The 131253-nt window shown below is 53.9% G+C and overlaps 3 protein-coding genes across 4 annotated transcripts in view; 2 read left to right on the plus strand and 1 right to left on the minus strand.

Moving 5' to 3' along the window:
• LOC122369267 (GPI transamidase component PIG-T-like) overlaps positions 1 to 68 on the plus strand; it is a 6336-nt gene extending 6268 nt beyond the window's left edge. The window contains exon 11 of the mRNA XM_043343876.1: positions 1 to 68. This exon is cut by the window's left edge and continues 890 nt beyond it. The gene's annotated coding sequence lies outside the window, so the exon portion shown is untranslated.
• A 48252-nt stretch (positions 69 to 48320) lies between these two features.
• On the plus strand, positions 48321 to 62397 carry LOC122369276 (sterile alpha motif domain-containing protein 11-like). Its single transcript, XM_043343893.1, has 4 exons — positions 48321 to 48538; positions 52303 to 52642; positions 56162 to 56735; positions 61288 to 62397. The coding sequence occupies exons 1-4, from the start codon at positions 48484 to 48486 to the stop codon at positions 61513 to 61515; spliced, it is 1197 nt and encodes a 398-aa protein (XP_043199828.1). The 5' UTR covers positions 48321 to 48483; the 3' UTR covers positions 61516 to 62397.
• A 979-nt stretch (positions 62398 to 63376) lies between these two features.
• On the minus strand, positions 63377 to 121117 carry LOC122369275. Of its 2 annotated transcripts, none has more exons than XM_043343892.1 (4): positions 120821 to 121117; positions 73303 to 73645; positions 67794 to 68367; positions 63377 to 64404 (listed from the first exon to the last, which is right to left on the minus strand). In XM_043343892.1, exons 1-4 carry the CDS (start codon positions 120855 to 120857, stop codon positions 64192 to 64194), a joined length of 1167 nt encoding a protein of 388 aa, XP_043199827.1. In that variant the 5' UTR covers positions 120858 to 121117; the 3' UTR covers positions 63377 to 64191. The 2 variants fall into 2 exon arrangements, with proteins under 2 accessions (XP_043199827.1, XP_043199826.1); XM_043343891.1 differs by lacking the exon at positions 120821 to 121117 and adding an exon at positions 81405 to 81694.
• Positions 121118 to 131253: the final 10136 nt, after the last annotated feature.

Below are 131253 nucleotides of genomic sequence, written 5' to 3' on the forward strand. Positions count from 1 at the left end.
TGCCGATTTGCCGATTGCTTCGTATCGTGGTGTGCTGATTGTGGAGTACAATAAAAAGTGAAATCGAATTAAATCGATCGTGCCATAGACTATGGGGTGTGCGAAACGAGCTCTGCCTAACGCGGGCTCTTACTTTATCCACCTTTCAAACTAATGCACTGCATTCGCTTTCCCCATCGAATGATACGTGATAACAGTATGTAAATTGTAAGCCAATCGTACGTGACCGGTTGACGATTGAAACAGCCGCATAGGTATGGCGTCTCTAATCATCCTGATTTCAAACAAAACAAACCATGACATTGCCTATCACTCGTCGTGTCTTCCTCATGTTCTTCGGGTCGGTTACATGAATGCTGTCGTTTCTGAAATTGCACTCTGCTGTTCACGACTGCGCCTTTCCACCTGCAGCCCAGCCGGGAAGGAAGGCAAAGCCGCTTGTCTCCGTCTGAAAGCTGAAAGGAAAGGTAACCGTCGAAATTGATGGTTGTGTGTTCACTTTTTCCATGAACGTCGTGGCGTCGTGTTCAAGATCGGTTACTAAAGGCGGCCGTGATTGTCCCGTCCCCATGCAGCCGTTGGTCCACCTGTCCAAAGCTTCACTCAGCGATCTTCTTACAGGCTCCTCCCACAGTGTGCCGATTGGTGAAGCGTATCGTCCCCGACCGAACAAACTCACCACATCCTGGCCTCCGTCGGCCGTCGCAGCCTCGCCAGGTCGCGCGGCCGCCGCGCTCACAGCAGGCAGAAGGCCACGCCGCCCACTCGGGTCCCCGTTCCCACGGGCGTTTTTATCCCGTAATTTTACGGAAGGTTGCATTCTGAAATTATCTACCAGCAGCGGGGACCCAGCCTAGTGCGGGAACAGCTGGGTCGCGGCTCTGACATAAGTGCTGCGGGAAGGGCGGTTCGCTGAGATTTGATTTGTCTTAATTAGACTGATAACGGCCGCTCGTGTAGCCTCGGTTCCCTAATCGGCGTGGTGCCAAATTAAGCGTTCCGGTCGCGTCTCCGACCCATGTCAGCGCCAGGCGGTCGCCGTGATCCAAGGTTATCGTTCGGTCTCACGGGATTCGCCGAGGTTATCGAATTCGGCCACATCGGGCCACGGGCCGGGCTCCGGTGACCGCGCGGGACACTGAGCGACCGTCGTGGGCTACCGAGCGGTCATGCCGGTTCGGAGGGCTATGGGAAATGGCACAGGGTCTCACTCGGAGCAGGGGTTTCCCAAACAGAAATTTAGCCATAATGTGGATTGTGGAAGCGATGTTCACCGTCTTTCGACCACTAATAGCACCGTGTATGAAAGAAGTCACATTGGGGGAGGTAGCTGTATCAAATGTCAAAGTCGAGGTGATGGCCTTTCGCATGGATCGATTCCCATGTGAATTGTGATTTAGGCTGGAAACGTGCTTTACATGCGATTTTTTTTTAAAGAAAATCATTGCCATCTTTCGGGACATCAGTCTGACCTCTCGTAGGTTTTCGTCCTTCTTTGGTATCCTGTTGGTATGCAAATATTATTGAATAGCGAGTGGACTCAAGATGTGATATAGGTATGCAAACACATCGTTGAGATTGGTTCTACCAGCTCCACTGTGCCTTGTGGCTATACTTATAACTCATAACCGCGTCGTCAGCGGCACACTACTGTAGCGTGACGCAAGGATGAATGTGAGCCGTATAAGTGTGAGTCAGCTTCAGCGTCGAGCTGTGAACCGGTGACCCAGCGTTGGTCATAGCCGCCGGCATCTGATGCCGGCAGGGCCGAGTTACACCCTGCAAGTAGCTGGGCCGGGCATGACGTATGGGAGCATGATTGGCTGGTTATGATGTGAGATATATGACGTATGACAGCGCGATTGGTTGGTGATGATGTGAGATGTGTGTCTGCGAGCTGTGGATGTGCCAGGAGGGGGATTGTGAGTTAGTTGGCTGGAAGGTGTAGAGGAGAGCAGAATAGATCTCTTCTTGTGCTGGACGGTGACTTTTAAGTCAGTATGACAAGCTATTTCGGCCTTCTCGACTAAGTGTTGTGATTATGTCTGACGTAGAAGAGGGCAGTGGTGCACCGGTAGCTGGTACCAATACCATGGAACCAGAGTTTCCTGCGCCTGCATTCGATCTGCGGGCAATACCGGAGTTCGACGGCAGCGGTGACGTCGTCAGATGGCTGGAGCAGGCGACACAGCTGTGTGCCCTGCGTCGTGTGTCACTGGCCGCTGTCATACCCACACGCCTGAGGGACCAGGCGTACGAGGTGTGGGCCACCCTCTCCTCCACCGAGCAGCGGGATGCTGCAATCGTCCGCCAAAAACTGCATCGTGCATTTGCATTGGGACCCGACGCGGCTATGTATGAGCTGTATCACCGACGTCTACAACCGGGCGAGTCTGTGGATGCCTACCTGGGATCAGTCAAGCGGCTGATATCCCTCATAGGTTCAGTGTCCAACGAAGTGATGACGACGCACTTCCTGCAAGGTCTGCCGCCGGAGGTGCGGCTAACAATACGTAACAGTGCTGGAGATGAAACTCTCTCCTTGGAGCGAGCCGTCGCCGTCGCTAGGTCAACGTTGGCGATGGCGGCCAGGGAGAGAGCGACTGCATCGGTGGCTGTCGTCCAGCCGCCGCCATCATATGTACAGCAGCAGCGGGGAGCCAGAGGGACGGGTCGCCGTCCACCACTGCGGTGTTGGACCTGTAACCAGGTAGGCCACATCGCCCGGCTCTGCCCAAACGGGCACGGCGACGGCGCTACATCAGCGCCACGGGCTCCGCCGTCGCCAGCTGCCGCAGTGACCCAAGAGCCCCCATCATCGACATCAATGTAAATGGGCGCAAGTGCCGAGCACTCGTCGACACAGGGTGCAGCGAGACAGTGGTGTGGAAGGGCATGGTGTCCTGCTGGGAGCGGAGTGACGCCAGCTTGGTCGCTGTCAACGACAGCCCGGTGCTGTGCTGTGGGCGGGCTGTGGTCAGCCTTGGAGTGCGCGGGGCGACAGTGAGTGTGCGGGCGGTCGTCGTACCGGCCCGGTTGCTGGGCGTAGACGTGTTGCTGGGCATGACCGGCATTGACGCCCTGCAGGGCGTGAGTGTAAGTGGAGGATCCGTTCGCTTCGGGAGCGACAACCCAGTTGCGAGCGTCGACACGGCTGCTGTGGTGCAGCGTGAGGCCCCGCCGGAGCGGGAGGTGTGTCGAGCGGTCGACACGGCTGCTGTGGTGCAGCGTGAGGCCCCGCCGGAGCGGGAGGTGTGTCGAGCGGTTGACACGGCTGCTGTGGTGCAGCGTGAGGTCCCGCCGGAGCGGGAGGTGTGTCGAGCGGTCGACACGGCTACTGTGGTGCAGCGTGAGGCCCCGCCGGAGCGGGAGGTGTGTCGTGCGGTCGACACGGCTGCTGTGGTGCAGCGTGAGGTCCCGCCGGAGCGGGAGGTGTGTCGAGCGGTCGACACGGAGCCAGAGCTAAGGATTGACGAGACTGACTTCACGGCTGTGTTCGATGATGTGTGGACAGTCCGTTGGAAATGGGCCGGTGGCGTGGCTCCGCCCCCGCTTGGAAACTCGATAGCTCAGTACGGTGTGCCGAGTTGTGCGCGTGAAAAATTCGATGCAGAGCTGGCGCTGTGGATTAGTGAGGGCTGGCTGCGCGAATACGATGAGACGATGTACGGTCCCGCACAGGGATTGATCCCGTTGATGGTGGTTACTCAGGCAGCGAAGGACAAGGTGCGGCCGGTGTTAGATTATCGGGAACTCAATCAACACCTGACACGTCACACAGCCGACGCTGACGTCTGCGTGGAAGAGCTGCGAAGGTGGCGACGTCACGGACGCCGGGTCGCTGTCCTGGATCTGAAGAAAGCTTTTCTTCAGCTTCGTGTGGACCCGGCCCTGTGGCCGTACCAGACAGTCATCGTGCAAGGGCGGCGGTACTGCCTGACCAGGGTCGGCTTTGGGCTCAGTATCGCGCCTCTGATCATGAAGGCTGTGGTCAGGAAGGTGCTCGCACAGAGCCCCGGGTTGGCAGAGGCAGTGCTGCCTTACGCCGATGATCTGCTGGTCAACGAAGCGGTGGTCTCGGCTGATGAGGTTGCCGAGCACTTCGCTCGATTCGGGCTCACATGCAAGCCGCCGGAGCGGGTCGCGACCGGTGCACGTATGCTGGGCCTTCGTGTCGCCGAGAGCGACGGGCCGGCACTCCAGTGGAGTAGGGACGGGGAGTCACCAACGCAGGCTCCACCCGTGCTAACGCGGCGATCTGTCTTCGCGTGGGCCGGCCAGCTGACATCTCATGTGCCGGTCGCAGGCTGGCTGCGGCCGGCCGCTGCATGGATGAAGCGGACTGCCAACCGCCTCAGCCCGGACTGGGACACTCCGATCGTCAGCGAGGAACTACAACGTGAGGTGGATGAGGTGTCACGGCGGTTTCGAGCATGTGACCCGGCACGCGGCCAGTGGTGTGTGACAGGGACGAGCGTCGTGGTGTGGACCGACGCCAGCTCCATCGCCCGCGGTGTCGTGCTCACTGACCCTGACACGGGCGCCATCATCGAGGACGCGTCCTGGCTGCGTGCCGAATCGGAGAGGGACGTGCACATCAATATCTCAGAACTGGATGCCGCTCTCAACGGTGTCAACCTGGCGGTAGCATGGGGCTTCCGTCGCCTGACGCTCCGGACAGACTCGGTGACGGTGCACCGCTGGCTGAGTGACGCGCTGTCGGGTAAGGCAAGGCTGCGAACCAAGGCGCAGTCCGAAATGCTTATCCGACGGCGCGTGGCTGTTTTCCGTCAGCTCGTCATCGAGTACGAACTGGAGGTCACTATCGAGCTGGTCGCGTCAGCGGTCAACCGTGCTGATGAGGTGACGCGGGTGCCCAACGCCTGGCTGCAGACTGCCGACCAGCCAACCACTGATTCGTCTAAAGCACAACCGGTGGCTGTCGCTGCCATCACAAGTGCCTCAGCGAGTGACATCCGCACCATCCACGAAAACATCGGTCACCAAGGAGTGAGGAGAACGTTGTGGTACGCCCGACGTGAGCTGGGGGTGAGGCGGGTGTCAAAACCAGCTGTGCGAGACGTGGTCAGACGATGCCAGACGTGTGCCTCGATTGACCCGGCGCCGGAGCGCTGGCCCGGTGGGTCACTCGGAACAGAACGCACGTGGGATCGCCTGGCCATGGATGTCACCCACGTGCACGGCCACCCATACCTGACGCTGGTGGACTGCGGGCCGTCGAGGTACGCCATATGGCGACGGCTTCGCCGGGCAGGAGCTCTGGAGATTGTGAGTGAGCTGGAGAACGTGTTTCTAGAGCGTGGAGCCCCGGCGGAAATACTCACGGACAATGCGACAGAGTTCCGTGGCCGGGTCATGTTAGCGTTCGCGGCTCGCTGGGACGTATCCATCCGGTTCCGCGCTGCCTACGAGCCCGGCGGGAACGGCATCGTCGAGCGCCATCATCGTACCATCAAAGTGATGGTGGCCCGGCAGTCCTGCTCCGTTGCTGAAGCAGTCCATCGATACAACGTTACACCGAAGGATGGCAGTGACCCGGCCACAGCTCCAATCAACGGGGTGCTTCGACACCCTGGCCGAGACGTTGACGTGACGCCCCGCAGAACCTCAGACGAGCCTGGTGACGCCCTGCCGCTGAAGAAACCCGGTGTATACCAGGTAGGGGACAAGGTGTGGGTTCGGCGGCGGGGCGACCGATGTTTTGTAAAGTCAGACGAGGGTATTGTGACAGGCGTCGTTTCGGCCCAGACAATCGAAGTCGATAATGTCCCACGACATGTGCGAAACCTCCGACATCGGTTGACCGTCCCTGAATGTCCGAGGCCAGGGGCTCTGCGAGCGCCAACGGTGGAGTGGTCTGATGACAGCGAGTGTGATGGCGTGTGTGTGTCGCCAGCTCCGAGTGATGTGACGGAGTCGGACACGCGGCCGCCCAGCGTCGCTCAGTCCCCGGACCCCGATCCACCGACCGGGTCCGATGTGTCCGCAGACGAGAGTGAAACGTTCGTGCCTGCGACGCTGCGGCGTGGTACGCGTGTTCGAAGAGAGCCGGAAAGATATGGCGATGGTGTGCCAGAGGATGTAGTTGATGCGTTGATTGAATGACATGTAACATGTAGAGTAATGTGGTTCTTCAGAACCAGGGGGTGATGTAGCGTGACGCAAGGATGAATGTGAGCCGTATAAGTGTGAGTCAGCTTCAGCGTCGAGCTGTGAACCGGTGACCCAGCGTTGGTCATAGCCGCCGGCATCTGATGCCGGCAGGGCCGAGTTACACCCTGCAAGTAGCTGGGCCGGGCATGACGTATGGGAGCATGATTGGCTGGTTATGATGTGAGATATATGACGTATGACAGCGCGATTGGTTGGTGATGATGTGAGATGTGTGTCTGCGAGCTGTGGATGTGCCAGGAGGGGATTGTGAGTTAGTTGGCTGGAAGGTGTAGAGGAGAGCAGAATAGATCTTCTTCTTGTGCTGGACGGTGACTTTTAAGTCAGTATGACAACTACTCGGGCCCGCAGCGTCCCCTGTTATGGGCGTGACAACAATGTAGTCCTGTTGTTGATCGGACTCGGGACTTTGGGTGCGTCCACACGGAACCGGGCCGACCTCTGGTGACCTGCACCGCTCCAGTCATCAGCCTATTCACTGACGTTATCAGTACGGGTCAACTAAACACGTGACAGGCCCTAAAGTCACCTTCGATATAGGCGGATGTGCTTGGTGTCACATTGTGTTGCAACGGGGGTTTATGTTTGGTGTTATTCTTCTATCGTGACGTTTCGTCGGCTCGGCAACGTTTGAACTAGTCAATGCACTTAGATGAGCCTAATCTTCCTATTTTGTATTCTGCCAGCGTTTTAGGTCAGTGGATGGCAGGAAGTCGTTTTATATCGCACTGGTCAATTAAATCCGTATGATTGAATCAGTTAATTTGATAGGAGAAGTACCAACTCCGTACCATTGTTCATTATCTAAATCTATCAATTGATTTGATGGCATTGTCGCTCGTTAGGTATCACGTCACTGTCGCTAAAAACAGATACTAAAAGCCGATCTGCCGCTGTCTGGTGGCAATGGCATGACGTCATGTCACTTCTCGACTCCCCGCCTTCCCCCGCCTGGGGCCTTTCTAACTAGCGGTCGCTGTCCACTCTAATCGTCACCCACGCCGAGTATTGCTCCACATTCACCCCCGTGCCGCGCTGCCGCCGTCGCGCCGCACACCCCATATTTCACTGTCGCCAGCGGCGACCAGCTTGCGCCATCATTGTCGCCGCCACGCCGCGTAATGCGCCGTTTCCGCTGTCCACCGCGGTGCCGGTTTAAATACCCCGCTCGGCTGACCGCCGCGCCGCGCTGCCCGGCGGCCGTGGGCCCGCAGACAGCACCGCCGCCGGCGCCGGCCCAGCTGTGGACATTGTGCCGGCGCACTGGACCGCGCCCGAGCCGACGATCGGTGTGCTTCCTGTCCGGTGGCCGGCGGCGCCGCGAGCGGAGACGTCTTCGAGGAGCGGTCGTCGCGCCGCTATTCGGTGACGATAAGAGGCGGAGGCGAGGCGAGGTGTTTCCGGTAGAGCCCGGGCTCCACCGCCGATGGTCAATGGGATCGTGATTTGGCGACAATCGTTTGTCATCGTCGCCGACGGGCGTGGTGATCGGAATTCGGAGCGGGTCCGTGACCGGTCCACGCCGGAGCTGTTACTGGACCCGTTTTGTCACGAATTGGCGAATGATGTTCTCTACCGGATGGAATCGGTTTTAGGTTTATGCTTTGAAGCTTTTTTCCATTGTTTAACATCATGGGAACGTTGTAGGATGTTTCCTTAACGATCTTTTGTCACTCCGTCTTCACAATTCACATGCCTTCAAATTTTACCGGCGGGTACGGCGGTTGAGATCGTTACAACTCAAACTCTCAAACCACTGTTCGCTCTGCGTTCGCTCCCTATATCCGGCCATTCGCCGGCCCCAAATATCCCCACAGTCGCCATCACCGGTGACAGCACGTCCGTCGTATCCCACTCCCACGGCTCCCTGGCCATCCAGTTCCGTGCGGCGGCTCTGTGAGAGGCCAAATCCTCCGCTGCGCCTCCACTGAGCCACCACGTGACTTGTTACCTGCCGTGAGACGGCGTCGGGATGTGTTCACCTGTGCGTTCGAGCGTCACTACCCATGACGTTTTCGCACATTGGCTCTGTAATCGCCGGAAGGTACTCATGGACGCGCCCTGGGTCCTGTCTGCCTCCCGCTTCCTCCGTGGTTCCACCGCCGTGGGTCTAATGGGACGGGTCACAGGAAGTGTGCTGACCTGAGGGCGGTTTGGCACGGTCGGCAGCGGACGGTGTGGAGGGGAGACGGGGGTCTGCGGTGGACGGTACTCACTACTCAGTCGGTGTGCCGGCTCGGAACTAATCGACTTTTCAGCGGACGGTGCTTTAGAACCAGTGAGGGACATGGCGCTGAGGAAAGGAAGATTCTACCCGTTGGATTTGGATATGCCAACTTTTTTTCTTATTGTTAGCAATTTTCGTAAAAAAAAAACTCATGTCTTACGATAATTTGCAACATGCATTGCAACATGCAACATGCATTGAAAGCGACTATTTCAATCTTATCCCGTTTACCAGCGTTGCTGAGTCTGCCCCCCCCCCCCTCCCCCGGTGTCCGATCTTCGCCTCTGGGTGTCCTCCAGGCTGTCCGGTGAGGGTCGAGGACACCCTGCCGGCTCAGCTGTCCGGTGAGGGTCGAGGACACCCTGCCGGCTCACCTGTCCGGTGAGGGTCGAGGACACCCTGCCGGCTCAGCTGTCCGGTGAGGGTCGAGGACATCCTGCCGGCTCAGCTGTCCGGTGAGGGTCGAGGACATCCTGCCGGCTCAGCTGTCCGGCGAGGGTCGAGGACACCCTGCCGGCTCAGCTGTCCGGCGAGGGTCGAGGACACCCTGCCGGCTCAGCTGAAAGTGTTTCTGTGGAGGTCCTGCCGTCCCTGGCTGGGGTCGCCGAAAACAGCTGACTCCACAGCGGGTACATGACGGTGGCTGTTGAGTCGGCGGAGCTCACAGCTGACTCAGGTCACTGGGCCAGCCAGCTATGTCAATATTGAGGTGATGGAGAGGCAACTGCAGGCCGGGCATCAACCTGCAGGGTTCGGTCCCTCCTTCGTCAGGCTTCGAGTACGGGACATACAAACATGAATCTCAGATACAGACGAACACGTCCGTAAAGACTAACGTTATTTTTTAAATATCGTCTCGGTTGATAACCCGATTGGGTGACTGAGGTCAGTACCTGCGCAACAAGCATTATACGATGTGCAGGTAAAATCTGGTGTTATCTTGATACCCTACAAGGCCCAAAAAATCGAGACTGACCATAATTGGTTAGATACAAAAATATAAAACGTTGTCAATCGTCTAGTCTATGTAGTTGTCCCTCTCGTTACTCTCCTCAAGCCACACCTACCCCAGAACGAAGTGCATACATTGCAGACTTGCGGCCAATGACTGACCTAAAGACGTCGATATCACGCCTCTGTCGACACCTAATGACCTCGGCTGACCTCAGCCCACTGATGAAAGCCCGATGCCATGCCGCGACGGCCCCGGGCTGCCTCTATGCCTACTCATCGAGCGAATCAATGTAAATAAGTTGCGCTGTTGAGGCTGCAACACTTATCTTGGCCCGTCGATCAGTGATGACCAGTGCGATAGCGTTGGATCGGTCGTAACATCGCCGCGGTGCAAATTCGCCGGGCCGGCCGGACACTGCGGGGCGGCCGGTGACTCGCTGAGTAATTGGACAGGACACGAAGCATCACGCGCAATGCTGCCTGGCTGGGTGGGAGCGCTGTCTGCCGGGTTCCCATGGTAGCAGGTGCGTGGCGCCCCCCCCCCCCTCTCAGCCGACCGTCCCACGTGAGCAGGTGACCTCGTGTGTTTCCGATCGGGCAGCGTCCGCGGATCATTACTGTCTTCCGGTGAAGGAGGAGGCTGACATCCGCAGACGCTGACCGACGCACCTGCCCGGAACGGGATGTCAGGTCACCGAGGTCACTTGGGGAGGGGCGGTCACCGAGGTCACTTGAGGATGTCACGTCACCGAGGTCACCTGGGCCCCATTTCACCAAGTGCGGTAAACTCAATTTGGAGTTAACTACAAAACTACTCCAATACGTAACTAAAAAAAAACTACCCCAAAATTGAATTTACCGTACTTGGTGAGATTGGGCCCGGGGGGGGGGACGGGAGGTTAGGTCACCGAGTTCACTTGGGGGGGGGGACGGGATGTCAGGTCATCGAGGTCACCTGGGAGGGACGGGAGGGCGGGTCACCGAGGTCACCTGGGAAGGACGGGATGCCAGGTCATCGACGCACCTGGCCGGAACGTTCTGGCATGTCTGGCTTGAACACTTCTGTTGACACAGTGATCAGGGGATTTTCTTGCGCAATGAAATTGAAGGGCTTTCCGGCCCTTCTCGGGGCAACAGCGGTCAGAAAGCCAGTTTGGCAAAGAATAGAAGCTTTGAAGAACTATTTCACTGAGCACCAAAGCAATAAGAATGTATTACCGTCCATCGACATGTATAAGGTGAATTGCTTGAAAGCCCCCTGTGCAAGGATGTGACAAAGTGATGCATGTCATGATAAATGCTCATAATTTTCAGTTATGATCTGTACGAATGGAGCCATGCATTGCTCATTGAACAATCAGTATTCGTTTGATTTCATACGTCCGATTAGACTTCGCCAGGAAAAATATGCCGCACCACTGCATTTATATTCCACCGGGTCACCGTTCCACCTGTATTTATGAATATCGAAGACCCGTGCAAGATGCAGCTTACCATAACCACAGTCAGGTCCACATTGCGGAGGATCTATCGCCTGCATTGCTGGGCCATCATCATGTATATCGTCTATGTATTCGCAGCATCACTGATGCCGAACCTGAAATATGGCATGTCATCTAAATCGCCAATCGACTACCAAAGCGTTATAGACGACTACTGAGTGCATGCCGGGCTATTATATACAACACCCATGTGTCATATTCAATGATGCCCATCATAAACGAGCATTAAACACACTGCTCCGCGCATACTGTAACGCAGATGCGCTACATTTTTTCATCTTTCATGCGGAATTGCAAGCTGTGTCACAAGCTGAAACATAGCCATCTGCAAGCGCCGCACAGACACGGTCAGCTGGCTAAATCGGCTGTGATACCCTATCTCCGTCCCAGCCGGCGTCCACACAGACGGCGCAGTCGGCTCTGACAAACAAGGGTCCCCTATAGATGACCACCCCACTTCATGAGAACCCGGATCTGAAGTCAACAAATAGCATACCGGAACGCACCATCCTGCCGGTGTCGAGCCATTAATCAGTAGCCTTTGGAAAACAAGACTCTGTCCCACGCTCGGCACCCCGCCAGAGAACAAGGAGAGGGGAGCGCAGACCGGCCCTGATTTGAGCCAAAACAAGAAAGGGGAGCGGGGACCGACCCGGTTTGAACGAAAACAGGATGGAATGGAACTCGGTCGCCAACGACAAAATATAGGACATCTGGCCGGAGCTGACTTCAAAATAAGGGGAGCGGAGGGCCAGCCCCGCCACCTGGCGCCCCAGACGCCGTGATCGCCGGCGGCGAATTCCACCCGACCGCTGCGTGAAAGGGTGTGACTGCCATGGCCGGGGGTACCGAACTTCAGCAAATTACGAACGTTTGAAGGCGGAGCCAAACGCACTTTCTGAGAGTGGAGGACGAAGATTGGACACGGAGATGCTGCCCGGCCCTCTGAAGTATGACGTCATCAAAAGTATAAGTTGATGAAACGGAACTGGAACGCTCTCTCTGGCACTCCCTCGGACGACGCATTCGACGCCGCTCTTCGCTCTCGGCTCACAGCTGACATCGTGGACAGCCCACAAGACACCAGCGGCTGGCATCACGGCGCCGGCGGCGGCTCCGGCCGCCTGGCCGGGCGCTGGACGGACACGGCCATCATGTCAGCGACTCCATCTCAAGTAAGGTCACGGTGATCACGGGCACGCACCTAGTCCCTAAATCCTTCAAATAATCACCCCCCCCCCCCCCTTCGTTACTGCTATGTGAGCCACATTATGTCCCTTTTTTTTTTGGTGTCATTGCGCAATAAATTAGGCCATTCAGTTAAGGTAGTTTAATTTATTTTGAGAACCTTCAGTCTAGGTAGCTTAATTTAACAATTCGATTCGGTCAATTATGTAACTGTGCGCGTGGTGCGAGACGCGTGCCGACGTGGACCCTCGTCCGGCGCCCCGTGGTGATTAAGGCGGACGGAGGGGATTATGCTCCGTGGGGAGTCGGGAAAGGGACGGGCGACTGTGCACCGCACCGTGCGGCGGGTGAAACTCAGTTGATGGGCGGCCTGGGCCCAGAACGTTTCTTTTAAATTTGACGTGTAAGGGAATTTAAGGTGTTGCGTCGGAGTATGTAAATAAATGGGACTTGTAAATATTGAAATACGAGTGTGAGTATAGTGCTGAAGGGCAGGGATCGGAGGATGGAGCATAAAAGGCCATATGCCAACCCACAGTCGGGAAAGAGGTCATTTCCAAGGTGTCTGGCCAGAGCAATTTACAACGATCAGTTTTCTTTATCTGTTTGATTTTACACAGTGCACACAGGGATTATACGGGGAGCACAGAACACACACAGGACCTCCCTAGCCTAGCCGATACTGGAGCTTCTCCGGTTGACTCCTAAGTGCCCTTGCCAGTGGATTTCCTGGCACTCCATCCTCCCCAAATTATCCCACGGTCCAAACAATAGCGATTACACACAACATACACAGGACCTCCCTAGCCTAACCGATACTGGAGCTTCTCCGGTTGACTCCTAAGTGCCCTTGCCAGTGGATTTCCTGGCACTCCATCCTCCCCAAATTATCCCACAGTCCAAACAATAGCGATTACACACAATACACACAGGACCTCCCTGACCTAACCGATACTGGAGCTTCTCCGGTTGACTCCTAAGTGCCCTTGCCAGTGGATTTCCTGGCACTCCATCCTCCCCAAATTATCCCACGGTCCAAACAATAGCGATTACACACAACACACACACGACCTCCCTAGCCTAACCGATACTGGAGCTTCTCCGGTTGACTCCTAAGTGCCCTTGCCAGTGGATTTCCTGGCACTCCATCCTCCCCAAATTATCCCACGGTCCAAACAATAGCGATTACACACAACATACACAGGACCTCCCTAGCCTAACCGATACTGGAGCTTCTCCGGTTGACTCCTAAGTGCCCTTGCCAGTGGATTTCCTGGCACTCCATCCTCCCCAAATTATCCCACGGTCCAACAATAGCGATTACACACAACACACACCGGACCTCCCTAGCCTAGCCGATACTGGAGCTTCTCCGGTTGACTCCTAAGTGCCCTTGCCAGTGGATTTCCTGGCACTCCATCCTCCCCAAATTATCCCACGGTCCAAATAATAGCGATTACACACAATACACACAGGACCTCCCTGACCTAACCGATACTGGAGCTTCTCCGGTTGACTCCTAAGTGCCCTTGCCAGTGGATTTCCTGGCACTCCATCCTCCCCGAATTATCCCACGGTCCAAACGATAGCGATTATACACAACACATACAGGACCTCCCTAGCCCAACCGATACTGGAGCTCCTCCGGTTGACTCCCAAATGCCCTCGCCAGCGGATTTCCTGGCACTCCACTAATCAATTTACCAACGGTCCGCACACAAGCAACACACTAGACCTTGTTGCACACGAAATATATGTAATTTTATTCTACATGGACACTGCAAGGGATGGAACCGGGGAGATAGATGATGCACGTCACGCCCCTGTGCGTGGAGAATCCATGGACGCGGCCATGGGTTAGGAGGGAGATGAGACGCGAGTAGAGACGCGGACTGTACAAATAGAAAAATCGGGTTTCCCGAATGGCGCTAAACTCGGACAGACCCCACTAGATATAAGGCCTCGATTGAGTAAGCCCTGGATGCGTGCAATAAGTCGCGAAATTAAACGTGAGGATGAAGGCGAGTCGGGCACAGACCGCCGAGGAGGGTTTCAAGAAATGTTACCCGGTCAGCCTCGTGTCCTGGCTCGGAGGGGACGACGGGCTGTAGTCTGTCTAACCTCTGGCTAGCGGGACACGGGACCAGTGGCCCGATTGTTCCGGCCCAGGGTAGGCCTGGGTGATAATTAAGGTCACGTGGGCCGTCGCCTGGGATGTGTATCGGCGGGTGGGCCGCCGCGAGATGACGGTGTTCCGTCTCGGATTAACAGCTTCGGAGGCTGGGCAGATTTTAGGCTGCCGGGCTGGCCCGGAAGCCCTGAACTATGACTGGAGCGAGATGCGGTCATCAGTATCACGGATGGACCTTAGTTACCCAGCCCGGTTTCAAAAAGATAGGTAGGCCCGCTATCGGTCCCTCAAGTGGTCGGCGCGGGACGTCATTTGAAGAGCGACATAGATAGTTTCGGAGGTGGTTAGGACCCCGGGCGTCTTAGCGAGGGAATCGTATGCCGCCGGAAGAGTAATGCCCCGCGAAGGAACGTATAATGCCGCAAGACGGGGGTGAACATTAGATACCGAGCATTCGAGTCGGGTGATCGCAGTCAGACGGTGCTGGCCACCCGCAGTCAGTCGAGTAGCTCCGGCCATGCTCTGGTCCTTTCGAATAGGTCTGTGACGACAGCTTAACTACCAGCCACGGATAGATAGGGCTTTGGACGCCTATGTGCTGGTAGTCGACGATGTGTGTTGAGTGCAGGATATCCCCGAGTGGACCTGCGTGCGTGGAAGACGCGTGTCGTCTTTGTAGTTAGCCGACGAGAGCTAACCTTTTTTTAGGTCGCCGGGTTGGCCCGGAAACCCTGAACTATGGCTGGTGCGAGATGCGGTCATTAGTATCACGGACGGACTTTAGTTACCCAACCCGGCTTTCAAATTTTAGATACGTCCGCCGCGGAAAGCCCGGGCTACTGAGTGCCCTGCGAGCTCTAGCTCCGGAACCGTGGGCTGGAGTGTGTTAGAGATGCTGACTGACCACTGGCAGCAGAAGGTAGGTCCACGCGTGAGTGGCAGTAAGACAAGGGCTGCGTACGTTGTTGCAAAGGTTTACCGGCCCATGCTGTAAGTCCATTGTTCGCTCAACAACCTGCGTGCGTGTGTGTTTATTATTTGTGTGTAGGTAGTTCGGCATGGTCTTGGACCCGCTATAAGTCGCGTAATTCAAGGGCGGAGTGCCGAAATCTGTGGTGGTTCGTATATTCTATTCGTGTAGCGTGAGCATTATGAAGCGTTTGTCTGATGTACGGAGCATTGTGGTTATGAAGGGATAACGGTTAATGAAATTTAAGGCCAATGACTCAATAATGACTTGCGCACGCCTTAGCACCACCGGGGGAAGTTAGGCAAAGAGGGAGGGATCGGAGACGGCTAACTCTGATAATTATGAGGTATAACTGGACGTATGACAGAAGTGAGAAGGGATGCACGAGTGGAAGTATGATTGTTGTGTATATCCGGTGGGAGATAGCCCTCAGCTAGGAAAGGCCCTGTTGTTTGAGAGTGGGACTTTTTGTTAAATAGAGTTGATTTTCTATACCAATATGATCGAGGGTAATTGATTATCATTTATCATTATCTCCCATTCCCTAACCCTGGCCTATGTGTTTCCGATGATTGATCGCCCCGGAAAGATAGAGTTAGAGTCGGAACGGGTTCGCGAGGGGCTGTACAGTGAAGGGCTTCTATGAGCACACCGACGGAGCTCTCTTGCTCTCTTCTCTCTATCTATAAAGACTGCCCGGTAAGCCCCGCAACGACGCGAAACCCCGCTACAGATTTGGCGCACCCAACGTGGGGCAGGATCAATCAAAGGAAACATGAAGTCGGTGGACGGACGTGCATTGCCGAACCCCATGCTAAAATTTCAGAGGAAATGCGAGCGTGAGTGAGAAAACTTATTATGTCTGAGATAGCTGCAGTGGGAGCTGGTCACTCAGTACAGCGTTGCTCGGGTTGAAATCGATTTTGACTGAAATCAGAAAGCGTTGATTGCTGAAGGCCAAGGGTGTATATAGCTGAATGAAATGTGTAACAAAAGGGTTACTTGATATCAAATAAAATGGTCATGATAAGGGTAACTTGAGAATAAATTTTCAGTGACGGGCGAGCGTATTTAGTATTTCTTTTAGCTACAGGTATCGCTAACTAAATTTATGTGGCTCACATCAGCGAACCCTAACCTTGAGTAAAATCCCGTGATCCAAAGTTAGAGTAATCACACCGACGATGCCATTGTAACCCAATTTTAACCCTCGCATGTGTGCGGCGTTTTCCAGCTTCTAATGTGTAGGGGGGGGGTCGGTTGGACCCCCCCCCCTTGCCGTTTGGCCCCTGATCGAGCTAGAGCTTCGCGGAAAAAACGAGCGTGTTGCCCGTGACAAGAGGAAGCCGATGATACCCAATTTTAAGGTCCTAGGTCATTGGTTGACCTTCCAGGTCAGGTCAATGACCCAAGGTCGGGAAAATCGGGACCTGTTAGAAAGTCGTAAAGTGTGGCTGCTAAGGGGTTTTTCGGGGTGCTGATCACGAATATCGTGTTAGTTTTGATCACAGATGATGTCTTTAAGCATTTAGACCAGGTCAGGTCAGGTCAGGTCAGGTCAACCAGTAGGCGTCGTGACGGGTATTAGTATTACGTGTCAACCGCCTCTGACAGCTTCGTAACATGTTACGAAGTCACCAAAACTACTTCGTAAATGTTCAAATGGTTGCTAAATTCGAATTCAGCTCCAAAAACTAGCCTAGAAACATGTAAAACTCGAAAAAGTGAACCGAGGTCACCAAAGGTCAATGACCTGACCTGACCTTCAGGTGACCTTGACACCCACCCTAATGCATGGGAGCAACATCAAATCACATGTTTGAACGTTTGAAACCACGAAAAGCTTGCAAACGCGCGGCTAATGCGAGCCGACATACGCGGAATCGCGATTCCGGCCAAACATGGTCTCGGAAAAGAGGTCACAGGTCAAAGGTCATTGGGGTCAGGGTCATGAAATTTTCAGGGTAGGTGTAAAATTGATCAATGCGAGGGTACTGAAAGTTTCGTCGCGATCGGCCGCTTTTTACGCGAGTTATTCGCGAAAAACCATGGGGGGGGGTCCATCCGACCCCCCCCCCTACACATGCGAGGGTTAAGAGATTGTACCCATCCTATACCAAAAAGGTGCAGTGACCTATGTGTGACCCATGGACTGACCCACCTCAGGAGAGAACTGACAGGAGACCGGCAACCGTCCACGAGCCGTTTTCCGCGACGGAAAACCCGTTACAGAACAGGCAGTCATGTGTTGCCGAATCCGATGTATATAATGAAGATACGACTGAGCGCGACGCTATGAAGGTATCGAATGTTGTCGAATGAAATCAGGGCTGAAGAAGGCAAGAATGATAAATAAGACGCGTCATATTGAAAAAAAAAGGTGACGGCAGAGATTGAAGATGATCGAGGTTGTTATTGAAGTAATATGAAGAACCGTAAAGTGAAAAGAAGGAAGGCACACAGCGGAGATTGACGGCGGAAGAAAACAAAATGAAGGAGACCGATGAACACGATGCCACTAATACTGAATTACAATGCAGACCTGAAGCCACAGAAGGGAAACAACAACTGAGAAGAAAAAGATGAAATGCTTTGAAAATAATGACATCTCGCGCATTCTCTCCTCAAAATGCGAAAGTGGGGAGAGCAAGCGCGCAACAAGGAGTGACGAGAGACGCCGGCACAAAATGCTAGTCATCAACAGCAGACTGGCTGATGCTGACAACCAGTACCAAAGGAGACTCAAAATGAAGACAACGCCTGAAATAAATAACAACAGAAGACCGGAAGAAGGAGAAGGAGACACGAATAGGACCAAAACTACAATGTTGTTAGCAGCTACCATCGCACGTCTATGACGACAAAATCAGACGGCAACCGGAGTAATGGTGACGACAACTACAACCATGGAACATCATTGGCACAACCGTTCGGACAGATCTGAATGTCGCCAGATTCGACCACGGACCACAATGAACAGCCGTAATGGACCGGACCAGCCTGAGAGCCGATTTCTGGCCGCCCGCTGCACTGGAAGGTGGTAATCTGCCCTTCCATCAAATGCAGGCAGCTCCCACTTCCCAGGCTTGGAGACCGACTCATGAGATGTGCTGCAAGTCAGAACGAAGGGCTCATCATCACAGCCAAATAACCGTAGAGCAGACAGCAAGGACAACAGGCCTGGACAACAACACCGACTACATCCGTTCCAGCATCGGCAGTCAAGGTGGGCTACCTCTCCCGTGACTACCAGACCAACTGGGAGGCCGGCGAAGGCCAGAGCTGTGGCCCATCTACAACAACAGCCGCAAATCATCGGAAAGGCTGCAGTGTAGCCAGTAGCCGCGTCTGCCGCTGGATGTGACAGCCAAACCATCATCGGCAGTCTACACCAGAGCGCAGCCTCTGCGTCCACCAGACCAACAGAAACAGCTCGGAGGTGCGCTAGAGCCACGTTCAACCCAGGCTCAGCCACAGACGACGAGTTCTGGGCCGATCATAGCCAGCCCTGACAGCTCACCAGGGCAGCTGCGTTCGACATCGATGGTCGGCGAGGACTACGACTACAACTACGAGACTGGATAAATCCGGAACTGGGATACGACTACAGCAGCAGCCGGCCGGTTCGAGACCGAATCGCGGACGACCGCCAGTCCGTCATCGCAGCTATCCCCGATCGGAGCTGTCGTGGCTCATGGAGCCACCATCAGGTGCCGGGCTCACTTCTTTGGCATACCACAATACGCACCGGTATGTTGTCGCTAATTTGATCTGGATTATAGTAACCAAATGTACCAATGCTATTTTTGTATTGTCATGTGTTAATTATTTCAATGGTTTCATTCAATTTCCATTGTTTTGCGCGCAAATTATTTGATGTGTAGTTGGTGGTGTTTTACGGGATAGTACGTGAATGTTTTTAATTCTGAAAATGTAAGGATGGCCTGAAATACTGTGCAATGACACAAAAACCCGCACTCCTTATGTCCCAATCATCCAAGCTCGTATTATACCATCCTCCCCAACCGAACACTCCTGTTGAAATAGCTACCAATCCTTTAGAAGACGGCCACCTGCTCTGAAGTCACCAAGAAACACGAGGAAACGGCGCCAAATTCACGGCAGAAGCGAGCTCTCAAACGTTTAGTCGCGGGGCGCGACTATAAAAAGAGGTCTGAAAATGTAACGCAGATGCGCTACATTTTTTCATCTTTCATGCGGAATTGCAAGCTGTGTCACAAGCTGAAACATAGCCATCTGCAAGCGCCGCACAGACACGGTCAGCCGGCTAAATCGGCTGTGATACCCTATCTCCGTCCCAGCCGGCGTCCACACAGACGGCGCAGTCGGCTCTGACAAACAAGGGTCCCCTATAGATGACCACCCCACTTCATGAGAACCCGGATCTGAAGTCAACAAATAGCATACCGGAACGCACCATCCTGCCGGTGTCGAGCCATTAATCAGTAGCCTTTGGAAAACAAGACTCTGTCCCACGCTCGGCACCCCGCCAGAGAACAAGGAGAGGGGAGCGCAGACCGGCCCTGATTTGAGCCAAAACAAGAAAGGGGAGCGGGGACCGACCCGGTTTGAACGAAAACAGGATGGAATGGAACTCGGTCGCCAACGACAAAATATAGGACATCTGGCCGGAGCTGACTTCAAAATAAGGGGAGCGGAGGGCCAGCCCCGCCACCTGGCGCCCCAGACGCCGTGATCGCCGGCGGCGAATTCCACCCGACCGCTGCGTGAAAGGGTGTGACTGCCATGGCCGGGGGTACCGAACTTCAGCAAATTACGAACGTTTGAAGGCGGAGCCAAACGCACTTTCTGAGAGTGGAGGACGAAGATTGGACACGGAGATGCTGCCCGGCCCTCTGAAGTATGACGTCATCAAAAGTATAAGTTGATGAAACGGAACTGGAACGCTCTCTCTGGCACTCCCTCGGACGACGCATTCGACGCCGCTCTTCGCTCTCGGCTCACAGCTGACATCGTGGACAGCCCACAAGACACCAGCGGCTGGCATCACGGCGCCGGCGGCGGCTCCGGCCGCCTGGCCGGGCGCTGGACGGACACGGCCATCATGTCAGCGACTCCATCTCAAGTAAGGTCACGGTGATCACGGGCACGCACCTAGTCCCTAAATCCTTCAAATAATCACCCCCCCCCCCTTCGTTACTGCTATGTGAGCCACATTATGTCCCTTTTTTTTTGGTGTCATTGCGCAATAAATTAGGCCATTCAGTTAAGGTAGTTTAATTTATTTTGAGAACCTTCAGTCTAGGTAGCTTAATTTAACAATTCGATTCGGTCAATTATGTAACTGTGCGCGTGGTGCGAGACGCGTGCCGACGTGGACCCTCGTCCGGCGCCCCGTGGTGATTAAGGCGGACGGAGGGGATTATGCTCCGTGGGGAGTCGGGAAAGGGACGGGCGACTGTGCACCGCACCGTGCGGCGGGTGAAACTCAGTTGATGGGCGGCCTGGGCCCAGAACGTTTCTTTTAAATTTGACGTGTAAGGGAATTTAAGGTGTTGCGTCGGAGTATGTAAATAAATGGGACTTGTAAATATTGAAATACGAGTGTGAGTATAGTGCTGAAGGGCAGGGATCGGAGGATGGAGCATAAAAGGCCATATGCCAACCCACAGTCGGGAAAGAGGTCATTTCCAAGGTGTCTGGCCAGAGCAATTTACAACGATCAGTTTTCTTTATCTGTTTGATTTTACACAGTGCACACAGGGATTATACGGGGAGCACAGAACACACACAGGACCTCCCTAGCCTAGCCGATACTGGAGCTTCTCCGGTTGACTCCTAAGTGCCCTTGCCAGTGGATTTCCTGGCACTCCATCCTCCCCAAATTATCCCACGGTCCAAACAATAGCGATTACACACAACATACACAGGACCTCCCTAGCCTAACCGATACTGGAGCTTCTCCGGTTGACTCCTAAGTGCCCTTGCCAGTGGATTTCCTGGCACTCCATCCTCCCCAAATTATCCCACAGTCCAAACAATAGCGATTACACACAATACACACAGGACCTCCCTGACCTAACCGATACTGGAGCTTCTCCGGTTGACTCCTAAGTGCCCTTGCCAGTGGATTTCCTGGCACTCCATCCTCCCCAAATTATCCCACGGTCCAAACAATAGCGATTACACACAACACACACACGACCTCCCTAGCCTAACCGATACTGGAGCTTCTCCGGTTGACTCCTAAGTGCCCTTGCCAGTGGATTTCCTGGCACTCCATCCTCCCCAAATTATCCCACGGTCCAAACAATAGCGATTACACACAACATACACAGGACCTCCCTAGCCTAACCGATACTGGAGCTTCTCCGGTTGACTCCTAAGTGCCCTTGCCAGTGGATTTCCTGGCACTCCATCCTCCCCAAATTATCCCACGGTCCAACAATAGCGATTACACACAACACACACCGGACCTCCCTAGCCTAGCCGATACTGGAGCTTCTCCGGTTGACTCCTAAGTGCCCTTGCCAGTGGATTTCCTGGCACTCCATCCTCCCCAAATTATCCCACGGTCCAAATAATAGCGATTACACACAATACACACAGGACCTCCCTGACCTAACCGATACTGGAGCTTCTCCGGTTGACTCCTAAGTGCCCTTGCCAGTGGATTTCCTGGCACTCCATCCTCCCCGAATTATCCCACGGTCCAAACGATAGCGATTATACACAACACATACAGGACCTCCCTAGCCCAACCGATACTGGAGCTCCTCCGGTTGACTCCCAAATGCCCTCGCCAGCGGATTTCCTGGCACTCCACTAATCAATTTACCAACGGTCCGCACACAAGCAACACACTAGACCTTGTTGCACACGAAATATATGTAATTTTATTCTACATGGACACTGCAAGGGATGGAACCGGGGAGATAGATGATGCACGTCACGCCCCTGTGCGTGGAGAATCCACCGACGCGGCCATGGGTTAGGAGGGAGATGAGACGCGAGTAGAGACGCGGACTGTACAAATAGAAAAATCGGGTTTCCCGAATGGCGCTAAACTCGGACAGACCCCACTAGATATAAGGCCTCGATTGAGTAAGCCCTGGATGCGTGCAATAAGTCGCGAAATTAAACGTGAGGATGAAGGCGAGTCGGGCACAGACCGCCGAGGAGGGTTTCAAGAAATGTTACCCGGTCAGCCTCGTGTCCTGGCTCGGAGGGGACGACGGGCTGTAGTCTGTCTAACCTCTGGCTAGCGGGACACGGGACCAGTGGCCCGATTGTTCCGGCCCAGGGTAGGCCTGGGTGATAATTAAGGTCACGTGGGCCGTCGCCTGGGATGTGTATCGGCGGGTGGGCCGCCGCGAGATGACGGTGTTCCGTCTCGGATTAACAGCTTCGGAGGCTGGGCAGATTTTAGGCTGCCGGGCTGGCCCGGAAGCCCTGAACTATGACTGGAGCGAGATGCGGTCATCAGTATCACGGATGGACCTTAGTTACCCAGCCCGGTTTCAAAAAGATAGGTAGGCCCGCTATCGGTCCCTCAAGTGGTCGGCGCGGGACGTCATTTGAAGAGCGACATAGATAGTTTCGGAGGTGGTTAGGACCCCGGGCGTCTTAGCGAGGGAATCGTATGCCGCCGGAAGAGTAATGCCCCGCGAAGGAACGTATAATGCCGCAAGACGGGGGTGAACATTAGATACCGAGCATTCGAGTCGGGTGATCGCAGTCAGACGGTGCTGGCCACCCGCAGTCAGTCGAGTAGCTCCGGCCATGCTCTGGTCCTTTCGAATAGGTCTGTGACGACAGCTTAACTACCAGCCACGGATAGATAGGGCTTTGGACGCCTATGTGCTGGTAGTCGACGATGTGTGTTGAGTGCAGGATATCCCCGAGTGGACCTGCGTGCGTGGAAGACGCGTGTCGTCTTTGTAGTTAGCCGACGAGAGCTAACCTTTTTTTAGGTCGCCGGGTTGGCCCGGAAACCCTGAACTATGGCTGGTGCGAGATGCGGTCATTAGTATCACGGACGGACTTTAGTTACCCAACCCGGCTTTCAAATTTTAGATACGTCCGCCGCGGAAAGCCCGGGCTACTGAGTGCCCTGCGAGCTCTAGCTCCGGAACCGTGGGCTGGAGTGTGTTAGAGATGCTGACTGACCACTGGCAGCAGAAGGTAGGTCCACGCGTGAGTGGCAGTAAGACAAGGGCTGCGTACGTTGTTGCAAAGGTTTACCGGCCCATGCTGTAAGTCCATTGTTCGCTCAACAACCTGCGTGCGTGTGTGTTTATTATTTGTGTGTAGGTAGTTCGGCATGGTCTTGGACCCGCTATAAGTCGCGTAATTCAAGGGCGGAGTGCCGAAATCTGTGGTGGTTCGTATATTCTATTCGTGTAGCGTGAGCATTATGAAGCGTTTGTCTGATGTACGGAGCATTGTGGTTATGAAGGGATAACGGTTAATGAAATTTAAGGCCAATGACTCAATAATGACTTGCGCACGCCTTAGCACCACCGGGGGAAGTTAGGCAAAGAGGGAGGGATCGGAGACGGCTAACTCTGATAATTATGAGGTATAACTGGACGTATGACAGAAGTGAGAAGGGATGCACGAGTGGAAGTATGATTGTTGTGTATATCCGGTGGGAGATAGCCCTCAGCTAGGAAAGGCGCTGTTGTTTGAGAGTGGGACTTTTTGTTAAATAGAGTTGATTTTCTATACCAATATGATCGAGGGTAATTGATTATCATTTATCATTATCTCCCATTCCCTAACCCTGGCCTATGTGTTTCCGATGATTGATCGCCCCGGAAAGATAGAGTTAGAGTCGGAACGGGTTCGCGAGGGGCTGTACAGTGAAGGGCTTCTATGAGCACACCGACGGAGCTCTCTTGCTCTCTTCTCTCTATCTATAAAGACTGCCCGGTAAGCCCCGCAACGACGCGAAACCCCGCTACAATACGTTGATCACACATTGATTGTATCACTTGCAAATGGGCGCAACAGCGGTTTCGTGGCCTCGGACATGTGTCTAGCCCATAAAATCAGCTCATTATGGGAGATTCACGTGCCTCCGACGCCGCGGGGACCTGCCCCGCTCCCCGCCAGCCGGGGCCGAGTGCAGTGCACAGACAAGATGGCCGTCTGTTACTGCACGACCTCCCAACCAGGCCATTATTCTAATTCAATGCAAAACATGTTCATTACGGCACGCCGAATTGATCTCTATGCAATTCATGTGTCCGCTGGGGGCGCCAGCGGCGGGTCTGCGGTTGCGTGGCACGAGATAGCTCGCAGCCGCTTCTGGTCTGTCCGCGGAGCGATTTGCAGATCTATAGTGGCGGCGCTGACCGCTCGCGCTGGCACGCCGCGAGGAGCGCCTCTGCCACGAGCACCACGGCGTTCAACACGCCACGCCGCTGCCGCCGGGACCTGATTTAATTACAGGCATCGGCGCGGCCGACATGCAGCTCTGCCGCCTTCGATGAAAAACACACAAAAAGTGCGCCGATCGTAATCGAAGTGCGCTGCGCTCCGCGGCGGGCGCGCGCTTGACCCGTGTTGACCGCCGACGCATGCGCGATCGACCGTTTTTGCCGGCTGATGGCTAAATGCCGCCGGTCGGGGCGCCGCGGCAAAACCGGCGCGACTTCTTGCCACTGATGTGGTGAGAGAAAGCTGCTGCGTGGGTGCCCGCGCATAAGACGCGAACGAGCTGAGGATATGAGACTGATCAACCGAGAACACAGCTTGGAATAAGACGCCGTTATCATGGTGTTTGCTGGCCATTGGTCAATATCCGGCCGACCTGGAGGTACCGGACCACGAAACGCTGGTCTGAATCATTTCAATATACAAGTAAGCTTTACACTATAAGAGCGATGCAATAGGTGATTTTCAAGTATGTCTTTGAGGACCTTCAAATATATATTTGATTGGAGTTAATATGGATTTTCTTTTGAGAAGGTAACGTATAGCAAAACTCCAACGATGCCCTCGTTAGTCGTTACTTTTAGATGTACTAAATTATCATTGGAAATTTGCGCGGAATGGATTTCCTGTTGTCGTGGTCAAAAAGGAACAGTCCAGGTTTTTTTGGTAAGATATTTATTTATTCATCAATTCTTACCTACAGCAAGGATACCTAAAATGCTAACCAAATCCACAGACGTCTCTAAGTCTACTCTGCTAGTGGTATGTGACAAAAGTAGCACATGAATTGTCAATAATTTAATTAAATTGCTTACCTAAATTATTGCCTGTAATAACGCTTCGAACCCATATTATCCATTCACTCTCGCAGCGTGTTTTTGCCACTCCGACACTCCATCCACATGACCCCTGCCACCCTGGCCGTCTCTGCCGACTGCCGAGGTCATGACCCGACCCGCAGAGGGCAGAGTTCACCTCTGTGACGCCTCCGCGTGGCATTCGGTCACCATGACAAGCAAATCAGCAATCGGCTGCGCCACACTCCGCCCAGTATTGGCCGAAATGGAAAGCCCGGCCTCTGTTGGGGACTTTGAGTACGAAGCGCTCACTCTGTACCGTGCTCTTTGATCATGACAATATGAGATGCCTGCATGGCTGGCCGATCCGTTATGCATTCCGTATCCAGGTCTTGTCAGTCGGTATAATGTAAAGGCATCTGAGAGTGGGCGGATATAAACTATCAAGTATATGATTCATAGGCAGTGCAGACCGTGATTGATGAAATCCATGAAGGGTATCATGATTAACCTGTGGTTTTTTATCGGGCTTCGGGTACACTCTAGTGACCCTGTCATGACCCAGCAAGATGGCAGAATACTAACGTTTGAGCCAGATGCTTTCTAAATCAATGAGGCTGCTCCATTCTCTCCGACGAGATCTTGTCTTATCGTCATCGGTTGTACGCGCGCAGGCTCATGCATACGCTGCACATTTAGATTTATGTGTCTTGCGGGTCAACATAACTTCAGGCGCCTACTCCTGGTGCCATCTGGTGGCTAGGAAACTAAACTCTAAGCACTAAGCGTAAGCTCCGCTTCCGTCTCCGTCTTCTTTGTTCTGTTTTCTTGGAGATGCGATGCGCTCAGTGGCTTTAGTTGTCTAACCCCGTGACCTGTGATCCTCGTTATGGTTCAACTTCTGGCAATCCATATCTCCTCTCATGTCACGACTCTCTTTGTCAGTGCAGTAGAAACAGGAAACGGGCCTGATCGCCCATCGGCGTCGGGTGCGGTGGCGTCGGCGGCGCCGGGTCGCTCGTTAGGCTTCATTTGGCCGGCGGGCTGACCTCAGCCGGCTCGGGTCAGCCCGGCGGCGTCTCAACAACTGATCAAACACGGGCCGGCGCGGCGCCCAGTCACCGGCGGGTCAGTGGGGTCACCGTCGTGACGCGCCGCCGCCCGCCGCCGCCGCTAACCATTCTCCTCCGCGGAGGCAGAGGTCGACGGTCGCCATGACAACGGGCAGCCCTCGGGGACGCGGCGTCCCGGCGTCCAGCGCCGGTATCCCCTCGGGTTGGCCCTAAACAGCGGCTCTTATACGGCGCGCTGACCGGCGGCGGCGCGGAGATTACACGGACCGGCCCGGTGACCTCCGTGACCCTGACATCGGCGCCGCGCCGGCAGCGAGCGTGCGCCGGCTTCCACCGGGAGGATTACCAGAATCAACGGTCCTGCCGCGAGAGAAATCGATGTGCTGTATGGGGCCCACCGGGACAGACAGCTTCAAATGGACTTCATTCAGTTCCCGGGGAGTGAGCCAGGGGCCTTCACAGGCCATGTGTCTGAATACTTATTGATTATTTGTAGCCACTCTGGTATAGCCGATTGGTCAGCTCAGTCAACGCTGTCCCAAAGAGCCTCACAGATTGCAGCAGAGCTTATGATTGTTTTGAAAGGCTCCTGAAAGTTGATCTCTCTGGAAATAATGTTACGTTTCAGCGATCTGTATATGGCATAACCTTGTGTGATGCCTACGTTTTATAAATGGGCCGTTTATTTATCCCCAACATATCAGTGTTAGCTTTTATGGTTACCTGATACAAACCTGACAACGAATAGCAATGCAATAGCGAAACCTGCTCATAGGTTCGCTTTTATTGAGTCAGCGGTTCCGAAGATTCCCCACTTGTGTCCAGGTAGGTATTTCGCTCTTCCTAGTAGAAATATCCTAAAGCAAAACGTTTTTTGTTTGCATGAGGACGGAACATCAAAACCATGTAAAGATGAAGACAAATGTCTCCATTTAGTGGCCCTTTGTACAACAAGTAACCTCTCCCTAGGCAAAAACTCCCACGACAGAGTAACGAATCAGTTTTAGACCAATAAACTGCACAGTTACGACCAAAAGAGGGCAGACTAGCCTGGTTTTACCGCTCACGAGAATCAGTTTTCGGATGATGTTTCCATCGTCAACGGTCTGTTTCTGAATGAAGGCGCCGACTTTACGAACCAAGAAGTGGCGTCGTAATCCACGCCTATCAAGTGCCAATGGCGCCGGACGGAACGGGCTAATCTTCTGATCATAAACGTGTCACCAAGGCCCTGCGCCTCCCGGGCCCGTCCCCGTGTGGGACCCGCAAGCAATCGCCTCACGGACAGCCGTCCAATTAAGCGCAACGGACCGATAAAATCACTGCACCGGACAGCTGACTTCAGCGCGGACCGTTTCACGTGAGAGACGATCACCTTGGCACACCCGATGTGCCGTTTTTCGGTCAGGCAAGCGGGCCACGCCCGGCGCCGGCGCCCCGCCCTGGCGCTCGGCGAGGCTGGTGTCCGCGCGCTCTGACCTCCCCAGTCTGCAGAGAGCAGACACGACCGTCAGCTGGATGGGAGGGGCGCCAACCCGCCCTTGTTTCATCAGGTCGTCGGGAGGAAAACAATCGATAATCCGCTCCGGGCGACATCAAACAGCCCGCGCTGTTCGGGAGCCGTCCGCCGCTTTTGTAGGCGCCGCTTTCCCATCTATCTCACACATCCACGTCATCCCACTGGAAAGGCGGCGCTCTCAATGCAAGAAAAATATACCAGTCGACCTATGACCCCGTTTTTATGCCCGCAAGATTTGCCGTGTCATTTTACAAGCACAGCGGCTGTTATTACAGAGTTTCGGCTCTGGACGCCGCTGAAAAGGCGATTTAGTTCAGTGGACTTCCAATGGGGCCAATCATTGCGCTGGCCCAACACAGCTTGCACTTGTAGCCATGTTGCATGATATCAGCCTGCAAAATGATGACGCGTCAAACGTGCGCGTGCAAGTACGTTGCTGCGGCGATAAAATCTTTGCTCTTCTGTCGGGAGATGTCGACGCAAGACGACAGGCCGGCGAGCTATCTCTCTGATCTACATCGCCGTCGAGTGGTGGACGCTGAAAGGAGTCCTAATTCCCCTCCTGTGCCGGCTGATTGAGCTGTTCGTTTGTATGCGACCGGCCGGGCGGGCGCCTTTTCAGCTGTCTCCTAAATAGCTGTTGCCCGGTGCTGGAGTGAGGCTCGTTACCATAAGGCGAGCTACGGGGCGCGAGCCATCCGCTCCCCACTGACTTCTCTCGATGACGCGTGAGCCGCCTGAGTTAGGTGAGCCGCCTGAGTTGTGTGAGTCGGCTGAGATATTTGAACAGGCTGAATTATTTGAGCCGCGCGACCCCCTAGGGTGTGGGGCTGCGCTCGATGACATCATGGTACTCACCAGTTCACCAAGCTTTCAGTGCCCGTGATTTGAAACTGCGTTGCTCAGGTGACTTTTAACCCTCGCCGGCCGACGGGGGGGGGGGCGGGTGCCGCCCCCCCCATAGGTTTTTTTCGCGATAGCTCCGAACACGCTGGCGATAGAGAGCTGAAACTTGGCATACCTGACCTTTGATTCAAGCCAGATCTTTTGACACCAACCGCATTTTTGGGTCAGGTCAGGTCACTGACCTATGACGTCATACGTGAACCTCTGCACGATCTTCAGATGTCGCAACTTCGCAGCGCCCTCACTGCCAGAGGAGATGTCACAGGGAAATGAAACTTGCAGGATCTAGTATCCATTATGAGTCTCAAATTTTGTTTATCTCGGATTTTTCCTAAAGGTCTTTTGAGGTCAGGTCATTTTCGTGACCTCACCACCTATAAGTCAATGGGGAAAAATGAAAACTGCTATTCTGGCGCCGGGAACGATCTCCAACTATCTCAAGCACACAGAATCGTGATTTGATGCACTCCTTGCAAGGTTAGATGTGTCACTTTTGCAATGTTGACCTTGCGTGACGTCCTTTGTGACGTCATCAAGGTCATATTAGTTTTTCGTCAATAACTCTTGATCAAATTGAGCTAGCGAGTCGGGAAAGGCACCAATGGACTCAGGAAGACCTGCTAAATCGAATGATATGCGACATGACCTCTTTAGGCCAACTTCGTGACCTGGGGGTGCTGACCTGACCTTGACCTGAGGTCAACACCCCAAGTTGACCTGACCCGGACAAAAAGTATATCATTCGACGCGCCTGAGCGAGGCAAACACGATGCTGCCAAAATCGTGGCTCTGCGGCCGTTTTTTGCGAAGCTATTCACCAAAAACTGAACCGTACCTTGGGGCACTTGACCTGACCTCAGAGGTCACCGGTTGACCTAGGACCTTAAAATTGGGTACCAATCTCTGCGTCTCGTAACGGCGCACACGCTCGTTTTTTTCCGCGACGCGCTAGCTCCACCAGGGGCGAAACGGCGAGGGGGGTCGTACCCGCCCCCCCCCCCCCCTCCCTCGGCCGGCGCGTATGTAGAAAACCAATAGGTCCGGCGAGGGTTAAACTGTGCCGCAATGCCATCGATCGAAATGTTGAATTACGTGAATGATCGAATAATTATCATGTTAAAAAGTCACACATAGGTGCTAGTTTTCCGATAAAAAATGCCACAACTGATACAGCTAGCCCGTATAAATAAGCGCCTCATAGACTAAATGACTTTCTACTTAGCAAGCAGTGTATTTATTTCACAATGTCGGCGCCTTCAAAGCAGTCACGGGTCAGATCTGACACATCACGGCAGCCACGGGAGCTGTGTCGGCGGCGTGATTCGCCCACGGCGGTAATCCGACCGACTGGGGTGGCAGCCGCGGTGAGAGAATGTTCACTATTCATAACTGACCGGCGCTCGGCCGCCCCACCCCGCCGTCGCCGCCGCCCCGCTGACCGGTCACCGGCCTAACGGCCACTCCAGATCGGCTGCTATACCTCTGGCGGAGGCGGCGGAGGCGGCGCGTGGCGACAAAAAGTGGAGCCGGTGCGTGCCGGCTCGCGGCGCGGTGTCTGCTGCGAGAGGAGCGGCTGCCGGTGGCTCTGCGGCGCACGCGAGCCCACCTTCTGGTGCCTCTCACTGCCGATCCATCGCTGGGAGGTCTCCAGAGGTCACGTCTCTCCGCGAAGACGTGTTTGATTGTAGTATGTTTTGTTTCGGACAGCACCATCGGGACTCTTGACTGGCAGAATGATTCTCAGTCGAGTGGAATCGCTCAGCCCATATGCAAGTCACGACGCCAGGCGAGAAATCTTGCAGGACGGTCGGGCTCATGTCAGTGACCGTTGCTGGGAATGCGGCGGCGTGTGCCGGTGGCGGTGGCAGGCGTCACCACGAGCGCCATTCGTCACCCTCAGCACGGGGACAGTGACGATTAGTTACCCCGTCGAATCACGTTCCATTCAGCAACCCTGTACCCCCGGCACGAAGCCGGTCGATGATAAAGCACCAGAACAAAAACGCATACGAGCGACGAGTTTTAATGCGGTGCTGTTTTTTCTTTTCATTGCAAAGCGTGAGCTGGATAGAACCTTGATGCGCTCGGTTATCGTTAGTCGTTGTTTCGTTATCATGTGAACCAGACTTAATGCAAGTTCTATATCCCGTGCAAACATCTGGACCAGTTTTTGCTGAATTTCCAATGCGCTTCTTAGTTCTTTCTATCACTGTTTGCTTTCCTTTGTTCGGATTGGTTTCCGATGTTTGTTTAACGTTTTCCAAAGGAGTGACCTTCGCAGGTTTGTTATCGTTTCCTTACAGCTTTCACAGAGCGTTAACGTAAAGCTGTCTTTGCCTTGCTGAATAGCATTGAACTTCGAGCACGTGCCCTATTTTCGGGGACCGTAACCGCTCACAATCTACCACAACCCAAGACCTAGTCCCGCTTGCTGGCAGTGTTTATCTGACTACTTGAGCGCGACTTCACCGTCCATTTCGATCGACCCGGAGCGGCGCGCTGGACCGAAATGATCGGGTGCGCTGGGGCCGGAGTTTTTAGCCGCGCGGCCGGGACTCATGTGGGGCCGACATTATCCCGTCGGCTGGCAGCCCGGCCTGGGGGCGCGGCCCGCTTAATTGGCGGTGTGGCCGGGTGCCGCGTGCCGCCGTCATTTGGGGTTAGTGGTGACCCCTGCTGACCCGGCACCGTGTCCGACAAGGGCTTCTGGGCCGCCGGCGACCGCGCCGCCCGGCTCGACCTCTAATAGGTGCAGGCTATTTCACTCAAAACTTTTAGCAGCAAAATCCGAAATGTGTGAAGGCGTTTTGTTAAAGGAAGGGTGCCACCTTTTGGACACAACGCAGTTTTTACAAGATTAGCCTCACATGAACCTAAAAACCGGCTTCACTTACCTATGCTCGAGACGGTCAGCATTGAATCCGCACGTGAAGTTATCATTCGCGAGTTTTGCTGCCAGCATTCGGGCAGGCAAAAATCTTCAGCACTATTTCCTCGTCGTGTTAAGGGTATTTTATAAAACATGAAATCAGCAAAGGTATGTATAAAAGTTATACTTTTGAAGCATGTTTTATCATTTTGAAAGGGTATATTTTTTATTTATGGTATACACTTAAGTTTTAAAATTTTAATTGGGAAGTTTTTCTAGTAAGTTGCATGAAGGGTGAAGGGTTCCATAGATCTCTTAAGCATTGTAAAGGAAAAACCTTTACTCGACTTATCGTCATTACCAATTAGGTGGCAAATATGGCCAACAGTTACCTACTTGGTTACCTACAACTTAGTTCAAATCATGTTATCTTCTTCCTTTTTATTTGTTCATCTTTTTGTCTCAGTCGCGCCATCAATGCAAATGGCAGAATGATATGTTGCCATGACAACATGATATGCCAGCCGTCCTAGCTGCCACATCAAACGACCTTGAGTTGTAGTGGTGATATAAACAACGATCTTTTTTTTTTGGCCAATGTATTAAATGCAATGTTTCGGTTTTTTGTATATTGTGGACGCGCTAACCACGTCTAAAAATTCAAATAAGTAAAATAGATTCATAGAACAAAAATTTCGGAAGGTGGCACCCTTCCTTTAATGCCTACATGCCATGCGTTCTGTCTAATGTCATAAACTATAATAATTGTGTGATTCCAATCCCCATCGTGTTGTGTAATTTAACCTGCACTGTGCCACTATGTATGAAATGAGACCACAATCACATAAAATAGACAAATGACAAAACTCGACACATCACAAGTTGCGGTTAACATTTCTGTGGCATATTCACCATTCCTGCGATGCTCGACTTCTCGACTGTCCCCAGTTCGTTATCCAGCCACTGGTAGCTACTTTCTCCCATCCTTATACGTGCATTAGGCGCTCTGAAACCGAGCTATGACATCGCCTATTACCTCGACTTATGATTGATTCGGGAGCGAGACCGGTAGTCGCCGCTCGCGGCCTTCCCAGCCCTGCTCTATCAGCCGCCGGAGACGACATGCCTAATTAATATGTGTCAAAGTCGTGACAACGAGCGATGCGTCTGACTTTCGCCGGACCTGGGGCGATTCGGTGGCAGGCGTCATGAAGCTCCCTGAGATTTATCAGCCAAATCAACTTATTTACAAGCGATTCTCATGCTAGTGAGATGGTAAAAAGGAGTACCTAGTGCTCGTACACAGATTCAAGTAAGTAAAGCTTACTTGGTCATCACTAAAAAATTGGTTCAGTTTGTGGAAGACTAGCCACTAAACATGGTTTTGCTTTCTGAAACAGCTTACATTTCTACTATACAACTCGTTCTGAGCTCTGTTCGCATCCCAAACCCCAAACACACAGCTCTGCTCTCTGGAGCAGCCCATGTCCTCTCCACCTCAAGTCCCCTCCCTCCGCTGCCGGCCTCGCCATACCACGCCGTGCCATGTGATTCCTGAGCCGGCCGGTCGGCATTCTCCATTAGCTTTGGGTGCGGCGGGCCGGGCCGGCACCTCCTATCGCCGGGTGAATCGAGCTAGTTAACTCCGGCATCGGCGCGCCGCCCGGCCGGCCATTCGGCCAACAGCCCACCATAAAGAGACCGTATCGCCTAATTGAAACGGGCCCAACAAACGATGTTTCGCAGTGTGACACCGGGCGCCCGTGTGACCCGTGACGGGACGGAGCGGCCCAGTGGGGAGGAGAGGTGTAACGAATCGAGCGAGCGAGAGCTAAGGACGGAGCGAGCGAGAGTCAGGACTGAGCGACCGAACATCGAAAATTTAAGATCAAACAAGATTCGAGGTCCGAGGAGGACTAAGGGTTGAGTGAGAGCAAGTCCAGGTGGCTCTAAACCAAAAATTAAAAGCTGAGGAGAGACGTCGGAGCGGGTATAGGTCGATCATTTTAACAAACTTCAGAAACGAGCCGGCGATGTTCAAGTAATTGGTGATAGTCCGTGCTCGGCATTATTTTCGGGGAGAGACAGGCGACATGGACGGATTTCCAAACAGTCGCCGGGGAAGGTGCTGGGAAGCCGTGTTCTGTATGAAACCGTATGGTTTGATATCCTGGTCGCGAGCGTGGGAAGGTCTCTCGAGTTAGCTATGCATCGATGAACGCCCTGTAGTTCCAACGAAGCGATTTCTGTGGGAACCTAAATCGGCCTCGTGAATTGCAACACCAGCGGCAAAAAAGATCGTCCGATACCATCGAAATATCTGTAAGCGGTTCTAACGGATATGCCAGGCAATTACCAGAACCCAAAAAGTCTTGACATTTCAGGTTCCCTTTTCGCTCCCATCTTACCTTCCGTGTGTGCACCTGCTGTATCGTTCTGTCATGAGCTTTTTACTGTAGAAAATTCCGGACGGTGCGGTGCTCCACTTCCTCGGCTTTTCAACAGCCCGCGTGCCAACGCCTCCAGTTGAGCCGTTAAGGAAAGATGGGTTCGGCGCTACCTAATGATATCAATTTGTATCCGGGCCGCCAGGCTCGACCTGGTCCATTACGCGGAGGAGCTAGATCCATTTAGATTGCGGTGCGGTCTATTGTGATGCCGGGGCGGGAGGTGCGAGCCGGCGGGATGGCGGACATAGCTGGGGTTTCTCAGAGTCGCGGGAGACGAACAGGTGTCGTATGGGGGCAGGTGACGGAAAGATGTGGGTAAAATTTGACAGGTACCGTGCATTCCGATACGACAGAGTTTTTTTTTTTACAAATGTAGGTTAAAGTCTACCAGTTTTTTTTTTGTCCTGACGATGATTATAGTTCCATTGGTCGTGGCTTAGTAGTCCACACCAAGTATATGTCTATACCTACGATATCGAGCCCGCTGTGTATCTAGTTGCATCAACGCCATGTAAGGAAGCTGACAATTCCTACAGGTCTATCGCTGTAGCGTTTTTACCATCCCCCAATCAGCATCACATCAACGGTGCGAGCTTACCCGTCAACAGAAAAACATTCTACCTGATAATCAATATCTTAGATAACACACAAATCCACTTACCTATTCCATTTGCATCTCATGGATCAGTAATCACAATCCGTCATATCTCTTCATAATCTCCATTGTAGTGCAACGGATTCGTTCGTGCAATCTCACGGCGCCGGAATTTGCATGCCCTCTGTCTCTGTCGATAGCATGCTGTGTGGTTTAGGGCCACATTGACATCACAAGCCGTTTTGTCTCACCGCTCCGTGAAATATCGTATGAGAAAACGAACTCAGAAGCTGCGGCGGCTCGGGGCGGGAGGAAAGGCCCATCGAATCGCGCACCTCCAGCGGTGATTTACGGCCCGCGATATGGCCCAGACACAGGAGGGCTTCTTTTTAACGGCTCTTGCTTGTTAGGGCGCCCTCCGAGCGAAATAATCTCACTATTTATGCTTGCTTTCGAACAGTGTCAATGACACATGCACCGTTGCAAAGTCCATAAATATAGCTGCTAATTGAGTGTCGAATTTTCGTCGGCTCTTTGTATCAGCCATTGGTAAGACATGCGCTATCTTGTGATCTCTGACCTGACGCTGACCCGCCGAGGGCCGGCACTTTGGCATAGCTGCGCCGTCGGCCGCCGCGGCCGCTCCTGTGAGCGGGGTCTGTTCCCACCGAGAGGACGGGTTAGCTCACCTCCACCGCGGCTCTTTCCACCTGCAGTTTGGAGCCACGTGGCCGCGGCCTCCCGCCGCACTAAGCGCCGGCAGGGGTTAACAGGGTCAGCCCCGACCGCGGCGAGGCTACCGCCGCACGGGGCGGGGCCGGAGCCGGAGACCACACCCTCTCCGGAGCGGGCGGGGCCGGGGAGAGGCTACATCCTCCCTCTGTCGCAGGCCCTGTCGTCGGCCTGAAATATGGGGGCGATATGCTCGCCAGACGGCAGCGGCGGCATGTTCCGGCCGGACCGAATGTCAGCCCGTGATGAATGGGCTAGTAGCGGAGACACTAAACTCGGCACCAGTCTCATGAAGCAGGCTTAACAAATGGAAGGTCGTTTAAGCGAAGCTTACACTATGCCATAGACTCAACGTACCGCAAAAGTGAATCAGCGTAATCACCTACGTATTTCTACGGACCAGCTCCTGGATTTTATTTCAAACGCCCTGCGCCTGATCCGTAGGTCCGTCTGTCGATATTTATGAGACAGACCTCTCAGCCCGGATGCTGTGAGCTCGTCGGGCGTGGCCGCGGCTCACCCCAGGTGCGACAGTCGCCCCGCATTCACTGCGTGTCACCACTGATGAATACTATCTCTGGATCGCTGCACTATTTGTTAACAGATTGCCCCCTACCTCCCGCTGCCCTCACTTACAGCAGGCCCATAAAGTCGGCCGGTCGCCCGGTCGGCCGGTCTCGGCGCGGTGCGTCACCGTCTCACGGAGTCCCGGCGGTATATCACGAGCCGCGGGGACGGCGGTATCACGCCGGTCGGCCGGTTACAGCTCAGTAATGGCACTGCAGGATGACACTGGCGGGGGCGGTGCGGCTGGACGCGACTCCCGGTCCCTACACAGGCCATGAGTTGTGGGGCCGCTGCATGTCGCGCAGACGGGTCACGCCCCTCTCCCATCAACCAGTACAGCGGTGAGGCGGTTGTGAATCGGATGCCACCGGTCGGGGGACGTTGTTGCAGCGTCCCACGGGGCTTAGAGTGGCAAATGGGCGGGCTCTATTGAATGACATTGATGCGGATGCTTTTAGGTGGAGTGAGGTCACAAGGTCTGACTCTTGAGACCACAGTCATTGGAGCCTGGCATAGAAAGGCCTGGTGTGCCTGAAGCTGATCATGGCTACAATCCTAATAAATAATATAATGTGAGATTCTACCTGCATCTGTACGCAGTGGCAGGTTTTTTATTATCAATCATTTGGACGCTTTTAAATTTAACCAGCTGCCATTTAATGTCGTCACGTTGATGGGAGATAAATATCAGCTATCAATATAGCTTATAGGTATTTCTTCCCTCAAACGTTATCGGTTGTTCGTCTGCTGATACCATCTTTCGTCGCTCCTGCCGCCATCTGTCGTCATTCGGCCGGTCATTTCTCAGTTCCCATCGGCGGCCATCTGACCGCCAACCAGCCCGCAGCGGTGACCCGTTCCCAGCGCTTTCTCCGTCTCCGCTGGGTGCCGTGGATGACGGTACCGACGGTCAGCTGCGTGTGCTGAGCTGGGGGGGGGGGAAGGAGGGGGAGGGGGAGGGCTGCGGCGCAGTGGACAGCTGCCGAGGTGACGGGGCTGGTCATACCTCCGGGCAGTTACAGAACTCCCACGGGAGCTGGCCGGCCCCGCTCTGGCCTTCAACTGAGCTCTGTGTGTGACCCTGTGCAGCGCCTCGGGCGCCCCCCGCGGCGCCCCCACTGAGCGCCCCCCGGCCCTGACCCGTGACTGCGCCCAGGGCGTGGCCGCGCTGAGGTGTGGTGGCCACGAGCCAGACGTAATTAGAGCTGTAATTAGGGCGCCGTGGTGTCATCACGGACCCGCTTATTAGCACATCGCGCGCTGATGACCAGATGCTGAAAGCATCACGATGTGGGAAGACCTATTGCGGTTCTCCGGAGGGCGCCTTCTGATTTTAAATGAGGTGACAGGCTGTGCAGCAATGCAGTGGCACCAATAACATTTTCTTTGTGCTTGAAACTTAGGAACCATAGCTTTACTATGTTTGCGATTTGCAATAAACTTACTTATAGAGCATACCTATACCTACATATACCTATAGGTAGCTATACATACTTCTGAGAAATAAGGCAAAACACTCGCCTACAATCTATACACTTTTAAAAGTTTCATCTTCGGTCATTGTACAAGCACCTACCTACTTAATTGAACGGCCACCGTTAGGAAGATACAGCGAAAACTAATACTTATCTCAAGGCTTTATCATGGATCATTAATTAATGCTTCCATGTTCGATCAGTCACCCAACAATGCTGCTCTCATTATGCAAACGATACATAATAATTACAGTCATTTATGTCAAAAGTTTATAATAGCCACCACAAAGACGCCTGCAGTCCACCTGTGCCGGCATACCTCAGAGAAGCGTTCTTTTATAAGCAGCGCGCGCTAATTAAGAGTAATCACCCCTTTCCCGAGTCGGCGGTCGGAATGAAGGTGCCCGCGGCGGCACGTGGGTTACTGTCGACGGGCCTTACCGAGCCGCCCGCAGCTTCTGGAGAAGGGTGCGGCACCGGCCGGGGATGTGGAGCGGAACGGACTGCAGCGAGGCGGGTCCTGCGGCACAGCGGTGCAGGAGCTGGTAATGAGGGCTGAGCTTGGCAATGAAGGAAGGCTTGTGAGATGAGGCATCGTGTTTTTGGTGAGGGACGCGAGTCCCATAATGCATAAGTGATAGGTTTTGACATCTTTAGGCGAATGTGAAGCATACCTGTTTATGATTGACTCTAATGAATGTTTATGTTCAATGAGCGTTACTTTTATATGCTAACAAACAAAGGTATTTTATTTTATGAAGTTTCATGGGCAAAACAATCACCCATAAAATTGCTGCCACACATGCAGCGTTCCCCTAAATCTTCAAATCACTCCAGTTTCTGTAGTGATTGCCGATCACCCTGGCAGGTATTGCTCGAGCTGAGAGCGGAGGGAGGCGGTCGGTCGGACGGCGGCGGCCGACCGCCGCGCCGGGGCGCCCGTACCCCACTATTATCCGTGCGCGCCCTGTCGATAAATCCTGTATAAAGCTCGCCGGTGGCGGCCAGTCGGCGATTATGCAAATTGTCGGTTGTAGGGGCACGCGGCGGCGACAGGTGCCCGGCCTGCCGCCGAGCGAGCACCTCCCCGAGGGTGCCGCTCTGCAGAGGGGCGCTGCTGCCGAGAGAGCACCTCCCCGAGGGTGCCGCTCTGCAGAGGGGCGCTGCTGCTGGGCCGTCCCGCGCCGGTGGAACTGAAGGGGCGGCGACGGCCCGCGGCGCCGCCAGCCGAGAGGCGGGGCCAGCCCAAATGGGTGTGGCTGTGCTCCCAGCGGCCTGCAGAGTGCAGAGGCAATTTCACGGAGAAGAGAACGAGAGCATTTAGAGGAGATTTTATTCATGAGATTTTGATACATGTGGCCTGTCTTATGTTGACCTTCAGAATGTATCGCATACACCATGCAATGCATCCTCTTAAAAGATCGTGAACGTCTGGTGTGATGCATGGTATGAAAATTCAAATAGGACCTAATTCTGGTCACTGCAATCTTCCCTATTTCCTGTCAAAAGTAAGGTATTCGTCATCAGAGTTCAGCCTCATGACTTATTGATAAACCATATACCGGCGTAGCTGCTCATGTAACTCAATCCACTAATAATCGTCAGCGAGACACCTACAGGGTCCCAACCTAGCTCCACTTCAGTCTATAATCGATCTGCGGACCCGTTCGACGGACGTGCCCGGGCCACCGGCTGCCGCTGCAGGGGCGGAGTCTGTTTACATGTCGTCCTTGGCTGCTCGGCGATGCTCCGCTGCACGTCGGCCTTCGTGTCGCCCCGCTTCTGGACTGGCTGGCCCGGGGTCTGCCCCGGGGCTGACAGGGCCGAGCACACCCTGCACGAGACGTGGACGGAGCAATGGCTGACGGCGGCCAGCACGCGTCAGCCGCCGGCGATGGGGCGGAGGCTGCAGCCGCTGCTGCTGCTGCTGCTGCTGCTGCTGCTGCTGCTGCTGCAGATGACGGTGATGCTGCGGCTAATAATTAAAACTGAAGGAAGATTGAAGGAGATTAAACCAAATAAGTGGATGACTGAGCCAACCAAGTCGAATGCATTGAGAGATGACAAAAAAACGCCACATTTTAAGCCTCTTTGGTCAATATATTTTCAGTTGCCGTCCAGTTCAGGCGTAAAAGGTGAACTGTAGTGTTGTATCTCGCTATCCCAACAGCGCAGCACATCAATCCAATTAAGTTGTTACTTGAATCACCTTGCCGGTTATGTGTACTGACCAGATATCGTCAGCAATATCTATTCTCCAGCCTTGGCCCTTCACTGTCGGCCAGGTCAGTGGTCTGCGCCCGCGCGGGGACAAATTGTCCCTTCTGATTACGTCAGTGTCTGCTCTAATTGTCGTCCGAACGTCTCGTCCGGCTGACGGTGTTCTCACGCGCTGTGACAGATTGTGCCGGTCGGCGGCCTTATTTTGGCACCGTGTTCCCAGCGGAAGCTGGCTCTGTTTGTCATGATGTGTGCGAAATCCACAGCCATTAAATCAGGGAGGATGGACTGGACACGTGAAATTGACTGGGTTTCGCCGTCATGTCAAAACGTTATTAGAAAGCTCATCTCACGGACAACTGGAGGAGAATTGTGGTATAAGCTTCAATAGTTATTTACACGTCACTGAAAGCAATCAAGAAAGCTATTATAGGCTTAACCAAATGCTGTCGCTGGCAGATGCGTTACCCTGCCCGCATCAAGTCTCTACTCCACCATATTCATGCATACTCTTTACACCACCTCCGAGCGCTGAATACCTACCCATAAAATCACATCGCCGGTCTCCGCGGACCGCGGCCAACGTCCGGTCAGCCCGTAACAAAGCCGACACCTGACTCGGACCGTGGCCACATCCTTCCTTCCCCTCCCCGGCGTCGGACGCGCCGGCAGCGTCGCCGTTCACACGGGAGCGCTGCTGCAACCGCGGCGCACGCGGCCGCCTCGCTCCCATGGTTAGCGCGGGTGTGACCGTCGGCCGCGGCTCTCTCCGAGCCAAGACTCCCACCCGGTCGGAAGTCCTCGCTCCCGCCAGGTCACTCGTTCCTCCGCGTCCTGCGTCCTCCGCGACGCGACGCGAAAGGACTCGACACAATGCGACGTCCTGCCGTCAATTAGGGCGCTCGGTCACGATGATGTGTGACCGAGGAGGGCGAATCGGCCAGGTGCCGTGCGGGGGAGGCGGGGGCGGCGGACCGGGGTCGGAAGACGCTCCGTGAAGGCGCACAAATGGGCGGAAGTGGTGCGTCGCACGGATGTCGCCGTGGTCGCGTCTGGCGGCGGTCAGTGCCGACGTGGCGACGTGCTGTGTGCTGCCGGAACGCATCGGAGCGAGACGGCGGGAAGTCAGGTGGCCGGGCAGGTCCTCGCCGGAACGGTGGCGATTGTCGGCTCCTGTCTCATGGCGTCGTTAAGAAGGCGTGAAGGATGATCGATCGTTAAATCCAGTGCGGTAAAATTTGCAGCTGCACAAATGCTTAAATATTTTAGATAAACTACATACCTATTTCTCGATAGGAGCTTCTATGAAGATTACGCCATGACGTAACAATAAACTATGCCTGTTAAATACGCATGAGATTTTGCCAGCGCTGGCCACCGAAACATGTGCTCGCTAACCGCAGTGCCGTTTTGGTGTGTCTCATTTCACGCTATCTCTTGGATGGCATCTTCCCAGGCTAGTACAGCCACCTGGCGCTCTGTGTTACTCGACACCATTTCTATCGAAAATCCAATTACAAATTCCGGCCATTAAGAGGGCAGCTCTCCTCTGTGCGAGCGGGTCATTTATTTTGTTGTTAAATGGCCGTCAAAGGCGGCGGCTCCTGCGGAGGCGAGGTCGAGAAGACGAGACCGCCGCGGCCGGAGGTCCATTCCGAGGACAACATCGCCATTGGCGGGGCTAGGATCGACTGAAAATGGGGAGATCATCGAGCAGAGTTGGGATAGTTGCTTAACTTTAGGGGATGTGGTGTGCAGTTGCACTGTGCATCTTTTTGTGCTGTTCTCATCACCACTACTTAATTTCAGGAATCCCAAAATTTACCACATCATATATCCCTATATCGTCTCCTCACTTTGATTCCGTCTTCCCACTCCTCGCGTCTCTCCGTGTGCGTCGTCCATCGATCCCATGCGACATTCACGGCGCCGAACTCACCTGGCGGCGGTGCGTCGGACATTTGTCACGGACGCGCCGCCACTGGCACGTGACAACACCGGACAACGAGTCCCCAAATGAAAATTAATGGCTGTCTCGTTGCTGCTCTTGAGAAAATGTCACCCGACGTGACCTCTCCGTGTCGTCCTTTCACCACTGTAAAAAAAGTTTAGCACCATAGAGGTACTTTTCAATTGACTAATTTTCAGTACCCTAGCGGTGCTAAGCTAAGCATTTTATTCGTACTTAACTGAGATCTAGTTTAGTATCAAGGTGCTAATATAAGTACCCATATTTGTTTAGCACCCGTGTACTAAATGTAGTACCCTACACCTGCTAGACCAATTTTCAGTACCCTAGCGGTGCTAAACTTTAAAAGGTGCTAAGAATAGCATGCAGTTAGTACCTTCCGTACTCACACATGAACCGTTTTAGCGCTATTGTTACCCCACGACAAGTAGAATAATGCTAATGAAAGCATTGGGGCTGAAAGTAGAATATCTATACTAGTTAAAGCTGCTGCATGAAAAGTTCGCAAAAACTGCTTTCTTTAGCAGCACATACATACTTTCACTAGTTACTGCAAAAAGGACTAATTAATTACCAAAAAGGAAATTGTGTAAGGCCGAAAAGACGTGCAAAAAAGGTTATATCCTAGATAAGTGATACCTACAAGTCTCAATGATTGTGTTTTGCATTCTGCAATATTCCCGTGTAAGTGCATCTTTCAAGCATCCAACACATTATAAAAAAAAAATAATGGAACATTTATTAACACTTCATATCATCTGCATGAAAAACAAATGCAAATATATACACAAACAAACGCACAGGAAATAACGAAAGGTGGCTCATATACCTGCACACTCGCAGTGACCGACGATTAACGCGAGATCGACTGGGGGAGGCGGGGGGGGGGGGGGTCGTTGAACCGACGTTCCGTTCATGGCCATAAGTTCGACCTCATCCACGACCAGACGGCGTTTAGTGATAGACGGAACCGGAGACCGCGTGTTGTTGTCGTAGTTGTCCTCCATTGTAAGTGGTAGTCGACGGAAGAACTGACCAGGCCCCATGCCTGGAGCAAAAAAACTGGATCAGTTCCAAGTTTTTTTTTCTGTTGGGAGCTATTTTTGCAAACAACACAACTTTCCTTCAGACCAAGAAGCGCGATTTGCCAGAGTCGGAATATGAAGCACTTAAACAATATAAGATAATGTCAAAAGATACAACGTGTCAGACTCACCAAAGTCGATCAACGTCGGTGTCGGTGGCATGTGTCGGTGGCAAATGCTCATGTACCACCCGGCCCCGGAGCACTTCACTTCACTTCACTGCACTGCTGCACTGCACTTCCCTCCACCTCACTGCCTCCCGGAGCAGGGGCACGCACTCCCATGCCACGCACGACGGATTCCACCGATAATAGCTGATTTAAGCTATCATTCCAGAGCTATCACTCGGTGGCATGTGCCCAGAGCACTTCACTTCACTTCATTTCACTTCATATACCGGAGCACGTGCACACACTCCCACCACGACCAACGGACTCCACTAAAATGGCGCAACACGTGGCCGGAAACAGCTGGCACGCGCATGCGCATATCGCTCTGCGCCGTCAAAACGTGCTAAAGGGCTGGTGATAAGACTCCCAGAGATTTGTAAAGCAGGGCTTAGCTACTTTCTTTGGCGCCAATTTCAAATTTGTTTCCTCTGTAAGCATGTCCGGTTCTATTGTGATACTAACGTAAGCACCATATTCAGCATTACCAACTTCTAAAACACTTAAAATGGTTCTAATTAGAAATCCAGCTTGAAAGAGCACTCACTGATGGACTGGGTACTAGCAGAAGTAGACGTTAAGCTCAGTAGAAGAATAGGTGATCTAAACTTATAATATTTGATGGGAATGTTAGCTATCATTAGCACAGTATTAGCACCATGCTTCTTTGTAAATACGTCGTAGGGTTCTTTTGACGCTAAAAGGTGATACGAATAGCAGCCGTTAGTACCCCAAATGCTAAACTTTTTTTACAGTGAGGTCTCGGCCCGCCGGGGCAGGGGCGACACTGAAAAATCGACTCTGCGCTCCGCCGACCGATACTGTAAAAGCTTTTCGTAGGAGATGGAATCTCGATGGTCGTTTCACAAGAGGGACGGAATTTGAGTTTAGCAGCTTTGAGCGTGTTTCCTCAGGAGGAAGTTTCCGATGGTGTCACTTTAGAGCGAGTTAGAAATATTTCAAGGTGTTGCGACGGATTTAGATGGATGGATTTGTACCTACATAGGAAGATGTAGAGACAGAAAGATAGGATGATAAAATCTAGCAAAATCTGAAATCTAACTTGCTTACTGACGTCATCGGAGCCTTTCGCGCCAGGACTGTGTTAATCCAAAGCTGATCTTAGGAACGTCGATAAGAAGTCACAAGAAATGACGAAATAAATACCGGTATGCTGGTATTTCAGCGTAACCGCTAATAACAATGATGACGTTTTCCTAGCGTAAGTTTCCATATGCTGTGCAAAGGAAGATTCGTAGGTAGATAGAATAGTTTGATTAAAACGTTTGTTTCACGCTGTCTACATATTGGTTTAGGTCACAGTCAAGCCAGACAAGAGGCACCCACTGTACCTATGTATTTGTGGACAATGTTTGAAGCACCTAAGGCCTTTGCGCAACATAAGTAGATACATATATGCTACCGAAACGGTCACTGATGGGAAAGGTATAACAGATCATGCAATATTTGAATAAAAAATAGACTAGGTATTTCTTTTATCGATTGCCTAGTAATTTTCAATTGCCATGAATTAATTACAAACACTTCTTTACATAGTATTCCGTGTTCTATCTGAAACTATATTTTGCGACCTCTCTTCCCGACCTATCTCATATTTTCTTCTGAACGTCGGCCGCTTACTTCCGCTCAATTGCACGTATGACAAATGTCTCCATCCCCGCCCCCGGTGCCGGGTCTGATATACGGGTGCTGGGCACGGCGCAGCAGCAGCGGCTCGTACAGAACAGACCACACAGGTGCCTCCTCTCCGGCCGCGCGCCGGCAGGAGGCCGCCCGTTAATATCCCCGCCACAGTGGCGCTCTGGCCGACCTGCATACGTATGTGGCGCACCGGCGGCATACGCGGCGTGCAGTGACCAGCGCGGCGCAGGTGTGCCGCTCTGACAGCGTGCAGTGATTCATGGCGGCCGCAGATTTGGTGCAGTCGCAGGTGCGTTGGTGTCTACAGAGCTCGGTTTGTGCACCTGCATCGTGCCTCGGTCGGCTGCCGCTGAAAATCGGCCAGCGGTGCATTGTTTATAGGTGGTGACCGAATAATCAAAGAGGATAGTTGGTCCAGCTGCTGCTCTTTAGGGCCATACATTTATAGGGTGAGGATTACGAATGGAATGCAGTGTATGCGATGGGAGGAAAAAAACGTTCAATTGACGTTACATACACATTTTGTATAAGGTAGTTTGTTTTGCATTATTTTGACTGATCTTTCACCACATTCCCTTCCGATGGCGATCCATCAGATGAAATCCACACACGCGAACACGCCCTCTGGTTACCGGCCGGTCGCCGGTGCCATCAGCCGGACTGGCCGCTGTCATTACAGCCTGGCTGTACCGTGAGACGGGCGGCGTTCACAGGAAATCGGTCGGCCGCTCCGCCGCAGCACTGTTGATCAATGGTGCACGCCGGACACGGACCGCATCCGGAGCGCCACGCGACGCGGTGACCCGCCGCCGCCGCTGCTGCCGACGCGGCCGGACGTCCCGGCGCGTGCGAACCGGCCGCCGATTTCGCGAGGAAGTGCGCCATTTGCCACGCCGGCGTCTGGGCCGGCTTTAAAGGGCGCCGTGGGAGCGGCCGCGCGCGGTGAGAAAGTTACACGGAATGAATGAAATTTTCGGAAATGTCCTTTTTGCTCGGCGTGTGGCTAGCGGAACTGGGGTTACGGCGTGCTCGTTCCCGGCGCAGTTTGGTGGCATTAGTCCATTTGCTGGCCTCGTGCCGCTCATGGGAACTCTCCACTTCGGGTGTTTGACCGGAAACGATCGGCAAAAAGCTCCAGTTGACCACACTCTGTGGCGGTTCACATGGCCGGCGCGCTCACACGGAATGACAAACTGCTTCACTAGGGTGTGACTGCAAGTGAGAGATCTCTAACTGCGAACGTCTGCATGCACCGCCGACATAAGACAATGCCGTGGCACATAAAGAAGTCGGGTGTATTGGTGGAGCGTGCACCAGCGGTGGAGATTGGCGGCCGGCCTGGCCCGCTCGTGCCACGCCTACGGCAGTGGACCGGAGTAACTGCCGCGTCCGACATACCGCCCGGCAGATCCCGGCTGATAGCTGCCCGTCCATCCCCGGACGGCTGACCGGAGGGCGCGGGCTGGACACGCGAGCTCACCTCACCACTCTCACCACACCATGAGCACTGAGCAGTGTGGTGTAGTAGACTGTAGACCTTGGCGACTAACGAACACTAAACCCTTGTGTGCAATGAAACACCTTGTTTTTCAATATATTCACCATGAGTCTACCCAACCTCACCCATCGTGTTGCGGTCTCAGCACGTTGCACGGCGCCGGCTCACATCGTGACCCGGTGGTGCTGCCGGCCGCGCGCCGGCTGACCCCTCCGACCCTGCTAACCCCAGGCACGTGTCAGCTGACCCGCGGTGCGGCTCAGGTGTGCACCGCCTGAACCCGGCGGGTCGACACGGACCGCCATTGTCAGGTACCGGGGTCGAGTCGGCCCAGAGCCGGTGCCGGTCGATTCAGGCACCTCAGTAGGTGATTCATTCGGGGCAGAGGGTATGAAGACAGCTCAGGTAGCGCGATTGAAGACGTCAGAAGGCTGCAGTTGCAGCATCATTGGGCGAGCCTTTCCGGAAAATCGGAGTTGACAGCTATGAGTGGTGTTGTCGTGAAGTGATCTGTGTGTGAATGGATGCGTTTGTGAGCATAGTGGACTGAAGAGTGGATGTTATGAATCTGATCTTAGATTTCAAATAAAATAAATGGTAATTCCCGATATATCGAAATTGCCAGAAGGTCTAGAAGCATTCTAGAATAAAATACAAGGAAAAATACAACTGGAATCGTTGATCTCTAATTGTTTACTGACGATTTGTTCGTATATTCAACGATTAATGCCAAAGACACAAAAAAATCAATGCAAGCTGGGCTACAAAGACTATGATTATGGGCTACACTATGATTAACTATACCTACCTTTATCGCAACTTGCGTCACATATCAATTGAAATACGACATCACATTTAGAATGTAGGAATGGCGCTAACTGGTGCCAGACTGCGTGTTACCACTCCGGTGAAAGGTAGTCCCAGTGTCGTTAGTTCAGCCTCGCACCCGTGGGAGGGAGGGCAGCGGAGACGTTTGCGGTAAACACACAAAGAGCGCAGTTTCTCCTTGGGTTCCCACGCGCCTGCCACAGGGCGCCATTACATTCGGCCCCGCGCGCAGCCATGTCGCGCCTCAGCGGGCGCAATGTCGTCTTTGTGCGGTGGGGTGCTTTAAATCCATTACCGGAACATAGGTCAAGGGACACGAGTCCGGTAAGGTCACTGAAAAAAATGGAAGGCATGTTCTTTGTATGGATCGGCATGAGTAAGGGTATTGCTTAATGCTCCACTGCAGTACCTAACCAGTGCCAAAAACGGTTTCTACTCCCATCCTTTTTATGATTATTTTAATGTCAGCTCTTGTCCATAAGGCTGCAAATATAAAACAAGTGAGTCATTTGACAACACGTGGCTGTGACGTAGAAGCTCGTTAGACAAAGGAGTAAGAAAGATTGATTAACTTTTCGATTATATAAAACGAGGCGCCGAAAATGAAATCAACGAATCGTGAGATTATTGATGAAAACATAGTCTCAGAACGTGGACATTTCAGAGAGGAACGAGACAGATACATTTTGAAGTAACTTATGAGTATCTGCACCATTTCCTTTACCTGAGTAGTAATATCGTCATCAGCATTGCAAAAAAGAAGATATATTTCAACAAGCTGCACTTCATTTTAGCGCAAGGAGCTTCGATTATTCATTGCTGCGTTTGCCTATCGCCAATGTAAGACGATTTGCTATTTATTCAAATATCTCGTTCAAAATGCATGCCATACCTACAAGCGAAAAAAAAAAACACTTAGCATGCACACTATATGTTCGTGTGAATTATAGATTACCTTATGCTATGCGCATTTGCGTGAAAGAGCGGATCATAAACGAATAAAGCTCACCTACATATATGTATCACGTCCTCTGAAAATACGGGACTTCATTCCGTTTTCTCTACAAATATTTCTGTCAAATGGCTTTCGCCCTACTACACCCTCTACTAAATCCGGCCGGCACGCCCGTCGCCCCGGAATCGGACACCGTCGTTAGCACCTGGCCGTGCCCCGGAAGTGTGAGAGCCCGGTGGTTACCACAGGGCAGCTCTCAGGGGGCGAGCGTCTTCCTGCGGCCGGCCGGCGCCGCCGCTGATTGGTCGAGCCGGCTGACCTCCGGTAGCGCGTGCGCGCTGTGATTGGAGCGCGCCGCCGAGCGCCGGGCAGTCAGCCGCCGCCGCTCGGGGTAGACAGACGTGCGCTCGGCCGCTCCCGTTCCGCGCAGTTTGTCCTCCGTCTGCTCCGCGCCGGAATATCGGACTGTAGAAGTGTGTGACTGCTGATCTGAAGTATCTCTTCACCCGTCACCGTGGCGATCCATAACATGACCGACCTGGAATCCTCGGGACCGGTCGTCTGGCCAAAGTGGTGCTACTCAAGTAAGTGGTCGTCGGGGGACTTGGGTGCGACATTGCTTTGTCTGTCAGCATGTCAGTTGTCAACGTATCGTACATGGTTTGGATCTTCTTATCGCTACTCTTCTTATCGCTAAACTTTTTTTGAATATCTGCTATTGCTTGAGATGTCTTGTTGCTCTATCAAATGCCATCCGAGCTAGTCGGAGAGAAAACACTCCCTTTTCATTGATCAGTGTCTCAAACTAAATACGGCATACGCAAACGGCTCTGTCCCACAGTCAACGCTATTTTGGTGTTACTGCTATAGCCAGCAATGCAGTCGCCTGCGTCTTGCGTGCGTTTGGTGCTAGTGTGCTGGTCAGCGCCGCTGTCTCCGTTACGCTGCTGTGCGTATTTGCAGTCTCTAATGGTTTTTGACCAGTGAGAAGCGGTCGACTTTACAATTTCGATTTCTTGTCAAACTGATAACTAGAAATTGCTAATGCTGCATACACATTTTCTAGTTATAGCTGCGCTGTGAAATGTGACCGTGGACCGTGGTATCTCATCAAATCAAATTGAAAACCAGGCTAAAGGTATTGCATAAGCTGCCAAATGCGTCATTGAATGGGTTCATACCTGGGCGTTATTTGACGATAACTATGATCTGATTTTTTTTACTAATGCCGGATGTTCGATTGCACATCGGTAACCACTTGACTGGAATTGCAATATTTTATAGTACGTTAACCCTCGCATGTGTGCGGCGTTTGCCAGCTTCTAATGTGTAGGGGGGGGGGGGGTCGGTTGGACCCCCCCTTGCCGTTTGGCCCCTGATCGAGCTAGAGCTTCGCGGAAAAAACGAGCGTGTTGCCCGTGACGAGAGGAAGCCGATGATACCAAATTTTAAGGTCCTAGGTCATTGGTTGACCTTCCAGGTCAGGTCAATGACCCAAAGTCGGGAAAATCGGGACCTGTTAGAAAGTCGTAAAGTGTGGCTGCTAAGGGGTTTTTCGGGGTGCTGATCACGAATATCGTGTTAGTTTTGATCACATATGATGTCTTGAAGCATTTAGACCAGGTCGGGTCAGGTCAGGTCAGGTCAACCAGTAGGCGTCGTGACGGGTATTCGTAGTACGTGTCAACCGCCTCTGACAGCTTCGTAACATGTTACGAAGTCACCAAAACTACTTCGTAAATGTTCAAATGGTTGCTAAATTCGAATTCAGCTCCAAAAACTAGCCTAGAAACATGTAAAACTCGAAAAAGTGACCCGAGGTCACCCGAGGTCACCAAAGGTCAATGACCTGATCTGACCTTCAGGTGACCTTGACACACACGGGAGTAACAACAAATCACATGTTTGAACGTTTGAAACCACGAAAAGCTTGCAAACACGCGGCTAGTGCGAGCCGACATACGCGAAATCGCGATTCCGGCCAAACATGGTCTCGGAAAAGAGGTCACAGGTCAAAGGTCATTTGGGTCAGGGTCATGAAATTTTCAGGGTAGGTGTAAAATTGATCAATGCGAGGGTACTGAAAGTTTCGTCGCGATCGGCTGCTTTTTACGCGAGTTATTCGCGAAAAACCATGGGGGGGGGTCCATCCGACCCCCCCTACACATGCGAGGGTTAACACTAAAGGATCACCGCTGCATACAATCACATAAACATTATCGATGACTTTGCACACGGCATTCAGACTGAGTATGTCAGGTTCGCTGCTTCAACAATCTAACCATTCCTCTGTTTGGAAACAATGGAAACAATGGCAGAATGTTGAGCCGTGTTTTCCATCGGTGACTGATTTCCATCCAATGAATAAATGGCTGGTGAACCTGACACCGCATACTCATTACTCAATGGGCATTCTGCAGTGATACTTGGCTGCAAACTAACGTTCACTACGGGGCCATTGTCTTATCTGAGCAATGCTTGTAGTCGCTTGAAGTGTGCCGCCTGACCCCAACCACATCCGTCAAACCCGTCACGTTGGTTGGCTCGGCCGCATCCGTCATTGTACATTGTCCACTTTGAAAGCAATATTCAGTCGGCAGAGAAAGCTTTGAGGCTGGACTTGTTGCATAAAAGGACATCATTCACAGTAATGCAATCCTCTTTTATTTTGCAGTCGACATGGAATCGTTGAAGATGTCACTCCATCATCAGTTTTGGATTTCCATCGAGGTTACTTTATCTCTCTGGTGGGCGATCCTAGTGTAGGCACAGTGGTAGGCGGCTGCTCTCTCACTATCCTTGTACGGCCGTTCAGAGCTCTAAAACCACCTCCTTGCGGCACCACTGCAAACAGAACCCAATGGAGACGGCTGTTTGTACAGCTGCAGAGTTCGGCCAGTGAATGTCGTCCCGGGATCACACAACAGACGGCAAAGAATGGGGTATGTCCTGGACCGAGGCTGCAGGGATTAGTCCCAGTCGGTCAGAGTCGACCTTAGCGCCTGATAAAGATTGAGAGAGCCGCTTCGCGGAATTGGGACATCGGCCAGTACTTGAAATGTTTTCAACGTGATGTAAGATTCCGCGTCGGTCTCCGTCGGACTTTAGGGGTATTAACCAGCATTATGTCATCTTGACCTTATCTTGAGAATATGCTTGATGCATACTTGGACGTGGGAGCGATTATGAAAGCGGTTTGCGAAATCGTCTGAGCCGCCTGGTCTGGAGGTGAACTAGCTGCACTCAGACTCCATGAATCATCGCGTAACATGGAGCATAACAAACTTTATTTATTACAATGCAGACATCTTAGCGAGTAGATTAGGGTCCAGCTGTAAACTACAGCTCAACCAACTCTGAGAGGGTCGTCGCCCAGGTGAAAGGCTGAGCGCAGAGGTGTGAAAACAACAGCTGCAGTGAGAGGAACAGGGCAGACATCTGATACACGACCAGACAGAGCACGGCTGTCCGTGGTCAGACTCCTATCTCCGCCGTCGGACGAGCTCGGCGAAAACAGGTGTCGGTTACCCTCAGATAAATTGGCGAGATCACCTGGGCGGCGAATGAGGCCGCTGTTATCACTAAGCTATGGGAGGAGTATTCGCCGTAATAACGTCACGCACGCTGAGTGCATCGATCAGACGGCATGACGCTGTCAGCGTAAGTGGTTTAATTGGCGAGTCCCCGCTCTCTTCACGCCTGTGTAGCGGGACGACTAATAGAACCGCAAAAGCCAACACACGGCGCCGCCGGTGTAATTTTCGACAGCCAACGAGATGAACCTATTGTCTACGTGCCAGGGCGGCCGGCCGGGAAGAGGTACAAACTATGCCGACCTCGGCGCCCCGGCTATTGGTCAGGCTATTGTTCCGGGGGTGTAGCCAAAATTAAAGCGAGCCTTTAAAGCTTGTGCTATTGACCTGGTCGCATGGCGTCAGCCAAATCTGGGGAGCTGCGCTGCTGAACAGAATTGAGCGCAGGCGGCAGAAACGGCTGATTTTATCTCTTGAGTGGCTGAAAGCATCCCGTGGCTGATTTTAATCGTGCAGTGGTTATAACAGTTCGCAAGATGTGACCGCAATACCAATGCGTTCGTGAACGCCTTTCGGGCGTCGTAGAGACAGTGCAATCATCGTTAATGACCGACGGAAAATTGGCAGTAGCTATCACCTAAGGTGCAACTAAGCTCATATGCGATGCAATGTTTATTGAAGATGCCTCGAATGGCGTGCAAGTCAACGGTTACATTCTCACTTCATATGCTCATTTGCCAATCTGATTTACTAGCTGCTCATCGCCTGGCCTCCGCAGACTGCTCTCTGACCCGCCCCCTCTCCCCCCCCCTCAGACGGTCTGACCGACTCTGTGGAGCTGCCGTCGGGCCTCAGCCTCACGCCGGCCGTCAAACAGCGCCGCAGGAAGAGGACCCCGGACCGCGCCGGCGAGCTGGTCAAGCGCGAGGCGGCCACGCCCGACCGCAGTCCCAGCGGCTCGCCGCGCTCGCTGGCGTCGCAGCGCTCCTCCTCGGAGCGTCACAGCCCGGCCACGCCGGCGTCGATGGCGTCGGTGGCGGCGACGCCCGTCACCAGCCAGCCGGGCGTCGGTCCGCCGCAGCCGCCCAGAAACTACAGCGACTTCATGCGCAGCCTGGCCGCCAAGTACAACAACAACAACAGCACGCACAGCGAGTGAGTACTCTAACATATATCATATTTAGCTTTCATTACTAGCCTAGCAGCAATCAAGGATGCATTTCATTTTTTCGATAATATTTGTTCTGCGTATTCCGCACATCTAACTGTTCGGTGCCTGAAGACCTGAACGTATGACCAGCTGTGTCTAATTCCGTGCGAATGCCTCCGTGGCGGTGCGTTACATCTGTCCAACCGAACTCCGATCTATCGTCGGTTTCGCCGGATGTCGTCCGCCATCTGGTCAGTGGCCGCGCTGTCTCCGGATGTCGCCATCGCCACGCTCTGATTAATACTGCTACCGGTGTTCCGTTCGCCACACCAGACGATCACCGACGGCCGTCGACGGGCCGACGCTCCCGTGCGACTTCCCACCGCCCGTCACAGAGCAGCTCGGCCAGAACGGCGCTCCCAGCGGCTCTCTCTCTCTCCGGGCGCGGTGTGCGTGGTATCGTGGTACCATGCAGCCGTGAGCACGGTAATGACGGCCAATGGGGAGCCGCACTGCCCACCGGCTGGTCACTCGGGCCCACTTCCTCGCGGTCCGTTTCTCAAAGCCTCTGGCAAAGTCTCGCGCGCTCCCAGCCTGCCACCGCGACCGCCGCCGCCGAGGACGCCAAACCATGTCAGCTATGTAGGCTGTCCATCGTCGGCGAGCACAGGCCGTGATGGCCCGTATTTGTTGAGTTTATGAGCGACCGCTAATGGCCAGGAGCGCGCACTCTCCGCCACGAACGATGGCGTGGGAATGGCCGACTGAAAGCTGCGCTGCTACACCGAGTCAGTCGCAGTCTAACATGTTTGACATGGTTTTAACGCAGTGTTATCTACGTAAATTCGGCTGCCCGCTAAGGGTGAAGAGGCATTACAGCCTCATTTACACCCTTCAAGTCTGACAACATTAGAATGTGATTCGATGTTCAATGCAACTTAGCAGCAAGCATGTAATGCATTGCTTTTCAACTGCAGCAAGCTTGTTAATGAGCGCATAAATGGCCTATTATTTTGTTAATAATTGAATGGGCTAACACAAACTTATTTTGGAACACATCACTGCCTATTATCTAACTTATTGCTGATATAAAAATAGCTCCGCTTTCGTCTTCACGATTTTCACGTCTCTCCTCGCCTTTTATCCTCCCATAAAGTCCCCGTCCGCTCATGATGTCCTTGTCGGCCGAAAAACTCGTAAACTCTGTCCCTGGCGCCGCGTCACGACCGCGTGTTTCATCCGTCTCCCCATTTTACCGTCGCTCGCAGCGCGGCGCTCGGCGGGGTCGTGTTCGGCCGGCGGACCGTGACTTCCCCCGGTCACGACCCGGCGCGACACGGCGCGGACACGGCCGTTTTTCAGCGCCGACCACACACACGCGGCGGGTCAGCCCCGGTACGTGCACGGGGCATTCAACAATTACCGGCGACGAGCGGTTACCAATTACGGCGGCGGGCCGGCGCGCTGCGGCGGTCAGGCCGGGTCAGAGGTCGCGCCAGAGGTCGCGCATTAGCGGCCGACATGGCCCCGGCGTCACCACATGCTGCCAGCCTGGCCTTTGTCTGACCCCGGCTAAGGATCAGCAGCTGCAGGATCGTGCAGCTATGCCGACACGAGCGCCAAGTTGGTTCGAAATTCAGCCGGAAATCACGTATCAGCCCTAGATGAACGTCAGAAAAGTCGGAGCGTGTCCAGAACTACAGATCTGTAGTTCTTTTCCCTGGCGACAAGAGTGACATCAAGACGCCTTCTGAGAATCCTGACGTGGCCTGTTGGGAGACGACGTGGATCCGTGGACCTCCGTGACCCCGAATTCCGGCTGGAGCGGCCGGTGACGTCACGGGCCGGGGGTAGAGGGGCCGGTCAGGTGACTGCGGGTAGTGTACCGGCTCACCTGCCACCGGCGCCCCACAGCTCCCATTGACACTCGATACGACTCGGTCAGAAGGTCCATGTGCCGGGTCAGCACAACGTGAACCGGACGACCCTCCCCCCAACGACCTCATCTAACCCCCTCCTCTACGACCTCATCCGACCCCCACTCCTCCTCTGCGACCTCACTCGAACACCTCTCCCGACCCAGGGGCCGGGGTCGCAGAGGTGACGATGGCGACCCGGCACCAGTCGCCGTGTCGCGCGGCGTCGCCGGCCGGTTTTGCCGACCGGGAGGCGACTCTCGAGGTCAGCCCAAAGGTCATAGGTGAGCGCGGTGGGCCGGTGTGAGCACTGAGCATGGCGACAGTCAAGCCACCTGCTCGGTCAGGCGGAGAGGTCACCAGAGTGGCCGGTGGGGCCGTGACCCGCTCCGCTGCAGAGCCGCGGTGAGGCGAGAGCAGCCGGAGCCGAGAGCACGTTGACGTCCCACTGACAGATGACCAGCTGTCGGAGAATCGACACCCGCCGCGGCCGCCGAGCATATTTCACGGCACGTCGCTCGGTGGAACGTGTGGATGACCGTCCGTCCGACCGGAGCTCCGGTGAAATCAGACGGACAGAGGCGATAAAAACGGAACACGATCGGAGAAAACAGAGCGGCGCAGGGAGAGGAGCCGCCGCCGCCGCCGCCGGGGGCGGGGCACGTGACGACTGACGCGGTCGATAGGCAGCACGCTGCAGCACCGGTCGTCTGCAGAGGCGGCGTGACCGGGAGGCCGACTGGGAAGCCCGGCACGGGAGGAGCGGGGCCGCCCTCTGACCCGCCCGGACCTCATTTGGCTACCTCCGCGCGGCCGGCGCGGCTAACAGCCGCTCCGCTCGGCAGACCGGCGCCGCTCGCGCTGATGAGACAAAAGGTCAGGCCGGGGGCGGGGCCGGCTGAGCGGTGTCAGCCTCCGAGAGGGTCCACACGTGACTCCACAGCTCACCGCCGCCGGCTGGACCGCGACAGGCGACAGCAGCAGGCTGGGGACACGGAGGAACGCGGACGAGACAAGTTTCTCGGCCTGGATTGTGGTCACAGTGGGCGGAATGGGAGTCCAAGTACCGTGTTAGTGGACAGGATCCGTCAGGAGAGGTGGCGGGTGAGGGCGGAGAAACAGAGCATCCCGCGGCGGCGGTCACGACTAGGCCGACTGTAATGAGCTGCCCTCCCGCCTCGCCGGCCGGCCCGTACGGCACGTGCAGTCGTGGCCGCCAATGACCTGATCCGGCATGCGCACCGCTTCATTACCGGCCGCGTATCGACAACGGATGGACGACTTGACGGGCGCCGGCATCCATAAACACAGTGTGCCGCGCGGGCAGAGGTCGGAGGAGGCGGGCAGAGCGGTGGGGTGGCGCTGATTTACGTGCTGGTTGGGAATGAGCCGCTTCTGTTCTCGACTCTGTGTGTGTATATTGGGTTGATCAGCGGAGGGGCCATACATCAGAGGGTGCTCCCGCTGCGAGAGCCGGCCGCCCATCCCGCAGTCGGATCACCGCGTGATGACTGGCCGTATCGGCCGCTCCACATGTGTTTTACTGATCGCAGCCGCCTCCTACGCTCCACAGTGGTGCTGACCGTGTGTGTGTCTGTCTGTCTTCAGGTACTTTTCCGGCCAGCAGAACGGCCTGCTGCGCGGCTTCGACTACAGTCGGTACGGCCTGAAGCCGGGCCACACGCCGCTGCTGCCGGCCGGCTCTCCCAAGGAGGAGAAGAAGGAGGAGCCGGTGACGGCTGCCAGCCCGCTGCTGGCCATGCACCCGCACCTGGCGGCGCTCTCGGGCCTGCCGATGCTGGACATGCTGTCGATGGTGCGGCCCGGCCTGACGCCGTCCGACTACCTGGCCAACTCGCAGGCCGCCGTGGCCGCCGCCGCCGCCGCGCCCACCGCGCCGGCCGGCAAGCGACCGGCCGAGGGCGCGCCGCTCGACCTGTCCAACATGAAGCGACCTCGTCTGGACAAGGCCGGCTTCAAGGAGCTGTTTGGTCTGAAGGAGGAGGAGCCGCGCGCCGGCAGCGCCTCGCCGCGGCCGACCGCCGAACTGGCGGCCGCCCTGCACGGCTCGGCGTGCACTCAGAAGCCGTGCTCGACCGAGGCCGAGGCCGTGGCCGCCTGGGACGTGGAGCAGGTGTGCGCCTTCGTCCGCTCGGTGGACGTCTGCGCCGAGTATGCTGAGGTGAGTTTATTTCCTCTCTGCCTTTTCAAGTTAACCCTAACCCCGGGTCTCTCAGTTGTATGTTTTGCGGCCGTTACATAGACCTCCCGTTTCTGTGCGGTCTCTGCCACTGCTGCGGAGGCGGGCCGACACCAGTAGCCGCCGGGTGTCGTTTCCGTGCTCCAGATGCTCATCACGTGCGGAACACAGACTCGGGGCGGCCAGCGCGCGCTAATCAGCAGTCTCCCGAGCCACTCGGCCGCCCATTTATAACCACCGGGAGCAAGTTTTAGATTGGTTCTCCTCCGCGTCCTAATGATGACTTTTTCCGACGTTTCAACCTGGCCCTGGTGACCTCTGATAATGGAGGAGGGCGGTCTGAGGGCATCATCTGGTTCGCTCTGTCCGCTCCGAGATAGGGGCCGGCACCGCCCACCGCTGCAGCCCGGCCGCCGCCGGTGGGCGCTGCAGAGTGCACCTCCCGGCCCCACGTGCGGCGCTGGGGCCCTCTCTGTGCCTCTGTGGGCTACCCTGGGCCTCCCGTGCTCGGCAGGTCCTCAGTGGGCCCGGCGGGGCGGCGGGGCGGCTGGCGGCCCGGGGTGCTGCCTCCCGGCCGGGTCAAGTCATCAGTCGCCCGGGCGGCAGCTGCTCCCCGCGGCTGACGGCGCTGATGATTGGGAGAAACTGGCCCCACATCGGCCCTAACGACGCCCGACAACAATGATAACCATTACTGGTGACCCGACCCGCGCCGGCGGGTCGCGACCCTCGACCCGACGCCCGATATCCTTTCAAACGGAGCGGCCACCGAGGGTCGGCAGCGGGGAAGAGCGGAGCGCAGAGAGAGAGCGGGAGAGAGGGTGGAGGAGCCGCCGCCGGGTGTTATCTGTACGGGGAGGAGAGTCCGGGCCGGTAGCCAGCGGTCAGACATGCCTGCCGTGTCAGAGGTCAGGTGAGGCGCCCGGCCGGCCCGGCCGCGGGCCGCGGGCCGCCGTCAGGGGTCGTAAATGACCAGTGCTATGGCACCACGAGGGCACGGTCCTTTCAAGCGGACATGCCTGTCGTCCTCTCAGACCCGACTACACTGATCCTCACCGGCCTGTCTGAGCCACGAAATCGCTACCCGCTCTTTAGCCTACGCCATGCGATATTTGGCAGCGTGCGTTTCTAGGCGGCAGCTCCGTGAAACGGAAGCCTCCCAGAAGCCTGAGTTTGACGCTCTCTGACCGGTGATAAAAACTTGGCTTTTCTTGCCGTCGGTGGCTGAGGGATTGCAGCCAGGGAGCTGATGCGCCGGATTCACGCGGTACCCGTCCACCGGCGGCACTATGATTACCGAAAACCCAAACACACTATTACCGGAACCATTACAGGCTGCCTGCCGCGCGCGCGGCCCACTATAAATTCCTGCCTACACAACAGCGTCGACCTCCGCTGACCCCAGAAGCTGCGCGACCCAGCCGCCGCTGAGGAATTCATTAAGATTCTATCTAGCAGGTGGCTGAGCCGACGGGGTCGCGGTGTCGGCGCCCTCAGGTCAGGGGTCGCCAGATGCCGCGGACAACGACGTGCGAAGAGCGGCCGGTCGGCGCGACAGGCTGCGCCGGGCCGCGGGGCGCCGCCGGCAGTGATTTAGGGCTGGTGCTGCGCGGCGGGACCCGCCGGCCGCGGCCAGAGCCGCTATCTGGACGACACAGTCGCGCGGGGCCATAACTCGACTGGCTGTGTCAGTTTTGTCGCCGGCTGACAAGTGGCCGGTGCCGTTACGCGGCAGCTCGCCGCGGGGGCCGCGCTGACCTGCCGAGTCGGGACGGCGCCGCCACACGGTGGCCGAGCTCCAGCGCGGCTCTCACGGGAACCGGGCTGCCGGGCTGCACGCTTGCGCGACGCCCCTCGCCGGATGTGGGACCGGACGGCGAGCTGTGGGTCGCGCTCGTTCACGCATCGATGCCGTCGGTAGCCCGAAGCCGTCCATCGCTACCGTCGCTAGACCGAAACAGTTGTAATGCTCGGCACTGCTGCCGGCGGCGTTGCACCATCCCTTCCGCCGCCATAATTCTCTCCCCTCTGATGTCACTGCTCTGCCGGCTTCCCCTAGAGCTGTGACGCACTAAGGGGCTGTGATCAGGACTCACCCTTCCGCATCTGATGTCGGCAGTGAAGACCCGGCGACCTCGAGTCTGTCAGACGACCTCGGACGGGCGCTCCGGTCAACCTTGTCGGCCACACCCGGGTACCTCCCGGGTCCCGGAGGGGGCGCTCTCCATCCCGGCACCTCCCGCAGAGCCAGACTGGCCGGCTGCCACGCCCTCTAGGTACTCGCCGACACTGAGCTGGGAGTCTCACTACCGTAGGCGGCCTTCCTTGCAGTATCTACGGCTGCCTTCTCCGGCCTGGGAGGCTGCCTCGCTGGCCTGTGAGCTAGCCGGGGGCGCAGCGTCCACGCTGAACCGGCCGCCGAGTTCCCGGTGCCCCGGGCGCTCGTGCCCTCTGTGCAGAGAGGAGCGGAGGTCATGAAGTGGCGGCACCGCGGCCCGGCCCGCCGACACACAGATTATCGAGCAAAAATTTGCATTCAAGAAGGAGTTGGCTGCAGATTATGTAAATGCGGCCGGGGCGGGAGAGGGCTGGAAGCTGCCGCGCTGACCTACGAGAGTGGTTTGATTGCTTTTTGTGACCTTCAGACCCATATTAAGATAGCTCGGCAAAAAGCAGATGGCTTAGGTGCTCCGTCATTGATGACTTTAGGCAACAGCACACCACGCTAGATTTGGCGGTGCTATAAGAACGCTAAGCACGAAGCTTTTCGCACTCAATTGAAAAGTTGGGCACGTGACTAGAATCCACACGCCCACCTCCCCCGCCTCGACCACTCTACGAAACACATATTGACCGGGAATCACCTGCGATAGCCGGGAGTTGCTGCAGACCACCCCTCCCCGGTCGGCGGCCTCCATCCATTCATGCGGCGCACCCACCCCGGTGACCGGTGAGCCTGTTTACCTGAGGCCGGGAGCGGCCGCCGGCGGCGACACGGTTCGTGTCCGACCGCGCCGGCCGCCGGCCCATTAGCCGCGCGTCACCCATACATTACCGCGGCGTGCACGACCGGGCGCCGTCGGCGGCGCCTCCGGTCTGGAGCGTGCATCGTGCACAAATCGTCCGTGCATGCGGCCGGCCGGCGGCGCCGGCGGAGCAGGGCTGCCGTGCGGGGCCGGAGGCGGGCTGGTCTCCACCGCCGCCGCTGCTGCTGATGTCACGGCGGGCGTGGAAAGAGATCGGCTGCTCCGGTGAGGCACGGCGAACGGAGGGAGGAGGGAGAGACGGAGGCGGAGGGCCAGCGGTGGCCACCGGAGAAACTCCCTCCGATATTAATACGGCCGCGGCTAATTTCCTGTCCACTCGGATGGCCAGATAAGACGGGCGCCCTCTCGGCTGGTAAATTACGAGATTGAGTTTCTGGGCGCGCCGTTTACGGCTGGTCGCTGCTTTCTCTCGGCCGGACGCTGGCCGGCGCTGCCGCCTCCTCTTCTGCCGTACGGCGGCCCCGCCCTCTCCGAGCAGTTACAGTCGCTCTAACAGGGCCGGCACTCGTGAACGGCTATCGAGGTGACCATCGCGTCCACCGAGCGGGCCGCCAAGCCGCTTATTAAAAAGTAGAGCCAATAAACTGCGCTGGGAGGTCGTAACTGCCGGGGGACGCGCGCGTGCTGCCGGCCGCCACCGCCACTCCACCGACCGGGCGTCTTACGAGCCGTTTATTCGGGGTCGGCGCCGGCGTGCGAGCTGACCCATTTCGACACCTGTGCCCGGCTTCCGCGAGAAAATCAGACCAGGCGGTGTCCTCTAGTACCGCAGCCTCGACGGCTGGCCCTCAGATCTGTGGTGCGTTTAGATACGAGGTTATGTGACCGGCATGCGGTCGACAATTTCTGCTTCCGAGTGGCAGGAACGTGGAGACATTCCGAAGAGTTATGACTGCGTCAAGTGGAAAGGACACACCCCGTGGCCACCACACTATGGGAAGGGTACAAACAACGCTTTTTGTCCGAATCTCAGTGTTCCCACACTTCTACCGCGGAGGCCATCAGCTGACCGCCAGACTTCCTCCGCTCCGCGCCCCAGCCGTAATTGAATTTGACAATCGGAAATCGAATGGCTTCGAAGGTTAAAGGGCCGTCAGCGAAGCGTGGTGGCGTGTCGCCTCCGGCCATAGCCTGGGGCGATTTGGCGCCCGCAGGAAGCCAGCCTGCCACCGAGCGGAAACTGTCGGTGGCACTCACGTGAAAAAGAAAGTGGCCAGCTTCGGCGGAAAACAGGAAACGTGGCCGAGAGTTCATGGTGTTCTCAGGCGCGCGGTGGGAGCGTGCGCTGTGCAAAAACGGGATCCTCGGTCCGTGTGTGACGGTCGGGTGGTTACCAGTGAGCTTCACTAATGTGAGACGGTGTCACATCTGGCTAGGTGCTAATCTATCCGTCACTGACCGCGCCCCACCGTCCACACCCCGCCCTGTGTTCGCCACTCCCCACCGTTCGCTCTGTACTAACCGTGTCTCCCTTCTGTGTGTTTCAGGCGTTCAAGGAGCACGGCATCGACGGCAGCACGCTGCCGCTGCTGAGCGCCGAGCACCTGACCAACATCCTGAGCATGAAGCTGGGCCCGGCGCTGAAGCTGCGCACGGCGCTGAGCCAGAAGATCGGCCACTGCGCCGTCTGCATGCACTGCTCCCACTGCCACGCCACGCCCAAGACGGTGGCCAAGTCGTTCCTGCCCTTCTCGCCCACCTCCAAAGGTCACTGAACGGCCTACGGACGGACGGGAGGGGTGACAGGAAGGGCGGGAGGGAGGCAGAGAGAGGGAGGGAGGAGGTTGTTTTATGCCCTGTTGTCGTCGGATGCGGTCGGAGACGCTTCATTGGCCGCGCCCGGGGAGAAACTGCCTCGGTCGCGGCGCGTGAGAATCTCCCGCTGTGCCTTCGTCTCCAATGAAGCAATAGCGACGACGATGTTGTTATTTTACGTCACGACTGGCGACAACTGTGCGCACGGTGGTTCAATTAGGTGGGACAGATGTGTAGAAAGTTTGGTGGCTGTTTTTGTTTGTTGTTACGTACAACGTGCTCGCGATTATGAGAAATACGCTGAACGAGAGGCTTAGGAAACATGACAGGCCAGACATGTAATCTCGTGGGGAAAGAGCATTTTGTCTGGATCTGCGAGAGACTGATGCAAACAGCACGATCACAAAGTACTTGTAAGTAATAGATAAGTAGTTAGATGACTGTTAACCCGTCCAGCTCTCATAAGCAGACTATTCGCTCCATGACTTCTTGGATATCTCTCATCTTGGCTAAACTGGTCTTTTGAGCGCCACCTCACCATGCATGTTGTGAACTTTGGGTCTTTGTAAGAACTACAAGTCGTTGACTGTACAATCGCTATGGGATTTGTTCTGGCCGCGCCCTCTTCATAAACCAGTTTTGTCTGTCTCTCGTGGTCTTCCACATTTAGCACATTATTTCTCATCCTGCGCGATGCACAACAGAGTATAAAGTGTTATTCTGATAAGGTGAATGCCGTATATGAATGTTATTTGCTGGGTCATGTTCGCAAACACTGTGACTTTGTCACAGGTGAACATGTATTCATGTCTATCTGTGATACAAATACATATGTTTCTAGACCCAGGTGTTTTATAGAATGCATTTACTGTGGTGTTTGAAAAAAAAAACATGCTTCGGAGATTGGAGAATGAAAAGATAGTCTAGAGGCTATTTAGGTACATCGACATTAAACGAACAGCTTTAGATGCAGTGATTTGCCTTCCAGACTCGATTATCAAAATCGATAACCTACCTATTGCAAAAAAGGATTAAATCTTCACCTTCTCGTCCACACGATATCGCATTATACCAGCCCCCTTCCTAAAAAGTTGTGCCCGTGACGTGCTGCTCTGCATTGCTAAGCTGCGCTGTAGTTAGTAAAAATGATGTCACGAGTTCCTGAAGTTCCTGTGACGTCACGAAAAAGGAAGATAAACCAGGCTTATGTGAAGATAAATATGAGAAATCAGCCGAAAGCCCGCATCTTAGCTCATTCCCAGCACCTAGATCACGTCATCATAAGTGAACCAGTTTGAGCGGCTGCCATGTGCAGGCTGATGCAAGACGTTTAGGTTTGAACAAAATTTTTACCGGCACTTAGCTGAGACGTTGGAAGAAGTTTTCTCTTCGTAAAATCTTAGTTGATTTAGGCATGATTACGAATTGGTATTTTCCTTTTCTTACGTTAACAAGAACCCAAACTATGCATTTAGCCGATTTAACCGGGCGTTTGTTTCGATGAGATAGTCGTTGTTTAATTAGATGTTTAAATCTGAGTGACCAGGAATGGTATGCCAAACAATTATATTGCTTGACGTGCATATGGTTGGATGCATGGTTGCATCGCCTATCGTCTATCGTAATCGTATCACCCATTTTTTTATTTAAATGTGCAGGTAAAATAAATCAAGTTAAAAGCATCGTGAAAATGGGTAGCTCATAAGTAAGGACCCACGTTCTTAAATCTTTTATAAGTTTTATGTATCCATGATTTATGTATCTCCATGATCGATATTCGACATCCAATATTTTAACCGACGACAGTTTTATACAGCAGGCTCATATCACAATAGTGTATTTGGTGCCACCACCATCTCAACATGATGTTCAACATGTGACCATATGTTGCATACATATGCAAAGCAAATAATGCGAAGTAAAACATTTGAACACAAAACTGCTATTGCAGTCATAGCATAAACGGGTTGTACGTTTATTATGCGTTGTCGAATATAATGGTGGTAGGCATTTGGTCGATTGGAGATGTTCAAGTGAATCAACAACTCGTCTTTATTGGAGCAGAAGAGGCGATTTATGTTTTCAGCACTCAACTTTACTCGACTGTAATTCATTTATTACAAATCAACCTTCAAAAGTAAAAACAGATGGTAAACAATAGGAAGGTAGTTCGTATGTTTTATGCCGACCGTGCAATTCAAAACGACATTGAGGGTTTCTGATCCAATGCTAACAGTGCTACACGAATAATTTCACAACATAATTACAACATAGCTCAAGCTACATGACAATCATGCAATGCACCCTATCATGGTCGGTAGGGCAGTCAACAGTTTAACACCATTCTACTTCATTCATTGCGTTACTCAGAGAAAACGCACGCCTGGACGGCATGTGAATCTCACCACCAAACATACGCACACACCAAACACAACTAACTCACATCCAATGCACCGTACACACGCTATGGAGCTGCTATTACGGGCGGATTTCACAATTTTGCACAACCCCAGCCAAAAAATACGAGCTATAAACAAAAAACTGCACTGAAATTGCACGGTTCTACATAAATGCGTCATGTGTGTCATACTTATCGACAAATACCAAGCGACATAACCGTATGGATATCAATTAGTTCACGCAGAGTTCGTCTTTTGCGCGGCGTCTGCGGTCTTGGGCGTGGCGTGGCAGTGGGAGCAGTGCATGCAGACGGCGCAGTGGCCGATCTTCTGGCTCAGCGCCGTGCGCAGCTTCAGCGCCGGGCCCAGCTTCATGCTCAGGATGTTGGTCAGGTGCTCGGCGCTCAGCAGCGGCAGCGTGCTGCCGTCGATGCCGTGCTCCTTGAACGCCTGAAACACACAGGAGAGAGACACGGTTAGTACAGAGCGAACGGTGACGAGTGGCGGACACAGGGCGGGGTGCGGGCACTGGGGCGCGGTCAGTGACGGACAGATTAGCACCCAGTCAGATGTGACACCGTCTCACATTAGTGAAGCTCACTGGTGACCGCCCGACCGTCACACACGGACCGAGGATCCCGTTTTTGCACAGCGCACGCTCCCACCGCGCGCCTGAGAACACCATGAACCCTCGGCCACGTTTCCTGTTTTCCGCCGAAGCTAGCCACTTTCTTTTTCACGTGAGCGCCTCAGACAGTTTCCGTTCGGTGGCAGCCTGGCTTCCTGTCAGCGCAAAATTGTCCCGGCTATGAGGTTCCACATTTCACGCCCCACACGCTCTAATTATGTCACGCAATTAGCTCGCGTCGGGACTCCTCATTACGTTTGTCTATTTGTTGTTAATCCGTCATGGATTTTCCGGTAATGGACCGACCACCAGGTGACGACCAACTTGCAGCAAATAATATTACAGCGATAAGTTATTCAACTATTTGCTGTTTAATAAATGTTTTTAAAGTATGCAGCGCTGAAACTTACATTTGAACATCTCAGCCTAAGTTCTATGTAAACATTTTGTCATTTGGCCCTCACGTTAGCTAACTTTATACAGGAATAGAAAACTTTTTCATCTGCCTAAGACGAAGAGTTTGACGTCTAATAATAGCAACACTGGCAAGCTCAATGCCATTTTAAACCGTGAGCAAGATCACTGTGCACTGTGCAAGCGTACCTAAATCTCCAAAAACTTCGTCTTCAATGGAGTTGCTGGGATCAAACGACGCTGATAAAACTCCTGTTGCTAGCCACCTAACCAGCTGCAGCAGTAACCAGGTTCTGCCGCAGCAGCATTTCCAGAAATAGCCGTACCTACTTTTGAGTATTTTCAGATCCGGGAGATCGAATTACACAAGGGAAGGTTAGCCAGGGCGTGTGCGACATGTGAAAGTCAGATCCTCGTGTAAAAACGACCACCCAACGCACTGGGGCGGTGCTCTGCACGGATTAATGATGTAGACTCTAATTGGAGCCGACAAGTGCAGACAACGCGCAGCGGGAGCGGCTCGGCCCGACCCTGACCTGGTCCCGACTGCATTTGGGACAATATCTGACTGTCCAGCCATGCAGTGGGTAAGTATCTATAACAAGCGCATTACAGTGATTTGATGTAAATATCACTACATTAGTGCCACAAGGTTAGCCCAGGATCGCACGCTGTATTACAATAAACACAGCCATCCGTCTGTATCACCATAACTCTGATACGGTATTACCGAGGCATGACGCGCCTCTCATAGGCTCCGAATTTGATCTGTATTTGATTCCACTTTGTTTCCCCAAGTAGCCAGATGGACTCGGCCTAAACACATGTCGGGGTCACGGCAGCGACCGGCGGCGGCCGATCGGCGCGGGCCGCATGACCGATGTGGCTCCGGCGGCTCCTGGAGGGCGGCTCCAGTGTCTCCCGGTGGGCGGCTCCGGGGCAGCGCGGCGCGGTGGCCAGGGGCGGCGCGGCGCGGTGGCCAGGGGCGGGGCGCCGCTCCTGCCGCCCGGGATGAGGTCACGCGAGGTCGGCGAAAATGAGCGCCATTGTGAGCAGTTGGCCAGTGCTCGGAATGTGCCCGGTTTTAACGACGCCCGCCGCCGGCGAGCGGCTCATCTCGGCCGCCCGCTGGAAGCCAGAGACGTGGCCGGCTACACCCCGGATAGCGCTTCTTTTGACGTCCGTGTCGGCGCCGAGGCAGCCTGTAATTACCAGTGGACAGCCGACGTACGGCGGACGCTATGGACCGCTATAGGACGACTGGCGAGAGACGGGTGACGGACAGCCGACGGCCGGCGGACGGTGGAGGGAGGGAGGGTCCAGAGCGCCGCGGCACACGTCCCGTGTCCAGCCGCGGCGGCCCGGCCGGATGACAGGGCTCCGCTCGGACCGTCCACTGACCATCCATCAGCTAAACAAACACGATCCATCATCACTCGGTCTCTGGTAATTTGTAGCTCTCCTTCCAATTGGTCTGACCTTTTGCCAGCCAATTAATCCCCAGAGCTGCGTAAACAAAGAGGTGCGTCCGTGCACCTCCGGGGGCGGCCGGCCTCTGGGTGCCCGAAGGGCTGGTCCTCATCTCGCGCTGGTCATTTACGACCCTTGACGGCGGCCCGCGGCCCGCGGCCGGGCCGGCCGGGCGCCTCACCTGACCTCTGACACGGCAGGCATGTCTGACCGCTGGCTACCGGCCCGGGCTCGCCTCTCCGTACAGATAACACCCGGCGGCGGCTCCTCCACCCTCTCTCCCCCTCCGCACTCTCTCCGACCGCCGCCCACAGGGCCCCGCTGCCGGGCGCCACTTGAAAGGATACCGGGCCCGCGGAGGGTCGGCGCGGGTCAGCCCCAGAAATATTCCACGGGGTCGGGGGTACTGGTTATCATTGTTGTCGGCCGGTCGTTAGGCCAAATATGACGCCGGCTCAAGGGATAATGGCCGCTGGATCCATGGGGCGACTGATGAAAAATGGCCTTTAATAACTGGATCTCGTGCTGCACGAACCGTGAGGGGCAGCCTCGTGGCCTCCGCGGGAGCTACAGACGCGTGGCACGAGATCTCTGACCGGCACCCCATCCCGCCGCACGGGTTCCTCGTTAGCGGCTTCACTGACCAGTCCGCTCGAGCCGTGGCCGAGTATCAAATACTGGCTGCCAGTCACCTGTCCGTGCCCTGGCAGCGAGGCCCAGTTTTCCTGCCCCTGTCCGAGAGGTCACCGATGGGTGGACGAGCGGAACATGTGGTCGGCGAGCGGAGCAGACCCCGGACGAGTGAAAAACCGGCCCAAATCTGGCCATTTCCACCGTCGGCGATCGCCTTCTGATGACCAGCACGCCCGGCTCCATTATCAGAGGTCAGCGCGGCCAGGTTAAGACGCCAGAAAAACCTCCATTAAATCGAGGAGGAGAACTAATTAAAGAGCCGCTGCCGGGCAGTATAAATTGGGCGCGCTGGCCCGGTGACAAAGGGTCCTGCTCTAGCGCCGTTAGTGGTCATCTCGCGGGCCGAAGACAATGTCGGACCGGTCAGCCCGTGACCATCTCGGCCAAAGACCGTTGTTAACCTCACGTGACGCGGAACAGCCTGTGGTTAGCCCGGCTCGGGACAAAACCTCGACGACAGGCCCGTGTCTCGGCTCTGTCGCCGGCAACATTCCTTCACACACGCGCCGGTCGGCGGGTACGTCGCCGGTACCCTCAGAGAGTGATTGTCGGCTGTTAAGAGGACGGGCTCGTCAATTTGTCTCGGTCAGAATGAGAGAAAAGAAAGAGAGGAGAGGAGAGGAGTCGAACTCACCTCAGCATACTCGGCGCAGACGTCCACCGAGCGGACGAAGGCGCACACCTGGTCCACGTCCCAGGCGGCCACGGCCTCGGCCTCGGTCGAGCACGGCTTCTGAGTGCACGCCGAGCCGTGCAGGGCGGCCGCCAGTTCGGCGGTCGGCCGCGGCGAGGCGCTGCCGGCGCGCGGCTCCTCCTCCTTCAGACCAAATAGCTCCTTGAAGCCGGCCTTGTCCAGACGAGGTCGCTTCATATTGGACAGGTCGAGCGGCGCGCCCTCGGCCGGTCGCTTGCCGGCCGGCGCGGTGGGCGCGGCGGCGGCGGCGGCCACGGCGGCCTGCGAGTTGGCCAGGTAGTCGGCCGGCGTCAGGCCGGGCCGCACCATCGACAGCATGTCCAGCATCGGCAGGCCCGAGAGCGCCGCCAGGTGCGGGTGCATGGCCAGCAGCGGGTTGGCCGCCGTCACCGGCTCCTCCTTCTTTTCCTCCTTGGGAGAGCCGGCCGGCAGCAGCGGCGTGTGGCCCGGCTTCAGGCCGTACCGGCTGTAGTCGAAGCCGCGCAGCAGGCCGTTCTGCTGGCCGGAAAAGTACCTGCAGACAGACAGACAGACACACGGTCAGCACCACTGTAGAGCGTAGGAGGCGCCTGCGATCAGTAAAACACATGTGGAGCGGCCGATACGGCCAGTCATCACGCGGTGATCCGACTGCGGGATGGGCGGCCGGCTCTCGCAGCGGGAGCGCCCTCTGATGTATGGCCCCTCCGCCGATCGACCCAATACACACACACAGAGCCGAGAACAGAAGCGGCTCATTCCCATCCAGCACGTAAATCAGCGCCACCCCACCGCTCTGCCCGCCTCCTCCGACCTCTGCCCACGCGGCACGCTGTGTTTATGGATGCCGGCGCCCGTCAAGTCGTCCATCCGTTGTCGATACGCGGCCGGTAATGAAGCGGTGCGCGTGCCGGGTCAGGTCATTGGCGGCCACGACTGCACGTGCCGTACGGGCCGGCCGGCCAGGCAGGAGGTCAGCTCATTACAGTCAGCCTAGTCGTGACCGCCGCCGCGGGACACCTCTTCTAGACGCATCAGAGCGACCGAAATATACGACCCAACCCAGACCCAGTGAGTCAACAGACCACACTGGGAACGAACCTCCGAAGTCTGTTTCAGTGCCAGTCAATATTTGCCCCGGCGCCTGTCGGCCAGCTAGGCTTTCACACAAAATCAACACGGGTCAGCAGGGCGCCCCAAGAGGCTGCGTTCTCACGCATCTGTTGCCGGAAGAGGCACTCTCCTCTTTTCTCAGCCGGCTGAAACTGATCAGTGATCACCTCATCAGCATCGGCCAGCCCCGACTCCTCCATTTCTTCTCCGCCCGTCTGTAATGAGCCTCCACGGCCCGGCTGGTCGCTCCCGGAAAATCAAGAAGCCGATTGTATGCTAAAAAGGTCGCGGGGTCACGCACTCAGGAGCGCACACCGGCGCCATTTCACGCAGCCTAAACCAGCGGTGGACGCCGCCGGAAAAACTTCATCCATACGAAATGAGGCGGCTGAGCTTGGCGGTGGCACGTCAGCCGCTCCCGGTGTTGGCTGCCGCTCCCATGGAGCTCCCGGGGAGCTGCGGCTCCGTTTGTACAGCGCCGGACTCGGGTCGGACCTCCCGCCAACTCGGCTGGTAAGTACGTGCAGGATAATGAGGATCACGAGTGACCGTGCAGGTCTGCCCAGTGTCATAGATACGCCCATTTACGAAAATAAGTCACTCCGTCTCCGTGATATACGATCACTAAGCAAAACAATATAGCTCCGTAGTGATTTCTCAGTAACATAAATTGTCAACAGTGTGGCTACCTACTATGCTTTTTCACCTGCATCATTGGTCCCATTGACCAAGGCCCAAGCATTTATCTGTTTCTGACTGCTTCTGACTGCCCAAGATCTGCCGAGACTTGCCCAAGATCTGTGCAGTCCACCTCTCACATCTCACAGAATTTCTCCTCACCAGCTTGACCTCACCGTATCCGTGCTTGCCCTTATGACCCCACTATGGCCGCCCACAGCGGCTGACAGACACCCCGCGTGGTCGCACACCGGCGGCGCCTTGTGTGAACAGTCAACAGAGGCTCTCCTACGTCAGCCGTCAGCGCCGGCCCCAAAGTGCCGTCTCACTGTGCGGGCGCAGCCGCGGAGAGGTGACGCATGCGGCGGTAGGCAGCCAATACGTGGGTGGTGCGAGCAAAGCTTGCGTCAGAATTGTAGGACAGAGGTCATCCGCCATTCATATTGACAGGGACGGTAGCGATGGAGTTGAGTAAGTCGTTTTTATTTCAAATGAACGGGTAAGACCTCAATATCAAGCTCCAATCCCTAATGGGGTGTTTCATTGATAGAGGCAGCATGCCCTAGATAGCCACGATGCTTTACCTCGACCATAAGAAGGAGCTAAATGGCGACATTTACCGTGCAGTATTGTCTCGTTCTTCAGTGACATACAGCACTGTCCTGTCCACCTGACAGGGCAGGACCGTTACGTCGCCTCCTAGGACATTCCATGGGCCCATAGTTAGCCGAAATGACCACTGCCCGTAGAACCATTTACGTTCCACGTGGTCGGTCAGAGGCCAGAGCGTGCGCAGTGGGGCGGGTCCGCGTGGTCCTTCTGTCCTCTCACAGTCCTCCGATGGTCCTCATCCGCGGTCCTCCAGCCCTCCCAGCGTCCACCTGTCGGTCCCCGCAGACGTATCACCGCCCGATCGGCCCGAATGAGCGGCTGGCTCGGGCAGCGGACGGCATTTTTCGAATGTCACCCGAGCAAACAGCCCGAGAAAGGCCCGAGGGTCAGCGAAATGGACGCCAAGAGACCGAGGCAGACCGGGCAGGTCGGGACAGAGAGCGGGAAGACAAACGGAGCGCACCGTCAGGAATGGCGGCGCTGACCGCGTGTAGACTGCATGGGAAGAAGGGAAGAGAAGACGCCTGGAGAGCGAGATGACCCGATAGATATGACACGTGGATTTGACTAAACTGTCAATGAAATGACCTGAGATTGAATTGAAAGGCTGGGACAATAAAAGAATGCACATTGCACGCATACGTGAAGCTGACGGACTTACAACTAAGTTTATAAATGAATGGGACAGGAAGTCTATCCTGAACGGATTCAGATGTGACCTCGGCCGGATATTTCTGCACCCATCAAGGCTGGCAGGGGTCACCCAGCACATCCCGGCGTCGCTGAATGGGCTCTGTCAGTTGTCACCTTGACACGAGATTGGCATCAGGCGCTGATCGCACCGACTGACGACATGTATGTCCTTCGCCAAGGGGTGTCTGGAGGCGCCTGCTACAGGTGTCGTCTTACCCACCCACGGTACCGAGGAGCAGCTGGTGGAGTCAGGCGTGCATTATTGAGCCGAATATGTTGTGTCTGATGTGAGGTAGCTGAATTTGTGATGTCCTGTTCTCTAGGCCTATCATAAGGGAAATGTGTTCAATGCTGAGTAGCTGTGTTTCATGACCTGACATAACTAATGGGTGTCGAATTTAGAATCACAATTCGCTTGGCATTTGTTGATCTTGCAACATTTACTTTAACGAATTCAACAACTTTTCCACTAGCAACAAGAATCCCTCATAAGAGCCATCACGTGGCTATAACATCTCACAGGCACCCGGTGGTGGCACCGCCCCTCTCCCTCGGACCCGTCGAGGCCAGCTCAGAGCTGCGCTCAGGTTCGGGAAGTGGCCCCGGTGCTCCGGACGGGTGGTCAGCCACGGTCAGGGTCATCGCCAGCCAAGCAAGTGTAGGTACGGGCTATCGCAGGGGCGCCCGGTGTCCAGTTGGATGCGATAGCGGTGGCCGGGTCGGCCGGGGGCGGCAGCTAACCTTCAACTCGATACGGCTGGCTGAGATCGATGCCGACCGCGCCTGACGAGCGAGCCGCGCCTCAGCGCCGACCGGCGGATCGAGTGCCGCGCTCGGACCGATAAACTCCGATTGAGCATCGATCTCGTCCGCGGCTCATGTGTATGTGTTTGTGACGGCTGTTGTGATCATTCCCGACGTCGATTGAGCGCACGAACTCGAGTATCACGCATTATTCGGTAGCCGCACTTTTGCGCCTCGTTCGCCGCCGCGATCTCATGCACCGCCAAGGTCGTGCGTCACCCGTGAAACGGTTCCACCGAGCGACAAAAAGCGGAGCGTGCCGCTTTTACCCGCAGCCCATTGTCGGCGTGGTGCCGTTTTCAAGAGAACAATTGTACGCACAGTGAGTGTCCATCACGGGACTACCGAATCGTGTCGGTCCGGTCACGTAGCAGTGTCTCGGCCGGGCTGACCTCTGACCTGGCGCAGGCGCCGGCCGGCGGAGGATTTCGCGCCCGTAATTGGTGGCCGGCCGCCGGTGGTAATTGTCGAATGGCCCGTGCACGGCGTCGGTGACCTGGCTGACCTTTGAGCGGCCGCGTGGAGCCAATCAGCCAGAACGGGACCCGCTTGAAGATGTTTATCAGGAGTGTGAAAATAGGGTCATAGGAATCCAAATTAGATGTCACCCGGCGAGCCCGTTGAGTTTTTGTCGGAGACCTATGCGATCGAGGCGGAGTGCTCACGCAATGTTTACAGCCTTAATTTGGAGAGGTGGTGATTTGAATGGGTCGTCCATGCCTGAGCAGGCACGCGTAAGTTGGGACTGTTCCACATGACACGGAATCGGGAACAGACCACATCTGGTGCCGCTCCCCGTCTGATAGATCGCACTTCTAGCCACAAAAACAAGGCGAGGTTTTCCACGCCCGTTACTGAACCGGGTCTTGGACCGTGTGAGCAGATGGCACTGCCACTGATCCGAGTCACAGTTGACACGACCAACATAAATCGGTACACCTACTGACATAGTTCCCGGGAAGCCGCCTCGTTCTGCCGACCCGCGGACACCAGCGCGTCCACCGGCTGTCGGTCTGACGGTGCCGTGGCCCGGTTCAGGGCTATGCGGCTCCCCATTGGCCGTCATTACCGTGCTCACAGCTGCACGGTACCACGATACCACGCACACCCCGCCCGGAGAGAGAGAGAGAGCCGCTGGTAGCGCCGTTCTGGCCGAGCTACTCTGTGACGGGCGGTGGGAAGTCGCACGGGACCGACGGCCCGTCGACGGCCGTCGGTCGTCGTTACGGAGCGGTTACAGCAGCCACAGTCCACGGTAGCCGTCTGTTGTCTGACAGCCGGTTTGGTCATCCCTGACCTGATCCTGGCTCCTGGGGAGACCTGCTACACGGCTCGAATGTTGATGTCCTTGACTGTGGCTTAATCACCGGAGTTGATATCGAAAACGGTGCAGGTGACGCGACCGTCAGAGCAGCATTAGCTGCGACTGGACTAGAAACAACAACGAAAACAGAGCCCACAGAACCAGTTTTGGAAACGTTATCGCACATCCCTGATCTCTAGACACTGAAACTGCACAGGCGGAACAAATTGTTCGCGGGGCCATCAGTTTTGACGGTCGATTACTCACTCATTGTGTGTGCTGCTGTTGTTGTTGTTGTACTTGGCGGCCAGGCTGCGCATGAAGTCGCTGTAGTTTCTGGGCGGCTGCGGCGGACCGACGCCCGGCTGGCTGGTGACGGGGGTCGCCGCCACCGACGCCATCGACGCCGGCGTGGCCGGGCTGTGACGCTCCGAGGAGGAGCGCTGCGACGCCAGCGAGCGCGGAGAGCCGCTGGGACTGCGGTCGGGCGTGGCCGTCTCGCGCTTGACCAGCTCGCCGGCGCGGTCCGGGGTCCTCTTCCTGCGGCGCTGTTTGACGGCCGGCGTGAGACTGAGGCCCGACGGCAGCTCCACAGAGTCGGTCTGCGCATCTGAAATCAGCGACCACAGACCGTGTCATGACCCCGAACGGCGGCCCGTGTCAGCGGCCACCTCCAAATACGGACGGCGTACGCGGCTGGCGGTGCGCCGACCGACCGGCGGCTGATCGAGATCGGGACGCGGCCAGATGTCCTAATATTCTGGCTGGGTCGGTATTCAGGGAGGAGCGCGGGACCAGCGGACGTGACATCCTGTCAGTGGCGGTCCCGGATCGGTCAGAATGGCGACAGCCGCTGTCACCGGGCGGACGAGAGCTCAATCATGGCAGAGGTCAGATCGGGAAAAGGGACCGACCGGGTTCGAAGGAATTCGAGGATCGTGAACAGAGAGGTTATCTTTGAAAAAAAAAATGTCTGGACGATTGACATATGGGGCTATTCTTTGAAGGAAACCGATAATAGAAATGTTACATAGTGATGACCAAACGATAAGTGAAATAAATAATGACCAGAGCAAAAGATAGGACTGATGAAACTCTCAAGCACTTGTAAAAAGTCACGACTGCTAATGCCTCGGGCGAAACGGTTGCAGAAGCGCGGCTCATTAATGGCTCTTTACGAGCGAATGCAAAACAAAGCATTAAGCGATCGGGAAATGACACCCAAGCACCTGGCACTGACTGTAAGAACCTATAAAGCTTTCCGGTGGGCTCGGAGCTCGCGTCTCATGGCCTCTGCAGAAGCCAATCAGCGCGTCTAATTGATTCACCCCGGAGTGTGCTCGAACACGTGTCGACATCAGGTTCAGCCCCGGGCGACCGCTGAGCCGGCTACTCTGCAGAACGGCCCGTTAGCTCCCCGACTGTCCACATGTCCTGTCCACCTCTCCACCTGTCCACGAGATCGGTGATGGTGGATCCGGGCTGTGCAGGTGGTCGGTTTGTCGCAGAGACCGGCAGATGTCACCACACGAGCTCCAGCCAGCCGGCCGAGTGAACCCCGTCATCCCGCTGCGCTTGGAGGTCACCAACAGTCGCTAATCCTGAGCCACATTTGCGCACCTGCCGGATGGTAAGATCCTCCTCCCCCGGCTCCTCCGCCCCAATCTGACCACTCGGAGTGGAGGCGCCCCTCCCCGGCGCCCCTCCCACTCACTCGAGCTGTTATCCGCTCATCTCAAAGCCGTCTGACCCCGTGCCATAACTGCATGCGATGGGAGTGGAGATTCGGCGAACGGCGGAGGCCGCTGCTGCCGCTGCCGCCGCCGCGGATAGATGACCGCCCACTGGCCTGTCAACGGTGAGCCGTCATCACTCAACCGTCATCAGGCGTCATCGGCAGTGAGCTCATCGCGCCTTCATCGCACCCCTCCTGCCCCACCACTCCGTCAGACGAACTCCACATCATGCTGATAACGGCCGTCGTGCCACCACCTGGGGAGAAACGAACAAGACCGCGCCGGACTCGAATCAGACCCGAAAGTCTAGAGAGACTAAAGAGACACTCGGGAACCTCGAGGTGAGCTCTGAGCGATCGGGAGCATTGCAGTGCCTTCAGCAGTGGAGACAGAGAGGTGGGTTGCATAACTGTTTCGCAGCAGTGACTACCAAATCTCCCACTACGTTGTTACTTGTGCGTCGATCTATGAGCATCAAACTGCGCAGTCGAGGTGGGGCGATGGTGAGCTCGCGGTCCTCTGAGACGCAGTGATCTGTCCGTGCGATGGACTACCACCAAGGCCGGTTCGGTGATCGGCAGACGGCCAGTCTGATCCGATCTTATCGAGGAGTACTGAGGGTGACCGGAGCCTCCACGGTTCGGCCTGCAACATTGAAGCTGCGGGACTGCGGGTGAGTCCACCTGGAGCCGCGCGCAGCCACTCAGTCCAGTGTTTGCATTGACCTGACGCTGGTGCTGGCCGTTGAGATGTTGACCGGCCCAGCTCAGCGCAGGTGCAGTGCAGCGGTCAGCCGGCCGCAGAGGCGCCCCCTGGCGGCCGGTCAGAGCAGCAATCGGGGTCAGCCGAGGTCGGTGGGCCGCCGCGCGGACCCTGAGTAACGCCGGCCGAGGTGTGGTCCACATTCGAGATGGGCGGGTCCGGCCAGCCGACCAGCCCGAGCGTAATTACCATGGGCAGTCTGTGCATGACTTAGCATAATGGGTGGGGTGCTTTCTTCACTAATTGGATGACAAGTAAACAGAAGATATGATTTAGCCCGGTGATTAACAAAATGCGCATGCGTAGGTCAGCGGGACGCAGCGGGAGAACGCACTTTCGGGTGGTCTCCCGTCTCGGGTCTCGTTTCTTTGGTTTCTGTCTTCTGAGCTCCACGTTGAGCGTTGCTGGTCTCTGGTGTTGGCATCTGGCACAGGTTCGGGCTCAACTTTGACACTCAGTTTCGAGTCCTTGACATTTGGGTAACCAACTTTTGTCTCTGTTCTCCTATTACTGGTCCGTGGTCTCTCCTCCCGGCCTTCTCCTCCCCTGGCCCCTTTCCTCGGCGGTAGCAGCCGGACGCGCCACCGCGGAACGCAAAACTGATACCCGACCAAACCACAAGAATGCCAGCACCAACAGTCCAGTCTCCTCCTCAGCTCACCACGGCGAACGACGGAGAGGGACAGACGATACCCGCACCTTCCTGTGGTCGCGCCTCGGTGGTGCCCGGTGGTGGTCGGAGGCGGACCCGCTGTCGGCACGGCGACCCGCGCGCCCGGCCGGGGCCGTGCAAGTATGCAGAGGGTCGCGAGGTCACCCGTGACGTCACCTGGCCTGTGTACGGCGCCGCCTGGCTGCACAGCGCGCCTCAGTGCACAGGGGCGGGACGACGCTCGGTGACTCTCGCCGGCGTCGGTCACCGGAGGTCACCGGCGGAAGAACCTCGGCGCGTCTCCGATATGCGTCACTGACCGGGTGCATAATGAAGCGTGTTGGTCAGAGTGACCTCTGTCCGCCACTCCGACCGTCACCTGGGCTGAGCAGAGCAGCATGCAGGTCAGAGCGACGGCCGAGGTGCAGCGTCTCTGGTGACGCAAGCGACACTGCGTGTGACAAGCAGCGGAGCCGAGGTTTGGGACGGACCGCGCACTCAGGCGTTCGCCCGCAGAATTAGCATGTGGTGCCATTTACGGAGATTCCGGGCGGTAGATCGCATCTCGGTCGTTACTCACGCGATACAGAAGTGGCGCATTCGCCGCCAGCGCGCCTGGTCACGCCGCAGCGCGCCACTGTTCGCGGCGGCGTGCCAGGACAGTTGCCGAGTCAGTCGCCGCTCATCGTGACCTGCAGCGCCATCGACCAGGAGCTTTCCCCGATATCGGCTTGCAATCAGCAGCAAAAACGCGCAGCGTTTAGCCTGCTTTGCACGGAGAATGCGGTTGGACGGGGGCAGTCGGCCGACAGGGAGGGGGCGCCCAGGCAGACCGGTTGCAGGAAAGGTTATCTGGGACAGAATCGGCGCCGAGCTGGCCCGTCGCCGGCCGCTCAAGGTGAGGCCGTTGTCGCGCGCGGTGCCGGCTCCCGTGGGCGCCGCCGAGCTGGAAAGTGGTGGTCGTTTGCCGTCGTCAGCGGGTGCAGTCACGACCGGCGGTCATCCAAGGCCGCCCCCGCCCCTCCACCCCCTCCCTCCGGCCGCCCACGATCGCCACAGCAGCCACCGTCAGGATCTTGTCGATTTTTAGACGGCAGAATGCGGGTCTGCAGCGTGCTCCGGGCCGCTGGGGCCGCGCGTCTATCAGATTCATGTCAAGGGGACGTGCAGAGATGCCAGCCACGCGGTCAGTTCTCGGAGCCGGACCACAGACGGCGGAGGACCTGGCGACACTACAGCTGGTGACACCGCAGCTGGTGACACCGCAGCTGGGGACACTGCAGCTGGCGACACTGCAGCTAACGCCAGCTGCTGTCAGCCAGTGACCGGACCAGCTGCCAGTGACCGGAGCAGCAGCAGCTGTCGCTTCATCAGATCTCCACCAGCTGCATTAACGTCGCCCAGAATAGCAACTAGCAGACGAGCTCACGGCTCATTCAAAGTGGTACGTCATTGCGTATTTATCATTTGATAATAGCAGAGTCGCCTTCCCACGTCCTACACATTAGCTCTGCGGTGAGTGCTTCGGCACCGATTTATAGCTTCTGCCACTGTGTAGTTGCCACAGCAGTTCTCTATATCTTGCACCGTTGCCTTCCTGCACTGCTAGCGATGCCTGCCGTTGCCTGCCGGTCGCTCGCCGGTCGGCTGGTCGCTCGGTTGGCGCGTGCTCATCCGTGCAGGTGGACAACAGTGAACGCAAGGTCAACAGGCTGCCGGCATAAAAACGACAGCCACTCGCCGATGGCCATCAGGCTCGGCGTGTTTTCGTGGAGACCCGCCGGCCCCTTCTCCTATCGAGTAGGCAGGTCGCCAACGGATCCTCTTGCCGCTTCTCCACAAGGTCACTTATAACCCAGCCGATTGTGCGGTTGAGAGTTTAAGTCAATAATGGAGAGCGTTTGGCCTATTCTGTGATGGATAACGTTACCATTTGTCAAAATGAGCATTGAATTATCACAGCAGTTGCGAAGACATGATTTGTACTTCTAGCATTATGTTCGCAATGATATGATAATTGTCATGGAATGACTGCAATTTTTATGAAATGATCGAATGCAGTAGCCGCCAGAGATCAATAACATCTGGCGAAGTGTCGGCGCGGCGACCCAATAGTAATTCTATATAGGGGAAGGTGGGGTAAGACGGCCCAGCGGGGCAAGACGGACCACCAGCCCTCCCGGCTGAACCGCTGCTGGTATCTACTGCATTATGCACTCACTGTGTTTGTTTTCCTTCGTAACAATGGCCACCTTGAGCTCATGCTGCTAGGATGCATAGCTTTTGAGTTATTGAGAAAAATGTTGTTTTTCGTCAAACCGATCTAATATAAGAGGTCTACGGGTGATTCAATTACGACGCCTTTCTTGCATGATAAGTTTCTATTTTGCACTTAACTGTGAAGAACAAAGTTATAAACTTAGTTATAGTCACACTTAGGAAAGGCAAGGTTTTGCAATGTTGGGCTATTTGACATATACGTCATGATAATGACAGAATTTAGATTTGGGGCAAGACGGACCACTGTGGTTCATCTTACCCTGTGGTGGTCTATTGTACCCTGCATATGGAAAGTTCTTTTCCAAAACATTGACCCAAGTTTAAGTAAGCTAATTTTTCAGGAAGGAGTCTTTGTTGCATGTGAGCCATGCATGCAAGTGCTAAGCTAGCATGCATTCATGCCAAACGACAATCAACACACATGTTCCCAGCTTTTAACTGCACTTCCATCACACATGAGTAAAGAATAAAGGCTCATTTTGTTATTTTACTATTCTGGTTACTTTTTCTTACAAGAGTACAGAGCAGAAGTGTAACACACATGAACGGATAGCAGGCACTGCTGGGTGGTCCGTCTTACCCCACGTTTTTTCTTGTCTGAGTTTTTGACATGTCCCTCTTTAAGAGCATCCACCACCTAGATGTCTTTAATTTGAAATTTAGTCTTTACACATATCAACAGAGGAAGGATTGAGCATTCCGAAGACTATAAATAATATGAATTACGAGAGCAGTGTAGCAAGATATGCGGCCTCAAACCTTAGCTGGTCCGTCTTACCCCACCTTCCCCTAATATTCAACCAAGCAGCCAGTTGATCAGTTAGGCATTTTGTCGGACTGACAGCATGTCACTCTGACAGTTTGTCGTGCTGACAGCATGTCACTCTGACAGACGACAGCGTGTCGTGCTGACAGTCTGCCAGCTCGACAGGGGCGCTCAAACATGGCGTGACGGCGGTGCTGATCGCCCAGATGTCTATTTCGGCCCAGAATGGCTCGGCGGCGCCCGGTTTTCAGAAGCCGGTGTTCGGCCGTCCCGTTCGCAGCACGAGCGTCCCTGCACGCGGCGCGGGCCGTGTTAGTGCCGGTCTGGGCTCCACTCAGCACTGTCACCATGGAGGACAACAAGGGACGTGAACCAAAAATATTTTTTTTTTTTTAGTGAGAATAGGGATGCACTGACGGCATTGCGTAACTTATTCCAGTGAATCTAAGTGGAGTTTATCTTCCTAGTTGTGAGGTTACCTCTATTGCTTTTGTCCGATTTGAAACGAAATAAAAACGTTATCAACGCTGGAGAAAGAAGCCCCATGACCTCAGAGCCCTGTTTTACATCCACTTGCAGCAACGTTAGCGGCCAGACATCTATTCGTGACCAACTATGACAGTATTGATCTTGACGTGATCTTTGCTGGCGGTCAGTCGCCCGCCGATCACCCCAGTGGCATCTATCGAGCCCTCCAAACAATACAGACGAATTGATTGCGGCTTCCACCGACCTCGTTTGGGGCTTATTGAGCGCGGTGGTCACTGAAATTTGGATGAACCGTGGGGGCTCGACCGGTGCCAGTCAGTAGAGCATCGATCAGCGGTACCTGTTTGATTGTTAGGCGCGTTTGCAGCACTACTATCGATGATCTTTGCTTTAGCTATGGCGTGGCGATAAAGTGAACTCTGTAGCGTTAATTTTAGAATCAACATCTACGTTGGAATGACATTAAGTTGTTTGAATGTGCCGTCCATAGAAAGGGTGAATTCAAGTTGTTCGACCAACGAGGATGGGTCCACCTTCTACTTTGTCCGTATTTTGCAGATCAGATGAAAGTATGTCGGAAAAGTGTATAGTCGCAGCGGCTGACAGTGATCATCATTCAATTGTAAACAATCGTGTGCTGTCGTTTTCCGGCCAGGTTATTGCGGTACTATGACGAAACTAATGGGACAATGGAACATTGCGATATGGAATGCATTATCGGATAGATGTGGCGCGGGGACACCTGCGAAGTGAGGAAAACAAGTTTCGTGACGAGCTTACTGGTATTGGAACGCGTTGTCCTGTGCAACACCAGTCATACAAATGTTGACTTGATTTATAAGTTATTGCGTCAATTGTTGCATTGTATTGACATCTGCATTAGCAATACCCGACAGCGAGCACGTGGATTAAATGAGCGTTCTAGACTATTGCACGATGTTTATATCATTATGAATATAAGGTAAAATATTGCGTCTAATACCTACAGGCATTTGTCAGTGTTAAAGTGAAATGTACTCTGTCATGTAACGATTGATTTCAAACTGGGTTTGGGTGTCTTCCTCCTTCTCTGAGGAAAGCGTATCGGCTACTTAAGAAGTTTTCGGTCCCGACAGTGCTACATTCCTTGAACAGGTAAATCCCAGAGGTAAAGTGAACGACTTAACAGCACCCTATCCTGCGAACCTTCTTTTTATGGGATAACACTGAAGGAATGGAATGCATTATCCTAGATAATGGCTTATGTCGACATACAACACAAAACTTATTATAGTGTCATTAATTAAGTATGCAATCATTTTATGCTACTGTGCTGTAAAAGTAAGGACTATATGCTCACGAAATAAGCGATTACAAATGCCACCAATGTTTTTCAGTTGAGAACAACGTAATCAAAGGGACTCCAATGAAATTGCATTTTTCTTTGGCCATAAGTCACAAGAACGGAATGATTCCTCTAATCCGTCGATGCATAATGAGCCATACTTTGGAAACATAATAGATAGTTCTATGACAGATATAAGAAAAACAGATGCATTTCTCAGCAAACAGTTGCCAAAACATGATAACCCTCCATATCATCCAGCAGCGGCAAGTCACACCGAACATGTTTAATCAGCTCTCATCATGGCCAGGAACCCGAGCCGTTCAAACTCCCGTCCTGAGCAGTGAAATCACAACTTACTTGAGTAGCACCACTTGGGCCAGATGACTGGACCTGAAGAGTCGAGATCGGTCATGATCTCTTCACGGAGCTGAACCGGTCGCGAGTGAGAAAACACGCGATCACAGTCCCCCAGCAACTCAAACAGAATTCGTCTCTCCGCTGGGTTTTCCTTTCGATGCAATGTCAGGCTACTGCTTGACACTACTCAACCACACCGATGCTGTATAAAATCGTCTCGTCGACCCACTATGTCCTCGTCTCTCTCACGCGACACTGTCACAGACCTCCGTCCCCGACCGACGACGAGCAAGTGCGGCCGACCGCCGCCGCCGCCCGTCCAATCAGCAGCTGCACGCGCTACCGGAGGTCAGCCGGCTCCGCCAATCAGCGGCCGGCTCCAGCGCGAGCGGAGGTGCCCCGATCGGAGCGGACACGGTGTGTGCACATCGCCGACAGATTGTTGACTTGTGTCCGGCAGCGGCGCACTGCCCCTGGCACTTCCTGTCCTGCGGGCCGGCCGCTGACTCGGAGATGCTCTACGGTTCTCACAGAGGAGCTAGGCAGTCATGGGAGGCGCAGCCAGCCGGAAAACCAGCAAGGAGGGGACGACGGACGAGGAGCGATAGAGATTGTTGACCCTCAGAATCGGAAGCAGTTTGGCTTTTTAGTCATGGTGTCCATATATCGCGAAGTGACAAGAACATGATTGTGTGCACTTGGCGCACAGAAGGGAGCAGTTTCAATCATGTCTGTCAATAGATGAAGGAAGGAACACCTGAAGGAAGGGTGGCTATTGGCTATTCTATCATTTTGACTCCATAAGCAGCTTCAACCTAACGAATAGGTACAGAATTGTCAGTGACAGTCAGCTGTAGCAATGCAGCTTTGCACACTCGAACACAACTGATTGATAACGCAACACAATCCTCGTTCTTTCCGACCTCGTTGCGAAGCAACAAGTTATGATTGCGTCTGATAACTATTTTGCTACCTACCGCACATTGAAGTCCATAGAGTTGGCCTCAATGGTGTCTTTAAGGTAAAATGACAATCGTGTTTGAAAAAGGAACATTGCTCATTGTTTCAGATCAGGATATCACTTGGCACTTCATAGAGCTTATTTTGATACCAAAGTTTACTGATGATATCCTATAATTTAGCCATACAACTAATCCTAAAATTTGGTGAAGTTCTTGACTCACATGGTGCCATCAAGGAGACATTTTCTTTACACCTTGGCATGTTTCTATCTTATTCTCATCTAGAGTCTTCACCTGAAATAGCATCGTTGTTAACTACAAATGACTTGGCGCACGCTTTGACCACGAGAACAATTTGCATGTCACCAACTTGACAACTACACGATGTAAGATTACAGACTTTAGGTATGTGGCTGTTTCCGAGTTCCATGTAAATGGTGCCGAAACAGTAAGGGTATCGCATGCAACTAATTTTTGGGTAGGTATCATAGTTTTTGGCAGTTTCGGGTGGTAATGCTTATTTACACGGCGTTAATTTATTTATTACAGTGTGTAATTATAGGATGTTTCTTGACATGAACCTAAAAGTAGCGTACAAATCAAACGAATTCTTGACCGCAATAGTTTACTAAATATCTACTCTACAAGACCAGTGGATTGAAATCAGTCTATTTATGGGAACCAGCCTGGCTGATACGCCTCCGTCGTATTCCATGCGTGCATTCCGGATTCTTTCATTGTTGGTAAAGTTTTTGACATGTGTCGGGTGAAGGGCAAAAACAACGGTTTCAGTTGGTTGAAAGTCCTTTCACCAAATCTGACTGCGGCGACTGAAGGGAGCAATCCAAGGGCAGCGGCTAGCGCTCTTCCTCAAATGCTATCCAAAATTGTGTCTGAGCCCGCTAACGGCCGAATTTCATCTTTTAGACGCTACATAACAGCTGCGCATATTGAAAGACACACGTTAGATTATTTTTTACTAGCTTACTAGCTGTTTTACTCCTAGAACAGCGTTGCAATTGCATTTATATTCTAAATTTCGCTCTAGCCCGTGACTTAAACATAGACGTTCAAACTCTATGTAACCCCTCACCCCAGCACCGGTGACCTCACTCCCTGGCACTGTGGCACACCATCACAGCGATTGAGTATTTCCGACAGGCCTTACCACAGCGGCACGCGATGCAATGCTGAACAATTAGCATTCCGCCTCGCCGACACGCCGCGTGTTCCACCAAACGCGGCGATCTGATACGAGGCACAGTGCACGCCGCCGGCGGTGAGTGAGCCTGTTGGTTGTGCACCTGACGTCCTGTCCACGTGCGACGCCCGCTTCTGGTGACCGTACCCACGTCAGGGTGTCACTGAGGTGGTCTGTGACCCCTGTTGTACGGAAATGGTTGGGAGATCGGTCGTCATGGCTCTCTGAGTAACTTGAAAGTAGTGCTTCAATATCATTCTCGTGTCTATGCAGCTGCCACCTGACTGGGCTGGGAGCTCTCTATGTTTTTCATTTGACACCTGTGAGAGTTCAATGCATGGTGTCCCCGCCCGCTACTTCACATCGGTACGTGATCATTGTTACAGAATGCAATGGCGTCTCGTATGAATGTCAACAGCCGGTGCATGTGGTGCAGCGTCACAGCTTGACTCTCAAGCCGTCCACTACTTTGGTCACACATGAATTGTCGCCTTTAGAAGTCAATAGAGGGCTCCGTCCCATGATGAGACCGTTCCTGTGTGTAGCTAGTGCCGCCGCGGCCGTTGCCACCCCGGGTACAGTTAGCTGCGCTGTGCCCCTGGCCACAATGACGCACGCGGTGATGGCCGGACAGTGACTGCCGCCGGCCCTGCAGCGGTGATGGCCATTTCGGCCATATGTCACGCCCGTTCCGGCGCTCCGCCGGATGCGGCCGGACGGGCACCGTTTCCGAAAATTTCATTCATTCCGTGTAACTTTCTCACCGCGCGCGGCCGCTCCCACGGCGCCCTTTAAAGCCGGCCCAGACGCCGGCGCGGCAAATGGCGCACTTCCTCGCGAATTCGGCGGCCGGTTCGCACGCGCCGGGACGTCCGGCCGCGTCGGCAGCAGCGGCGCGGTGGCAGTTCACACAGGGTCGCGTGTCACTCCGGATGCAGCAGCTCCCGGCAGCGTGCACGCGCAGGAGAGCGTCCTTCCGCTCTAGTCACATACCTGTGGTGGGAGTCGTGCGCGGGCAGGGTCCGGCCGGTGAGGGTGCGCCCCTTACAGGGAATTAGGCCGACGCTAATGGCACGCCCGCTCCGCTGTGACCGTGTCGCCAGTATAAATGCTGGATTAGAACCGTTTACGAGGTGGTATTTCTCGCGAGACGCTCGGCCAAGCCGTTGATGAATTTTAATGCGCACTTCGAAACCGATAGTGCGGCGCTAAGCCGGTGTCATTTGGCTACCAGCGAGAGTAAAGGTGGTGTTCTTTTGGCGAAATCGTTTTGCAAGTGACAAAGGTGGGGCTCAGAAAACAAAATATGGCAATAGCAGTCTCATAGGTAATATGACTGTGGCAACGATATCAAGGATTGACAATTATAGTAATGCCATTATATTTTGTCAGGCCATCCGAAAAGGCCAGTATGGTTACTGACAAATTATCAAGACTTTCACGAGCCATTTCGCAGGAATTTCACGCGGTGCATAATAACCCCTTCCTACTACCAACAACTGATTACTCCCTTCCACCATTACAGCCTCCCGGTGGCTATTCATCCCATCAACCTTTCAGCAGCCGGTGATGGCGCTTCTCGACACCCCGCGCCGCCGCTCGCCGTCGTGCGGCGTGGCGCGGCGCACAGCGGCTATCCCGGCGCATTCCTGTCGGCGCCGCGCCGCGCTGCGCCGCGGAGAGACGGTACTGGCGCACGTGAGGCGATAATTGCGCCGACTTACACTCCAATTACGGGTAATCGGGCGGCGACTAAGTGATGGGCCGGCCGGCTCGGGTCATGGTTGGAGTCAGGATGGGTCGATGGTGCTAGGGCGGGGCGGCGACGGTTCAGTGAGATGGCCCGACGGCCGCCGGCGGCGCAGGAACGCGCTCCGATGGGTGGAGACTGCAGTGCAGCCACAGAACAGTATCACCACGGTCAGAGGACGAGCCAGGAGCATACAAGCAGCTGTTGGCTGAACATTGCTCAACTGACAGAGAATATGAGGTGTGAGCTGTATGTATGAAGTGAACACTGCTCAACTGACGAGAGATATAATATGTATGATGGTGTATGCAAGACTTTAGGATATAAAAGTGTGTCAACTTCCACTCTGCAAGCACACTAAGCTTGTCTGTAGAGCAATAAATGATAAGCTCCTTTGCCTCATGCAATTTTAATTACGATAGTTTGAATGGAGAAGTGTATTTGTTGGTAAAAGGTCTTTTATCCACAGCAAGACGATTTAAACACATCACGGATAGACAAAACACTTCTGAGCACCTGTGTGGACTGTGGGTGTGAAAACTCTCGCCTTGAACACAGAGATAAGATGTAAAACCTCTAATGTGCCACATTAAGTTCCTCTTATTCCACCACAACAAGCGCTCTGTTTCCATTCACCATCCCCGAAACAATCCTGATATCCTGTCACGATTGTGTCCGGCATGACGAGACCGCCGTCGTCTAGACAGCACACCTGTCGACACGGACCGGCCCAGTGTATCCCCGCCGGGGCGCGGAAAGTCCGGGGTAGTACCGAGCGGCGAGCGACCGGACAGAACTCCGGGGTGAGACACCGACGGACAGATAATTCAGATCTCACGTGCGACCCGTGACGGTGGCATGAGTCCGTCGGCATGACGTACGTCAGACGAGTGACGTCACGATGCAGTGCTGACATCACATCACTGACATTCCTAAGCAATGGTGGTGTCTGATGCGCATGGGCTCGCATTTTACACGTAGTTACATCCACTAAAACTATATCTGAATACAGATCCGATTTCCTTAAAAAGTCAATTCAACCATTGGAACTGACATCCTGAACGACATTCTTACAACGAAATTGGATCGCTACCGACTGCGTCTGTTGTTGCAAGCATGACGAATAACCACGATTTTTCAGTCTCTCCGAATTGGCATAAAGCCAAGTGGGGTCAAAGAGTAAGGTCAGTGAAGGGTCAGAATTTGTCGTTTCCTCCTCTCGCCACCAGGCGGCAGCAGCGTCCGTCTCGCCGAGCGCGGATATGAAGCGCCGTTTAATTGCATCGATCACTTTGGAATGGTGTCAGATCGACAGATTGACAAGCTACTGACGGAATCTCCCTTTCACGTGCCTCTGTGGGATAAGACCCATTAATCCGCGAAAACTTGGACCTTCCTGAGGATCGAGGTAGCAGCCTTGATCATCGGCACGCGTATGGTAACTCGTAGAGCCACATTGCGACACTTCTGTCAGCGTCTCATCTCAGCGAGTCAAACACTCGGCTAGGCGGCAACTGGGGTCAAATCCCTGGTCAACCGGTCCCTACCGCCCGCTGCGGTGGTATTCCGGCCACATCATCCCCCGATACCAGCGGCCTGGCACCCTCGGTGGCGGGGGTTAATCATCCGTGCCATCAGCCTTTCAGTGGACCGCGGTACGGGGGGTGATCAGAGCTCCAGGTGCCCCGCGCGCCGCCCGCTCCGGCATCAACAGGTCATCAGGAGCGGCGCCGAGAGATGTGATGATGGTGTTCGGATGTGTAGTTTGTGATCACGGTCTGCGGCCCAACCACGATCGCCCATCATTGTGGCCGCGGATTGGCGCTGCAGTGGTGGCGGTTACTTTTAGCGGTGGTTAGGGTCTGTAGAGGTAATGGGCAAAAGGGTCATTTTAAATGAAAGAATAAAATGAAAGGGAGTGTTGTTCTTTCGGTGTTTAGCCGATATATGCAGGATTACATTGCTTATAGACCTATTGGACAACAGGCATCCATATGCATGACAAGTGAATTATTTAATTGCTCTTGTATCGCCTAAATATGCTCCTCAGCCTAAAATTGCAACAAATGGGCCCAAGAAATGTATGTTATACACATGTGCCCACAGCACGAGGTCCCAATTCGGGGCGCAATTTCCCACATCGTCCGTGCTTTCTCCCATGCACTATGCGTCTAATCACCCCCGGCACCTGACGGACCACTGTGGCGGCGCGCTGCCATCGGTGCCGGGACACGCGCCGACAGTAAAAACCCAGCTTCCGCTCCCACGGATCCGCCGGCCGGGCGACCGACCCGGTGTCGTCACTGCACGTTCTCACAGGAACGCTCAGCGAGCCGCCGCTGAAGGTACTGAAGGTTTTCGCTGCCGGCGACCGGCACTGTCACTCGGCTCACACTTGTGGCCACAGAGAGCCTGAGGCGTGAGGCGTAACACGTAAAGGCACGTCAGTACGTCTGCTATAAGGTAATTTATTTGATACGTTTGCGGTGCCTAGTTGTATCGGTGGTATTTGGGGTTTACTGGCAGCACTAGCTGTGCATTGGTGCTGTCAATTGCTTCGATGTAAGACTTGGGGCCACGCTGCTGAAAAGTATGAAAGCCCACATCTATCTCATATAAGCACTCCAATTCTTTGACCGCAATCTCGTTCCCCTGATGCGTGACAATAACCTATCCATAGCGAACAAAGTTCGCCAGCCAGTCCGCCTGCCCGTCCATGCAGACATTCACTCTAGTAAAGCTCCATTACAGAGCTCCGAGTGCGGACTGTGGCCGCGGCGGGCGGAGTCGGCGCGTGCTGTCGGCACGAGCGGCGCCGCTCTCCCCGCCCGCCGGCCGGCCGCCTCAGAGGGCCCCTGGGAGTGGCCCACGACGCCGGCCACCTTTATGGCTATATTACGGCTCGGGTTTCGTTTGCTGATGTCCGTGCGCCGGCCACGCGAAATCCGTCCACATCTGGGCCAATGGTTTTGTTTATGGTCGTCTTTGTCTGCTGCCCGTGCTCGTAAAAACGTGCCGAGTGCACAGAGTCTATCGGCGATAGTGAGCGAACAATAGTAGAGCCGATGCAGGAGGTGTTTAGACTTCGGAGGCCTCAGGAGCCAATACGCCGTCATGAATTGTCTATACGGGTCGGGAAATTGCGCCGGATGTGCCGGAGTCGCGTAAACCATTTTTATTGTGGTGATGAAACTACCGTATGCCAGAGGCGAATCCGTATTTTGGGATAGTTAACTTCAGATTAAGACAGGAAGGCTGTAAATGTGCCGGATGCAGAATTTAAATCGGGATTTTCAAGATAGATTCAAATTGATTGGCTGATTGATGTATTGAATCGAAGATTAAGGAAGATAGAAAAATATAATGCGATCGGTGACTAGGCGATCTCAAACACGCAAAGCAAGATTTTCAAACAGCAATAAAAAAAGCACGCCGGTATTATCGAGTCAATGTCGATTTCATTTATGTTCGTGTAAATTAAGTGGTATTGCTGTTGTTGTTGTTTTTTTTTTTTGCTTTGTTGTAATTATTTATGACCATCGATATGATCCATGTCATAATATTCATAAATTTTAAGCATAAGAAATTAAATGATGTTACAATTACCACCCTCGCTCCCCATCGGGAGACCTCACGCGCATTGCTAAATGACCGCCCATGTCAGGATTTGGACCTCATCGCTAAAATAATCATGCTGGAATGCAATATAAGAGCATTTCAACGGGCTTCGTGCGTGCTATACAATTTGACGCATTTACTGACTGACATTCGACAGCTTGCTGGAGTGGACTTGGGTACCCCGGCCGTCCACGCCTTGGCTTTTATCTGAACAAGCAGGCAGGCCAGTGTGGACTAGACGCCCTCTTTTCTGTCTGTCAGTCTCTTAGGATACCGGTGAACTCAGAGAAGAAAAGGCTCGTCCAAAGTGGACCTATTATCTCCACCTGCCGTGTCGAGGTGTTTCGGACACATTTCAGGTGACTGGTGATCCGGAGCCGGAGCTACAGCCGGAGTCCGGACGGAGGGGGCGGCGCCCCGTCCCGACCTCTCGCACCTGTTGTCCTCTGCGGACAATAGTCCGATAGAGCAATCTAAATGGATCTGGTGTGCGCGGATAATGGGCCTCGGCGGGCGCGCGGCGCCGGATACAAATTGATATCATTAGGAGCGGATGGCGGCGCGGTGCTGTCCCGCCCCAGCCGCCCTGCAGCAGGGGGCGGGTCGGCCGAGGTTCGGTGACAAAAAACCGACCGCTACACTGTCCGACACGGTCAGAGCTGGTTACACATTCCATTTCAAGTGGGGTAGGTGAGGACAAACTCAGATTACCAAGGGGGTAATACCACGGAGGACAGAGACACGTCGGTGACCTCTGAGGGTAATACAGAGAGCAATCATCCCAGGACACAGGAATGGAAACGTTCAGGGGATCATAAATCGACAGAGGAAGGACAGTATTTAGGGCAGCCTAGTAAAGACAAGTTGTTGGGGCGGGTCGCCATAAAATATTAAGTCCAAGTCAGCAATGATTTTTTTTTTTTGGCTAACGCTTTGTAGCACAGCCGATATATGAGGGTAAAAACGGACGTCTTGCCAAAGTGGTGGCCTTTGGGACGGGTGGACTTTACCCTCAGGCCTCAATTGAAATAACTGATAGGTAATAATTTTATTTCGTAATTAATGCAAGTTGTTTTTTAAAACTTCGGTTAGACTAATTTAAAAATAAACTGCAAACAGCAACGCAGATGTGCGTCATGGGATGTCACAATTCGATCGAAATACAGCATCGATAAATCACGGAACGTATGTATAGGTATAAAAAGGTTTAGGATTTTGTTACGTAACAATGGTAGCAGTAAATTCATAGATGGTTTCGGGAAAGTGTATAAAACTCTTTTTAGAGTTTAGAATTGATATCAATCACCGTATTGGAGTCAAAAGTAACGCTGAATTGGGTATATCCCGTATGCGAGGGCCATCCAGGCAGCATTGTTTCTTTATCACAAGGAAATCAGACCATTGCTCGTAACATTTGACAGGTTTTGGTGCAACACCACCGACACAGCAACAATCGATCGCTGGAACATGGCTTCTATATTTAAACCTTAACGGAGACATGTGTACAAATTATGTCGCCTACATACGTTTATTAGGCTCTGACGTACATATATACATTGATATCGGTCCTTTTTTCATAACTTCTTACGTTCAAAGAAGGGTCTCTTTTCCCCAACAAATCAAGCGGTATGTGATCTAGGATCTACTATCAAAAGAACACAATCACAAAATACCCATAATCCACATTGATTTGCTCGAAAATCGGTTTCAAATACCCCTAAACGGCAAACAGCTCACGAAGAGACCAGCCCGTTCGATACCCTGACCCGGTTTAATACCCCGATACGGTTTTCCTCACCATTCCGGCGGAGTGGTCCGGTGACGGCGAGTCTGATTTTACTGCCGACAGATGGGGAGGGATGGCGGGGGTCCGGCCATCACCCGTCACTGCCACCCCGCGCCGGACCATTGTTTACCCCGGCACGCAGCGGGACTGGACAATCAGCCAGACACCAGAGCCGCAGACGGCTTCATTGACTGATAAAAACGTCACCGGGTGATACACTGATCGGCCGGTGCGGAGGAATGCAGTGAAAAGACATCAAACTGCGCTTTATTTCCAAACACAGCAATGGTGACCAATGAAAATGCACGCTTGTTCTTGATTTTCACATATTAGAAGCAGAAAGTTATCAATTTCGTGACTTTTACCCAAATCTGGCATGTCTATATAAGCTGTCGTGGGCATGAACAAAGCTATTATCTTCCATCTTCTAGCAAACATTGTAACTAAACTGGGCATTGTATTCCCTTTCAAATGACGCCTAAGCACTATGGTAAATACTAAAATACTTCATACAGCTGTAGTTGCATTAGGCAGGAGAGCTTCTTCGATCAGTGGGTATCCGGCTTGCCTGATGGTATCATGCCGAACTGAGTCTAATCGAATCGGATCTCTTCGGAAGGGATCGGATCGGATTGGATTACGGGCGAATGACTGGTTGAATGCCGATCAGTTCAATATGAGGACGATCACGTGACTGCTCGCCGGGGGACGGCATCAGAGAACGATGGCTGATTCTGATAGATGAGTTGAGTATTGCTGCGTATGTGTGCAAGCATATACTTGCAACACCTTTTGCGCGCTACGCAGGGTGCATGAAGAGAATGTGTCTGCTTGAAATGTCGATAGGATATAAAATGTCAGAGAAACTTACCCGGGAAAAAAGAAAAATGTGAAAACTGATGAAATTGCGTACTAATTTTCAGCGTGCTTTATTTTTATGTGGATACATTTAACAACCCATACGAATAACTCGTTACAATAAGGATGCAACCATACAGGGCATCGTAGTTACGCCTCTTGTATCGCATGTCGCTACGGCATGATTGCTGGGAGTTGGGACTTGCAGTAGAAACTTGACAACCGGTCAAGCGTGTATTAAAAAATATCAACTCTCGCTCGCCAATTACCTTTGTGAAGGTCAATCTGTTACGACTTATTGTGGCAGCCAAAGGCATATACAGGGTGTCCCAGAATTACCCGGACATTTATTTTCTGGCCAAAAGTACGACTGCGCTCGCTCCTAATGATATACAAGCATCATACTTTTATAAGATATCCCTTAGCTATCGAGATTGAGGACTGTGTGCTTTTGGTGGCCGGTAACGACTCGAATCAATTATTATCCAGTGTCAAGTAAGAGTAGTCTTTTTCCGTTTTCAGCTTAAGCCACTAATAGGCAACCATGGTGAATCAACTCCCGTTCTCAACTTTGTAAACGGACTTTCGGCATGGTTTTTGCTGGAGAGCTTCAGCAACTCATCTGCAAGCAGTTAGGATTGAGCAAAGCGCAATTATATCAGCTAACGAAGCCAGAGAGAGCAAGAGATAAACCTGATTGACAAGCTTGGGCTCGGCCAAAAAGGGCCATGCACCAGTTGTCAAACAAGGGGTTGCATGTCATAGACAACAAACGTCACCGATCTAGCTAAAAACTAGCTAAACAATAGATCAGGATTATCTACAAAACATCAGTCCACTTTGCACCACTATCTTCGACAAAATTTTGGAATTTGGGGTCCTTCGCCAGAAAAATATGCGAAAACTACGGGAAAAGCAGCGCAAATCACTACAATTGATCCAAAAAACATAGCATATACAACAACAGTATATTGAGGCACACTTTGTGGTCTAACGAAGGTATTATGTCATTTGAACCGCCCGAAAAAGGCTTGTGTGAACGTCAGATGGCTACAACGCCCCAACAGCAGAGACGGCCAGGCACCCGTCGAAAATCAAATTGCGAGACATTTTGAGCCACCGTGCACTCATTGGGCTTGATATGATGGCCCAAAGACAACCGTTAGCACAGGGTACTACTGTGGTAATATTCTACCAGTGCGAAAACTGGATGCCGTGAATCAAATGGCCATGAACGGGTTTGTTTTGGAAACCAAATCTGTTGGAAGCCAAAGGTTGCGCAATGTTCAGACATGGAGCTTCTCCACTCCAGATGGAAAAAACGCAGCAAAAGTGGCGTAGGCAGAAATTTTTGTTTTGGGGGATAACACCTATATGGCCTGGGAACACTTTGATGTCAAGTTTATCTTGTATGATCGTATTATCCTCCGGCAAGAGGTCAAAGAAAACAGGCCTACACCCAGTTTCGGGAGACCCGTAAAACAACTGAGACCAGCAATGGCTGGCATTTTCCATCATTGTCGGCTGATCTTGTAACAAGCGTATCTATTGCATGTGCTATTTCACAGCCACCCTAGTTGACTATATAGGACGGTAAAAAGAAAAAAGCGCAATCATGTTTACCTTGTTTTATACGCTAATTAACAATGTCCGGGTAATTATGGGACACCCTGTACGTGCATATCGACTGCATCACGGTGTACAGTTATTTTGCTGGCACTGACACTGAAAATGTCGAAGATCGTCTTGTTTATTTATTTATTTATTTATTTATTTCACGTCGCGACAAACCCATCCATTCGAGAACGGCTATTCCGGGCGTCATGTCATTTGGAAGATGTGATGGATAAAACATTCGCTCTTAGCACACGCATACAAAACACACTCACGGGTCCTCATCGCCATACTGCTCTCGGAGTAGCAGTGCTCGGTACTGGGCTTTGAACTGCCGCGGCCCCAGGCCTCGCACGGCTGGTGGCAGTGAGTTGTATGTTGTCACGGCTGAATAAAGAAACCGTCGGCGGCCTGACTCTGTGCGGATCGCTGGGGTCTCGAAAAAGTCAGCTTGGCGGGTCTCCCTACCATGAACACTGCGGCGGGTAACAATGCCTTCACGCAGCGACTCAGGCTGTCCCGTAGCTAGCATTCTCTTGAGCAGAGTCACCGAATGAAACCGCCACAAGTTCTCAGCAGAGAGCCACTTCAGGGTCTTCATGACATCGCTGACATGGTCATACCTACGTCGGCCAGACACCACCCGAGCACCGAAGTTCAGTAGCTTCTGAACTCTGGACAGCTGGGTCACACCGCAGCAGCCATAGACACTGATACAATACCGGACAATAGACACAGCCAGAGCCTGCACCAGTATTGTCAGTGTGTCCCTGGGCAGCGAGTGTCTACTGTGGCTTAAACCGCTCAGGATACCAGTGCCACGCCGTACGACATCGGTCACGTGATCTGAGAAAGACAGACTCTGATCAAACGTGACCCCCAAGTTTCGAACAGTGAGGGATCCCGTAACCTTAGCACCCATAAATTCAACTTCTATTGGCGGTAACTGACGGAGATTTTGCTTGGTACCCAATGTTATTAGTTGCGTTTTGTTAGCGTTCACTTTTAAACCGTTTTTCTGGAACCAGACTGAAAGAGCCGCTAAATCCTGTTCTAGACTCTGAACTATCGCTGCTGCATCACGAGGGCTTCCCATCACCGCCAACTGTGTGTCGTCCGCATACTGTACCAGACACCTGTCATGATTGGCGCAGTCGGGAAGGTACAGAGACATGTCAGTCGCATATATGTTGAAAAGAAGGGGCCCGAGGGCCGATCCCTGATAGGTACCAATAGGATTCAGAATTGATCGCGAGAGCACACTGCGACCGTTCTGCGAGCGGATCAGCACTTGCTGGTAATGATCAGATAGGTAGCTCGCGAACCATCTCGTGTCGACACCATACTGCTCTAGCTTGATCAGCAGCCTGTCGTGGGGAATGACATCGAAGCACTTCGATAGGTCTAATAGGCACAGTAGCGCTACCTGCCGCCGGTCCATCGCCTCGAACACACGGTCCGTCATCGTCAGCAGGGCGGTCTCCGTGGAGAACCCGGTTCTAAACCCGTGCTGATGCGGGGTAAATAGATGATGCGAAGTGAAATATTCAAACAGTTGCTCGTAAACGATGCGTTCCGTAATTTTTGCTATCGTAGGGAGTATCGAGATTGGCCTATAGTTGGTCATTTCAGTAGATTTTGGGGTTTTCTGAATAGGGTGGATGACAGTAAGTTTCCAGGGCTGAGGGACCGTGTGTGACGCCAGGCTAGAGTTAACAATGTGGGTGATTACATGATATACGGCTGGAAGACACAGTTTCAAGAACCTGAGACACAGACCGTCAGCGCCGCAAGCCGAACTGTTGCTCATCTGGGCCACGGTGGTAAATACTCTTTCAGGTGTTACTGTGTGCACCTGAAATCCGCCGGTCGTGACGCGAGGCAGACGCACCGGCAGATCGGGGCCCGACTGGTTCACCTGCCGCGCTGTCACGGTCCCGACACTGGCAAAGTACCTGTTGACTGCGTCACAGTCCGCACTGGGCATCGGTCTGGCCGCCTGTTTACCAGAGATAACTGGTTTTATGCATCGCCACAGTTCACCCCTGCCGCTCTCCTGGATTCGCCGCTGTAGGTCTTGTTTGGTGTCCCGGCGTATCGCGGCTCTAACCTGACGGTTGGCAGCTTTGTACATGTCTCGGTCTCCCGCGCTCAGGTACGCCCGCCGCTGGACAATTAGCTCCTTCGTGGTTTCGGTGATTGGTGGCGCGGTGGGGTTACGCATTTTTATGCGTCTGATCGGGGCTAGGTGGTCCAAGATTGGCAGTGCCTTGCTCACAAAGTATCTCCACTGCGCCTCGGGGTCCGCGCTGTCAAACACGGGCGCCCAGTCCACACCACCCATACACCGGTTCACTTCGACGGCGTCAAGCTTACGCCAGCACCTGTCAGTGCGGCTACACTGAGCGAGACGGTGCCCAGGCACACTGACCAGGGCACGCAGCCATCTGTGCGGGCTGAAGTGACAGGGCAGTGTGCCGGCACGGGCGGAGTCAGTGGTGGAGCAGAGAACGTCTATCGATGATCCCGACGGCTGGAAGGTGGGGCCCCGGACGTGCTGCAGCAGCTCGTAGGTGGTGAGGAGCTCCCGCATCCGTCTGGCCGCCGTACTGTCGACGCTGGCTAAGTTGATGTTGACGTCGCCGGCCAGAACAACCGGCCCGTCGTGTCCGGCGAGCACGTGCTGTAGTTGACGCTCCAGCTCGTCCAGGTCAGCGGTGACACGAGCTACCGTTTGCACCGGGGGCCGGTATAGCGAGCACACGACGACCCGACGCGGACCACCACCGATCCGGACCCAGAGCGACAGAGCGACTTGCAGAGGTATTATCTATATGTGTTGTCAAGGTTCGGCTGGCTATACCTGACGACCGGTGGTGGGTTTCAGCGGATGAGAGCCAGCTAAACGTCAGGCTAATAAAGCTCATCATGTGATAACGAGACGTTGGGTGGTTTAGAAGGTGATGTGGCCTTGATCCTAAGGAAGCTCGTCTGGTCAGATCGTAGGTACACAATAACTCGACACTTGAGCCGCATATGGACGGGCGTAAAACGTTATCTGCACAGTTCAAGGTCGGTGTAGAGTGTCACTCATCATTCGAAGCGTGTCCAACACACTGAACTGGAGCTGATCTTACAGTCTGATTACCCGAACCAGGTCAGTCGAGAGAGCGAGGAAGAACGTCGAACCCATAGCAGATAATGTCCTCGCTCTGTTCGACTAATGGCGGTGACTATTTTACTTTTTACAGCGGGTCCCGTTCCCTCCCTCCAATACCATACTTTCCGACCGTCCGTTCAGCCCCGCCCCTCCTCGTTCCGACTTTTCCGTCCCGTCGTCCTTTTCTGTCCGGTCAGTTCTTGTTGTAGTTTATAGTTATGTGTAGCTCTGTGTGACCGGCTGAGACGCCGCGTGGCCCAGACGCGCCTGGGGGACGCCGTCTAGCCGACACTGACAAATGTGTCCAAGGGGGTGTCCTGTTACATGTGTGGCGACGGGGGCGCCAAGTCGCGGTGGTAGCGGCGCGGGGTCGTGCGAGAGGGTTGGCAGTGTGGTTGGAACGGTCGCAGGAGAAGCACCCAATACACTCGACTACAAGCTATTTCGGCACCATGCCTAAAGTGAAGGCATCTGCGAGTGCTAGTGCTGGTGTGACGCCGACGGCAGCGGAGTCCGGCGGAAGGGCCACATTCGACCCTCGGCTAATACCCGAGTTCAGTGGCGAAGGGACCGGTGCGGACATAGTGGAATGGTTCACCCGTGCCGAGGTGCTGAGCAAGCACCATGGGGTGAATCTGGCGCTCGTGCTGCCAGCACGACTGACTGGCGGTGCCTTCGCGGTCTGGCTGCAGATGTCAGAGGAGAGCCGCCGCTCCGTGGACAGCGTCAGGGACGCGCTGTACGACGCCTTCGCCATGGACCCGCTGGCGGCCTACGACGCGTATGCCAGCCGCCGTCTCCAGCCGGGCGAGTCGGCCGACGTTTATCTGGCGGACCTGCGCCGTTTGGCCACGCTGCACGGTGGAGTATCGGAAAAGGCCCTCGCTTGTGCCTTCATCGCTGGACTGCCGGACACCGTCCGCGGCGCGATTCGGGCCGGCACCCGAGCGGAGGCGCTGGACCTGGCCAGCATTCTGACGAGGGCGCGGGCAGTGCTCAGCGACGAGCGCACCTCCACGGTGGCGGCGGCGACCCGTGAGCGGGCCGACGGAACGAGCCGCCGTAAACCGATGGAGCGCAGAGCCAGCCGCCCCCCGCCGCGCTGTTGGGTATGTGACCAGGTGGGTCACATCGCAAGAAGGTGCCCAAACGGTCGGGAGACCGCGTCAGCGCCAGCGCCGTCTCCCAATCAGTAGCGCGCACACTTCCGGTCGTGTGGATCAGCGTGGACGGGCGTAAGTGCCGTGCTCTAGTGGACACGGGCTGCACGGACACACTCGTTCATGCTGGAGCCTGCTCGGACTGGTCACCGCGCCCGGTCAACATGATGACCGTGAACGGCGGGACGCTGCGCTGTCTAGGCATCGCTGAGATCACCGTGCAGCACCGGGAGAACCGGGCGAGCCTGACGGCCCTGGTCGTACCCGATCGGCCGCTGGGCATGGATGTGGTGCTCGGTATGTCTGGTATTGTGGCACTGGGCGGAGTGTGTGTGAAGATGCCCAATGGCGTGGAATTTGGTGCGGCAGTGGTGCCGGCAGCGGCAGCGGCGGTGGCGCCGACAGTGGTGACGGGGGCGGTGCCGGCTGTGAAAGCAGCGGCGCCGGCGGTGCCGACGGTGGTGACAGGAGCGGCGCCAGCAGCGACGGCGGCGGTGGCGGTGCCGCCGCTGGTGACAGGGGCGAAGCCAGCTGCTGGGACAGTGGTGCCGGCGGAGACGGCGCCGCCAGCAGCGACGGCGGCGGTGGCGGTGGCGACGCCAGCCAGGGGCGGCGCCACGGGTTTTCGATAGGGGGGGACGGGGACCGAAAATCGAAAATCCCAAAAGTAGATACTGATTGTGTATGCAAAAAAAAAACGAGGCACGTAACGCCGCGAAACTTGGCAAGGCCCAAAACACATCGAATGGTGCATCCCGTTTCCAAACTTATCCTAGGACAATTAAGATCGATCACCTTTTCAAGCATCCTTGCCTCTAAATCAAAATTTGCAGTCTTGCCAACTCAAAGCTGGTTTCCTACAAGCTGCGAATTGCTTAGGTATGAGTAGCAGTGCTAGCTATATATTCTTACGTTTCGTGCTTTCAAATTTTCGATCTTACGTCTGGTCAGCTTCAGGGCTTCACCATCATATAGTCATGGTGGAGGAAAAGTGGGAATGTCTTCTGCTCTGACAAGTGCGCCAAAACTGCAATATAATTTCAGAATCATGACATCACCACCTGATCCATATGTAACGGGCAGGGTGCAGCTAATGGCTAGCCGTCAGTGGTCATGTCATCGGTGGTCACTCAAAAGGCCATGCTAGGTCATGGAAGGTCACCAGCCGTTATTTGATCACACTTTCTGATGGATTTTACTTGCCAAGAGCTTCGCGGGAAAAACGAGCGCATGCACCGTTGAAAAAATTGAGTGAAAGGGTCTCAGGTCCGGCGACCTCTGCAGGTGAAATGCCCCAGGGTAGGATTCCGGTGCTTGTTGATTAACTTCGTCAAAAATGGCAGTAGAGCTGTGGTGTCGGCACCATTGTGTTCGTCATGCTCGAGCTGGCACGACCTGCATCGTTCTCATATTCACCCTCCAATCGTAACTACAGCAGGCGCTGTTACGATAGCTCGGCAAAATCCAGAGACCTTCATTACCTTCCTTTGGGAGGTAATGAAGGTCTCTGGAAACCTCATCCCACATCTCTTTAGCATTAGTGGCTCTCCTTATGGAACAGGTTTCTTGACTGGTCTGTTTCACCCCAGAATTCAAAGACTATAATAGTCAAGGTAAATCCGAGCGCACCACAGTGAGCACAATTTGATAAGCTGGTGTATCTCAATTTTCATGTAGAACCTTTCACGTATCACGAACCTAAAACCCTTTCGTGCACTCATGCAAAAGCAACTGCCATGTTTCAACAGCTGGTAATGGCATTTTCACAGCCGCTGACGTAAGAAGGGGAGGGATGGGGGGCTCGATTAGACCCGCCGACCGAACTTAGTTTTGCAGAAAAAAAAAACGAGTGCTATCGAACCCCTTGACGAGAGGGAGTCGATGCTATATCCAATTATAAGGTCTTGGGCTACTGCGTGCTTTTTTGGTCCTGCCTGTGATCTATCCGAACACTTCTCCCCACAAGTGCTGGGGTTAATGGCATAGATTTCAAATGGTTCCTGTGGTAGAACTGCCATGCTTGAATTTGACTAATTAGGAATGGAAAATGTTCATATGGTAACGGAAATCTATGGAATTTCAGTGAACTTGGTTTTATCGGCAATGGGGTCTGGCAATGGGGTGGGGAGGTTATAAGTAATAACCCTGCCTGGCGCCCCAAAAAGGGGGCACGATCCCCGAGGCCCTGCCGATCACCTTATAACTACAGGCATCACAGCTCCACACCTTTTGCAGATGGCCAGGACCCCCTGCGATGCATCCCAACAGCAATCTTTATTCAGAACCTGCCTTGATTAACCAACGATGCCTTAAATGCGACGGATAGCTCTAACTATAATGCATTATTATCAACTATTGAACGACCCTCGCCGATAGGGGGGTACTGTACCCCCCTAACTTTCGATAGCGGGGGACCTGTCCCCCCCGTCCCCCCCGGTGGCGCCGCCCATGACGCCAGCTGTGCGTACAGTGGCCCCTAAAGTCGTGGGAACGGCGGCCGCGGTGCAGGGCGAGACGGCGGCGGTAGGGCCGGTGACAAATGGGGCAGTGGTGGCGGCCAATGCCAAGGCCGCGGCAGGGACGGCGCCCGTGACGGGGGCGGGTCCGGTGAGAGGGGCGGCGCCGGCCGCCAGTGTGGACCGTGGGGACCTGTCAGTGGACGCCGTGGATTTTACGGCCCGGTTTTCGGCGGACAGTGGCGAGTGGACGGTGGCCTGGAAGTGGACAGACGGAGAGAGCCCGGACCGCCTCCACAATACTGTCGCCCAGTACAAAGTGCCGGACGCGGCACGGCCAGCCTATGACGAGGAGCTGGAACTGTGGGCTCGAGAGGGGTGGCTGCAGCCATATGACGAGCGAGTGGACGGCCCACCGCGCGGTCTGATACCTCTGATGGCGGTTGAACAGCCCAACAAGGACAAGGTGCGGCCGGTATTGGATTATCGCGAACTCAACAGGCATGTCACCGCCCATACAGCAGACGCAGAGGTGTGCGCAGAGCAACTCCGTCGCTGGCGGCGGCACGGCTCACGATTGGCAGTGCTCGATCTGAGAAAGGCCTACATGCAGCTCCGGCTGGATAGACGGCTTTGGCCATACCACACCGTACGAGTGCGCGGTCAGCTTCACTGCCTGCAGCGCATGTCATATGGGCTGAATGTAGCTCCGAACATCATGAGATCTGTGGTGCGGACTATACTTGAGCAGAACGAGGCGGTCAGCCGGGGCGTTCTCCCGTACGTTGACGACCTTCTCGTGAATGAGGACGTCATCTCCGCGGAGCAGGTTGCAGAGCACTTCTCCCGGTACGGCCTTGTCTGCAAGCCACCGCAGCGCCCGGCTGACGGCGCTCGAATGCTGGGGCTGCAGGTGAGCTGTTCGCGCTCGGGAGAGCTGCAGTGGCGCCGGGACAACCCCGTCGGCGCACCGCCAGAGGTGATGACGCGCAGGGCGCTGTTTGCATGGTGCGGCCAGCTGGTTTCCCACCTTCCAGTGGCCGGCTGGCTGCGTCCAGCTGCGGCTTGGCTAAAGAGACGGGCTAATGCTCTCAGTCAGGGCTGGGATGACCCCATCGATGACCCGGACCTGCGCGCTCAAGTCAGCCAAGTGGCTGAAAGGGTGACCTCCAATGACCCGGCCCGTGGACCCTGGAGGCTGACGGGTGAAAAGCTGACCGTATGGACAGACGCCAGCAGCCTCGCCTCGGGCGTCGTCCTGGAGGATCCGGAAGGCGGCGTAGTGGAGGACGGGAGCTGGCTGCGGCCGGAGACTAAGGCAGCCATGCATATAAATATGGCTGAGCTGGACGCGGCGCTCAGCGGCGTCAACATGGCGATCGCGTGGGGGATCAAAGTCATCGATCTCCGCACGGACTCGGCGACCGTTCATAAGTGGGTCGGTGACGTACTGAGCGGCCGGTCGCGTCTCCGGACAAAAGCTCATGCCGAGATGTTGATTCGCCGACGGGTGGACATCATCCGTGAGCTAATGACTGAGTTCCAGTTGACGATCACCATCAAGCTGGTCAAGTCAGATGAAAATCCGGCAGACGAGATGACACGCGTGCCCAAGGAATGGCTTCGAGCCTGCAAGGCAGAGGAGGAGACGGCAACGGCGACAGGCGCGGTGCCGGTGGCGGCTGCAGTGGCGCCGGACGGAGAGTCCACACACCCCGACACGGCTGCAAAAATTCGAGCGGTGCACGAGAACATTGGACACCAGGGTGTCAGGCGCACGCTCTGGTATTTGCGGCGTGACGGAGAGCAGTGGGCCACTAAGCCAGCGGTGCGCGCAGTGATTCGGACGTGTGACGTGTGCCAGTCAATCGACCCGGCACCGACCCGCTGGCGACACGGGTCACTGGGCGTTCAACTGACCTGGGAGCGTCTCGCCATCGATGTCACACACTACCGTGGCGATCACTATCTGACCGTGGTCGACTGTGGTCCGTCCCGCTATGGAATATGGCGGCGATTGCGCCGGTCGGATGCGGCCGAGATCACTGCTCATCTCGAAACCGTCTTTCTGGAGCACGGGGCGCCAGCAGAACTGCTTCTGGATAACGCCACTGAGTTCCGTGGTCGCCGCATGGGAGCGTTCGCGGCGAGGTGGGGCGTGACCCTTCGGTTCAGGGCGGTGCACGAGGCAGGTGGGAACGGCATCGTGGAGCGTCATCATCGGACGATTAAAGTGATGTCAGCTCGGAAAGGGTGTGCCATAGCTGAATCGCTTCATCGCTACAATATGACGCCCCGAGGTGGCTCGCAGCCTGAGAGCGCTCCCGCCGCCGGCGTGTTCCGTCGTGTCGGGCGTGACCTGCCGGTGACCGGCGCCGGCGGACACGATGACCGGCCGCCGCCGGCTCTCCCTGCAGACTCTGAGCGGGGAGCCGGCTTTAGGGAGGGCGACCTGGTGTGGGTGCGGCGCCGCGGGCCCGCGACTCGCTGTACTGACGTTTCCCGGCCTGGCACCGTCACACGCATCGTGACCGACCAGCTTATCGAAGTTGACGGTGCTCCGTGGCACGTTAGGTGCGTGCGCCACCGGCACACGGGGCAGCTGGCGGCGGCCGATCCCCCGATCGAGGACGACAGTGAGCCGGCTTTGTCGCTCGGTGCGTCAGAGCATTCATCGGCAGTCGGCGAGACTGATCCCTCTGTAGAGGTGGAGCTGCCGCGGCCGACCTCTGATGAGCCACCGGCTCAGAACAGTACTGAACCGAGACGTAGCGCGAGAGTGGGGGCTCCGCCAGAACGCTTCGGGGTAGTAGTACCGAATAATATCGGCTAACTGCTGTAATGTATTTTGTCTTTCGCGTTGATTGTGTCGCATTTTGTGTCTCAAGTGTCTGCTGTAGGTGTCCTAGTGTCCTAGTGCATTGTGTCATATTGTGTGTATGCATTGAGATGTGATCTTAAAGATCAGGGGGACGTGTAGTTTATAGTTATGTGTAGCTCTGTGTGACCGGCTGAGACGCCGCGTGGCCCAGACGCGCCTGGGGGACGCCGTCTAGCCGACACTGACAAATGTGTCCAAGGGGGTGTCCTGTTACATGTGTGGCGACGGGGGCGCCAAGTCGCGGTGGTAGCGGCGCGGGGTCGTGCGAGAGGGTTGGCAGTGTGGTTGGAACGGTCGCAGGAGAAGCACCCAATACACTCGACTACACTTGTCTCATGTCCACATTAGCTGGGTCACCAGTCCGTCCCCTGCCCATGTATACTTGTCTCAAAGCACCTGGTGGAATCTTAAACACCACTAAAGGCTCTCTCATCCATATCCATGTCTTTACAACCGACGGGGTCACTATCCTATTACACTGACGCCGTCCTGTCCGCTCCGCATCCATTGGCTCGCCATCCAGTCCGTCAGACCGACAGCCTACCTCTCTGACCAGTGACCCGCGACCAGCTCCGGCGACCATTAATCGCGCGGCGTCTCCTCTCGGTGGCGGCGGCCCACAAAGCTGCATAAACGAGCACGGCTCTTCAATGGGGGCGGCCCGGCGCCGCCGGCCGCGGGCGGCGCCTCTGAATATCACCTCGGACGCGACAGGTGCTCGGAGCCAGTCCGGACACATTAGCGCCTGGGCTGCCGAGAGGGGCGGCTCGCGTCACGTGCGCGTCAGCTGCCCGGCCGCTATGGTTGACTGCGCCGTTCCGGAGCGACAGCAGGGTGCGACGCGCCACCGGACGCCGCTCTCGGTCTCCTTACAGAGCGCGGACGGTGACCGCACGCGCAGGGACATCTGCCGCCTCTGTTCCAGTCACTGACCGACCACCAGCCACCGAGAGACGCAGCGGTGCCGCCGGCGAAAGTGTCCACTACTCTGCTCTGGATTGGACGCGCCCGCCCGAGTGGTCACCTAAGAAACCGGCACGCCTGTCTGTCTTCTGTAGGTGACAGAATGTGTAGCCACTCGTCACCTTCATGGCTGAATCGTCAGTGTCAAACTCAAAGACCCGGCAAGGACCCGGCTACTAACTGGTGCGTGATCGGTCCATTCGGAAGGTATTCGGGAGAAAGCAAACCGCACTCACCTTGAGGCGATTCGTGGCAAAGCTGCGGAATTAAAGCCACTGTCACGCCGGCCGCCAGACACGCCACATTCGGCCGGTTCACGTGGCGACGATTTCGTGCCATGTCCACCGGGCCATGAACCCCGGCGAAACCAGCCGTACTTTGCCCAAACACGACTAAAACTATGTGGCTAAGGCGCAATTGCATTCGGCGTATTTTACACACACCCAGCTATTCTGAGATCGGCTCTTATCTCACAGACTGGACGACGGCTTACAGTCGGATTCCCCTTTCATAACAACTCTCACTCGCAGGATTTCGAGTGATTTCCAATCTGGCTCCATCCCCTTGACCGGCGCGAGCTGGCTCCGGAGGCCCACTGGAAAATCCTGCCGCCCTCATTAGGCCCAGCTGAGCCGATGGCACTGATAGGCAGCCAGCTCGTGCACTGCTCGCACGCGCCGCGATCTCAGATGGCCACCCCGGTGGGCTGACCCGAGTCTAAACTGACCGCTCCGACCCCGCCCAGCGCCGGCCGCGACCCAGACAGACGCTCTGCAAAGTATCGAGCTATCGCGCCGCGGATCTGGGCTTTGTATAAATTACCGGCACCGCGGGGCGCGCCCGGCCGTGCGATATGCGATCACTGCATTGGGGCGGCCCGCCGCTGCCCTGCCGGCGTAATGATAACAACTTGCCAACATGGGTGAGATCTGTGGACCGACCTCTGGGAGAGACGCGGTGCTGTTCACGTGCGGCGTGGTATGTGGTGGTGAATTAGGTGATCTAAAAGGTTTCAAATCGGAATAAGAATAATAACATGTTTTTGAACCACGTTATGTTTAGCTGGTAAAAATATTTCGGGAAAGAGAGATACCGTCTTTCTAAATGTGTCGTAACTAGAGTTGCAAAGTTTTCCCCAAAGGCTGCTACCGGCACCGCCCCGCCCCACAAAAATTTTCTGGGATACCGGCATGCTACCACGCCCCAAGCAAAAAAAAACGCCAAATTACCGGCATACTAAAAAACCTGCATTCTTGATTCTAGCTGACCCCTGCAAGAGATGCCACATTTTGGCAGTTTCAGTGCCCCTCCCACCCAACAGCCATCCATTGTCCAACCACAAATACCAGCAGGCTGATTTTGGCTGAGTTGGCCCCACAAATACCCACAATTTTGAAACTCAATTCCAGTCTATACCTGTTAAAATATCACCTGTAATCAAAGAAGTATTGCCTACAAAAAGACTATTACATTCATCAAAAAGGTGAGGAGAAAAAGGACTTGAATTACTGAAATGTGTTTTTGAAGACTGGACAGTGAGCAGTAATCACATTTACATTTCACAGGTGTTCTACTTTTCCATATTCTCCTAAAATGTTGCAGGCACCAGCCAAATGTTTAAAATCTAGATGGTCAAAACATAGGTAAACAAGTACAGATTCGGCCATCTTCCTAACTGAGGAAGCGAGATCAACATCTACTTTTTCCTATCAACTATGGCTTGCTGGTTCGTGAATAAGATACGAATCATGTAAAAAAAAAATGTGTTAATAGCTCACTGGTCCTGAGAATAGTCACCAAATAATATGTATAAAACGATATCTTCCATCCTCTCCAACCTCAAGCCGGAACAAACACAAGGTTATCGATTTCGAAACAGATGCGCCATAACAGAGGCTTTTAACCAGCTGATTAAAACGCTGCAAAAAAAATGTTTAACGACTGCAAGCCACTGCCTCGTGAATGATTATATTGATAAAAATTATCCAACACAATATTAAATTATAATGAAATCAACATTGTAGTGTAATTCACTGCAAAGAAATTCATTTCTCTTCAGTTATTCAACCAAAAGGGTATATGAATAAATATTACGTCATCAGATTACATCCATTCATTAGGGGAGAGAGAATCTTAAAAGTAAATCCTTGGTTGTCTAATGATTTGCGCCACTTTTTGTCAATTTTGCCTGGATGATGTGTTTTCGTAAAGATAAGACAAAATGCCAGTTTGAGTTCAAATCCATTTTCATTTAATTATGGGACCTAAGTCAGGCTCAGGGCTACCTAACACCTGCCTTTTCAGCTGGATTTTCAGTGTCAAATTCTTTGTAGAGTTTCTCAGACCACATCTCAAGATCTCAGGACTCAAGGCCAGTTTCCAAACATTGTGTTTTTGGGTGTTTTGATTCTGCCTTTTCTCCTAGGGAATGTTGTCATTAACATTTATTTATTTTATTGTGCTATACGTATTACCTACCATTAGACTTACTAGTTTATCGTGCTTTTGCAACATGAATGAGTATTCTTCCTTTTATAGACCACAGTAGATTCTTGACAATTCTAATTATAACCAACCTTGTGAATTTAGTGTGAAATGCTGAGGTCCATGTGTTACACTTAGCAATGGAACTTCTACCACAAAATGTATCTTGCAGTGGCTAATATTGCTGTTACTACAATTTGAGAGCCTCTTAGTGTCCAAAGTTTGAATTATTTGCTGATATTTTTTTTTGCACAAAATCAAAAATACCGGCATGCTACCGGCAAGACATGCCAGATACCACGAATAAACCTGCGGTAGTGAAAAATTACCGGCATGCCGGTAGTGCGGTAGGGAAATTTTGCAACTCTAGTCGTAACCTGGGGAAGAGTAATAATATATCGGTAAAATAAGCCCACTATTGATCACAAGTTACTAGCTGACCTTTTGTATCGAAGCTGACGTTTAACTGGTCTGGACGTTTTAGCTGACGTTTCGCCCCCCAGCCCGTACTTCCTATCTCGGACAAGATGGAGTTGCTGTCGATGACGCACCATTTTTCCAGCTGTGCCCTGAGTTTGATGGCTGTCAGATGGTCAGATAAGTGAGAACACGCCAGTCATAGGCGGCACTTTGATACGCGCTATATCGGGATACGAGTTTGTCACGGGTGAGCTAATCCAATTAATTATCCAAGTGCACTCAAAATCAAACACCGTACGAAATTGAGCGCAGCAATAAATATAGAACATTGCAATGAAGAGGATTAAAACATCTGGCATGGGCTATATACCAGGCTTTTTCATGGGGTGACGGTCAAATGCCTTTCGATAGTGGTATTTATAAAGACGCAATGCTTGAATGGATGTAATTTCTGGATCGTAGCCGAAGACAGGCAAAGTTCGCTAACCTCTGCCCGATGGGTTGGACTGTTTTGGGTTGGATTCAGATTTTGAAATCCTGAACATTTATGACGGAACCTAAAAAGGGTGCTGCCACTGTACGACATAATATCAGAAAGTTACACTCCGAAACAACGGGGCTGAGCGAATCTATTGTTCGAGATGCAATTGAGGGACAACTACGGTCTACCAGCTTTAGAGGCCAACGCGTTTTTCACTCTGCACTTAGACACCAAACACGAGCTTTGTAAGCGTACACTGCCGATGCATTTTGAGGTCGGCTTATCTAACAACCATTATACACGCCCCGGCTGGCTATTTGGCGAGTGCTAATCTGATCACAGTCGAGTATGCGGGCCAACAGATCACCATAACACCTACAATGGAAATGTATGCAGCGTTGATTGGACGTCATCCATCTAAATATATGCAGGATCGGTGAGGAATCTACACGGCCGAGTGCCATCACTGTGCACTTCAATTGCAGGCCTGTAGCTCTAGGTCATCAATGGTCTGCAACTTTACTGTGTCAGTGTGAGTGTGCACTTGCACAGTAAGATAGAACACGCTGTAGATACCGTAAGATGTGTATATATGTACACTGTTAGGGATGCGTTGCGATGCCTCGGCACGGTAAAGATAGACAAGCGATCGCAAGAAAACTAGGCACCCCCATTTCATATGCTTTCCGTGATGAATTTTTGATGTCCAGCAGACTTATCCCTTTCAACCATCTACATCGCACTCGGGTACAGCTCACGTCATGTCTTTCAATTTATCGTGATATTCCTAGCTCATTGTCAATCTTCATATCACCAAAACAATGCAAACAACTAACACCAGCATCACTCTTGTTCGTTAAGCTGAGCCAAGCCCTGCATGGAAGACCACACCTTGAGAATTTTCCTATGCGATGATCCAGATTAGGTGAACCGAGCCCCTCCCTTCATAGTCAGTCCCGGTCACCGCGGCCTATTTAACCAGCGCGGCGGCGCTCGGCCTCAAGTATTGCGACTCCAAAGCGCCCGGGGAGGTGACCCGGCCCATCACGACGTGGCCTGCTCCGCTGGCCAGTCACCGCCAGCTCTGAGGGCCTATGCTTAGCCGCCTCACGCCTCTGGCAGGCTGCCATTATCACATTTCGCCGCTGTGGGATGCCAACCGGCCTCAGCTGTCCAGTGTCCGTGTAATGGCCGTCTCCGGGCTGACTTTTTCACTTAGCCAACACCACTATTTGGGCCAAAGCAGACACTTGGGGCTCTCCTGCGTTTGGACAGGTGGAATCCGATAAATATATGGTCCATCGGCTTATTTGATGGACAGGTGCATACCATGATGTCGAACGGATGAGCGGCTGGTGTTAAGATGACGGCTCCTAGCGCTGGGTACCGCGGAACATGGCCATCGTGAGAGATAATTGTACACATTTTCTTAACACGCGCAGTGGAAGGGTTGCGAGTACTACGCCCAGTGGAAGGGGGGGCGGATGTCGCCCCCCCTAAGATCTCAGCTCCCACTGGAGCTAGAAAGACGAAATTGGGAGGGTAGGTGGGGGCCATGGGGAACTCTGTTGTGTGTGAATTTCATGACCCTAGGTCAATATCTTCAAGGTCAAATGAGGTCAAATGTGGTCAAATCTGCCATATTAGCGACTTTTTTGCGTTTACACGCCGATAACTCAAAAAATTACCGGCCGATTTTCTTTTTTCTTTCACTATACGAAAGAACGAACATTTGAGAATATGTATGGTGAATTTCTAGATAATCCAACAATAAATATGGCAGGTAGAAGCCTGCTAAGGGTAAGATGTCGCCGGCTGAAGCGGGATCGGCCGACGCGGGAAACGCGGCAATCACAATTTTGTGTTTACACACTCATAACTCAAATTATTACCGGCCGATTTTCAAAATTCTTTGACCATAGGATTGCCTGTACATTTCTCAGTCTCCTCACCGAATTTGATGCGAATCTAATGTAATCAGCGGTAAGGAGCGCGATGTAAAGTAGGAACCGTCCCGCCCCGGCACAGTCTACAATTCAGGCGGCGCGTAACGGCTAGCGCCGGCCGCCGCGCCGCCGCGCCGCCGCGGCGGCAGGATGTTTGACTTTAGACCGCTATTACTAGAAAAGTTGTGAACCGATTTTCTTATTTCTTGCACGAGAAGATCTGCAATTCAATTCTGGGCAGGTAGCCGAAATTTCACAATAATACTATGTTTGCGACGCGAGTTATTGGCGAAAAACAGGAGGGGTGGGCGAAATCCGCCCCCACCTTCCACTGCGCGTGTTAATGAAGTAGATATTACTATTCAAATTTAACCGCTGAATACGCTAATTGCAGCGCAAGCTTCGTTTCAGCTGTATGCAAAATAATAAAGAAGGGTTTTCTACATGATCTTAGAGCAGTGTCATATACTAATGCCGCCATAAAGTTATGGAGCAATAGTCGGTTGCGTGACTAGGGCTCATAACTTATCTTTATTCATTCTAAGAATTACCAAGCATCATCTAAGCATCATCCACCTGCCTCTGACAGAAGTCCCTGGGGATGTTTACCCGTGCCATCCCTGGCCGACACGCTTCTGTTTGTCTGTCTGTCTGTCTGTCTGTCGGGCCGACCGACCGCTTCCTCAGGGCCTGGGGTGATTATCGGCTCGGCGCGTGCCTGACTGGAGAGTGGAGGGCCATCTAGTGATGATACTTTCCGCTGACCATCGCCGACCGTCCGGTACTGGCCTGGGGCGGCTCTAAACGGAACGGCGGACACACACACACGCACACACCACGTGCCGTTCCTGAGCAGCGCGGCCGTCGGAGCTAGGTGGGCCCGGCGCCGGCGTCCGACCCTCTACGCGGCAGCGCCCGGATGGAGCTCGAGGGCAGCGCTCAGCCGGAGAGGGCTGCTCCGGTTGCACGTCTCGCTGCCTCTCGGGGGCGGCCGGCCAGATGGGCGCACAGATAACGGCCGCCTCATCACGAGAGATGGGGCAGCAGATAGGGCAGCCGAGGTGGCCGCCGGCAGCGCCCGCGCCTCTGCAACGGCTGCACGTGCACAGTGCACCCACACAGCGCGCCAGTGTGCTTCGTCGCACCGCGCCGGCCCAGATTCTGTCATTGTGTCGGCTTGGACGGCGACACGGGTGCAAAGATTATTGAGGACGTTAACTGGCCGATTTAGTGTGTCGGTGACGCGCAGTGGGCGATATTTCACGTTTTATCGCTAAACGCTTATCGGCTTAACAGCCGCCGATAAATCGTCCGATCGCGCTCAACGGAAGCGAACGACTCATCTCGGATGGTCAGGGCTTTCATGCGGCAGCACAGCCGAAAGGAGTCGCAGTCGAAGTCATTGACTCGGCTCCCTGACTCGGGGGCGTCGCGTGGGCGGGGGTCAGTACCGCGGTGCCCGGGGGTGTTAGCTGGAACCTCTCAGACGTGCACGTGCTCGGGGCTGGACGGGAGGCCGGCCACCGCCCCCGGCACCAGCCAACAAAGGAGCTCCAATGCAGATCAGCACCATGAAGACGCTCAGAAGCTTTTATTGCCTCGGCGCGGCGGTCATTAATTTTGCAACGTTTCACGTCTCTTTAGATTGTGGCGAGAGAAACCGAGAGCGCACAGTGGCGTCGGGAGGAGCGGTCGATAGAAGGCGCCGTAACTGGCAGTCGCAAACCGTGCCGCCGCTCAATGGGGTCTGACGGAGCGGAGGGCTGTTATACGGTCACCTGGAAAATGGCTAATATCAAGTGCAGGCTGCAATGCCCGTTGCAGGCTGGGTGATAACGGTAACGGACCGGAAACACTACCAGGCCTTCTGGTATCGTCAAGTTATCAAGCATGTGGTAAGGTAAAACCGATTGCATAATCAACTACAATGCTGTTTATGATTTAGCGAATGACGGTGACACATCTTCTGCAACCACTAGTCACTCATGCTCACAACATAATGCAGATTGCAGACAATCGCCTACCTATGCTAAAAGTGCATCTATCGTCACCAATTCTGGCACCATCGACTTCCTCTTCCTCGGCGTTTGGTGGTCGCCGTGTGACCTCTGGTGTTCTCTCTGGGGTCGCCAGGTCTGTTCCACCTCTGACTGCCGACGACCTACCGAGTGCAGACGGTTCACGGCAAGACGCCATCCGCCGCTTCACAAAAACAAACACCAGAAAAACACCGCCTATCAAAAACTTATCAACGCTATAATTTCTCCGGTAAAAACATCGGCGCGCAAGTCAACGCATGCGGAGCGGCTGCCAGGGCGGGTATAGGAAGCAGCGGCGGCCGGGAAAAACGAGCCACCTTTTATCAGTTCCGGTCATCGCCGGGCGCTGCTCGGAGGCACCAGAGCGGTGCCAGACGCTGTACTGATGGGTTTATCCCACTGCTACGGGACGCTGCGCCGTTTTTGCCGCACAGACGCCGAGTGGCGCCACGGAGACAAAGCCGACGCGCTGTCGCCGCCGATGTGAGTGCGTTCGCGCCGGCAGAGCTCAGGGCATCCCGACAAAAACCCGTTCACCATCGGGCGATATGGGGCGGGTGCGTCCGGAGATGGGCGAGACGAGACATCACCCTCGGGGCACTTCAGCGAGCGCCCCGGATCCGGTGTTGATTGGACGCCAGCGCCAGACGCGCTCAGCCGGCCGCCATCAATATTAACGGCTCATATGTTTGACAAAACATTGCGTTTTTACGGCGCATATAAGTTTTTACTGGCCGTATTGCTCGGGCGATCGGCACGGGGCGTCTGGCGGCTCGCGTGCGCCGCAGAGCCACCGGCAGCCGCTCCTCTGGCGGCTGACACCGCGCCGCGAGCCGGCACGCACCGACTCCACTTTTTGTCGCCACGCGCCGCCTCCATCGCCGCCAGAGGTATAGGAGCCGATCTGGAGCGGCCGTGAGGCCGGTGACCGGTCAGAGGGGCGGGGACGGAGGGGGCGGGGCGGCGAGGTCAAGGGTTGTTTCGCCGGCCAGACAGTTGGGCGCGACATCGCCGCCAGTCCTGGCACGGCCCCGTCTTTCCCGGTCAGAGAGACGGTGTAATTATTGGCGTCTGTTCCACTGCCGGCGGGTTCGAGACCCCGGCTGACCGGTCGCCACTCTCACCTTCCCGTCCGTGTAATTTGCTCGGTCACACCTGGGCGGCTCGCCGCTATATTTGGTGCGTCGCAGTACCCCGTGGCGACGCCCGGCCGCAGCTGGACGCAAAGTACAGTGTCAGGGCAACTGCCGCCGGCTGGTGAACTCCTTCCTACCCGGAGAGGTCCCGTGTCGGTACAGACCCGGACAGTCACACCACGCGCTGAGACATCGCCACACGCAGCGCGGTCAACACAGTGCCGCATTCCGAGGCGGCTGGCTCGACCGTCTGCGGTAACATGACACGCGTTTCCCCGGGGCGGGCGGCGGCAGCCACAAATCACTGGGGAGGCGCACCCAGCGGCCGGGCTGAGCGGCGCGCGCCGGCCCGGCGACCGACCGGTCAGCGCGTGCATATGTTATCGCCGCACGCATCGCACACACGGTGACAGGTGTGAGGTCAGGACATTGCCCAGGTGTTCTGGTGTCTGCAATGGTTACGGAGCGAGCGAAGCGAGCGTAGTCTTTCCTTAGACGGAAATTTCTGAGTATGAGCGTCCGGCCGGCCGGCCGGCCGGCCGTGCGGACGCTTTTGCGAGGCTTATATCTCAGCAACCACTTGACCGATTTACACGCGGTAATTTTTGTAGGGTAGCTTCATTCCTTCTACCAAGTATTGGACTATTCCCGATGCATGTGGGTGACCCCTTATGCACGACCCCAAAACGAAGAGGTGTCAGTTTTGTAATTGTTGCCATATCTCGGTAACTACTTGGCCGATTGCGCTGAAAGTTGGCATGTAGGTAGGCACCCACTAGGCACTGCATATCCATGTGCCAGAGTTGGGGTGCTGCTGCACGTGCGCACGTGCAGGGGTCGTTTCCAGATCTCGAGAACGGCTGGACCGATGGCGCTCAAATTTGGTACACGGTTAGGGACACTGGCGGATCCAGGGGGGGGCCACCGGGGCCATGGCCCCCCCCAAAAGCCTGAAAGGGGGGGCCAACATATCTTTTGGCCCCCCCCAAAACGCTTGAAGAAAAATTAATGTGAGATGGTTGCGTAGTAGATACCTACTAGAATCAGCAGCGTGATTCAATAGCGTAGAGAAAGTCAGGGATGCGGGAACTACTTTCAGACTGGGGGGGGGGGGCACACCATAATAGAGATCAACCTAGGGTCCCCCCAAATCTAGTTTCTCACCGGTTTTAGGCCACTTATTTTTCATCTCTTGGCTTTTTCAACAAAAAAAGAAAACATTTGCAAAAAGGGCGGTATTCCGTCTGAAAGTTGTGGTGGCACCGCCCCCCACTGGTGGATTCAGGGAGGGGGCCACCGGGGCCATGGCCCCCCAAAAGCCTGAAAGGGGGGCCAACATATCTTTTGGCCCCCCTCCCAAAACGCTTGAAGAAAAATTAATGTGAGAAGGTTGCGTAGTAGATACCTAAAAGTTAGAATCACCGGCGTGATTCAATAGCGTAGAGAAACACAGGGGTGCGGGAACTACTTTCAGACTGGGGGGGGGGGGGGCACACCATAATAGAGATCAACCTAGGGTCTCCCCAAATATAGTTTTCTCACCGGTGGTTTTAGGCCACTTATTTTTCATCCCTTGGCTTTTTTCAACAAAAAAAGAAAACATTTGCAAAAAATGGGGCATTCCGTCTGAAAGTTGTGGGGGCACCGCCCCCACGGCCCCATAGTTGGGGGGCATGGGCAAGCTGTCCCTACTGCCCCGGTTCCCGTGCCTATGGAGAAACCACCGGGTTTACTAGCTTCCTTCATAAAGTGTCGTCATGTCTTGTCGTCACCCGAGAAGGTCTTATTGCATACATATATCGATTGAACTGTCAAGTTAACAAACTTGCTCTGGCAGCCTGACCTGACATGACCCGGCAATTTTTCATTCACGGAATATGCGCAATAATTTTTTTTAGGAACACTCACTGAGTTGGCGTTGAAAAGCTTGTTTTGTTTGGTAATTGTACAAGAAGCATATCAGGGACCTTTTTGTCCCTTCCCGTGAAACGGTAAAAGACTTATTTCGGTCAGAGCTCAGGCCAATCTCTAAGGGGTCAGTCGGGTCACTTATTTCTTAAAAGGGTCCTTACGGCATCCAAGGACCAATTCCGGCTTTTGAGTGCACCACATCAGCATTTGATGCTGCGACAGATGGTGAAATATGAATATATGTTACAGGCCGTATGAAAATTGTCCGTTTGCAAACGGCCTGGCCCAGTCAGGGCATATGAAACAGCCTGAAAACACCGGCCGTTTGCAAACCATGACCTGAAATATCAGACCGTTTGAAAACGGCCTAGTTAGTTTCGGCCTAGCGGATCCAGGGGGGCCACGGGGTAATGCTCCCAAGCCTGAAAGGGGGCAACATGTATTTTGGCCCCCAAAAACACTTAAGAAATATGAATGTGAGAAAGTAGCGTAGTAGGTAGAAACTACCGTATCATTAAAAATATGTGAGCTTGAGTGTTGGTCTCGTCTTCACCCAAGAAGTTCTTATTGCATACTTTACCTCTCGATCGACGCGTGAAGTTATCGTGTAAGTTATCATGAATCCGATCGCGACGAAACTTTAGCACCCTCATGTTGACAAAGTCTGAAAATTTCATGACCCTGACCCAAGTGACCTTTGACCTGTGGCCTATTTCTCGAGATATGTTTGGTCATGTTTGAGGCCATGTTTGGCCGGAATCGCGATTCCGCGTATGTCGGCTCACATTATCCGCTCGTTTACAGTCTTTTCGTGGTTTAAAACGCTCAAACATGTGAAATGATGCTGGTCCCAACCATTGTGGTAGGTGTCAATGTCACCTTAGGGTCAAGTCAGGTCATTGACCTTTGATGACCTCGGTGCACTTTTCCGAGTTTAACATGTTTCTAGGATAGTTTCGTTTAGCTGATTTTGAATTTAGCATTTAGCAACCATTTGAACATTTACGAAGTAGTTTTGATGCCTTCGTATCATGTTACGTAGCTGCCAGTGGTAGTCGGACACCTGCTACACGGACGCCCATAAGTACTGGTTGACCTGGTTGACCTGACCTGGCCTGCCCCGACATGGCCTAAAGGCATGAAGACATCATCTATGATCCAAACTAACATGAAATTCGTGATCAGCACAAAAAAAAAATCTATTACAGCCTTACTTTAGGAGGTTCTGACAGGCCCTGATTTTCCCGTCTTTTGGGTCTGTGACCTGACCTGGGCGGTGTTTCACGGCACGCTGCCAGCGCTGTTGGCACTTTTGGTTTCCATGGAGACATCAACTAGCCTATACCTACAACACTACCGAAGGTTGACCTTAGCTCGCGGAATGCGCTGGCAGCGGCTGGCAGCGCGACCGTGAAACACCGCCCTGGAAGGTCAACCAATGACCAAGGACCTTAAAATCGGGTATCATCGGCTTCCTCTCGTCACTGACAGGCAACACACTCGTTTTTTCCGCGAGCTCTAGCTTGATCAGGGGCCAAACGGCAGAGAGGTTCAACCGACACCTCCCAGCCCGCGAAGGCTGCGCCAAGCACCGACCCGGAGCGGTGGTCGACAAAAGCAATTTGAAGTGTTTTCAAAGTAATATTAAGGCACGGGTTGAGTGGGCTACCATTTCTCTCTCTATTTTTTTTTTTTAGTTTAAAAAAAATTATCGTTTCAGGGCTGTGACGAAAAATAAGTGGCCTAAATCCGATGAGAAAACAGGATTTGGGGGTACCCTAGGTTTGGCTCCTTGCACGAGTTGGCCCCCCCCAAAACGCAAGTCTGGATCCGCCAGTGGTTAGGGACCAGTTAGTAGGGCGCCGTGCACAAGTCAGTTGGAACCCATTTTGCACGTGCGCACGTGCAGGGTGCCGCTTCCAGATCTCGAAAACGGCTGGGCCGATTGTGCTCAAATTTGGCACATCGCTAGAGACCGGTTAGTAGGGTGCCGTGCACAAGTCAGTTGGAGGTACCCCCTCGAAATTTCGCACGTGCAAGGCTCACCCTCTCGCTCGCTCCGTTAGTCGCTCCAAAAGGCGTTATACTGGTGGTAACTGAATCACATTAGCTCTTGAAATTGTACCTAAATTTCATCTTTTTTTAAGCTCATAAGTGCGCTGTGTGAATAGAGCATATAAATATAACAATTCATGCATACTCCGAAAAGCTTTAGGGAAATTTTCCTGCGATACATAAGAAGCAACCACTCCTCCAACAACTACTACTTCAGTTCAATCACCCTGGTCTTGAAGTTCAACCAGACTCCCTCTCCTCGCAGGAGGCTCTCTGCTCTCCGGAGCGTCCGAGGGGCGGTGCGGGGGGCGGCGATCCTATCAGGTCAGCCGGCCGCGCCCGTCTGCAGCCTCTAATGCCAGGCAGTGACCTGTGACCCGGCGGGCGTCAGCCGGGCCGGGGCGCCTCTAACGAGCACGTGCGGCGTGCAACGCGCCGGCCGCGGGCGTTCAGGGCGAGCCGCCCCGCCAAATGGCTCTCAGAGACGCTCGGATGGTCCGGGTCATCCACGGGTCAGAGGCGGAGGTCATCCTCCGGAGGTGCCCACAGAGGTCAGCGGCAGAGGCCACCGCTGGAGGCCGGCCGACGCCGTCCAGACACCGCTAATGGCCTCAATTATGTCTTGTTTCAACACCTACGTCAATGCCACGCTATGACAATCGTTGTGTCGATTTGGGTGGCAATTGATAATTGCGGGCTATTCACTAACAGTGGTGACGATTGCCATAGATGATGGAGAAAAATAAAGACCAGCTATCACATTAAACAAAATACCAACGCCTTACTCCAAAATCACTCTTAGAAGTAATCAAATTATAGACGCATTCGCACCAGTTTCCGGTCCCTCGCCGGCTGGCGGTCCCTTGTATCGCCAGCGTACTGCACCAATTGCAGCGCGGCGGGACCGTGACCGCGTCCCGGGCCGTGGCCGTGGGCCGGGGACGGGGCAGCTCTCCGTGACCGTCCCGCGTGACCCTCCCTCGTGCCACCGGAAGCCGGCCAAATGACCACTCTGACCACCCTGACCACTCGGGCCGCTCTGGCCATTGTGCAACGGCGCTCGATTGCGTCACAAAGATGGCAGTGCGGAGCCCACGGCGCATGAACTCGGGCCAAGTTCCCCGGAGAAACGGGATTTACGCGGGCTAATGGGATCCAGCCAGCGCAGTTTACGGCAGGGCAATGCGTTTTGCATGTTTGGCGCAGGCAAAGACCTTGGCGTAAGTCGTGGCCCTCGTGAACAGGTGCGGATATTGTTCCAGCTCGCGCATGAAAACCACGCAATGGGGCACGGGACTCGCAAAACGTGAGTCATTTACACGCTCGCTCATGCTGTTTCGCAGGGAATGTAAGGACATAAATGGTGAGAGCAAAGGATGCCATTGAATATTGACACAGTGTGAGCTTCTATGCGGATTTCGGATAGTCACATCAATAATGTATGGGAGAAGCAATGTGCATTCGTTACAATTACCTTGCGTCAATTGATATTTTGTAATAAGCCAAGATTACCCAAACGACAGCAATATGGTCAGCAATCACAGTCTTGAGGTCATTCGAGCATTCAATTAGAGTAATACGTAATGGTCAAATGCAGCATGCAGCCTTAGCATAACGGCATGGTAAAATAATGTAAAGTCGTAAGAATCACCAAGTTTGATGAGCTATTTGCTATGTCATTCATGAAACTTGCAACAATGTATTATGCATATTTTGACCAGTCTAACGAGCCCTGCTGGGGAGATTGTTTCGTATGGATTACATGTAGTTTAGTATAACTGATGAAGACCATTATTATCTGGTGCACTTCAGCTATCAATGCCCACCCATGCTGACCAAATGTTAGCTCTAACGGTCCAGTGCCTTCCATGCATGTAATATAGCATGATCGTAACTTTATGATTGCAAGCTCATTAGCTCAACCGTAAATTCCAATACTTCAGGAAGTTGAGGGAAGTGGAAACTCCATCATAACCAAACAAGCAGACTGTAAATCTTGAAAGGGTCAAAATATTTCCACTTTCCAGGTTAATCTCTCTCCTTGCCTTAGCATCGCCGCATCTGGGCAACCGAGTAGCTTCGGAAGCGTCTGACCACGCCGCCTCGTATATCACCGGGTAGTACCGAAGGCGATCTAGCCGTAATACGGTGATGATAGCCCACAACAGCCTGGTCTCGAAACTACCCCAACCCGGCAGCAAAACCGCCCGTAAAAGCAGCGAGATGCCGTCGGCCCAGCCGTTCTCGGGCTGCTGGCATCCGCCTAGAGAGGATGCACCCGGGAGCGTCAGCCCGTGAAGCAGTCCGATTTTATCTGCCTAATGTGCCGCGCTTTTTCCGCGCCATTCCTGGGCGCGCGGGCGGAGAGCTGCCGGCAGCGCCGCGGTCATCTCTGCCGTCCACAGATGCTTGGATAACCTTCGACCCGGCGCCCGTTTGCTGGCCTGACTTGCAGCTTCCTTTATCTACGGGCTTTGATTTCGGCCTGGCACTTAAGTAGTGGGTCCGACGCGGGACGGACGGTAATTAAAAACGGAATTAATCGCAGCGCGACCCGGCCGCGCCGCCCTGCGAAGGGCAAGTCATCGGCGGCGGCGGCGCGGCGGCGACGGTCGCGGCGCGGACGATGACTGGTCGCGGCCGGCCGGGCGACGGGGACGGGTCACCCGCCGGCGGGGCCGCCCTCAAAGGGTCCGACGCGATGACAACGGGGCGCCGCCGGCGCTACTTAGCGGGGCGGCCGCGGAGCCCGTTCAAGGTAAGCCCCGGGGCCGCTCCAGTTGCCGCCCCGCCGCGCCCCATACCAATGACGACCCGGCCGACCGGCCGGCCTCAGGTAACCGGCGCGTATTAATGAGGCGCGATTAGTGGTGCAGCGGAGGCCGCCGCTGTCCGCCGGGGGCGCCGGCGCGCCGCCCGAGACATCACCGCAGCGCCCGCTCACCGGCCGCTGACCAGCGGGTCAACTCATCACCGATTTCATCGGGCCGCTGCCGGTCGTCGGACGTCAGACCGGCCGCACTCGCCGGCTGAGTTACGGCCGCTGACGCGCCGCTCTCCCGATGGAGGTGCCAGCCCGGGGCTACCTCGTGATAACGGGTGCACCGGTGATGGTGAGCGACCTAACTCACATTATCCGTCGGCCGGCCAGCCGTTTGAAGGGGTAATGTCGGGGTGTGCCGTCAGAGGCTCGAACTAGCTCGTATTGACCGAGGCAGCAATGGCGCAAAGCCCGCCCAGATCGAGTTGCCATGCAAATGGGCAGATTGGAAAGGCTCATCCCAGATGCTGAGGAAATCATGCCAGCAGGAGATGTTAGGGAACTCATTCGGCAAGCCTAACCAGTTGGTCTTTGTGCCCGCACTCTCAGTCAGGGCATATTTGTCACTGTCCCCTTGCAGGCACCTTCAACTGTACAGCGATGATAACTGTGCCGCTTCATAGTTGTTAGCTTTTGACTGACATGAATTTGAATAGTGACTCCAAGATGAGACCAGAGACAAATATGACCCGCCCTACCAAGACTCATCGCCACAGCATGTGTCTGACTGATGTACTGCGTCAGCTTCTACTGTCAGAATATTTGACCAAACCACTACTCGAGTTTAACGGTGACAAGTGGCTCGGCCCATCACCCTGTCATCTGAACAGCTGCTCAGCTGCTCCCAAGCAGCTGCCGGCGCTGCCACCGGGTCCGGATTCCTCCACGAGCCTCCCAGAGCGCCGTCTCACCCAGCCGGCACCAATCAATTCGACGCAATCCTCTGCCGCGCTCTGACGACTGGCAGAAACGGGCCGGCCACCGCCGCAGTGTGCACGGAGAGCCAATCCATTTTCTCGGCTGGGTGCCGGTGTCGGCGCTGCCCGGGGTGGCAGGGCGGGCCTCTCGGCTGCATTCCTGCCGGGGTGCCGCCGGCAGCCCGGCCTGCACTGCTCTCCTTCTGGTGGCTGGGCGCGTGCAGGGCGCCGCCGGCGGATGGGGCTGGCGGAGGAGCGGAAGGGTCGCTCGGACGGGAGCAGGACGCCCCGGCGGGGACACTGCACCGCTGCCGTCAGACAAGGTCACACTGAATGGGGGGAGGTGATGGATCACACTGGCTGAGGTGAATGGGTGAGTGGGTCTCTGCGCCGGCTCGGAAGGAGAGTTAGGGTGTCGAATTCATATGCTTTGTTTACCTAGACCTGAGGCATCAAGGTATGTAATACTGGCGATTGTTATTGCTACATACTAACAGTACAAGCTAGCACGATTTTATGCAAGTGCTCCATTGGAGCGCGGAAGAAGTGCGGTTGCTGTAAGTGCGGTTGCTCGAAGCAGCAATCGCACTTACAGCTAAACACAACCATTCGCGATTGTTGTTGGACTGCAAACAAAGACATTCTGCCAAACGAGCATGCTCCACAGCTGAGCGATTGTTCCGTGGCACGCTTGGACCGCCAGAACAACAGCTTTATCCACGCTACCTGGTCCGATCGCAGTCGCTCGGACCGCTTCTGATGCATTGTAATCGGTAACACGATAATTTTCCACTTACTTGAGTGTATTATTCTCAGCGGAAGCCGGCGATCCATCACTGCGGAGCAGCCTGCCGCACAGCCTCCCGGGCGGCGAGTCTCGCGCGAGATCAGAGGTCACCACAACCACAGTCACGTGCCTACCACACCACCAGATATCTCCGCAAGAGCCACACAGTACGCCTCCACACCGCTCCGAGGCCAGTGCAGCACTTGGCCGCCGCGTCACTTGGCGCCGACGGTGACGACGGCCGTTACCATGGCAACCGGCGACCTCTGACCCGGGCGGCAGCGGTTGGTGACCCGGCCGGCCCCGCGGTGGGGACGCGCTGCCTTCAGAGCCGACCTCTGACCCCGGGCGCCACTTTGCGAGCCCCGCAGCGCCGCCGGCCTGGCTGCGGCCCGCAGAAGGTCGTGACCTTTGGCCCCGTGTCGGTAGGGCTGATTAAACACGCCAAACGGCCGTCCTGCGTAACAATATGGCTCGACCCGCGCACCGTGCGAAGGCGACGGCGGCCTTTGAATATTTTTGAATTTCTTCCCAGCGCGTTAGACTCACCTACCGGCATATCGGGAAGGCAGTGCTCGGAAGGAATGCCGGTACGTAGTTACAAATCTTGCAACGGTATTTTCGTAAACCGTTTCATGCTGGAAACCCACCTTCGTTGGAAGCACACAAAAAATGCGCAACGGACTTACATATGTAGGCATATGCTAAGGCCAGCACCTCCGTATCTCTCTCTCTCTCTCTCTCTCTCTCTCTCTCTCTCTCTCTCTCTCTCTCTCTCTCTCTCTCTCTCTCTCTCTCTCTCTCTCTCTCTCTCTCTCTCTCTCTCTCTCTCTCTCTCTCTCTCTCTCTCTCTCTCTCTCTCTCTCTCTCTCTCTCTCTCTCTCTCCCTTCCTCCCGTGGCGTCTATTCACTGAGCCGCTGCGTCGCCTGGCCTCTAAACGGCATGCTGTGCCGCACGACACTTTCACGTGGTGACTGCGGCAGAGCATAGAAAGCTAACACCAGCTCCATCGGTATTAGTTTATACGAGCGTTAGAGGCCATTCAGGTCGTATGGCGACGGTGTAATGTGGGACTAAATAGATCACTAGTGTCACGCATACACTGTTTTTGAGCTGGGAAGAATTGGGCCAAGAAAGATAAACATAAATACCAGTGGCGGCGCCACGAATTTTCGCCAGTGGGGGCAAGCTTGAGGTGACCCGACTGTTGTCTGATACGCCAATCTGCAAAATCCATGAGCAACTTGCCCCTAGATGTTGCCATTCAAAATTATTATGGTACTCATGTGACCTCGAATGACCTTTGGTTGACTTTGACACATGAAAAGTCCTTTGTGATGATTTCGTAGCCACTGATCACGATTCTGGCATCCATTTTGCTCTAAGCATTCATTTAAAGGATGGGAAAACATGTCTTAATTAGGTACTAGATGCCGGCAGCGCTCTTGCGTTGCCTTGGGCCAGAATTGGATGAACGGAGCTGAGGGCACACACCGGGCAAAACCACCGAAACCCAGACTGAGCTCGGACTGAACCTGAAACCAACCGAAACATCCCAAAAATGCTTGAAAGCACGTGAGATGGGTGTCCCATAAGTTCGTTTTCACCTAAATGTTACGTTTATAGGCTCTCTTGCTTAAAGGCACGCTGGAATTGGTTCGTAACTGAGCTTACGTGGTTGCCATGGCTGGTAGCAATATGCTCCACACTCCACAGTAACTAATTTCTGTAGACAAAATAGCTTTTGCTAGAGAGCCCGCTTCCTACAGAGACGGCTAACGCCGCAACATAGAGGTCTCCGATACGGGTACGTCTTGGTATTTAGTCAGCACGTGACCATTCTCGACGATTAAGGGTGATTGAGGCCTACCAGTCTGTACCCAATGTCCATCGCTAACTGGACGCACAGTCAGCAAGTGACGCCGATGATTTGTCGGGAGTCAATCACGGTGAATGAACATGAGTAGGAGAATGAGTGGGAGTAGGAGATATGCGACAGACGGTCCGAGAACGAACGTTTTGCTGATGCACTTGATACGGGGACCGTCAAAAACAGGCGTACTATTATAACCGCTTATCATGAATGTTGCACTGGTCTTCTGTTCCCTTTTCAACATCAGCCAAATTTTGTAGGGGCAAAAACATAGTCTTGCCCCCACGGCCTCCTGCCAGTGGGGGCAGTCTGCCCCCACTGCCCCCACGGTGGCGCCGCCCTTGATAAATACACTGAAAACAATTTAACCTAAGGCTGGCGAGTAAACCGGTGTTTTACGGGTACCCCTATCCGCAACCATTTTTAACCACCCTCCCAGGAGTAGTGCTAGGTCCCATTGCGGTGTAGTCGTACTTGCTCTGAGCGGATATAACCGCTGTCAGCGAACAAGTCCGCTGAGAGCAGGGACGACTACACTGCAATGGGACCTAGCACTACTCCTGGGAGGGTGGTTAAAAATGGTTGCGGATAGGGGTACCTGCAAAACACCGGTTTACTCGCGGGCCTTGGGTTAAATTGTTTTCAGTGTAGGTACTACATTACATGCTAGTTGCTACACATCCATAACTGAAAATCCAATGGTGCTTAGCAAGCTAGCACCCACCTCTCCTCTCCCACTCTCTCTCTCTCTCTCTCTCTCTCTCTCTCTCTCTCTCTCTCTCTCTCTCTCTCTCTCTCTCTCTCTCTCTCTCTCTTCTGGCTCATCTTACCTTTCTCATTCACTTCCCTTCTCTCTTCTCTGGCTGCACAGAAGCCAACGTCATGCATAGATCACGTTGACGTGAGCCCGGTTAGTCCGTCCCACATGTGGCGAATCACAAAGCCGTCACTGCCCACCAGAAGCCACCGACAAAGGAGTCACTGGCTACCAGAAGCTGCCGACTGATCAGTCACTGCTCACCGGCGGGTGTGGACAAAGGGCGTCGTCAGAGCGGCACAAAACGGCAGCAGTCGGTGTCAGCACCGGCCGCGCCCGGCTCTCGGCACCGCAGCAGCGGGGACATCAACCAACACCAGTGACTGCAGCATCTCACACCAGCTATCGGACCAGCGAGGACCATCTTTGCTCCAGGAAACACCAATAACTGCGCCAGACATTGCAGCCGACGACACCACCGTCACCGTACCATTGACTGTGCAATGCACACCGCTCTGAAACAGTCTTTACGAGCCAACACCATTGGTGACAGCGCCTTCAACCGCTAGGTCACTGTCATGTATCGCGTACGAATTACGATCACCCTCACCGAACAACTCTTCGCTGTTTACAGGGAGTGTGTGCATCAGGCGTGCAGAGCCTCTCCCGTGCTGGTTCAGTCGGAATCAGCAGCCCGAGGAGAGGCAGTTGCACATCAGTGGGAGGCGAGGAATGGGTGGGATGTACTCGCAGAATGGTCGTTCTATCACGCTCCTGAGTCCTGACCACTGCGCCTCGCCACATTACCGGATGTGTCTGTATGACCCATGACCCGCGAGCACCCGGCATTGCTGCCCCTCTGCGTTCCTTCCTCTCTCCCCTCCCTCCCCTCCTCTCCCCTCCCCGCTGCCCGTCCCGTCGGGTCAGAGGTCGCGCCGGTCGGGCGGCACCGGCCTTGAACCTACCCCGGTGGACGCGCAAGACGCACAATAACACGGGGGTCTGATCGGAAACTGAGGGTCGGCCGGTCGACGGGCTGATGGTCGTCGTTGGGCTGCCCTAGGAGCGGGCTGCCACTTTCCCCATCACCACCTGGTCGACCTATAATGGGCCGTGGCGCGATCAATTGACGATGACTGATGAATGGCAGGCTGGGCGACGCGATGCTGCGAGAACTATGGGAAGTGTTGGCCAGTCTTTCGTAAAGTGCACCTTATATTGGGGTGGCAATAGCTAATAATCCGTTCAGTCTATATCGTCTGGTGTGTTTAGGGGACTATCCAAATGTTTCTCCTGGTGTCCCTCTGTCTGCCTGGTGTCGTCGGCAGCTTTGTATAAATGTTGAACAGCTCACTGCCAGTTGCCACCGGAAAGGTAAAGGAGTGGTGTTGTTTGTTAGCACTTCCATTTGTCACCAACATCCGCGTCGGCTCCTTTGCCGTACGTCACTGGAAGTCGCCTCTGGTCTGTTCCTTTGAGCGTCGCCCGCCCGGTGGTATACCATATCGGCTTCTTTGTTCGCTGAATATTGACACCTGTACGCAGAGGAAAGACGCCTTGGACTAATCAGCGACACTTATGGACGGCCATAGGGAAAGTGAGAACAGGTGTTCGATAAAAACAAATAAAATATCGGAAGTAGATGCTGCTTTCAGGTAATGACTCAAAGGGCGGTAACTCTTTGATGCAGCGTAATTCCCGGTAGCAATGTCGCTGGCAGTAGTCATACTTCCACCCAGCTGGGGTCTGTGTCGAACGGCAATGAAATCAAGATGGCCTAGACCTAAACTGGGGTAGAAATGTGATTAGACTTACATTCATCTGACCCAGGGATTGTTCTATTATCAATAAGATCACTGAAAATGACAAATTATTTGAAGCAATCGTCTAATCGTTTTGGGTTTTACCATAACTTCCAACGTAAAACATAGGTATCGTGTACCTTTATATCCTTTGTGTTATATCGAAGGCTCCTTTGAAATCCAGGAAAGACGCGGTGAATGTGAAAATAAAATCGCTGTTGCGGATCTGAAGATCCGTAACAGCGCTTTTTATTGCTGCATCTCTGCGTATACTGGACCCGATTCGCTGCTGCCGCCGACCTAGCGTCGACGATGACCTTGATTTGCTGCTGATTCTATCGAGTAGAACCGTTTTAATTTTTATGCCGTCTACTTGTCTTTACCGATTAACTCAGGAAGCTTGCACATTTCCTGATATGGTGCGATGACGATATCATATACCGCAATTGTCCTTATATCCTTTTCTTGCGGTGCGTGTTTCGAAGCCATTTGACAATAATGAGTCATATAAGAGCTTTAGTTACCTATTTGAGGAAAGCACGTTGCATCAACAGTCAACACATCAATCATTGTATGCCTAATGTGAGCTGTCGCTGATAAATGTTGAACGGGGCACGGAACGGTCTTTTCGGTTGAGATGCCCAAAACTAAACAAACAGAAATTGTAATGTTGAGCATGTCGTAATAATTTTCAAATGTAAGATGGTGAGCGCCAGGTGCGCATTGGCCGGTGTCACTGGACCTTGCGAGGACGTTCGCACTCTTTGACCCCGCTCCGGCAAATTACCCCTACGAGCAAACCACCTCCACCACTTGACCGAGCCGGTCCAGCGACAATTCCCCGTCCCGGCTGGTTCAGCCGATGACAAATGCACCGCGCTGCTTTTGTATCGAAGCAGTGCGCCGGAAAATGACGCAGCCCGCTTCCTGTGCTCACGTGACCGGGTGTGACGGGGTCACGTGATGGCCGACCCGTGTTCCGGCGGCTGCTCGCAGGCGGCCGGCGCCCGAGGGCCGACACGAGGCCGGCCGCAGAGAGTATATCACAGGGAGGCGGCCGGCGCCGACTGCTGATTGCTGCCCCGGATGATTTGCACTAACGGGATCGCGCCGCCGCAGATGGTATCATGCGGAATGTTCTGATGGACGGGCGAGTCGGACGGCACAGATGGAATACGGCGAATTAATTGACATAATTCTGGGCAGAGTATTCAGTTTAAATTGGTGATCGCATCAGGCTCGATTCAGTACGGTCCTTATTGGACCATATGTTCGTTTGAAGTGAGTTTGTAAGTGATCTAACTGCTCGTAACTATCGAGGCTATAGATCCGGCCACTACATACTTGTCACACTTCTCGTAGCACTGCTCTGGCAATGGTTGGATTTATTTGGCACATTGGGTTCAGGTGAGTAAAACAATTCCGAATGTTATATTCGTTTTCAAAGAGCTTTGCTTATGTTGCATTTGATTGAATAGCGGAGAGAATCAATGTTATTTACGAGACATGCATTACGCATTACGCAATCATGCCAAAAGTTCAACAGATATTGCATAATGTCTTCTTATACATACATGGCCTTCCTTTCTTCCAAAGAAGGAACACAAAACTATCGAACTATTTGTGTGCTAAGTTGATGCTCATAGCGTTGTACGACTGTCGACGGCAAAGTTTTTATCTAGCAAATATGTATTTATGAATTACCACAGGTGTTAGTAAGCTAAATAGCACGCTGCGAGTGCTTGTCTGCATTCGCTGACACAAAGCGAATGTAGACAAATACATGTGTTTTCCAGCCTCGCCATTGTCGCTGTCCCTTCAGGCACAATGAAACAGCGAAACAATTATTCCTGCCTGAGTCGGCGACACTAACTGTTTCAATCGGATGTCATCGCAGGTAGCACAATATAGCTTTAGGGTAGGCTGGAACAATAGACCAGTGTTTTCCAGCACAACTGCTTAACAATAATAATGATAATAAGAAATACGGGTATAACCCATTGCGCCCGTTTCACGCCGGATGTAAGTTATTGTGCACGTGCTTACAGGATGCTATAGATGTTGACACTTTCCCTCACCAAATAACTTGTTGTTAATCGTAAGATTTACAATGATACTTTTCCAATAACATTCTAGAGTTCTAACTGTGACATGCTCACGAAGAAGCTGTAAAATGGAAACAAAGAATAAACTTTTGCCATGTAACAAAAGCAAGAAGAGAATAGCAATGCATAGAGGCATACCTATTACCTATTTACCTGTTACATATTCCTAACTTGGTACTCTGGTTCTTATATAAGCAACTTTCTTTTACTTCTTTCTTACAGTTTCTTGCAGAACTCATGTTTAACCCTCGCCGACGCAGGAAGAGTTGATGCAACCCCCCCCCCCCCCACTAAGGTTTTTCACGAATAACTCACGTAAAAAGCGGCCGATCGCAACGAAACTTTCAGTACCCTCGCAATGATAAATTTTACACCTACCCTGAAAATTTCATGACCCTGAACCAAATGACCTTTGACCTGTGACTTCTTTTCCAAGACCATGCTTGGCCGGAATCGCGATTCGGCGTATGTCGGCTCGCATTAGCCGCGCGTTTGCAAGCTTTTCGTGGTTTCAAACGTTCAAACATGTGATTTGATGTTGCTCCCATGCATTAGGGTGGGTGTCAAGGTCACCTGAAGGTCAGGTCAGGTAACTGACCTTTGGTGACCTCGGTTCACTTTTTCGATTTTTACATGTTTCTAGGCTAGTTTTTGGAGCTGAATTCGAGTTTAGCAGCCATTTGAACATTTACAAAGTAGATTTTGGTGCCTTCGTAACATGTTACGAAGCTGTCAGAGGCGGATGACAGGTACTACAAATACCCGTCACGACCCCTGCCGGTTGACCTGACCTGACCTGACCCGACCTGGTCTAAACGCTTAACGACATCATCTGTGATCAAAACTAACACGATATTCGTGATCAGCACCCCGGAAAATCCCTTATCAGCCACACTATACGACTTTCTAACAGGTCCTGATATTCCCGATTTTTGGGTCATTGACCTGACCTGGAAGTTCAACCGATGACCTAGGACCTTAAAATTGGGTATCATTGGCTTCCTTTCGTGACGGGCAGCCCGCTTGTTTTATTTCCGCGAAGCTCAAGCTCCATCAGGGGCCAAACGTGAGGGGGGAGAGGTCGTACCCCCCCCCCCCCCCCCCTGTGCCGTCGAAGGACTCAAAATGGCCTGTGTCGGCGAGGGTTAAACTGACTATGTAGGTCGCTATGACAAAATACATGCCCTCGTAGAAACAAGCTCACAAATATAAAATAGTTAGGGCTAGTCCCATTCTTGCCCAAACTGCTTCTCGGTAATCATGAAAAGATCATTCACTATCCGAAAGATTGTCTAAATACCTCAGCATATTTTAGATAAGCTGGAATTATTCTTAGAACACTTCAACCGGATCCTACCCACAAAACGTAAGCATGTTATGGTTCACCGACAAAAACGGACTTCTCATACGAGTTCATCTTACAGGTTTGTTCCCTTCTACATGAATAGCTGCAGTGATTAGAGTCGGGAAATGACAGCACAGAATCGGATAATCATAGCACCCACATCTTTTCGTATTTCTGCGATCCGAGATTTTGAGAATTAAAGGAAATAGTTCACATTTTAACATGGGTTTTGAACTGGAATAGCAGTTCCGTAGCTTGGGCTGAGACGAGCATAAATCAGGAGCTTTTACAGCCCAACGATCACCCTAGGCAAAGATATTCTATTTCTCGTCCCGAAAAAGGTGTCTTGCGTTGAGGATGTGTGCCTTGCATATATTTGCATCCAGTATGAAACGAGCATGGGTCCCGAAATTCTTCAGAAACTAGAGAAATTATCTACGAGAACTCTAGAGAAATTCTCGTACTGATCAATAAGGACATTCAGGGGAACATTATCGCCCTTGCCAGTAAAACTAGTAAAAGGGCTAACTTTGCATGGTTCTTTAATCTTTAACCCGCGCCCCAGTGGCGGTCTCCGCCAACTTCGCCCTAGTGAGGGGGGGCATATGTTACCACCCACCTCTAACTCAAAAACTAAGAGGGCTAGAAAGACGCGGTAAAAAGCAGTCGATAGCTCTCAATGCGTACGTTTGAAAGTATTTCCGTCATTTTTCATCTCAGAGCAGTATTGGGGTCACCAGAGGTCATCAAAGGTCAAAATTTGCCAATGGTCATTATATTTTTCAGAAAACATGCCGTTATCTCAGGAACTATGGTAGCTAGAAAAACGCATGAAAAAGTAATCGATAGCTTTTGAGCTCTTCTTTTGATAAGGTCATTATCAAAATTGACCTCAGGTCAACGGTTTATCCTCCAGAGGGCAAGAACTCCAAAAATAGCTGTTTTTACGAAAATTGTTTTTCGACAATAACTTTCGACTACAAAAAGCTACAGCATTTCTATTGCCAGAATTGTGTTCCTCTCGCCGAAACGCGTCGAATGAATTATAATTTGACCTTGAAAGGTCAACTTGAAAATTTGACCTCAGGTCAAGGTCATGACCTGACCGGAAAAGGTCATGTTGCATATCAGTCGATGCGTCTCAACAAGACAAACACAATGAGACCATCCCCAGCGTTCTATCTCTTTCCAATCGCGAGTTATTGGCAAAAATCTGTTTGTAGCCTCAAATGACCTCGGATGACCTTTCTAGAGGCTATCAGCAAAAATGACACCTTGGTCATCATGGTCGGTCCAAGTCATTGTGATTCTGAAATATTTGGACTGTTCCTATGTGTACACACGGATCTAGAGGCATTTTCATTTTTCTCCATTGACTTGTAATGGAAAGGTCATGCCACTGACCTGACCTTAGGTCACGAATATAAAAATCCGAGATATACAAATTGTAGGCGCCCATAACATCATGCAATCCACCAAGTTTGAAACCTTTCTGACAAACACTGCAGGCTGGACATGACTGCAAATTTTTTTGTAGGCTTGGTCAGTTAACTTGACCTGGTGACCTGACCTGACATGACCTGGGGTCAAAAATTTCACACACTGTCCAAAATTGATGTACCAAAACTACCCCAAGCGGCGCGGCGCTACGCGCCGCGGTTTTTTACTCACACGCAAAAAACACGACAGTGTGGTAACATATGCCCCCCCCCCACTGGGGCGAAGGTTAATGCATTATTTCACGCACTGGCGGATCCAGGGTTTCAGCGCGGGGGGGGGGCATACCAGGTCACGGAGCCAAACCTTCTCCTAGGGTACCCCCAAATCCTTTCTTCTCATCGGATTTAGGCCACTTATTTTTCGTCATAGCCCTGATACGATAGTTTTTTTTTTCTTAAAAAAAAAACAAATGGTAGGCCACCTGGGCCCTGTTTCACCGGTGATAGCAACACGCTGCTATTACACGTGGGGCGTTCCACGACAAATCGACAAATAAAAAATTAAATTTGCACCCTCATATTTTATTTTTCGTTGAAAACTGGTGTAAGGGGTTGTGATGGGCGGGGAAGCCAGCTGTGACAAGGATTTTTTTCTTCGAACAACGGTTTCCGAGATATAGCCTCGGGCAATTCCAGCAGGTCGCGCTGCAGCCCTATGTTTGGCGGCCTATAACTCAGAAACTATTGGTTTCTACGATAAAAACTTTATATGGTTCAACTCACAATCAGCCAACAAACATTTTGGCTATCTCGCATTTTCAATTTTTGAAAGTTTTGATCACGTGACCTTTTGACCTATTTTTCGAAGAGTGACCTTGATATTTTCCCCACTGAAAGTTGTAATTTTGTCCGATGACGATTAAAGCCTTATCAATTGTCATTCATATGCGAAAATGAAAAAGTGGATATCGCCCTGCGTTGACCTCAGGTCAGGTAATTTTTATGACCTGTCCATTATTACGAGCGGGAGCGACAGCGAGATCTCGAGAATAAAGCAAGATAGCGACAAGCGGTAAACGGTGCAGGGTACAAATGGATAATCGTTAATTGAGAAGGCGGTG

The sequence above is a fragment of the Amphibalanus amphitrite genome, unplaced genomic scaffold (assembly GCF_019059575.1).
Source record: "Amphibalanus amphitrite isolate SeventyFive unplaced genomic scaffold, NRLGWU_Aamphi_draft 001022F_arrow, whole genome shotgun sequence".
NCBI classification, from domain to species: Eukaryota; Metazoa; Arthropoda; class Thecostraca; order Balanomorpha; family Balanidae; genus Amphibalanus; species Amphibalanus amphitrite.

Excerpts from the sequence above, each read along its gene's own strand:
- LOC122369276 (XM_043343893.1), top strand. The coding sequence starts at position 48,484 with ATGACCGACCTGGAATCCTCGGGACCGGTCGTCTGGCCAAAGTGGTGC. Across the intron at positions 48,539-52,302 it reads GCCAAAGTGGTGCTACTCAA|ACGGTCTGACCGACTCTGTG; the intron begins GTAAGTGGTCGT and ends CCCCCCCCTCAG. Across the intron at positions 56,736-61,287 it reads TCTGCGCCGAGTATGCTGAG|GCGTTCAAGGAGCACGGCAT; the intron begins GTGAGTTTATTT and ends TGTGTGTTTCAG.
- LOC122369275 (XM_043343891.1), bottom strand. The coding sequence starts at position 81,459 with ATGACCGATCTCGACTCTTCAGGTCCAGTCATCTGGCCCAAGTGGTGC. Across the intron at positions 73,646-81,404 it reads GCCCAAGTGGTGCTACTCAA|ATGCGCAGACCGACTCTGTG; the intron begins GTAAGTTGTGAT and ends CGCTGATTTCAG. Across the intron at positions 68,368-73,302 it reads AACAGCAGCACACACAATGA|GTACTTTTCCGGCCAGCAGA; the intron begins GTGAGTAATCGA and ends GTCTGTCTGCAG.